The sequence below is a fragment of the Mobula hypostoma genome, chromosome 6 (assembly GCF_963921235.1).
Source record: "Mobula hypostoma chromosome 6, sMobHyp1.1, whole genome shotgun sequence".
Taxonomy (NCBI): Eukaryota; Metazoa; Chordata; class Chondrichthyes; order Myliobatiformes; family Myliobatidae; genus Mobula; species Mobula hypostoma.
This window is the reverse complement of record NC_086102.1, coordinates 45,149,603-45,293,781: the sequence shown is the minus strand read 5'-3', so window position 1 is coordinate 45,293,781 and position 144,179 is coordinate 45,149,603. Positions and strand designations below refer to the sequence as shown.

At 43.1% G+C, this 144,179-nt stretch overlaps 2 protein-coding genes across 4 annotated transcripts; one reads left to right on the top strand and one right to left on the bottom strand.

Annotated features, from left to right (window-relative positions):
- Positions 1-58,004: 58,004 nt before the first annotated feature.
- LOC134348001 (pregnancy-specific beta-1-glycoprotein 9-like) lies at positions 58,005-96,699 on the bottom strand. Of its 3 annotated transcripts, none has more exons than XR_010018317.1 (7): positions 96,525-96,699; positions 80,745-81,050; positions 77,710-77,982; positions 74,054-74,155; positions 69,267-69,338; positions 64,880-64,916; positions 58,007-60,656 (listed from the first exon to the last, which is right to left on the bottom strand). XR_010018317.1 is itself a non-coding variant. In XM_063050732.1 (6 exons), exons 1-5 carry the CDS (start codon positions 96,461-96,463, stop codon positions 69,286-69,288), a joined length of 774 nt encoding a protein of 257 aa, XP_062906802.1. In that variant the 5' UTR covers positions 96,464-96,699; the 3' UTR covers positions 58,005-60,656; positions 69,267-69,285. The 3 variants fall into 3 exon arrangements, 1 of the variants encoding a protein (XP_062906802.1); XR_010018316.1 differs by having other exon boundaries at positions 58,009-60,656; positions 96,424-96,699; XM_063050732.1 differs by lacking the exon at positions 64,880-64,916 and having other exon boundaries at positions 58,005-60,656; positions 96,424-96,699.
- A 258-nt stretch (positions 96,700-96,957) lies between these two features.
- On the top strand, positions 96,958-119,926 carry LOC134347522 (T-cell surface antigen CD2-like). The gene is made up of 6 exons (XM_063049862.1): positions 96,958-97,818; positions 105,417-105,522; positions 105,629-105,946; positions 109,955-110,218; positions 115,552-115,670; positions 117,803-119,926. The coding sequence occupies exons 2-6, from the start codon at positions 105,465-105,467 to the stop codon at positions 117,812-117,814; spliced, it is 771 nt and encodes a 256-aa protein (XP_062905932.1). The 5' UTR covers positions 96,958-97,818; positions 105,417-105,464; the 3' UTR covers positions 117,815-119,926.
- Positions 119,927-144,179: the final 24,253 nt, after the last annotated feature.

The following is a 144,179-nucleotide window of genomic DNA, read 5'->3' as shown; positions in this document are numbered from 1 at the left end:
AGCCCAAAGCATTGCTTCTTAAGGAACAAGTTTCAGTGATTTTCGCAATGAGCTGGGGCTTTATAAAGCATTAGTCAGACTGAGCAGTTTTTGGTCTCTTATCTAAGAAAGCATGAGCTGGTATCAGAGAGGGTCTCTCGAGGAGGTTCACAAGAACGATACCTGGAATTAAAGGGTTAACATATGAGGAACACAGGATGGCTGTGGGCCTGTACTTGCTGGAGTTTAGAAAAATGAGGGGGATTTCATTGAAAGCTATCGAATATTGAAAGGCCTAGACAGAGTGAATGTGGAGGAAATGTTTCCTATAATGGGGGAGTTTACAACCAGAGGGTACAGCCCTGAAATACAAAGACGTCCTTTCAAAACAGAGATGGGGAGGATTTTCTTTAGCCAGAAGGTGGTAAATCTGTTGAATTCAATGCCACAGATGGCTGTGGAGGCTAAGTTAATGGGTATATTTAAAGCAGAGGTTAAAAGGTTCTTAATTAAAGTTCAAAGTAAATTTATTATCTAAGTACATAAACGTCTCCATATACAACCATGAGATTCATTTTCTTACAGACATTCTCAGTAAATACAAAGAAACCCAATGGAATTAATGAAAAGCCACACAACATATCCGCAAGCAACCAGTGTGCAAGAGACAACAAACTGTGCAAATACGAAAAGAAACAACAATAATAAATATTGAGAACATCTTTGAAAGTGAGTCCATTGGTTGTGGGAACAGTTTGGTATTGGTGTGAGTGAAATTGAGTGAACTTATCCCCTCTGGTTCGAGAATCTATTGGTTGAGGGGTAATAACTGTTCCTAAACCAGGTGGTGTGGGTCCTGAGGCTCCTGCACCTCCTTCCTGATGGCAGCAATGAGAAGAGAGCATGTCTTAGATGGTGGGTGTTCTTGATGGATTCTACTACTACTACGTCGACTCAGGCCTAGGGGGCCGGCGTCGGGTACGATGACGGACTCTCCACTTCTCCCTCTCCCTCATCAGTGTGTTCAGTTCATCTACATTAGCCGCACCACTGTCTTCTAGGAGCATGTTGACCATAGTCTTGGGCGGGCGCCCAGGGTTCATCTTCCCGTGCTTGGGCTTCCATATGATGACTAGACTGGCAGGTAGCTCGGGGTGGCGTAGACAGTGCCCCGCTAGTTGCAGTCTTCTCGCCTCGATTTTACTGGTGAGCATCGGTAGGTTGTTATAGAGCTCGACGTTCATCATGTGCTGTTGCCAACTCACGTCAAGAGCCATCCGGAGCATTCGTGTATAGCAACCATCTAGAGACTTTCGCAGTCTTGGTGAGTGTCCATGTCTCGCATCCGTACGTGAGAATGGACTCTATGACTGCTATGAAAATTGATGGATTCTGCTTTCCTGCAACACTGCTTCTTATAGATGTGCTTAATGGAGGGTGGGGGAGGGCAGGGGATTTATCCATGATTAGACTGGGTTGTCTCCGCTACTTTTTTATTCAACGGCATTGGTGTTTCCTTACCAGGCCCTGATGCAGCCAGTTGCTATACTCTCCCCCACTCATCTATAGATTGGCAAAGTTTCAGATGAGATGCCGAATCTTCACAAATTTCTAAGGAATTAGGGGCACTGCCAAACTTCCTTTGTAATGGCACTTGTGCTGGACCCGGGACAGATCCTCCGAGATGATAGCACTGAGGAAGGGGAGGTTGCTGACCCACTCCACTTCTGATCCCTCGATAAGGACTAGCTCATGGACCTCCAGTTTTCTCCTCCTGTAGTCAATAATCAGCTCCTTCGGCTTACCGACGCTGAATGAGAGGTTGTTGTTGTGACACCACTGAGCCAGGTTTTCAATCTCCCTCCAATGTGCTGATTCGTCACCACCTTTGATACAGACAACAGTGTTGTATCATCTTGCTGATGATAGCACAGTAGCTGTCCTTAGCCTCAAAGTCATAAATAGAAAGCGAGTAGAGCAGGGTGCACTTGCGCTGATGGTGATTGTGGAGTTGTTGTTGCCAATCTGAACTGACTGGGGTCTTCAAGTGAGGAAATTGAGGATCCATTTGCACATGGAAGTACTGAGGCCTAGATCTTGGAGCTTAATGATTAGTTTTGAAAGGATGGTGGTATTGAATGCTGAACTGTAGTCAGTGAAGAGCATCCTGACATATGCATCTGCACTGCCAAGAAGTTCCAGGTTTGAGTGAAGAGCCAATGAATTGGTGTCTACTGTAGACCTGTTACTCCAGTAGGCAAATTGGTGTGGATCCAAATCACTTCTCAGGCAGCAGTTGATGTGTTTCATTACCAACCTCTCAAAGCACTTCATCACTGTGGATGCAAGTGCTACTGACAATAGTTGTTGAGGCAGACTACTACACTCTTCTTGGGCACTGGGATAATTGAAGCCTCCTTGAAGCAGGTGGGCACCCAAGACCGTTGAAGCAAGAGGTTAAAGATCTCAGTGAACACTCCAGTCAGTTGATCAGCGCAGGTCTTCAGTACTTGACGAGATACCCTGTGGGGGCCAGATGCTTCTCGTAAGTTCACCTTTCTGAAGGATGTCACGTGTCACTTGGTTTCACTTTGTATGAGGTAATAGCAATCAAGGCCTGCCACAGCTGTCAAACATCCTTCAGTGATTCAAGTTTGGTCTGAAATTGCCACGTTACGCACGAGTTTGCTTTCTGGAAATTGTACCTGGACCTTTTGCGTTTTACTTTGTCGCCAGACTTGAACACCAATGATCTGGTTTTCGGTAGATTGCGGATCTCTTGGTCCATCTAGGGCTTCAGGTTGGGGAAGGCTGTAAATGACGTTGTGGGGGCATACCTGCCCATGACTGCTTTTATAAAGGCAGTGTCAAATGTGGCGCATTCATTCAGATCTTCTGACAGGTCCTTGGACGTGGTCCAGTTCCCTGACTCAGAGCAGTCCTGTAGCTGTTCCTTTGCCCCCTGCAACCGCCTCTTTATTGTCCTTATCTCTGGAGGCTTGTTCTTTAGCCTCAGCCTGTATGCAGGTAGGAGGAGGACAGCCAGATGATCAAATTTCCTGAAATGTGGTCTAGGGATGGTACGGTAGGCATTCCTTTTGGTAGTATAGCAGAATTGGGTGTGTTGGGACCCCTGGTGCTGCAGCTGATATGTTGATGATAATTGGGCAGGGATTTCTTCAAACAAGTTTGATAGAAGTACCCAGTAATCATTTGAAAGGTGTTGGGGTAACAGTTTCTTGTTTGATGGCTGCAGCACAATATATTGAGTGCTTGCTTAACACTGGTCTTTGGCAGTATGTAACCTGTGGTCAGGATCATGGAGAAGAACTCGCTTGGTAAGTAGAACGGACGGCACTTAATCATTAGATGTTCCATCTAATGTTATATTAGTCAAGGTCTCAAAGGTCATGGGGAGAAGGCAGGAGAATGGGGTTGAGGGGGATAATAAATCACCCATGTTGGAAAGGCAGAACAGACTCGATGGGCCGAATGGCTAATTATGCTCCTATGTCTTATGGTCATATAAGGCTTAGAAACAACCAAATTCTTCCTTCTCTTCATTGAAAGCAGTCAGGCTGCAAGAAGCAAACAAGAGAAAATCTGCAGGCTGTAACATCTAATTATTGTTTCAACTGTAAAATCTCAACCAGAAGTGATCTAGGTTTATATATTTAAAAATAAACTCATCCTATCTTTCTATGGTTTGAATATTGTATTCTTTTCTGATTTCCAGAATTCAGATCGCTGTGTAAACTGAGCTCAGGGTGGTATAGCACTGCCATCTGCTGACAGTTAAAAGTATTGCTGGAACAAGAGAAACTACTTCTGAAGGGAATTCTGCGACTATATCCAAAATCCAGAGGCAGGATTCACTGGAGGACAACCACTCTCTGAACTGCTTATGTAGCTATAGCACACGTGGCCTGGTTGAGCTTCCGGGCAACGGTGATGCTCCAGGATACTGATGGTTGGAATGATCACGGTTGTCAGGGCAGGAGGAGCTCAGCAGTTGGGCACTATCTGCTGGGGTGGGGAGAGAAGTGAGAATTGTCCAGTGTTTGCTATTGGAGATGTTTATTGTTTGGCAGTTCTGTGGTGTGGGTGCACGTCAGCCTATATTTGAGTGTAGCCCAGGTTTTGCTATGTGCAGACATGGGCTGCTTCATTAGCTGAGGTGTTGTGGAAGGAATTGAGCATTCCCACTTCTGATCTAATGACAGGGGCAAGGCCATTCATGAAATAACTGAAGATGTTGAGCCCAAGGTACTGCCTGTGCATCTTCTGCAGCGATACTGTGGGGATAGGATGGTTGATCTCCAATAACCACTATCACCTTCCTTTGTGTAATGCATCTCAAAGGCAAAAAATAAACTGCTCGAGGAATTCGTCAGGTCAAGTAGCAACCATTCAAGCAAAGGTTCATATCTTGGGTCAAGATCCTGTATCAGAATTGCTGTTGTTTGTCATTTGACTGTCAATGATAATTACTCTCAGCACACCTCTGGAGTTCCTCTCTTTGGTCCAATTATGGATCAAGATAAGATTTGGTCCTGGCCAAATCCAACTGAGTACCATTGAATGGGTTACTATTGGTAGGTGCTACTTGATATCACTAATGTCAACCTTCCACCACCTTGCTGGTGACTGGCTGGTTAGATTTGTCGTATTTTTTTTGTAAAAGCAACCCAAGTTTCCATTTTGTCAGATACATGCTGGAGTGGCAAGTGTTGGGGAATAGTTTGGCTGGAGGGTGCAACAACAGGAATGATGCCTGTCAGTTAAAGCTCATTTGACAAAGTAAATCATCTTGATACGCTTTCAGAAAGCATCAACACACAAAGCTGATGCTGAGTTACAAAGAGGTACATGAAGATTTGGTCAAGCGTTTAGTCAAAGGGTTAAGAAGAATCTTAAAAGAGAAGAGCAGATATTTAACGAGGGTGTCAAAACGTCAGAAATAAGCCCGTAACTTGTAATATCCATGCTGACTTTTTTGCCCATCTGCACAAATCCCACATTTCCATGGGAAGTTTGTGCATGTCTATACCTTACCTATTCAAATGCCTGTGTAAATATGTCTTAAACATATCGATAGTATTTGATTTCACCATCTCCTCTGTCAGTGTATTTCTGATATCAGCCTAGCTGTAAAACCTTGAAATGCTGCCATGAATGGGCCAATGAGTTAAATGAATTGTTCAGTAGGTTTGACAATTGCCTTCCTGTTCACACCCCGTCAGCACACCAGTGCAGGTGCTGAGGCACCCAATGCTCTTTCAGCACCAATGCCTCCCCTCCAGTTCAACACGTGGATGAACAACACAGGCTACCACTGACTTCATCTCCACCTCCCCCTGCACCTACCATCCAAACCTCCACATACCAGCTATCGCCCTGATTTTTACCTCCCCTAGCCCCCACCTTCCACCAACTCCCCAGTCATCATGGACTCACCTTCACTACTGAGCAGTTGAGAAGGCCCTGGAGAAATTCAGACACGGCAGAGCATTGGGACCGGACGGTGTGAACCCCAAGGTCCTGAAGGAGTGTGCTGAGCAGCTGTGTGGAGTTCTCCAGCGCATTTTCAATCTGAGTCTCAGCCTGGAAATGGTCCCGACTGTATGGAGAAGGTCATGTGTGGTCCCAGTACCCAAGAAAGACCAAATGAAAGTCTGGAATGACTACTGTCCAGCAGCCCTGACCTCACACTTCATGAAGACCCTAGAGTGGCTGGTCCTGGCTCACCTCCGACCCCAGGTCAGATCAGCCCTCGATCCCCTGGAGTTTGTATACCAGGAGCACATTGGAGTTCATCTACCTGCTGAACAGATTCTCCTCCCATTTGGATAAACAGGACAGAACTGTGAGGATCTTGCTGGGGGAAAAGCTCCCCTCAATGCAGGTTGGCACTTCCATTGTATCCTGGATAATGGACTACCTGACTGGGAGACACAGATTGTGCATCTTCAGAGCTGTGTGTCAGACTATAAGCAGCACTGGGGCTCCACAGGGGACTGTATTGACTTCCTTCCTATTTGCCCTGTATACCCTGGACTTTAAATATAACACTGAGTCATGTCATCTGGAGAAATTCTCTGACTCAGCAATAGTTGGGTATATAAAGGGAGGACAGGAGGATGAATACACTTCCCGGTGGAGAACTTTGTCAAATGGTGCAAGATGAATCATCTGCAGCTCAACACAGTACGACAAAGGAGATGGTGATGGTCTTTAGGAAGACTAAGCCTGCACTTCTCCCTGTTACTATTGATGGTGAGGACGTGGACGTGGTGAGGACCCTCAAGTACCTGGGGGTGCACCTGGATGACGGACTTGAGTGGAGACCAACACAGAGGCTGTGTACAAGAAGGGCCAGAGTCACCTCTGCTTCTAAGGAGACTGAGGTTCTTTAGTGTATACATGCCTCTCCTTCACATGTTCCACCAGTGTGCTGTCGCCAGTACAATCTTCTATGTGGTGATGTGCTGGGGCAATGTGGGTGATGCCGACAGGCTCAATAAACTGATTAGAAAGACTGACTGTGTTGTAGGAGTCAAACTGGACACACTGGAGGCTGTGGTAGAACAAAGGACCCTACGGAAAACCTGGCAATTCTGGACAACATTTCTCACCCTCTGTATGCCACCTTGGCTGAACAAGAGAACACTTTTGGTAATAGACTAAGACAACTGTGCTGCTCCAAAGAACGCTATATGAGGCCATTCTTACCCCCAGTCATTAGGCTCTATAATGAGTCAATCTATAGCCAGGAAAGTGATTTCCCCCTCCTGTTAGTCTGTTTGAAGTAACTTTTTTTTATTCTTTCTTAATTCTCTTCTAATATTTGTATATCTGTGCACTTGTAATACTACTGTGACACTGCAATTTCTTTTGGGACCAATAAAGTATCTATATAAAAGAAGCTTTGTCATCAGATCCCCATCAGAACTCCTTCCTCAAATCTATGCCTTCTTTGATACTTCTGCAAAGGAAAAAGATTCTATCTACCCCATCTCTGTTTATAATTATATGCACCTCTATCACTTTGCCCCTCACGCCAGGGAAAAGCCCAGCTTATCCATTCTCTCTCCATAACTGAAATCCTCAGATCCAGGTCCTGTTGAATCTCCTTGGGATTCTCAATCCAGGAAAGAGAATTCTAAAATTTAGGCCAAATTATGTCCTCGGCTTTATTTCACAGCCTTCCTGGGTTCAGCATGCCTTTCTGGAGGGAACAGATGGCTGGAAGGAAGAGAAGGCTTTTCCGTTTTGGTGCCCCTTTGCACGCAACAGGCAAAAATTGCAAGATCTCTGTTACATGCATCCAGAAAAAAAATGAGCTTACTATGGGTGAAGAAAGGAAACAGTTACGATGAACATCGATATTGCCAAGTCTGGAGGTGATAAAAGTGAACGGAGTGGAGGAAGTAAAGTTGGGGCAGAGATGGGCCGTGCGGCAGAAGTGGTGAACGTACTTTATGTTCACAACAGATGTAACACAGATTAATCAACTCGAGGGAGCTGCTAGTGAGACAGAGTGAGCCAACATCGGCTGGAATGGGTGGGGGGGGGCGCGTAGCAAGATAGTTTTGTCCCTATTCTCATGGGACAGAACACTGAAAGCGACCAAGTAGCTATGGAATAGTCTTGCACTGAGAGATCATCTCATTTGTGGAATCTTGTTAAGAAAGCATTCGAAAATGGCTCCCAGCTGAAGTACAACTCACATTTAAAAGAGCAGTTGAAGTCGCTATATCATTCCAAACAGAAGACAAGGCGCAATTGAGATAGAGTCAGGAATGAAAATGAACGTGAACAAAATAGCAGCGTCTAAACAGAAACCTGCCTAGCTGAACAAATTGTGTCATCATTGAGGAAAATGCCACAAAGTAGAACACATATAAAGAGCATATTAGGAAGACAAAAATAGATTGCACAGGTGTAAGGAAAAAATTAAATGTGATTTCTCTTTAGTATATGCTAAAATAAAATGGAACTCTGAAAAACAAAATGGTGTTTGGTTGGAGTGGGATTGATTTGAGAAAGTACAAGAGAACCAGTCCACGGCAATGTTTTGAGAAACTTAAGAGTACAACTTTGAAGCCATAACAGTGGAAGATGTGTTTTAAAAGGGGCACCTTCTCAGTGCACGGACAGAGTTTTGTCCGAGGCTAGGTCATGGCCAGTTACTAGTGCTAAGGGAGGGAACAGTACATCAAGAGTCAGAGTACATCGAATCAGTTAAACTTAGACTTTAGAGAGAGAGGAGAGGAGAGGCTGCGTAGAAGCATTCCACAGATTAGCTCATTTAGAGGATGGTAAGTGTTATTGTGATTTCTGTACTGCTACTACCTACTACTTTAGAGATGTATTTTTACTTCTGTTTTGCATTTGTGCTAGTTCTGATCAAGTGTATTTTTGTGTCCTTAAACACGTGAGTTATCTCCTTTGCTTGTGAATACATATGCGAATACCCTGAGCTGAACCTGGAAAAAACACATAATGAATTTTTAAATAATTTTTGTTTGCAACAGGGAAGAGAAAAAGATAAAAAAGTCAAGTTGCAGTTTCAAAAAGAGCAGCAATCTGCATGCTGTTGACAAAAGATCTGATGAAGATGAGAGTGACACGGGACTGATAGCCTTGAGATTTACAATGTGAAAACTAACAGAAGGGAAGTAAATGGCAAATTAATGAAAATGGAATTGGACTCTGGCTTGGCTGCTTCAGTTATCCCGCAATGTAAGCTTGAATAGCATTTCGAAGATACTGAACTGATGCCTGCGGATATCCAACTAATAACTTATAGTGGAGAAAAGACTGCGGGAATGACATTTGTAACAGTGAAATACAACAGCCAACGTGCCACATTGGGTTTGTATGTGGTAATAACAGAGGGCCAGCAATGTGGGGCCCATGATTAGCTGAGACAACTACACGTTGATTGGAGATCCATCTACCATTTGCATGCCATAGCTCCTGCAACAGAGTCAACTGAAAGCAAATTAAGAAAGATACCGGATGATACCACAGCAGAGTTCAACAATGGGATTGGAAAACTCAAGTACATCAAGGGTAAAATAATGCTGAATGTAGATGCCATGCCCACATTTTACAAAGTCTGTCTGGTTTGTTAAGTTTATTATTTCAGTAATATTTGAACAATTTTCTATATATATTCACAATTTGCATGCCACATCCCCTGTAATGAAACCATATGAAAGCGAGTTAAGAAAGATACTGGATGATGCCACAGCAGTGTTCAAGGATGCCATTGGAAAACACAAATATATCAAGGGTAAAATAGTGTTAAATGCTCGTAGGGTTTCTTATACCATCAATGCTAAGGTAGCCAGTGAGTTAGATCGCACGGAGGCTGAAGGAATTCTTTCTAAGTTTGAGTGGAGCCCATGGGTAATGCCAGTGGAGCCAGTAGCCAAGAAGAATGGGTCTGTCAGGATCTGTGGTACCATCAATGCAGTACTGAATGTAGATCAATACCCTTTGCCCAGGATAGGGGATATCTTTGCACACCTTTCTGGAGGAAAACACTTCAACAATGTGGACTTAGTTGAGATCTACTTTTATATGGAGATGGAAGAAGAGCCCAAAGGGTTTCTCACCATAAACACTCACTAAGGGTTTTATCACAATAATAGGCTTATTTTTGGAGTAGCATCTGTACCTGCACTCCGGCAGAAAGCTATGGACCAGGTGCTCCAAGGCTGCCCAGGCTGTCACTGTTACCTGGATGACATCATTGGTACTGGTAAGGATGACAAGGAACATCTCCAAAACCTCTAGATAATGTTAAAAAGATTAGAGGATTATGGTCTCAGAGCACAATGCAACAAGTGTAGCTTCTTTAAACCAAAGATCAGTTACTGTGGTCTCATGATTGATGCACAAGGATTACACAACTGTGCTGAAAAAATTCAAGCAGAAGCAATTACCCAGAGGACAAAGGAAGAGTCAAGGTTGCTATCTTTTTTAGGATTTGTCAATTGCTATAACAGGTTCCTGTCAAACCTGGCTACTGTGCTCCACCCCTTGAACTGATTACAGCTGATTAGCCAAAAGGTAAAGGAAATGGTGATATCAGACACAATACTCACACATTATGATCCACATTGTCCAGTGAAGTTTGCCCGTAATGCCTCACCTTATGGTATAGGTGCTGTCATGTCACATGTGATGAGTGATGGAACTGATGCCCCATAGCTTTTGCATCAAGTTCCCTTACCGCTGCAGAGAAAAATTACACACAGATTGATGGAGAAGCCTTGAATTTGGTTTGGGATGCAAAACATTTCAAACAACACTTGTATGGGAGAGAGTTTACCCTCATTACTGATCACCAACCACTAGTGTCCATTTTCAATCCACAGAATGGTGTTCCACTAACAGCAATAATACTGAGGTGGGTCCTGTTTCTTTTACAAGATTGAATTCAAGAGGATGACTAACCATGGAAATGCTGCTGGATTGTTCAATTTACTCTTGGAAAAGGAAGTACTGGAAAAATTTACTAAAGAGACACTCCTCTTGATCTATTCTCCCTAATGCAAAACAAGTCTTCCTATTACGGCAGAGACAATCCAAAGGGAAACCAGAAAAGATCCCACACTGTCTCATCTCTACATGGCCACCAAAAATGGCTGAAATATGCAACAGAAATGCCAGTTTCCCCATTTTTACCAGTGCCGAGATGAACTTGCTCTTGACCAAGGTTGCCTTATGTGGGGATTGAGAGTTGATGTACCAACCAAGCGGAAAGCTAAAGTATTGGATGAACTACATGCCAGTCATCTAGGTGTGGTTAAAATGAAAGCATTAGCTCTAACTTTTGTCTGGTGGCCTGGGATAGATTAGCAGATCGAGCAGCTTACCATGTACTGTGCAGGATGCCAACAATTTCAGAAGATGCCAAGAGCAGCATCTCTCCATCCGTGGAAATGGCCTGCATTGGCCTGCAATTCGTATGGATTTTGCTGGACCATTCATGGGCACAAATTTCTTGGTAGTAGTGGATGGAGCTGAAAAGAGGCCAGAAGTGTTCCCAGTAGCCTCCATTTCAGTCTCTCATATATTGAGAAGCTCTTCACAATTACTGATGTTCCAGGGTGCTTATTCAGTGACAATGGATGACAGTTTGTGAGAGAACAGTTTCAATCATTCCTACAAATGAATGGAATAAGACATATTACATCTGCTCCATGCCACCCAGTTACAAATGGCTTGACAGAAGGGTTTGTCCAGAGCCTAAAGAATGCATTGCAAGCAACATCAGCAGAACACCCTCACTAACACTGAACCAGAAGCTCACCAACTTCCTCTTTGCATTTTGCAATGCAACAGCTCCACAAGCAACTCACCAGCTATGCTGTGCCTGGATCGCATTGTGTTCATTTGAGGGAGAGTGCAGAGACACACGCAGAGAATATTCAACTGAATTTTATTGATAACTCTGCTTGTACAACTTGTGATTTCCTCCCATGTGGGAGCAGCCAAAAGAGTGGCATTGGATTAACCCATTAACTACCACAACATCAGAAGAATCAGAATCAGGTTTATCATCACCGGCATGTGACATGAAATTTGCTAACTCAGCAGCAGCAGTTCAATGTAATACATAATCTAGCAGTGTAAAATAATAATAATAATAATAAATTAAATTTTAAAAATAACAATAAATAAGTAAATCAATTATGGTATACGCACATTGGATAGATTAAAAAAAAATGTGTAAGAACAGAAATACTGTATATTAAAAAAAAAGTGAGGTGGTGTCCAAAGATTCAATGTTCTATTTAGTAATTGTATGGCAGAGGGGAAGAAGCTGTTCCTGAATCGCTGAGTGTGTGCCTTCAAGCTTCTGTACCTCCTACCTGACGGTAACAGTGAGAAAAGGGCATGCCCTGGGTGCTGGAGGTCTTTAATAATGGACGCTGCCTTTCTGAGACACAGCTCTCTGAAGATGTCCTGGATACTTTGTAGGCTAGTACCCAAGATGGAGCTGACTAGATTTACAATCTTCTGCAGCTTCTTTCGGTCCTTTGCAGTAGCCCCTCCATACCAGACAGTGATGCAGCCTGTCAGAATGCTCTCCACAGTACAACTGTAGAAGTTTTTGAGTGTATTTGTTGACATGCCAAATCACTTCAAACTCCTAATAAAGTATAGTCGCTGTCTTGCCTTCTTTATAACTACATTGATATGTTAGGACCAGGTTAGATCCTTAGAGATCTTGACACCCAGGAACTTGAAACTGCTCACTCTCTCCACTTCTGATCCTTCTATGAGGATTGGTATGTGTTCTTTTGTCTTACCCTTCCTGAAGTCCACAATCAGCTCTTTTGTCTTACTGACGTTGAGTGCCAGGTTGTTGCTGTGACACTGCTCCACTAGTTGGCATATCTCACTCCTGTACACCCTCTCGTCACCACCTGAGATTCTACCAACAATGGTTGTATCATCAGCAAATTTATAGATGGTATTTGAGCTATGCCTAGCCACACAGTCATGGGTATAGAGAGAGTAGAGCAGTGGGCTAAGCACACACCCCTGAGGTGCACCAGTGTTGATCATCAGTGAGGGGTATATGTTATCTCCAATCCATACAGATTGTGGTTTTCTGGTTAGGAAGTCGAGGATCCAATTGCAGAGGGAGGTACAGAGGTCCAGGTTCTGCAACTTCTCAATCAGGATTGTAGGAATGATGGTATTAAATGCTGAGCTATAGTCGATGAACAGTATCCTGACGTCGGTGTTTGTGTTGTCCAGGTGGTCTAAGGCTGTGTGGAGAGCCATTGAGATTGCACCTGCCATTGACCTATTGTGGTGATAGGCAAATTGCAATGGGTCCGGGTCCTTGCTGAGGCAGGAGTTCAGTCTAGTCATGGCCAACCTCTCAAACAATTTCATCACTATAGATGTGAGTGCTACTGGGTGATAGTCATTAAGGCAGCCCACGTTATTCTTCTTAAGCACTGGTATAATTGTTGCCTTTTTGAAGCAAGTGGGAACATCTGCCCATAGCAGTGAGAAATTGAAAATGTCCTTGAATACTCCTGCCAGGTGGTTAGCACAGGTTTTCTGAGCCTTACCAGGTATTCCATTGGGACCTTCCGCCTTGCGAGGGTTCACCCTCTTTAAAGACAGCCTAACATCGGCCTCTGAGACAGAGATCACAGGGTCATCAGGTGCTTTTTCTTGAAAAAAAATCTGGGTATGTACTTCTTGTCTGTAGAGCTGCATTGAAATGCAGTCACTGAAATTGAGCGACTCCGTTCACTCCTTCGATTCATTTAACAACGGTCAGGGTATACTACCTGAACACTCCAGCAAAGTGAAAGGATTTTTCTCTCTTTTCAGCTCAAAAATGTTTGAGCTTGCATTTTGCCATGGGAAATCTGGGAATTCTGTGGGACAGAGAGGTTCAGCATGATTTTTGTACACTTTTCTGCAAGCTTCACATTGCTCTACATAATCTCCCAGTTGTGTGCTCAGACCAGGTAACCACATGAATTGCCTTGCTCTTAGGCGACATTTTTCAATGCCCTCATGTCCTTGGTGGATTTGACCTATGATTTCAGTGTGCATAGAAACAGGAATGATGAGTCTGGAGCCCTTTAGCAGCAAAGCATCAAGAATTATGAGTGTGTCTGTTTCAAACCAGTAAGGTCTGAGTTTGTGAGTTCCTTTTGGAACAGCTAGCCATCCTTGCTCACAGTATTGCATGAGCTTGCTGAAGATTTGGTCCTTTTTCAACTCAGTATGAACTTCATGCAGTTGATTTTGTGATGCAGGAATCATTTTTCACGTATCTGAGCTAAGTAAATGTTGGTATCTTCCATGAGGGCGGCGTCAACTTCCGTCCACTCACTTTTGCATGGCATCCTCAACAGTGTGTCTAGTGGTGTGAAAGATTTGCCGTGAACGTGTTCAATATCATAACAGCATGACATAAGCCTCATTCTGAATCTTTGCAGATGTGGAGGTAAGTCATCCAAGTGTTTTGTGCTGAGAATGCTGACAAGTGGCTTGTTGTCTGTTTCAAATAGGAATTTAGTGCCTATCAAGTAGCAGCAGAGGTGTTCACAAGCCCACATGAAAGCCAGCATCTCCTTTTCAATTTGGATGTAATGCTGTTCAGTAGGAGTCAGTGCTCTTGATACATATGCCATTGGTTTCCATACGCCACTGCAGTGTTGCATTAGTACTCCCTCCAGGCCAAAGGAAGAGGCGTCTCCTGAGACCTTGGTTGCTTTGTTCAGATTAAAGGATGTTAATGTTGACCAAGAGATAAGCTCTGCTTTAAATGATGAGAATGACTTCTCCTCTGATACATTTATATGTTGTTCCTTGTTCTGAACTCCTGTCACTTTGCCTGAATCTGGTTGAATCTCTCTGAAAACTGTTGGTGGTCTGAAAATTTCAACTCCAACTTTGCAAATTTGTATTTCTTTTTGTTCAGGGTGATTCCAGCCTGTTTTACTTTCTCCAAGACAGCTTCCACTCTTTAGACATGTTCCTCACTTGAGCCTCCAAAGATGAGTACATTGTATATGTAGCAGTCTACTCCTTCCATTCCCTCCAAAATTTGGTTCATCCTCATCTGAAATTGTTCAGGGGCTGATGAGATGCCGAAAGGGAGTCTCTTGAAGGCATAGGCACAGAAGGCTTCTGTGATTCAGGAGCTGAACAGATCTGCTAGAACCCTGAGTTTGCATCTGGTTTGGTGAACTTTGCTCCACCCAGTATATCCAATGTGAGCTCCACAAAGGGCAGAATAAACCTTTGCTTCACTGCCTTACTCAATTTTGTTAGATCAACACAGATCCACACTCTGCCATCTAGCTTGGGAAGACGAACAAAGCCTGCACAATCAGTCAGTCGGTCCATTCACTCTAGTTATGATGTCAAGCGCCTCCATTCCCTCTAGTTCAGCTTTGACTCTGTTCATCAATGGGACTGGTACACACCTCACTGTGGTCAGGGAGTAGGGTGTTACTTCTGGCCAAAGTTGGATAAGATAGTCTTTTTCAGTACTCCGAGGCCTGTGAACAACTCCAGGTACTTCTCCTGCCATTGAACATAGTTCAGCGAATCCAGCCTTGCAATAAGGATCAGTTTCTCAATGGTATGTTTTCCTAATAGCGGTGAAAAGAGATTCTGAACAACGTAGACATCCTCTTTTAATTGCTTCTTATTTTTACATATGAAAGTAGTAAATATTCCTTTCACACTGAGCTTATGTTTCCCTGGCCTCAAGAGTGCTTTCTTTGTTGGGTTTAGCATAATCCCTGTTTTCTTCACCAGTTCTGTGAACAGACATTCGGGGATGGCTGTGACATCTGCTCCAGTGTCCACTTAGAACATCACTGCTTCATTTTTCAATTAAACCATAGCACTCCAGCCTTGTCTATTTGAATCTAAAGCCCTAAGGAAAACTCTCTTTGTCTGAAGCACGGTCTCCTTTGACTTTCTGAAGAACTGTTTTTGAGTGACACTGGCTATTATAATGGCCGACTCTATTACATTGGTGGCATTTCACTTCTTGTGCTGGACAGAGCACTTTAATGTGAAATGGAGACTTGCCACTTCTCCTGTAGTTGGAGATTTTACCTGCTCTTTGTTTTCTTTGAGTTGAGCTGTACTGTCCTCTCTTTCTGTAGTCCTTCTGACTGAACCATATTTCCTCTCACATGTCACGTTTTGTATTCCTGTTAAATATTCTTTGAATTTGTCCTGCACTTTGTACTCCTTTTTCTAGCATCTGTCAGTCCTGATCCGCCCGTGATGTCATCTGCTGTGTCACCCATGCAGTCTATCAATGTGCTTACCCGATGCTCTTCTGAAGCTTGAGACTGTTGGCAACCCCAAATCCCTCAGTGTCTGAGCCATCTTTCAAAGTCTCTTACAACCAAAGTCCCCTGGTTTAGAAAAATCAAGTATCCCAGGTTGCTTTATTAGGGAAGTAGATATAGGTACTGCAGTTATTTGCTCCATTTTCCTATTTGTTTACTGATTGTTTTAATTATTAGGACTACAAATATCTTCTTTTCTCTCCATGAGAGTTTGACTGACTTCCCTGCTCTGTCTGTGTTTCTGCATACTTCTCCAGGCTAGCGGCCCACATGTTATTATAATGCATCCTCTTTTAGGTGCAGTTTGAAGGCATTGCCTAGCAATCCTGGTCAGATTCTCAGCTCACTTAGCAAACTAGCATAGACAGTATAGGTTGATAGGACATAGGATATTTTTCTTTTTCTTTGGCATGTGTGTGCATCTGTGCGTGTGCGTCTGCATGTGTGCGTGCGTCGATGCGTGTGCCATGTTGGCGGGACGATGTCTTTTTCATGCCTTTCACAAGGTGCGGAGCGAGAGAGACTGTGTGGCTCGCCACTCCTCACACAGACATTTCGCAGTATTTTTCCCTTTTTTATTTTACGAGGTTGATTTGCAATCTCGACACTCAGCCTGCCATGGATGGAAAGTGTACTCGGGAGCGGACGCAACTGGGTTTGAACACAGGAACCTCCGTTCCAGTGTCCTGCGCTGCTGTCATTGCGCCACAAGCCGGCCCAACTTTGGATATTTTTCATAGATATATACAAACAAGAACAGCCTTACTGTAAGTTCTTTCTTGCTGGGATTCTCACTTGGTCTGTAACACCAATTCATTGACGATCAGCCACTTCTGACACCATGTTGTGTTCATTATTGAGGGAAAGTGCAGAGCACACTAGGACCCCAGCATGCAAGATACACAACTGAACTTTATTGATAACACTTCTTGTACAATTTGTGATCTCCTCCCATATGGGAGAGGTATAGGATTAACCAATTAACTACCATAACAGATTCATGCTTGGTTCCTCTCAAACACAATCTCAGAAGGAGGATACAGGACAAACAGTTGAGACAAATTGAAGGCTCCTCAAACAAGGAAGTTCGATGTTTCACTTCAGGACAAGCAGTCCTGGTTAGGCACTACAGAGGCGACAAAATGTGGGTACTTGGAAAGATTAAAGGTAGAACTGGACCACTCTCCTACACAGTGGGGATTGTGTCCGATATCATGTGGAGATGATACATCGATCAGTTGAGGAGCACAGAGTCAATTGGTAGAGAAGAAAGTTGGCTACTGCTACCAGAACACTTCCGGCAGTCTCAGAGTCAACTCCTACAACCACCACAGAGGAGGCTCCAGAACCTGAGATTGTTTCACAGCCACAAGTCTCACCTGCAAAGCAGAGTGATTCCCCCTTGTCAAGAAAGACACTATCCCACAAGAGTAAGAAATCATCCACGACAATTAAATCTTTAGTCCTAAATGGGACATTTTAAAATAAACTATGCTGTGTACTTCAGTAAATTAGTTGTATTATAGAGTATACTATGTATATAGTGGAGATGTTAGACCCACATTTGCAGACTCCCGTGTCTTCCCTGGATTAGTTTAATGCTTTAATGTTACAAAACATAACATTTTTCAGTAGTTCCAGTCATGCTATTTATTGGTTAACTGTGTTACCAGCAGTTCCATCTGAAGTGAGCCTCCATTATATAAAGGCAGCCTGCCCCTTTTAAAAGGGAGATATGTTGTGGCCGGAGAAACCATTCTGGAACCCAATCTGATCAGGAAGGCATGCAAGAAGGAAAAGTGAAGGGAAGAGAAATGCTCATGGTTTCACCTGCTGAATAGAGGCTTGGCACAGGGGCACGGAGGAGGAGGGTTGGCTTGACTCCACGAGAAGTTGGGCAGATGCTGACCTATGCTCAGAAAGTAGGAGATAATTAATATTGGTAATAACTCAATACCAGAAGTTCTGAGAACCTAGGAGCAGCCCCACATGAGAGGAATGAGATGATCCTACCAAGAAGATGGTGAAGTGAAATGCAACTAAAAATGGGAAAATATCAGCAGTCATTGTCTATACATTTTTTACGTTAGATTTGTCCTCCTGCTTTAGGGACTGATCTGTTCCCATAATCCGAGTTTATGTTATGAATTCTGTGGTCACTTCTATTCCACACACATAACTATTTTGGTGTTACTGCGCCTGAGAGTTTAAGTGCTTTGTCTCCATAACACTACTGTCTCTGAGTTAGGTCTGGTTCATTTCCGCACACTGTATTAAACTGCTGCTCCCGTGCAATAAACTACTTACTTAATTTGACTGAAACGTTTGCAATCTCCTGTCATCAAGCATCAACTGGAAGTATTCCATTTCTAACAATTACAGAATTGTACAAACTTCCTTGGCAGTTAGCTCTCTACTTCTGTATCAGTTCATCTAAAGATCAAAGACATTTGGTCTCAAAGATTGAGGGGTAATTTGTTTTGCTTTTGAAATTATCACAGGAATAGATAAAGAAAAACTATTTTCTCTCGTGTGAGTATCCAAAGGCCACAGCTTTACATCAGAGAGTAACGATATGCTTCTTCACACAGAGGGTAACGGAAATCTAGAATTCTCTTCTCCAGAATGTTGCTGAGGCTTACCCGGCAGAAAGTTCAAAACTGTGATTTTTAGGATAATGCGAAGTATGGCAGAATCATTGTTGAGATAGAGTTAAAACCTCAGATAGCCGATGATCCCATTGAGAAAGTTTCAAATATTTCTTGTGGAATACATATTCTGCAATGTTTATAGAATGTAATAGTGCATATATCTGGCGTAAAATTACTCTCCCCATTGTTATTAGACTAAAATACATCTTGTTTAGAAGCTTCTGTGCCCTATAGTTATTACCCCAGTTTAATGAAAGTCCACTCAGGATACTTTACAACTGATGGCTTCAGTGGCAGCTCAAAATGGCACAGGCAGCAAAATCTGTTGAGAAATCTGCTTGTCATAGTACTCCAGGGGAATCTATGTGATTATAAGGGAAATACTGAGGAGATAATGGGGACAAGCTCCCACTACCTATTAAATACTGAGGAGATAATGGGGACAAACTCTCACTACCTGTTAAATGCCAAGGAGATAATGGGGACAACTTCTCACTATCTATTAAATGCCGGGGAGATAATGGGGACAAGCTCCCACTATCTATTAAATACTGAGGAGATAATGGGGACAACTTCTCACTATCTATTAAATGCTGGGGAGATAATGGGGACAACTTCTCACTATCTATTAAATGCCGGGGGAGATAATGGGGACAAGCTCCCACTATCTATTAAATGCCGGGGAGATAATGGGGACAAGCTCCCACTATCTATTAAATGCCGGGGAGATAATGGGGACAACTTCTCACTATCTATTAAATGCCGGGGGAGATAATGGGGACAAGCTCCCACTATCTATTAAATACTGAGGAGATAATGGGGACAATTTCTCACTACCTATTAAATGCCGGGTGAGATAATGGGGACAACTTCTCACTATCTATTAAATGCCGGGGGAGATAATGGGGACAAGCTCCCACTATCTATTAAATGCCAGGGAGATAATGGAGACAAGCTCCCACTATCTATTAAATGCCGGGGGAGATAATGGGGACAAGCTCCCACTATCTATTAAATGCCAGGGGAGATAATGGGGACAAGCTCCCGCTATCTATTAAATGCCAGGGAGATAATGGGGACAAGCTCCCACTATCTATTAAATGCCGGGGGAGATAATGGGGACAAGCTCCCACTATCTATTAAGTGCCGGGGGAGATAATGGGGACAAGCTCTCACTATCTATTAAATGCCGGGGGAGATAATGGGGACAAGCTCTCACTATCTATTAAATGCCGGGGGAGATAATGGGGACAAGCTCTCACTATCTATTAAATGCCGGGGGAGATAATGGGGACAAGCTCTCACTATCTATTAAATGCCGGGGAGATAATGGGGACAAGCTCTCACTATCTATTATATGGCGGGGGAGATAATGGGGACAAGCTCTCACTATCTATTAAATGCCGGGGGAGATAATGGGGACAAGCTCTCACTATCTATTAAATGCCGGGGGAGATAATGGGGACAAGCTCCCACTATCTATTAAATGCCAGGGAGATAATGGGGACAAGCTCCCACTATCTATTAAATGGCGGGGGAGATAATGGGGACAAGCTCTCACTATCTATTAAATGCCAGGGAGATAATGGGGACAAGCTCCCACTACCTATTAATTGCCGGGGAGATAATGGGGACAAGCTCCCACTATCTACTAAATGCTGGGGAGATAATGGGGACAACTTCTCACTATCTATTACATGCTCCCAATGGTGTGTGCCTCAAATAGCCTCTGACAAATAAATCCAACTCCTGGCCTTCATGTGTGATTTAGCTATTAAGCCCATTGGAACCATTTCTATTGACAGGAGAAAAGGCAAAGTTGGGTTCCTGGTGCCTTAAAACCAGTTGCTTCAGGCAGATGGGGCTTGTCAGTTCATCAAGGAGAAGGAAAACTCTGATCTCAAACCCCCGCTGCCTTGCAGCCATACCTACTCATGGGGAAGGTTTCAGGAGTAAGCCCCAAGGAAAATTCAGGAGCTGGAGTCCCTAAAGCAGTCCTATGTTGAGCTCAACACTGTCTAGCAACTCCTGTGATGCTGTTGGTGCCAAACAGTATTGGTCTCGGCCATTCCTTTGTATTCATCAGCTGCATGGAGAAGGACAGCCTGCTGCATGGGCAACAGCTTGCTCTCTGTATCATACTAGCCTGGTTTGCTTGCGTACTGGCACAACCAAGTTGCAGGAATTGTGTACAGGACATACCGTGTTGAGTACGGATTGGACACTCCCAAGTCCAAATGGGAAACACCCGAGAAGGTAGAGGAGAATAACAGAGCTAAGATCCCGTGGGACTTACAGATACAGACTGATAAGCAGGCACTGGCCAACCAACCAGACATAGTAGTACTGGACAAGGAACAGAAAAAAGCAATAGTAATACATGTGGCAATCCTGAATGACAGTAACATCAAGAAGAAAGAATATGAGAAGTTGGAGAAATACCAGGGCTTGAAAGAGCAGATAGAAAGAATGTGAAGGTTAAAGCCAGCGTAATCCGAGTGGTGATAGGAGCACCTGGAGCTGTGACACCTAGACTGGGAGAGTGACACCAACAAATCCCAGGAACAGCATCTGAGATCCCGTTCCAGAAGCGTGCACTACTAGGAACAGCAAGGATACTGTACCAAACCCTTAAGCTTCCAGGCCTCTGGTAGAGGACCCAAGTGAGAGTAAAATGCACGTACACACCACCCATAAGGGGTGAGAAAAGAAAATATATATACAGTATATATACACATATATACACATGATGTATGCTATACAGTACAACTACTATATGGACACCCACAGCAAATATTAAATCGTCCCATTCAGGCCTAAACATTTAATCGCTGTTGGGGCTTTCTTACTATTGTGGGAGAGCATCTTTTCTGACAAGGGGGAATTACTCTGCTTAGCAAGTGAGACGTGGCTGTCAAGCAATCTCAGGTAGGGTCTCATGTGCCCTCCATGGTGGTTGTAGGAGTTGACCCTGAGACTGCAGGAAGTAGTTCTGACAGCTCTAGACACCTTTCTTCTGAATGTGTTGGCATCCCAAACAATGCATGGCAAGCATCACTGGATGGTATGGATCATGATGTGTGAGTACAGTGCCTGATGTTACCACTTCCTTTACATTCTGGAAAGCCACCTCACATTTCTTTGTCCATTGCCATTTCTTGCCAATCTGTAGTAATGAGTTGAAGGGGTGGAGCATGGAAGCCAAGTCTGGCAGGAAACTGTTATAGTAATTGACAAATCCTAAAAAAGACCGCAAATATGACACATCCTTTGGGCTGTGGTGGGGCATCCACTATGGCTTGAATTTTCTCAGCATGCTTGTGTAAATCTTGCATGTCAATGTTGTGACCAAAGTAAGTGATGCTTGGTTTAAAGAATTTCCTCTTGTTGTGTCACACTCTGAGCAAATAATCTTCTAATCTTTTGAAAACTGTCTTGAGATTTTGGAGCTGTTCCTTGTCATCCTTACCAGTAACAATGATGTAATCCAGGTAACACTGAGTTTCTGGGCAGTCCTGCAGTACCTGGTCCATAGCTTTTTGCCAGCGTGCAGGTGCACATGCTACTCCAAAAATAAGCCTAATATAGTGATAAAGCCCTTCGTGAGTGTTTAAGGTAAGAAACCCTTTGGACATTTCTTCCATCTATATCTCTCAGTAGGCCTCAGCTAAGTCGGCTTTGCTGAAGTGTTTCCCTCCGGAAAGGTTTGCAAAGATATCCTCTATCCTGGGCAGAGGGTATTGATCTACTTTCAGTAATGGGTCGATGGTGATCTTAAAATCACCACAGATTCTGACAAACCATTCGTCTTGGCTACTGGGACCACTGGTGTTGCTCACTTAACCTTGGAAAGAATTTCTTTGGCTTCCATGTGATCTAGATCACTAGCTACTTTATCATGGATGGTATAAAGGACTGGATGGCTTTGTAAAATTTGGGTGTGGCATTTTCATTTAATGCTATTTTACCCTTAAGTTTTGAGTTTTCCGATTCTTTCCTTGAACACTGCTGTGACATCATCCAGTACCTTTCTTAATTAGCTTTCAGTGGACTCTATTGGAGGAATTGTGGCAAATAAATGGTGGATGGATCTCCAGTCAAGTTGTAGTTGTCTCAGCCACTCATGACCCCACTATGCTGGTCCTCCTGTTTTTACCAAATACAAGCCCAATGTGGTATAGCATGCAGATTAGTGCTCTATTCGAAATTACAACCTGACTTTTTATCTTTATCTCTTCACTGTGCAGTCCATTTATTTTTGTTTGCCCAAAATGCTCTTTGTCTGTATCCTACTTTGTGGCATTTTCTGTAAGTTTCACCTTTCAATCTGCTTTGGTCAATGAATTGGTCTGCATTGGTGTATGTGAGCCCCTACCACAAGAGTACTATGATTTGTTCGGCCAGGCCAATTTCTGTTTATATGTTGCAATTTTGTTCATGCTCATTTTCATTCCTGACTGCAACTCAGTTGTGCCTCTGTCAGCTGTTTCCATTGATACAGCTATTTCAACAGCTTTTTTAAATGTAAGTTGTGCTTCAGTTAGGAGCCGTTTTAGTATGCATTCTTGTAAGATTTCACAAAGTAAACGATCTCTCAGTATATTACTGAACTGGCAATGCTCAGACAATCTCTGCAATTCAGCCGCATACACTGAAATGGCCTCCCTTTCATTTTGATTCCACTTTTGAAACCTAAAACATTCTCCAATCAATAAAGGTTCAGTTCTAAATAGTCCTGCATTACTTTCACGATATCAGCAAAACTCATTTCAGTTGGTCTGGTAGGAGCAGTCAAACCTCTAAGCAAACTGGATATTTCCACCCAATACACTAAGCAAAACTGCTACAGTTTTCCCCCGCCATCTGAAGGTAGAGTGTTCCTATGAAACGGTTCCTAAGCCGGAATGTCATAAAGTGAAGAAGCAATTACCATTTATTTATATGGGAAAAGTTTGTGAGCGTTCGCAGACCCGAAAAATAACCTACAAAATCATGCCAAATAACACATAAAACCTAAAATAACAGTAACATAGAGTAAAAGCAGGAATGACATGATAAATACACAGCCTATATAAAGTAGAAATACTTTTCTACAATCATTGCCGCACTGTCCACCGTAGTGAAAATCTCATGCAAGCGCTCTCGGCAGAAACACTCTCTCCAGTAACCTATGAAGCTGCCAAATCATACCAAATAACACATAAAAATACACAGCCTATATAAAGTAGAAATAATGTATGTACAGTGTAGTATCACTTACCGGAATCAGGAAGACAGCACCAAGCACACTGATGATGGTGTGTTAGGCTGAGTCGTCGGAGGTTGCGGTGTTGCAGTGGTCCCTAACTCCAGGTGGCCAATTGATACCAATCCGCAAAGCATGCAGAGGTACAGCGGTAGCCGGGACGCACCCAGTACATCTTTAAGAAAAAAGCTGAAATAAATAAGCTAATTAATTAGGTGCTGCCCGGCATGTAAATGTCGGCCCAGATCAGAGGCGACGCAATCGGCAATCGCTTCTTTGCGGCAATGTATCGGAGGTTGGGGACCACTGGGGTGTCATCTCATCGTCGTCTGTTTTCATCGGGGCAGGCAGGTCATTTGCTTCTATGTCTGCCTGCCTCGATGTCGAAGGTCGAGGTTCGTCGTCTGCTGTGGCTGATGTGGAAGGCTTGAAAAACGACAGTATGCTTGACTGCTTAGCCTCGTGCATTTTTCTATCATACAGTTCTTTGTGAGCACACAAACCATCCTGCAAATATGCCCTAAACCTACGTAATCTTTCAAAATTAAAGTCGTACTTTTCTGCAATCATTGCATCGAAAATCTCACGCATTTGGTTCACGTTTAGTTCCTGGACAACTTCACTTTCGGTCCGTTTGCTACTGCATTCGGTCTCGATTGTTATCCTTTCCTCTTCCAATTACATCAGCTCTTCATCTATCAGTTCTTGGTCATGGGATGCGAAAACCTCTTCAACATCATCTTCGTCAACTTCCACAAGCCAAACTCACTTTGTCCTTACTTCATTCACCACGATCAAAACGCTTAATTATGTCTAGTTTTACGCTAAATGCAACACCCTTACGAGTTCTTTTAGGCTTTTCCAATATGTTGGAACTCATCTTGGTAACAGATGCTCAAAATAAATCGACATAAAGCACAGATGCTCACAGGCACGTGTTTAAACAATGCCGGCTAGAATGCAGTTCCAGGGGAGGAGCTTGGCTGCTCAGGGCGCGCGCTGCCTTTTTTCATAACAGTGAAAACACCTTCTGTTAGCGAAAACAGGTAAATAATGTAGGTCTTTCGTAACAGCAAGGTTTCATAAAGCGAGCATTCGAAAAGTGGGGGACACCTGTACTTATTTATCATTGGCTATTCCATTGGCTTTAAAATACCGCTCAATTTGCTCAGTAAACATGTTTCAATTATTGCTTGTGCAATTGAATGCATCTATCTTTCAGGTGTCGCCAGCCATTCTTTTAACTCAATGTCTCTGTCTCTTGTGAAGAAACATGTGCTACACTGTTTTTTTTAAAAAAAATGAACGTCTTGCTGTGTTTTTTTAAACTCAAATGTCTTACTGTGTTTTTGTTATCTAGAACATCTTGCCGCACTTCAACAGGTAGGTAGTTGACTCGGCCTCATTCAGCAATTCCTTGTTGCTACTTTTCTGTTTTGTAAACCCAAAATATAAAAACTAATTTAAAAAAACACAGAGCAGGGAGATATCTCATGGATACTCATTTTTAATGTCATGATGGCCGTTCACGTACTTTTCCATATAACCTGTAATGAATTATTTAAATGAACAAGAATACTTAATCAAACAATATACTTATAATACTACTCAAATACCAATGAAATGTTACATACACAACAGCTTGTATAATGGCTTTCATTCACTTAGATTTCCAGAAGGCATTTGATCAGGTGGTGCATAAGAGACTTATCCATAAGATAAGGATGCATAGAGATGGAAGTAATGTATTAGTATGGATAGAGATTGGTTAACTAATAGAAAGCAGAGAGTTGGAATACATGGGTGTTACTCTGGTTGGCAATCAATGGTGAGCAGTGTGCCACAGGGGTCGGTGCTGAGCCCATAACTGTTCACGATATACGTTAACGATCTGGAAGAGGGGACTGGGTGTAGTGTATCTAAGTTTTCTGATGATACTAAACTGAGTGCAAAAGAAGATATGGAGATTCTTCAGAGAGATATAGATAGGTTAAGTGAGTGGGCAAGTGTTTGGCAGATGAGTAAAATGTTGGTAAATGCGAGGTCATCCACTTTGAAAGGAAATATGTAAGAGCAGATTATTATTTAAATGGTAAAAATTGCAGCATGCTGCTGTGCAGAGGGACTTGGGAGTGTTTGTGCATGAATCACAAAAGGTTGGTCTGCAGGTGCATCAAGAAGGCAAATGAGATATTGGCTTTCATTGCCAGAGGGATTGAATTTAAAAGCAGGGAGGTTATGCTGCAACTGTACAGGGTATTGGTGAGGCCGCATCTGGAGTACTGCGTGCAGCTCTGGTCTCCTTACTTGAAGAAGGATATACTGGCTTTGGAGGCAGTGCAGAGGAGTTCACCAGGTTGATTCCAGAGATGGGGGGTTAGACTATGTGGAATGATTGAGTTGCCTGGGACTGTACTCGCTGGAATTCAGAAGAATGAGAGGAGATCTTATAGAAAAATATAAAATGATGAGATAAGAGAGAGGCAGGAAAGTTGTTTTCACTGAGAGGTGAGACTAGAACTAGGGGACATAGCCTCAAGATTCGAGGGAGTAGATTTAGGATGAATTTGAGGAGGAAATGCTTTTCCCAGAGGGTGGTGAATCTGTGGAATTCTCTGCCCAATGAAGCAGTGGAGACTACTTCAGTAAATATACTTAAGATTAAATTGGATAGATTTTTGCATAGTAGGGGAATTAAGGGTTATGTGGAAAAGGCAGGTAGGTGGAGATGAGTCCATGGCCAGATCAGCCATGATCTTATTGATGGCCCAGATGGCCTACTCCTGCTCCTATTTTTTATGTTCTTATGTTCTTTCAGTAAAATGATTGGCAGGAATGCTAACATATTTTATGCTTTGCCAGTTGCACATATAACTGTAGCCTACATTTAAAAGGTGAATTCTAAAGCTCTGAACAATGAACTTTGCCAGCATCACGTGACTGCTAGTGATATGAATTGATATTCCAGCAATTGTTCATTTCACATTTCTTTATGTTCGTATTCAAGTACGGCTCATTCAAAATGAGTGAACACCACACAACGGCAGTCTGAATCAAAGCACAAGGCAATAGATGAGCCCTGATGTTCTAGCGTAACACTAAGGAAAGAACAGACTTCTCAGCAAATATTAAAAATGAGTTTGCCCATTACCAAAGCTGCTGCACTTGCCCACAATTTATTCTGCATGGCAGTGAAGCCTCCTGGAGCCTCTGTGTGAGGCAACAGGACTTCAAGGTCATGCTGCTGACTGAAGGCAAGTGGACAGTAATGTAGATCTGAAGATTTCATCAGCTGATTGGTCCTAATTCTGCTCCTGCAACTTATGATCTTATGATAGCTTATGGTTGTGTTATTATCATCCAGTAACACTTACGTGCACTGTGATGAAGTGCTTTGAGAAGTTGGTGATAAAGCAGATCAACTCTTGCCTGAGGAGTGACTTCGATCCACTCCAATTTGCCTACCATCACAAAAGGTCAACAGAAGATGGCATTTCGTTGGCTCTTCATTCAACCCTGGAACATCTGGGCAGTGAAGGTGCATACATCAGGATGATCTTCACTGACTACGGCTCTGCATTCAACACTATCATCCCCTCAAAATTAACCAATATGCTTCAGGACTTAGGCCTCAGTATCCCTACAAATGGATCCAAATTTCCTCGCTTGCAGACCCCAGTCAGTTCGGATTTGAGCAGCGGTGAGAAGGTGTAGCTCACTCAGGTTTGCCGATTGAGTACATAAGGCAGTGACACGTGGTCATTTGGTGTTTTGAGCAGCAGCCAATCAGGGATTGGGATTGATTGGCAAGAACAAATTAAAATAAGGCAGGGGCAAGCAGAGTGACCTTTGTTGGAGAGGGCTTTGTTAGAGTGGGGTTTTGAGGCTTTAGCTCTTCGAGACTTCAACGAGGAGATGTTTGAGTAAGAGAAGGTGAAAAGCTGCAGGTAGATTCCTCCCCCCCCACCCCACAGTTTATTTATTGTTTTTTCTTTTTTACATTTGCTCAGTTAGAACAGTAGGGATTCCAGGAAGCATAGTTGAATGCTGTTCTTGCAGGATGTGGGAAGGCAGGGAGACCTCCAGTGTCCCTGACAACGACACCTGTGATAAGTGCATCCAGTTGCAGCTTCTAGCACTCCGTGTTAAGGAAGTGGAAGAACTCCAGATCATTCAGGAGGCTGAGGGGCTGATAGATAGGACATATAGAGAGAAGGTTACACCCAAGGTGCAGGACACAGGCGACTGGGTGACAGTCAGGAAGGGGAAAGTGATTAAACAGACAGTGCAGAGTACCCCTGTGGCCATCCCCCTCAACAACAGGTATATCACTTTGGATACTGTTGGCCAAACAGAGGAAAGTCACAGCAGTCAGGTTTCTGGCACTAAGTCTGGCTCCGTGATTCAGAAGGGAAGGGGTGGGGGGGGGGTGAAGAGGCGAGGTGTGGTGATAGGGGATTTATTCGTTAGGGGAGCAGAAAGGAGGCTCTGTGAATGAGAATGAGATTCCTGGATGGTATGTTGCCTCCCCAGTGCCAAGGTCAGAGACATCTCGGATTAAGTCCTCAGGAATCTTAAGTGGGAGGGTGAAAAGATAGAGTTCATGGTCCATGTAGGTACCAATCACATAGGTAGGAGGAATGACGAGGTCCTGCAAAGTGAGTTCAGGGAGATAGGTGCTAACTTAAAGGGCAGGACATCCAGGGTTGTGATCTCAGGATTGCTACCCATGCCATTTGCTGGTGAGGCCAGAAATAGGAAGATTATACAGTTTATCACATAGCTAACAAGTTGATGTAGGAGGAAGTGAATCAGATTTTTGGATCATGGTCTCTCTTCCAGGAAAGGTGGGACCTGTACTGAAGAGTTGGTTTGCTCCTGAACTGAAGGGGGACTAATATCCTAGAGGGAGGATTTGCTAGTGCTACATGGAGGAGTTTAAACTAGAGTTGCAAGGGGATGGGAACCAGCGTGCCAGAACAGATAATGGAGAGTTTGTGGGGACAGATGTTGTTAAGGCCTCAGAAAAAGTCAGGAATCAAAAGGTGCAGCCAGTGTCCTGAACCACGTATATTTCAATGCAAGAAGTATCGTAGGAAAGGCAGATGAGCTCAGGGCATGGATCAACACATGGAATTATGACATTGTAGCCATTAGTGAGACTTGGTTGTGGAAAAGGCAGGACTGACAACTCAGTATTCTGGGGCTCCATAGTTTTCGATGTGAAAGAACAGGAGGGATTAAAAAAGATGTGTGGTTGTCCTAACAGATAAGGTGAAAGATAATCCTGAGGGTTTCTACAGATATGTTAAGAGCAAAAGAATTGTAAGGGACAAAATTGGTTCTCTGGAAGACCAGAATGGTAATCCATGAGTGGAGGTGGGGGAGAGTCTTAAATAAATCAGTATTAGTAAATGGACATAGAGTCTACAGAGGTGAGGCAAAGTACCATTGACATTATGGACCGTGTACAGATTTCAGGGGAGGAGGTGTTTGCTGCTTTGAGGCAAATTATGGTGGATAAATCCCCAGGGCCTTACAAGATGTTCCCTTAGACCTTGTGAGAGGCAAGTGCAGAAATTGCAGGGACCCTAGAAGAGATATTTAATCATTCTTAGTGAAAGGTGAGGGACTGGAGGATAGGATAGCTAATGTTGTTCTGTTGTTTAAGAAAGGCTCTAAAAATAAACCAGGAAATTATAGGCCGGTGAGCCTGACATCAGCTGTGGGAAAGTTATTGAAAGTGATTCTACGGGACCAGATGTATGAGTATTTGGATAGACATGGACAGATTAGGGATAGTCAGCGTGGCTTCATGTGTAGTAGGTCACGTCTAACCAATCTTACAGAGGTTTTCAAGGAAGTTACCAGGAAAGTGGATGAAGACAAGGCTGTGGATGTTGCCTGCATGGACTTTAGCAAGGCATTTGGCAAGGTCCCGCATAGGAAGTTGGTCAAGAAAGTTCAGTCACTCGGCATTCAAGATAAGGTCGTAAATTGGATTAGACATTGGCTTTGTGGGAGAAGACAGAGAGCGGCAGTGGATGGTTGTCTTTCTTACTGGAGGCCTGTGACTAGTGGAGTGCTGCAGGGATTGGTGCTGGGCCCGTTGTAGTCTGTCATCTATATCGACGATCAGGATGATAATGTGGTTAACTGGATCTGTAAATTTGCAGATGACACCAAGAATGGGGGGGGGGGGTGGGCGGGGGATGGTAGTGGACAGTGAGGAGAACAACCAGGACTTGCAGTGGGATTTGGACCAACTGTAAAAAAATGGGCTGAAAAATGGGAGATGGAATTTACTGTAGGCAAGTGGTAGGGGTTGCACTTCAGTAGAACCAACCAGTGGTGCATGCAAGCTTGATTTCAATGCTGAAGAGAAGTTTGGATAGGTAAATGGATAGTAGGGATATGAGGGGCATGGTTCCTCATTCTGACTGTTCTGCTGTTTAAGGCTCTATAAATAAACCAGGAAATTATAGGCTGGTATAGGTTGTGGGAAAGTTATTGAAAGCTATTCAAGGGACCAGATATCTGAATATTTGGATATGAATGACTTATTCTGATTGGGTCAATGGAAGTAAGCAGGTTAAGTGATTCGGCATGGACTAGATGAGCTGGGCCTGTTTCTGCGCTTACTTTTATATGACTCTGTGACTCTAACATCTCCTCCACAATAACCATCAGCACTATTCCATATTTACAACGCTTTCTTTAAATGACACACCACAATTCCAAATCTACAATGCTTCCTTTGAACACACCACTTTCACAACTCCCTCCTTCGCATATTGAAGATTAAAACTAAAATGCAACTCTGAACAGATATGGATATGGATTTCAGTAAGGCATTTGATAAGGTACCCCATGCAAGGCTTATTGAGAAAGTAAGGAGGCATTGGATCCAAGGAGACATTGCTTTGTGGATCCAGAACTGGCTTGCCCACAGAAGGCAAAGAGTGGTTGTAGACGGGTCATGTTCTGCATGGAGGTCAGTGACCAGTGGCGTGCCTCAGGGATCTGTTCCAGGACCCCTTCTCTTCGTGATTTTTATAAATGGTCTGGATGAAGGAGTTGAGGGATGGGTTAGTAAATTTGCTGATGACACAAAGGTCGGGGGTGTAGTGAATAGTGAGGAGGGCTGTCAGAGGTTACAACGGGACATTGATAGGATGCAAAACTGGGTTGAGAAGTGGCAGATGGAGTTCAACCCAAATAAGTATGAGGTGGTTCATTTTGAGAGGTCAAATATGATGACAGAATATAATATTAATGGTAAAACTCTTGACAGTGTGGAGGATCAGAGGGATCTTGGGGTCTGTCCATGGGACACTCAAAGCTGCAACTCAGGTTGACTCTGTGGTTAAGAAGGCATATGGTGTATTGGCCTTCATCAACCGTGGGACTGAGTTTAAGAGCTGAGAGGTAATGTTGCAGCTGTATAGGACCCTGGTCAGACCCCACTTGGAGTACTGTGCTCAGTTCTGGTCACCTCACTACAGGAAGGATATGGAAACTATAGAAGTGGTGCAGAGGAGATTTACAAGGATTTTGACTGGATTGGGGAGAATGCCTTATGAGAATAGGATGGGTGAACTTGGCCTTTTCTCCTTTGAGTGATGGAGGATGAGAGGTGACCTGATAGAGGTGTATAAGATGATGAGAGGCATTGACCGTGTGGATAGTCAGGGCTGAAATGGCTAACACGAGAGGGCACAGTTTTAAGGTGCTTGGAAGTAGGTACAGAGGAGATGTTAGGAATAAGTTTTTTATGCAGAGAGTGGTAAGTGCATGGAATGGGCTGCTGGCGACAGGGTGGAGGTGAATATGATAGGGTCTTTTAAGAGACTCCTGGATAGGTACATGGAGCTTAGAAAAATAGCGGGCTATGGGTAACCCGGGGCAATATCTAAAGTAAGTACATGTTCAGCACAACATTGTGGGCCAAAGGGTCTGTATTGTGCTGTAGGTTTTTCTATGTTTCTATATTCAGATCTGAAGGTTGGTCACCGAAGTCAATATTCACTTTGTGCCATAACGCAAGAAAACGCCCTAAAAGTCCCTCCTCTTGGGTCTCCTGGCCAAAATAAATTTGTACCAGGAAAAGGCCAACCTTAAGGAGGACCTAGTCAAATAGGGCCGCAGAGATGTTCTGCTTCAGAACCCTCCCAATTACTCTATGTGCATCTATATCTATCCTAATGGCTACCTACAAAATGCAAAGCAGAGAGATTGTTCCAGAAATTTGAGCCACGGTCTTTAGAAATGTAGCTTCATTTGTATGCCTGTTGGCTCTTTCTCTGCTGGCTGATTGCAGCTTTGTCACATTGCCTGTCTTCATCCCTTCATTCTCTGGTTGCTAAAACTTTTCTCCTTCCAGGGGCACCAGCAAAGTAAGTGCATCAGGCTCACAGGCCCTCTCATCGATGTACAGGAAGGAGTTTGGGTGTTCTCTGTTTGAGTGACTGCAAGGACCTCTCTCCAGTGGCACCCCTTCTGAACTGTCCAGTCGATCTCTGGCCTGACTGCTGAAAGGGCCCAGCTCATTTGTATTCACTCCCCATTCAGACTGGGGGTGACTGCCTTCAGATGCCGTGTGCAATCTTTCTCAGTCTACCATGCCATCAAAGTTGTGGAACCTGATGTCTCTGTTCTAACTTAAATCACTCCCCATCTATTTCCCCAATATCTTTTCTATTCTATGCTATTCGGCTAATCATCTACCTTCAGCAACCAGTCTTCATTACAGAGTACCGTTACCATTACACTTTAACAGGTTATTCACGGGGTTCTGTAATGCTGTCAGTGTCCTCTGCCTTCGTGTTTGCTGTGGGTCTGCTTCCATCAGCTGTGGTCAAGTCTGGTGTGGCTGGCTGGTGTTCTTCTCTCAGGTTCTTGTAATTACCTGGTTACTGGGTACACTTGATCTCCCACTCTTTCTGTGGGGGCAACAATAACGTGAGTCATATGGTTTAATTGGAGTCCAGTGTTTCCCCTGGCTGTCTCGTTGAGTCTGTACACAGACACAAGTGTTATTTGTTAAAACTACCATCTGTGGTCCTATCCATCTGGGAGCAAACCCTGCCCTTTCGGGCAGTACCTTCACCATGACTTGCTCACCCGGCTGTGGGAGGACTATCTCCTTTTCCTCCGGCTCTCTCTGATCACCAATGTGCTGCTTGGTCCTTCAACACTTTAAGTTAGTTACAAAAGGTCTTTCATATGCTGTGTCATTCTATCGCTGTAAGCACCAGGCTGTCCGTAACCTGTATACCCCATAAAGGAGTTGCATTGCTTGCCCTGTCAATAATTCGTAGGGACCTAGCGTGCCATTTGGGATTTCTGGTAATATATCAACCCATGTCTTTCCTGTCTCAGTTATAGCTTAAGCAAAGGCATTCTTGATTGTTTAGTCATCCTTTCCACCATTCCTGAACTCTGAGGGTGGTAGGTTATGTGGAACCTTTCGCGAATCCTTAATGGTCGAGATATTTCTTTCATCACTTTCCTTGTGAAATGTGTTCCCTGATCCAAGTCTTCCTTGTCATGTACCCTGTGATGGGTTAAAGAACCAGCAGAAATAGAAAGCACCTTGGAGTCTGGTATTGCTGTTAACTAATGCTATTTATTAGTAACTATTATATTATATATATAATATTATATAATGTATATAATATCATATATATGTATATCTGTGTGGAAATATAGAAATCAAGCTTCTTCAAGCCTCGGGGTAAATGGATACAGTCTTGTGGTGATAAGTAAAGTTCAGTTCAGTTCGTGGTATTGAGTTGAGTAGTGATGGAGAGAGAGGGTGTCTAGTTCTTCAGGTGAGCTGATGCCGTCGATCTTCCCATTGTCCTCCAAAACTTCCGAGTTAGCCAGACTTGACCAACTTAAGAGCACCGTCTTCAAGTGATAGTCTACCAACCCCGGCAAGGGTTAATCACATAGGTAGACTTCGTAGGGTCGCTCTTTCACGCACTAATAATCACAGATCGATACCTCATAATCAATCCACAGTCCCACACTCATGGGCACCTAAACAGGATAGTGGTAACTTCACCACACCTTAGTGCGTCTGCGTGTCCTGTGAAACAAGCGATTATGCTGGTTTAAATACTGTTGTGCTGAATACCAGCTGTCCATCAAGTAGCTCCTCCCATCTCTCTCTGTAGGAAATCAGAAGCTGCCAGTGTCCTTGCAGAAGTGTAAACATGCTGCAGAGAAACCATAACACCATCTCAAAGCAGTCTTTGCCTCTCTCTCTCTTAATAACAAGGTGCTTGTATTGAATAACTCTCTCTCTCTCTCTTTTTAAAAGCACAGTTCATAGGGATAATTCAAGATCCCGTCACAACCTAGACTGGGGTTCCCCACCTTGGGAGGATTTCCTAAACTTGAATCTGTCCAGTAATGCTGGTGGTGTAGTCCCTTGTTGGGAATGCCTTGACCCACCAGTTGAAGTGATCTATAATTACTAGCTAGTGGTTTCTCCTCCCGTTTTCCTAGGGTCCCCTGGGCTGTGGCTGGTTTGCCAGCTGTAGCTTTATGCCCTTGTCAACAACACAATGGCAGTATAATTTATCAACATCCCTGCCCATCCGTGACCAGCACCAGTCCTGCTGGAGGGTCATGATCATACTCTGCTCTCTTGATACATCACACCACGATACAACTCCAGTCGTATCTGCCTAATACATAGCAGGACCACAGCGACTCCATCCTGGGTCCAGCTCCCAATTGATCCTCCTTTGCTCCCTTTCTCCTTCCCTTCTGTCTCCACCCCTTCATATAGTTTTACTAAACTGGCTTCAGTCGTTTCTTCCTGCACACTTGCAATCTCAATTGCCTTTTGTTCCTCTGCTGCCTTCTTCACACTGATGTCTGCCCACTCATTTCCTTTCTGCTCCTTACTCTTCCCTTTCTGGTGAGCTTTTCCTTTAATCACTGACACCTCTGCAGCCAGACTCACTGCTTCCAGCAGTAGTTGTATTAGGTGCCTGTGCTGAATACCTGCCCCTTGAGGTTACAAATCCTCGTCGTGCCAATGCCTTCAGGTAATCATGCGCCACCCCGAAGGCAACTGGCTGTCTGTATATATATTTACTAGACTGCCATCCATATAAAAATCACCCCTGCTTCCCTTTCCAGAGGTGTTTCCTTCACACCGTTATCTTCTTCCTGCTCTATTTCCATTTGGCACTCGTGTGCCTCCCCCCGTTAGGGTGGTGTTCACGGGATTCATTCCAGTGTCCCTAACTATGGTTACTGTCTTGTGAATAGCTGTCCATGCGTCAGTTTTTATAGGGTTTATGTAGGCTCCACTCTATTTTAACTGGGTTTATTGTTACTCGACCACAACCTTGCTTGTGTCTCGCCCACACTGCTGGGAACTGTTGACAAGGTAACTGATACACTGTCCTGGCTCCAGTCTCTGATGACCGGGATGGCTGCGGCTATGTTTGCTGGCTACGTTGTGTACTCTGCTGGTTGTACGTGTTCGCTGACCCTGGCTTCCCATATTATTTCTCCCTTTCCTGAATCTATAATGGTCCCTGCTTCCCTTAGAACGTCTATTCCAAGGACAGTACCCTACTTACTTGGACTGAGCCAGAAACTGGAAATTGCACCCCGCCGATTTTGAGTATCTGCAACTCCCTTTTTTTCTTCACTGCTTTTCCTCCTACACCCGGAATACAAGTAGCCTGTCCGCTTGTTGGCAAGGGTAGGTCAGTTATTGATACAGGTGCCCCTGCACCAACTAACATATCGCATTGCCGCCAGCCTCCCCAACCCAACAATGCTGTTGTGTACATCCGTGGGTCACCAGCGCCAGCAGTGGGAGCCACCGTCACCGAATTTTCTGACGTAGAAGCCGTCTTCACCAGCTCTATGATCTGATCGGCAGTCAGTTTGGTCAGACTGGGTACAGACAGAGTGAGCGATTGCGTGTTTGCCATGACCAGGGCCGGATTTTAGGCAGGGCTAGGCTGGGCTGCAGCCCAGGGGCCCAAGCTGTAGAGGGGCCCAAATTAGGGAGCTATCATCATGGCGGACAAAAAAAGTACGAGAGTGGAGCACAGAAAAGAAAAAAGAGACAAGAAAAAGGGGACCGTGAGAAAGAAGCATTAAAGAAGACATGAAATTGACAGAATTTTTTAAACCTGTTCTTGGTGATGCAGCAGTACCATCGCTCTTGTCACAGTCTGAGACCGGTGGACAAATGGAGACTTGTTCAACAGCTAGTGCTAGCACCAGCGTTAGCACAGGACCACCATCCTTGCCACAGTCAGCAGCTAACGTTGAAGAGGCAGAGAGCATGACTTTGGGATTCCTGACCACAGAGGTTTTCGAACAACCAAGTTGGGCCGCCATTAATGTTAACATTACTGCTACTGACGATCCTTACAGCACTGATCCTGCTTGCCAGGGAAAGGAAACGTTTTATTCGGTCCGAGCGTACTGGGCTAAGAAAGGGCCGGAGTCCTGCCAGAGTAACGATGTGGATATCAAAGCTTTGGAATGAGTATACAAACAGCAGAGATGTTTTTTCTCCAATTTCACTTCAAACGCAAGCTTGTAAATGGTGAGTACGTATCAAGGCAGTGGCTCTTATATTCCCCTTCCACTGGCTGTGTGTTTTGTTTTGCATGCTGCATCTTCAGTGATGGTAACTGTCAGTCCATCTTCGAAACTGGCTTTAGCAACTGGAAACATGCCGCTGAGCACATAGGAGAGCATGAAAATAGCGAACACCACAGGAAAACGATACTGACCTACGTTACACTAGCGTCTGACAGCAGAAGAATAGATACAGAACTGCAAAAACAGTTCGAGTCAAAGTGTGTCTACTGGACCGACGTATTGAGAAGAGTGTTGGTGGTAGTGAAGTCTTTGGTCCAGAGGGGACTGGCTATCCGAGGCTCCAGTGACATATTTGGCAGGCCTGATAACGGCAACTACATAGGCTTAGATCCACAATGGGACAGGACAGGCTGAGTCATCTTACTCTGATGTCACTTGAAAGTGATCTTGTTCGGAAACTGGATTTTAGTGATCTGATCAAGGATTTTGCTGCGAAGAAATCCAGCAGAACTAGGCTTTGATTTTGAAAAACAAGCATCTGACTTTGTAAATATCTAGGCTTGTGTGTCAGTGCTGTTCCTGTTTTTGTGGCAATAGGCTAATAGTTGACTGTTTACAAACTTATGAAGTAATAAGTGGTTTTTACTCTGCAAGCCACACAGTACAGCAGTAGGTTAGTATGTGCTAGATCTCATTTTTCAAAAAGATTATTGGAGTATTGTCAAGTTTCCTAGTTTGCCATAGTGCCATCTCTCTTGGCCTTTTTGTCTCTCATTTCCATTTTACTTTCTCAGAACACACGGTTGAGAAAAATACCTGGATAAAAATGCTTTGGCATTGTTTGAGAAATAAGGCCTATGGTATGTGCAGCTATAGCTAAATAAAGATTTAAGATTGGGTACAACATACTTTGTCTCCCTCATAACTTTACTAAGCCAACTAAGCCTAGGTCAATTTTTGAGTGCTTTAGGTGCTGTCCTTCAAACTAAGAATCTGCATTACTTTCTGTCCTCCCTCTTAAGGCCTGTAAGTTTACAGCCTACGTATTGTACTAAACCAATGTCTTGGTCCACAGCTTTGATATTTAGACCAGTACAACCTTTGCTCTTGTTCTTGCCTTTTTTTTGCTTGGTACAGCAGCCTTTTACAGTGTCGGCAGGGGCCCATCAGGGCCTCCAGCCCAGGGGCCCTGGCCACACTAAATCCGGCCCTGGCCATGACTTTCACATATTTTTCTTTCCTCTTTTTTGGACACTGCCTCCAACCATGTCCCAATCAGCCACAGCTGTAGTGTATCAGCTCCTTCACTGTTTTATGCCTGGTCCAGCAGTCCTTTGCTCACTGCCCTGATTGCTGGCACACACAGCAAACCCCCTGTGACATTACAGCAGCTACTTTACTTTCTTTGACCTGTCTCACTGGCCCATGAAACTATCACAGAGTAGGTCAACCCCACCACTATCCCTAAGTCTAAAACTTGGACCCTGAAACCATAAGGAATAGGAGCTGAATTAGGCCATTCAGCCCATCGAGTCTGCTCCGCCATTCCATCATAGCTGATCCTGTATCCCACTCAATCCCATACATCTGCCTTCTAGCCATACCCTTTGGTCCTGACCGATCAAGAAGTGATCAGGAAACTTCTGCCTTAAATATACATACGGAGTTGGCCTCCACCGCAGTCTGTGGCAGAACATTCCACAGATTTACTACTCTCTGGATTAAAAAAATCATCCTCATCTCTGTTCTAAAAGGTCGCCCCTCAATTTTGCTGTGCTCTCTAGTTCTGGATACCCCCACCATAGGAAACATCCTCTCCACATCCACCCTATCTAGTCCTTTCAACATTCAGAAGGTTTCAATGAGATCGCCCAGCATTCTCCTAAATTCCAGTGAGTACAGGCCCAAAGCTGCCAAACGCTCCTCATATGTTAACACCTTCATTCCCAGAATCATTCTCGTGAACCTCCTCTGTACTCTCCAATGACAACATATCCTTTCTGAGATATGGGGCCCACAACTGTTGACAATACTCCAAGTGCGGACTGACTAGTGTCTTATAAAGGTTCAACATTATCTCCTTGCTTTTATATTCTACTCCCCTTGAAATAAATGCCAACATTGCATTTGCCTTCACTTACAGACTCAACCTGTAAATTAACCTTCTGGGGTGCTTGTACAAGGGCTGCACTGCAGCTCTGACATTTGAACCTTCTCCCCATTTAGATAATAGTCCGCACTATTGTTCCTTTTACCAAAATGCATCATCATACACTTCCCAACACTGTATTCCATCCGCCATTTTTTGCCCATTCTTCAAATTTGTCTAAGTCCTCATGACTGAGTGTCCTCATAATCTAAGTCCTGCTGCAATCGCATTGCTTTCTCAGCACTACCCAGTTCTCCACCTATCTTCGTATCATCCACAAACTTTGCCATAAAGCCATCAACTCCATTATCTAAATCACTGACAAACAATGTGAAAAGCACTGGTCCCAATACTGACCCAAGGAACTTCATTAGTCACTGGCAGCCAACCAGAAAAGGCCCATTTATTCCCACTCGCTGCCTCCTGCCTGTCAGCCATTCCTCAATCCACGCCAGTGTCTTTCCTGTAACGCCATAGGATCTTATCTTGTTAAACAGCCTCATGTGTGGCCCCTTATCAAAAGCCTTCTGAAAATCCAAGTAAATGACATCCAGTGTCTCTCCTTTGACACCCTGCTTGTTACTACCTCAAAGAACACTAACAGATTTGTCAGGCAAGATTTCCCTTTACAGAAACCATGCTGACTTTGACTTATTTTACCATTAGTCTCCAAGTACCTCAAAACCTCAGCCTTAATAATAGACTCCAACACTTTCCCAACCACTGAGGGTTAGGCTAAATGACTTATAATTTCCTTTCTTTTGCTTCCTCCTTTCTTAAAGAGTGGAATGACAACTTCCTCATAGACTGAGCTCAGGCCTTCCTTCAGCATTTTCAGGAAAACTGGGTCGTCCCTCCCTGGATTATCCAACCTGGAATACTCTTCATATGTTTGATATTTATGTTCTGCATAAACCATGGCTGTCTCATCTGCTCTTGAATCACTGTCATTATCATTCCCCAGTTACTCCCTCCTCCCCCATTCACTGCCTCACTTCCCCTTTAAAAGAATGAAATCTTTCTTCATTGCTGGTGTTGCTGGTAGTTGCCTATGTACCATCCCGCACCCACTGGGCCATACTGTCCCACATATTCCTTGGACACTTGCTTTTACCAGCATTGGTATATCTTTAAGGTGCATTTGGTGAATTTCAAGCACTTCCTTGTGCTTGTGCCAGAATTCTGAATTCCCACATGTGACCTTATGTGAGGGCAACTCTGACAAAATACTCTGTTTTTCCCCGGGGGTGAAGGGCTTATGAATAGTCGTAATCAGGGTCAAGGGCTGGCTCGGGTCATCAGGGTTCTCAACCTGATGTCGCCTGACATCAATAAGTGCCATCCTGACAGATATACCGAAGTAAAACCTCTCTCTGAAATATCTCCACACTAATTCACAGATAACGCAAAACATACATAACAGATGCAAGTTAAACAGTGCACCCTAAAACCGTAGAGGATGTACTCTGTAACCTGCCACTTATGTGCGGCTAAACTCATGTTGCCTGTTGTATTCCATTGCATCACACTCACAAAACATGTATGCTGAAATGCAGCTCCCAGAATGAGTTCACATGTCTCCACTGGCGTCCTGAACCTTCAGTAACAACCCTTCGCAACTGGTAGCTCTGTCTCACCAAATTAACACACAAAGTTTTGCCTCTTACATAAACACACATGCACGCACACACACTGCTTTTATATCTATCTATCAGTTCAGCTCTCTGTGTTCATGATACCTCATGCTCCCGTGTACCACTGACCCGAACAGGTCCAAGTGTGAGTGTAACAATACTCACCCACTTAGAAATGCTAAGATTGCTGGCCACATGATGGATCACCAGAAGGTATCCCACTCTTTGACACCAAATGCTGCGCGAATGAAGTCACTGTAGGGAAGTACTGGTGGATATGAAGCAGACTTTTTAATCAACAAAACAAGATACAGCAAGCCTCATTTTAAGACCTTTTCTGGAAAAGGTCTGCTTGGCCCAGCCTTACACAACATTTTATGTGGTAAAGATCAAAGAAAAATTCAGGACCATTGAAACAAATCCATATTTACAATGCTTCCTTTGAACACATCACTTTCACACCTCTCTCCTTCACACCAATACCACAGACATCCAAATGCACACGAACAATAAATTTAAGCAACACACATCAAAGTTGCTGGTGAATGCAGCAGGCCAGGCAGCATCTCTAGGAAGAGGTGCAGTCGACGTTTCAGGCCGAGACCCTTCGTCTTTGAGTTAGTCCTGACGAAGGGTCTCGGCCTGAAACGTCGACTGCACCTCTTCCTAGAGATGCTGCCTGGCATGCTGCGTTCACCAGCAACTTTGATGTGTGTTGCTTGAATTTCCAGCATCTGCAGAATTCCTGTTGTTTAACAATGAATTTAAGTCTGTGTTGTCTGGTCTTCCACTTAACTGTGGTGTCTTCAAATTAACTTGGTTCAAGGTTCTTCGGAGCCTATTGTTCAGAGTTGCATTTTAGATTTAATCTTCAATGCCTATTCAGATCTGAAGGTTGGTCACTGAAGTTTTATGTCCTAACCCCAAAAATGCCCTAACACTGTGTGCACAGTTATTTGGATCCAAGTATTTTTTTCAGGGATATATAATTGCATTTATTTTAACAATCTGAAACATTCAACCAGTTGCAACTGTTGCCGTGTTAGAAGAGTGTAAGTGCTTAGCTTTTCATTCCTTTCTTTATTTCACAGATTACTTCCCACTTAATCTGATCGCGAAACTGGTTTTTGAGGATCTCTTTGAAAGATATCCAAATGTATGCCATACTCGATTGAAAACTTGTATTTTTAATGAAATTTGATTTGTTATATGCAGCTGGATACGTTGAAAGATGATCAGAAATATTTCATTCGGTGCATGTAATTGTTTTCACTCTTACAACAATTTTCTGAATAGTCGAATCCTCACCAACAATTGCCATGAACAAACTTGATACGGTCAATGTAAATCAAGACCTTCATTGCCCCAGTTAGTATAAAGATAATCTTTATGTCTTGGAGGAAGTACTGACCCAAATTCGCTACCACAGCTAAAACTAAGGCAGTCTAAATGGACTTTCATACAGCCTAAGGTGGTGACTTCAAATGCGAAGGTAGATACAAAAAACTGAAACCTGTCAAAGGCAAGCTAATATTGTTAGGAGACAACTTCAGAACTTGTTCCTTTTCTAGGAGTGATTGAATATTATTTTTAGTTCTTGCCCAGGAGTAGTTTACTGAAACAACTTGAAGTAGGACAAGTTGCATTTGTCATAAAAGACTGACTCATGCAGTTTTAAGGCTTTTGTTACTTTCATTACAGTGCTGGGTTATTAACTGCTTCACGAGTTCACAGCGATACAATGAATGGAGCACAATTAGCATGCCATTCTTCCAGTTGTGGGAGCTGTGCTGTTGTCAGACATGTTTTGGAAGATAAGGAGCAAGCTACATTATTCTTTTTGTTTTCCAAAATTAAATTAACTACATGCAATTTGAGAAGGGAGATCTTTTACTTTCTTGCAATTGTTTGTGGTCTGAATAAGTAATATCAGTTATGTTCATATCGACAATTCTCCACCATTTAAACACAACAGTGGTCCAGGAGATGAATTAGGTTGCATCTCAGATTATGAGTGGTAAGGGAGGCTATTTAATTTTTTCCGCTTTGTAGAGATATCTAAAGTAAGAGAGCATAATTTTATGGCAAGAGGAAGGAGTTGAGAGAAAGGTTTTAGTTTTGATTTTGACATTCGTACACAATCGGTTAGGAGTTTGCACATTTTGTCTGTGACTACATGGGTTTCAGTCAGGTACTCCTGGTTTCCTCCTACATGCCAATTGTGCTGATTAATTGGCTATTGTAAATTATCCCTAATAAACATGAGTGGTTGAAGAACAGGAGAAGTAAACGGGCATGTGAGAATGTGTAGGTTATGCAGAGAATGGGATTGCTGGGACTCATATAAGAAAACATGACATTTTGAATATATAGTAAAGTCCAACAATGGCAGCTTGCAAGGTGTGCTTTTACAGAATGAATATGATTAACTACAGTTGGTCAAAGTAAAACGTAGCAGCTGATATTCAGACCAGATGAGATGCGGAATGCCACAGTAAGAAGTGGTAGGGGTTGAGTTTGTGGAAGTGTCTGGATGGGAGTTGACAGGCTACTCCTGTCCCATGAGAAAGAGAAAATTTTAATCAGCCTTGTGAATCACATCCCCTAGAATCCCCTAGGGGATTCCCGAGGGGCCATCCCCTAGAATCACATTGAGAAGACATACAAAGCAAAGCACTAATTTTCTCAGCCAACAATTTAAGGCTGGGTTGCCGGGGGGTGGGGTGGGGTGATGAAGAGAAACAAAAGGTTGACCTAAAGTATCTCAGATTATGAGAGGCAGAGACAGGGAGGATATTTAATCTTTCTTCCCCCTTTGTAAAGATATCTAAAATAATAGAGCATAGTTTTGTGTTGAAAGGTAGGAGCTGAGGGAAAGGCTTTATTTTTACAGACTGGGTAATAATTAGAACTTGCTGCCAGAGGAGGTGGTGGAATCTGATACGATCACTACATTTAAGAGGCATACATTTTAATAGACAAGGCATGCTGCAGCTAAGGTCTCCAAGCTGCCATCGTAATATAATTTCCCACCTTATACTAACCTTCTGCTGTCGGTCTGTTTCAGTCTTCAGTTTTTCCTTACCTGAATGTCTGTGTACAAATTCCAATTATTCATAAACACAAGAGTTTCCGCAGATGCTGGAACTTTTGAGCACACGCACACAAAATGCTGGCCTGAAACACCTCTATAGATGCTGCCTGACAAGCTGAGTTCCTCTAGCATTTTATGTGTATGCTTTGACCCGGCTGGTGGCTCAGTGGTATCAGTGCCGGACTTCAGGACGAAAGGCCCTGAGTTTAAATCCAGCCGGCTCCCCTGAACGCTTTCCATCCGTGCTGGGTTACTAGTTAGTGATCTCTTTGGAAACTCACCCGGCAGAAGGCAATGGCAAACCACTGCTGTAACATACGCAGTTCCCCATTACGTGGAGGGAAATCATCTACTAACTGGAGAAACTCTGGATGCAATGTACTTTTCCTCTCCTTTAACTGTTGGGGGTTGTGTGGTCACAGATTCCTTTAGTATTGACATTCCTCTTCTACTTGAATTGGCATATATTATTTGTAGGGGTAACAGGACAGCCTGTCCATTCATTCAGGCTCCACTCGAGCCCCCACCAAATCTGCGAGAAGTCCTGGGCTAATGGAGATTGCATTGACTGGCTGTGGCAAATCCTTCCAAATAGGCCAAATCACTTTCATCAAGGGGTTTGATATCGTTTCCACCAGTAGATCTGAACATCTTGGATTTTTTTCTGTCCTTCTGAGACGTCTGCTCAGAGGTATCACGACTGGAGGTACCTGCATAAGTGCAGTTGCTGCTCAGAAACTGATGTTGCTTTGCTTTAAATTTCTTCAGCCTTTAAGATTTAAAACATTCTACGGTTGTAGAATTGTACGGTTGTACCAGGATGTCTCTGACCCGGTGCATGACATCCTGGTACGAGAGGGAAAGCAACCAGAAGTCGTGATACATGTTGGGACCAATGACATAGGCAGGAAGAGGGATGAGGTTCTGAAGTGTGAGTTTCGGGAACTAGGCAGAAGGCTGAAGAACAGGACCTCAAGGGTGGCGTTCTCAGGATTGCTGTCAGTGCTACATGATAGTGATGGTAAGAATTGGAGGAGATTGCAGTTGAATGCATGGCTGAGGAGTTGGTGCAGGGGGCAAGGTTTTAGATTTTTGGATCATTGGGATTTCTTCTGGGGAAGATGGGACCTGTACAGATTGGATGGGTTGCACCTGAACTCGAGGGGGAGCAATATCCTTGCAGGTAGGTTTGCTAGCATGATTCGGGAGGGTTTAAACTAATTTGCAAGGGGGATGGGACCCGGAACGATAGAGCAGTGAAAGAAGTGCATGGAGTAAAGCCAGGTCTAACATATGAAGAGGCTTTGAGGAAAGAGAAGCAGTATAAACAGTGTAAAGGTAGTAAGGTAGAAGGGCTAAAGTGCGTGTACTTCAATGCAAGAAGCATCAGAAACAAAGGTGATGAACTGAGAGCTTGGATACTTACATGGAATTATGATGTAGTGGCCATTACAGAGACTTGGCTGGCACCAGGGCACGAATGGATTCTCAATATTCCTGGATTTCAGTGCTTTAAAAGGGATTGGGGGGAAGGGGAGGAGGGGTGGCATTACTGGTCAGGGATACTATTACAGCTACAGAAAGGGTGGGTAATGTAGCAGGATCCTCTTTTGAGTCAGTATGGGTGGAAGTCAGGAACCGGAAGGGAGCAGTTACTCTATTGGGGGTATTCTATAGGCCCCCTGGTAGCAGCAGAGATACAGAGGAGCAGATTGGGAGGCAGATTTTGGAAAGGTGCAAAAATAACAGTGTTGTTATCATGGGTGACTTTAACTTCCCCAATATTGGTTGGCACCTGATTAGTTCCAAGGGTTTAGATGGGGCAGAGTTTGTTAAGTGTGTCCAGGATGGATTCCTGTCACAGTATGTGGACAGGCCGACTAGGGGGAATGCCATATTAGATCTAGTATTTGGTAATGAACCGGGTCAGGTCACAGATCTCTCAGTGGGTGAGCATCTGGGGGACAGTAACCACCGCTCCCTGGCCTTTAGCATTATTATGGAAAAGGATAAAATCAGAGAGGACAGGAAAATTTTGGATTGGGGAGGGGCAAATTATGAGGCTATAAGGCTAGAACTTGCAGGTGTGAATTGGGATGATGTTTTTGCAGGGAAATGTACTATGGACATGTGGTCGATGTTTAGGGATCTCTTGCAGGATGTTACGGATAAATTTGTCCCGGTGAGGAAGATAAAGAATGGTAGGGTGAAGGAACCATGGGTGACAAGTGAGGTGGAAAATCTAGTCAGGTAGAAGAAGGTACCATACATGAGGTTTAGAAAGCAAGGATCAGATGGGTCTATTGAGGAATATAGGGTAACAAGAAAGGAGCTTAAGAAGGGGCTGAGAAGAGCAAGAAGGATCAGTTCTGGGACCCCTACTTTTCATGATTTTTATTAACCACCTGGATGTGGGAGTAGAAGGGTGGGTTAGCAAGTTTGCAGATGACACAAAGGTTGGTAGTGTTGTAGATAGTGTAGAGGATTGTCAAAGATTGCAGAGAGACATTGATAGGATGCAGAAGAGGGCTGAGAAGTGGTAGATGGAGTTCAACTCGGAGAAGTGTGAGGTGGTACACTTTGGAAGGACAAACTCCAAGGCAGAGTACAAAGTAAATGGCAGGATACTTGGAAGTGTGGAGGAGCAGAGAGATCTGGGGGTACATATCCACAGATCCCTGAAAGTTGCCTCACAGGTAGATAGTGTAGTTAAGAAAGCTTATGGAGTGTTAGTTTTCATAAGTCGAGGGATAGAGTTTAAGAGTCGCGATGTAATGATGCAGCTCTATAAAACTCTGGTTAGGCCACACTTGGAGTACTGTGTCCAGTTCTGGTCACCTCACTATAGGAAGGAAGTGGAAGCATTGTAAAGGGTACAGAGGAGATTTACCAAGATGCTGCCTGGTTTAGAGAGTATGGATTATGATCAGAGATTAAGGGAGCTAGGGCTTTACTCTTTGGAGAGAAGGAGGATGAGAGGAGACATGATAGAGGTGTACAAGATAATAAGAGGAATAGATAGAGTGGATAGCCAGCGCCTCTTCCCCAGGGCACCACTGCTCAATACAAGAGGACATGGCTTTAAGGTAAGGGGTGGGAAGTTCAAGCGGGATATTAGAGGAAGGTTTTTTACTCAGAGAGTGGTTGGTGCGTGGAATGCACTGCCTGAGTCAGTGGTGGGGGCAGATGCACTAGTGAAGTTTAAGAGACTACTAGACAGGTATATGGAGGAATTTAAGGTGGGGGGGTTATATGGGAGGCAGGGTTTGAGGGTCGGCACAACATTGTGGGCCAAAGGGCCTGTACTGTGCTGTAGTATTCTATGTTTTATGTTCTATGATCTATACACTGAGCATAATTTTTTTTTAAATAATGGAGTAAGATTTGGGCAACCAGAAGAATTGTGGGCAGTTTCCCAGCCAGATCCTTCTCTAAGCCCGACCTTTCACCTGCACTGATAATGTCAGCTGGGGACTGGAGCCAAAATTGCTCCAGTTGCTAACTTTCAGTACAAAAAAACAAATTGCCAAGACAAAACAATGCCGAATAAAGTTGGGGAAGAAAAAACTAGTTATAATGAACATTTTCCAGAAGGATATGTAACAGTTAACAGTTTCTTTTGCACAGGTGATATCCAATGTCTTCAGTGGGAGTATTAGCAAGGTACAACATTAACCCAGTTGTGCCAGCTCAAGGACCTACATATCTAGGGATCCAATTTGAACTTTTAAAATTTCTTTATCAGAAAAAGATCTGCTGATGCAAAAACTCTGTCTAGATTATACTACTGCACTTACATAGGCACAGAGGTATTTTTGCTCCTTCATGCCAATTAATACAGAATTGTTTATAATCTATGATTGCATTCTGTTCCGTTGGGCTTTGCCTTAGGAAGCTGCCCAGTATTTAGAAAGAGGAGATTTTCATCTCATACACCAGATTCAAGAAATGAAGCATTACTACTCACTGATGGTTCCACCCAATCCCTTGATGATAGTATTCCTCATGTAACTGAAAATAATTTGTTGCAATGTTAACTTAATCTTCAAAGGTTTAGACTGCATAACAACAGGATAGTGGAGCAACGTCTTGTTGGAGGAACTTAGGGGGTCGAGCAGCATTGCAGGGAAGGCAAAAATGGTTTTTGATCTGAACCTCTGCATTAGGACTGAAAATGCAGAGTTAAATCACAAACAGAAGAGATTCTGCAGATGCTGAAACACTACGCTACCTCTCTACTTTTTGTCTTTCTTTGCACTACTTACTGAACTTATTTATACATATGTATTTATCATTCTAAGTTATTGTTTTTTACTTCAAAATAACAAATTTCATGACATATGCCACTGATATCGTATCCGTTAAATAGGGGCTGTGGAGAATTCTGATTTGATGGAGACGGACGTGGAAGCACAGAGGAACATCTGGATGAATTTCTGAAACGCTCGTTCGCTGCTGTCGTTACTGCGCGGTTGGGAATCTTCCGGAGGGAAGGCCTCAAAATCCCCGGCCTTGCCTGCTGTTGGCGACCGAGATTGAGGTCGAATCGTTCGGACAGAGATGGCACTCAGTACTCGGTGTCGGAGAACTGATTCAGAGGCTCGAAGTTTTCGGATGACTTAGAGACGGATTGTGGTCAGCGTGGCAGGGAGAGTTTTTCTTCCTTCTCCCGTCTGTGTGAGGTGTGGGACATTTGAGAGACTTTGAACTTTTTACTGTGCTCATGGACTTCTTCATCAAGTTATGGTATCATTGCTCTGTTGTAACTATATGTTATAATTATGTGGTTTTTGTCAGTTTTTTCAGTCTTGGTCTGTCCTGTGTTTTGTGATAGCACACCGGAGGAAATATTGTATTATTTCTTAATGCGTGCATTACTAAATGACAATAAAAGAGGACTGTCTTCATAATCATATTAAAACATATTCTGAATCTGAAATCTTGAGCAACTTACACACAAAATGTTGGAGGAATTCAGCAAGTCAGGCAGCAACTGTGGAGGGAAATAAGCAGTCGACATCTCGCGCTGATCCCCTTCATCAGGACTGTTGAGTTCCTCCAGCATTTGTGTGTTATTTGAGTGGAGAGGCAAGACAGCCAGCATAGACGGGATTCAAGGGGATTGGTGGAGTGAAGAGGTGTGTGGGTGCTGAAGTGGAAATGAAAGACTCTGACAGGTAAATGATAGATGGAGGCAGACAATGAGAGAAAGAGGAAAAAGAAAAACAAAACAACAACAGATAAAAAAACACACACACACACAAAATGCTGGAGGAACTCAGCAGGTCAGGCAGCATCTATGGAAAAGAATAAACAGTTGACATTTCGTGCTTCAGGACCTGAAAAGAAGGGGGAAGATGCCAGAATAAAATGGTGGGAGGACGTGAAGGATGAAAGCTAGAAGGTGATATGTGAAGCCAGGTGGGCGGGAAGGGTAAAGGTTTCGAGAGAAAGGAGTCTGATAGGAGAGGAGAGTGGACCATAAGAGAAAGGGAATGAGGAGGAGGTGAGAGGCCAGAGTGAAGAATAGAAAAAGGGGGATAGGGAAAATTTTTTACTGGAAGGAGAAATTGATATTCATGCCATCAGATTGGATGCTACCCAGATGGAATATAAGGTGTTGCTCTTCACCCTGAGGGTTGCCTCATTATGGCACACGAAGAGACCATGGACCGACAATGTTGGAATGGGAATAGGAATTGGAATTAAAATGTTTGGCCACTGGGAAGGTCCGCAATTGGCAGACGGAGCAGAGTTTCTCGATTAAACCATCCCCCAACTTACGATGTAGAGGAAGCCATATCGGGAGCACCAGACACAATCGACAACCTCAGCAATTTCGCAGGTGAAGTGTTGCCTCATCAGGAACACTGAATTGAGGTGAGGGAGGAGGTGAAAGGGCAGGTGTAGTGCTTTGGCTGTTTTCAGGATTAAGTGCCGGGAAGGAGATTAGTGGGAAGGACGAATAGACCAGGGAATCATGGAGGGAGCAATCCCTGTGGAAAGCGGAGGGGGGAAGATAAAGATATGTTTTGTGGTAGGATCCCTTTGGAGACGGTGGAAAGCTGCAGAGAATGATGTGTTGGATGTGGAGGCTCATGGGGTGGTAGGCAAGGACAAGAGGAGCTCTACCACTGTTAAGGAAGCGGGAAAATATTATGAGCATGGATGTTTGGGCAATGGAGAGAAGCAGATGAGGACAGAATCAATGGTGCAGGAAGGGAAATCCCGTTCTTTAAAGAAGGAGGACATCTCTGATGTTACGGAAAGAAAAGCCTCATCCTGGGACCAGATGCTGTGGAGATGAAGGAATTGAGAAAAGTGAATAGGATTTTTATGGGATACAGGGTCGGAAGAGGTATAGGCTATAAGACCATAAGGTATAGGAGCAGAATTAGTCCATTTAGCCCACGGCCGACCTATTTTTACTGTCTGCCCCAATCTCCTGTCCTCTCCCCATATCCCTTCATCCCTGACCAATCAAGAATCTATCGACCTCTGCCTTAAATATGAGTGAAGGTTTGGCCTCCACATTCGCCTGTGACAATGAATGCACCACTCTCTGGCTGAAGAAATTCCTCCTCATCTCGGTTCTGAAAGGACGCCCCTCTATTCTGAGAATTTGTGCTTTGGTCACAGCCTCTCCCACCATAGGAAACATCCTCTCCACATCCACTCTATCGAGGACTTCCAACATTTGATAGGTTTCAATTAGGTCACCCCTCATTCTTCTGAATTCCAGTGAAAACAGGCCAGAGCTGTCAAACACTCTTCATATGACAAGCTGTTCAATCCTGGAATCATTTTTGTGAACCCCCATTGAACCCTCTCTGGTGTCAACACATCCCAAAACTGCTCACAATACCCCAAGTGAGGCCTCACTAGTGCTTTATAAATCCTCAACATTACATCCTTCCTTTTATATTCTAGTTCTCTTGAAATGAATGCTAACATCGCATTAGACTTCCTCACCACTGATTCAACCTGCAAATTAACCTTTAGGGAATCCTGCACAAGCACATCAGTCTTTTTTTGTATTTTCTCTAGATTTAGAAAAAGGTTAACCCTTTCATTTCTTCTGCCAATGACCATACACTTCCTGACACTGTGTTCCATCTGCCCATTTCTTTGCCATTCTCCTAATCTGTCTAAGACCACCTGTAGCCTCCCTGCTTCCTCAAAACTATCTGCCTCTCCCCTATCTTCATATCATTCTCAAACTTCGCAGCAAAGCCATCAATTCCATAATCCAAGTCATTGACATATAATGTAAAATGAACTGGTCCCAACACGGACCTCTGTGGAACACCACTAGTCACCTGCAGCCAACCAGAAAAGGCTCCCTTCATTCCCACTCTTTGCCTCTTGCCATTCAGCCAATGTTCAATCCATGCTAGTATGGTCAAAATGACCGTGGAACTGGTTATTGGAGGCAAAGTTGATGAAATTGGCAAGCTCGGCATGGGTGCATGAAGCAGCACCAATGCAGTTGTCAAATGTAGTGGAGGAAGAGTTGGAGAGTAATACCGGAGAAGCCTTGGAACATGAACCGTTCTACATAGGCAATGAAACGGTAGGCATATCTGGGGCCCATATGGGTGTCCATGGCTACACTTCAAGACTGGAAGAAACCGGAGGAGCTGAAGGAAAAATTGCTGAGGGTTCAGACCAGTTCTGCCAGACTGAGGAGGATGATGGTGGAGGGGAACTGGTTGGTACTTTTATTGAGAAAGAAGCGAGGAGCTTTAAGGCCTTCTTGATGGGGATACAAGTGTACAGGGACATCCATGGTGAAATTGAAGCGGTCAGGGCCAGGGAACTTAATGTTAGTGAGGAGATCTAGAGTGTGTGGTGTGTTGTGAATGTAGGTGGGAAGGGACTGAACCAAGGGGGTAAGAATGGAGATGAGGTATGAAGATATGAGTTCAGTGCGGTAGGAGCAAGCAGAGACAGTAGGCCTACCTGGATAGTCCTTTGTGGCTCTTGGGTAGGAGGTAGACATGGTGAGGGAACTATGAGTTTGGTGGAAGATTTGATGAGGTCAGTGATGGTGTCAGAGACAGTCTGTTGATGATCCAGTGGGGTCCTCTTCAAGGGGTAGGTACGAGGAGCTGTCTGAGTGTTGCCGCCTGGCCTTAGAAGCTAAAGGTCAGTCCACCATACAACAGTACCCCGTTTGTCTGCAGGTTTGATGGTAAGATTAGGATTAGTGCGGAGAGAGTGGACGACAGTGTGTTCAGAGGGGGTAGGGTTCGAGGAGGAGAGAAGAGTGCTGAAGTTGAGCCAGTAGTTATCTCGTCGGCAATTCAAGAGGAAAACATCCAGAGAAGGCAGAGAACCAGAGCAGGGTGCACCAGATGAAGCAAGGGAGCGGGAGGGCAGTGTGAAGATCGGAGACAGCTGCTGGAACAAGATAAGCAGGATTGCCAGCACTGGATTCTGTTAAGTAAAAAAAAAATGATCATGGGAAGCATTAGAGAAGATAACTTTTATAAGTTTGTTTTCATTTCCTTCTCCCTCCCCCATCTATCCCTATGTCCTTCTTTGTATCTTCTCACTGTGCTGACACACATCTGAGAACTTGAGCTGTAACCTAACGAAAGTGAGGTAACTACACTGAGGCATCGAGATTGCAATACTGTCTGCTTTGCCATCTTGGATCCACCAGTGAATGACCAGAAATTCCCCACAACAAAATGCATGATGTGAAGCCAAGCTATTGTCTGCTGTCCTGTTCATAACCTTTTATCTCTTTGGGCTTCAGAGGACAAAATAATACAAATAATAGAATAAAACAAACAAAAGGTTAAATGATCCATTCTGTTTCTCTCACCACGTGCATGTCAGGCATTTCAGAATTTTCTTTGTATTATTCCAAAGGGCTCACAATTTGTGATTTTTTAAATTGCTTTTTATTCAAAAATAATCTTTGTATGAGCTATCACAAAATGCTGGAGGAACTCAGCAAGTTAGGCAGCATCCGTGGAAACGATCAGTCGACGTTCAGGGCCAGAACCCTTTGTCAGGACTGTCGGGGGAAGGGGAAGAGGCCCTATAAAGAAGGTGGGGGGAGACTGGGAAGGAGAAGGCTGGTAGGTTCCAGGTGAAAAACCAGTAAGGGGAAAGATAAAGGGGTGGGGGAGGGGAAGCAGGGAGGTGATAGGCAGGAAAGGTGAAGAAGGAATAGGGAAAAGCACAATGGGTAGTAGAAGGAGGCGGAACCATGAGGGAGGTTTATAGGCAGCTGGGGGAGGGGGCAGAGTGACATAGGGATGGGGAAGGGAGGGGGAGGGAATTACCGGAAGTTGGAGAATTCTATGTTCACACCAAGGGGCTGGAGACTACCTAGACAGTATATGAGGTGTTGCTCCTCCAACCTGAGTTTAGCCTCATCATGGCAGTAGAGGAGGCCATGTATGGACATATCTGAATGGGAATGGGAAGCAGAGTTGAAGTGAGTGGCTACCGGGAGAAACATAGAATTCTCCAACTTCCAGTAATTCCCTCCCCCTCCCTTCCCCTATATCTATTTCACTCTGCCCCCTCCCCCAGCTGCCTATAAACCTCCCTCATGGTTCCGCCTCCTTCTACTACCCATTGTGTTTTCCCCTATTCCTTCTTCACCTTTCCTGCCTATCACCACCCTGCTTCCCCTCCCCCCCTTTATCTTTCCCCTTACTGGTTTTTCTCCTGGAACCTACCAGCCTTCTCCTTCCCACCCTCCCCCAACCTTCTTTATAGGGCCTCTGCCTGTTCCGGCCCGAAACGTTGACTAGTCGTTTCCACGGATGCTGCTCGACCTGCTGAGTTCCTCCAGCGTTTTGTGTGTGTTACTTTGACCCCAGCATCTGCAAATTATTTTGTCTTTGTATGAGCTCATCTTAAGCAAAAAACATCTGGAAATTGTAAATTAAAACAAGGAAGGCTGGAAACATTCCAGAGCACATTCAGTATCTTTGAAGAACATAAATGAGTTTTCTACCCATAGAGCTGTCAACAGAGTGCCCACACCCAAAATGTCAACTCAACAAATAAGCTAATATTTATAACGGTTCTGCTTTAACATAAACACCATATGAACACATTTTTCAAAAAGCATGGATGTTGTCAGTCCTCTTGAGAGTTGTTTGCATTTCACTCATCTAGGCCAGGGAGGATATTCCATCATACAGTTAATGTGTACACCTTAAAACATCAATGCAGCCTCTGTTAAAATGACACTTAGTTTTTTATAGTGCTACCTCTTGCAGGAAAGTTTGTCTGTCGTTTGTGGTGACTAATGTTTCAAAAGTCATACATGTGACTCTTAAAGTTATGAGTGCAATCCCCTGGTTTAATTCTATTCAACATGAATCTTATTAGAAGCGAAGTACAATACTACAGAGAAAAAGATGGTGGGTGTGGGAGGGAGTACTTTGTTGTGATAGTACTAGTCTTGGCTAAGGGACTTGAATTTCACAAGTAAAAACCGCACTTCATTACTGAACATTAAATTTATTTATTTTATGTAAACTGTAGAAACATAGAAAACCTACAGCACAATACAGGCCTTTCGGCCCACAAAAGCAGTGCCAAACATGTCCTTACCTGAGAAATTACCTAGGGTCACCCATAGCCCTCTATTTTTCTAAGCTCCGTGTACCTATCCAGGAGTCTCTTAAAAGACCCTATTGTATCTGCCTCCACCATCGTTGCTGGCAGCCCATTCCAGGCACTCACCACTCTCTGCGTAAAAAACTTACCCCTGATATCTCCTCTGTACCTACTTCCTAGCACCTTAAAACTGTGCCCTCTTGAGCTAGCCATTTCAGCCCTGGGAAAGACCCTCTGACTATCCACACGATCAGTGCCTCTCATTATCTTATATACCTCTATCAGGTCACCTCTCATCCTCCGTCGTTCCAAGGAAAAAAGGCCAAGTTCACTCAACCTATTCTCATAAGGCATGCTCCCCAATCCAGGCAACATCCTTGTAAATCTCCTGTGCACCCTTTCTATGGTTTCCACATCCTTCCTGTAGTGAGGTGACCAGAATTGAGCACAGTACTCCAAGTGGGGTCTGACCAGGGTGCTATATAGCTGCAATGAAATTACCTCTCAGCTCCTAAACTCAATCCGACAATTGATGAAGGCCGGTACACCATATGCTTTCTTAACCACAGAGTCAACCTGCGCAGCAGCTTTGAGTGTCCTATGGACTCGGACCCCAAGATCCCTCTGATCTTCCACATTGCCAAGAGTCTTACCATTAATACTATATTCTGCCATCATATTTGACTTACCAAAATGAACCACCTCATACTTATCTGGGTTGAACTCCATCTGCCACTTCTCAGCCCAGTTTTGCATCCTATCAATGTCCTGCTGTAACCTCTGACAGCCCTTCACACTATCCACAACACCCTCAACATTTGTGCCATCATCCACAACACCTCCAACTTCTGTGTCATCAAAGACTGTCTTGCGAGTAAGATGAAAGTCTACTTTATATCCTGACTAGTCAATACATGCATCACTACTATGGAGTCCAGCTCTCTCCAGAATCGGACCCAGAAGACTGAGAGGTTGTTTCCCATTATAACTAGTGCACAATTGTTTCTTATTTCTGAAAGGTTTTGTAGATGGTTCGTCCATCGTCGTCGATGAAGACCTCGACACCATTAGTCGCTTTGAGACTGGATGCAGTGTGTCCGAAGATGACTGGTCAGGCCAATTCGGGCACGGAACGTCCTGGCACAGGTTGGGCAGACATGTGTAGGCACTGCAGTTGCTGTGCTGGTGGGTCTGGACTTGCGCAGCTCGTGCTTATGTTGTGCTTCAGCAACATGCCTTGCTTCGTAAGCTTGACAGCCCTTGTGGATGAGGCCGCGCCAGGTAGGGCGGTTTTGTGTCAGCATTTCCCAGGAGGTCGTGTCTATGTCAAATGACTTCAGGGAGACCTTTAATGTGTCTTTGTAATGTTTCTTCTGCCCTCCATGTGAGCGTCTTCCAGCAGAGAGTTCCCCAGAAAGGAGCTGCTTCGGGATGCGCTCGTCCGGCAGGCGGATGACATGACCTGCCCACTGGGTCTGTGCTCTCATCAGCAGTGTGTGGACTGATGGTAGACTTGCTCTAGAGAGAACTTCAGTGTCTGGTACTTTATCTTGGTTTTGTAGTTGTTCCCCCAATTACAAGTTGTGTTCATTAAAAGATTCCTAGAGCAATATATCATGGAGTCAGTCCCTTTAATCCAACTCATCTGTACTGACCAAGATGCTGAATGAGTGTAACTCCCAATGGCCCATGTCCCTCTACACCAGGGGTTCCCAACCTTTTTTATGCCATGGACCCCTACCATTAACTGAGAGGCCTGTGTACTACAGGTTGCCCAAGTACTTTAAGGGCATTTTAATTGCACCTGCCTCAACCACTTCCTCTGGTAGTTCGTTGCACATTCTCACCAACCCCTCTGCGTGTGCATGAGGGGGAGGATGGCAACGTCCCTCAGGTTCCCCTTAAATCTTCTCTTTTGCTTAAACATATAGCCTTTACTTTTAAACTCCTGACTATCAACCCCATCTATGCCCACCATAATTTTATGACTCTCCTAGGAGGTCAACCCTTGTCCACCTTCAAGCTAGGGAAAACAGTTCCAGCCTTTCTAATCGCTCCTCATAACCAAAGCTCACTGGTCCAGGCAATATCCTTGAGGATCTTTTCTGCACTCCTACTTGCTTAACCACATGCTTCACACTACATGGTAATGCTCTGCGTGGTATGACCAACATTTTGTACAACTGGAACTTGATATCCTAACTAGTACTCATTGCTGTCAAAGCAAGCACGCCATACCCCTTCTTTACCACCCCGCCAACTAACTGCAACAATGTGCCTGTTCCCCTCATTCTGTCTGTTCAAAAACACTTCCCAGGGTACTGCCATCTACTATGTAGGTCCTGGCCTGTTTAGCTTCCCAGAAAGTACCACTTTGCATTTGTCTGAATTGGTCTATCTGCCATTCCTTTGCTCATTTTCGCAGTAGGTTAACATCCTGTAGTAACTTCAATCAATCTTTATCCCGAAGGGTCCTGGCCTGAAATGTTGCGTGTTCATTCTGTTTCCTGGATGCTGCCTGACCTGCTGAACCCCTCTACCATTTTGTGTGTGTTGCTCAAGATTTCCAGCGTCTGCAGAGTATCCTGTGTTTAACCTTTACCACTACTGTACTACCAATTTTGAAATCGTCTGCAAAGTTACTAATTGTACATTCTCATCCAAATCATTAATATATACGATATGCAACTGGGCACCCAGCACCGATCCTTTTGACACATCACTGGTCACAAGCCTTGACTAGAAAAGCCATCTACCTCCTATCATTAATCCAATTGGTTAGCTCACCTTAGATCCCATGTGTTTTAACCTTCACAACCAGCCTACCATGCATTGAAGACTCAAGATTGTTTGATGTTATTTCCAGCACACAAGTGTAAAGGAAAATGAAATAATTGTTACTCTGGGTCTGATGCAGCACAAAGAAAAAATCACAATGAGGTATTAATAAAAACCACAATAAATACATAAAATAGCTTATATACATAGATTGTATGTCTATAAAGTGACGCTAGGCACAGGAGTCTGTACTGATGGGAAATGATGAAGTACTGGTGGTTGGGGAGTAGGGGAGTGGGTTAGTGGGTGGAGGTGTCAATCAGCTTTAATGCTTGAGGAAAGTAACTTTTTGGTTCTATTGGTCCTGGTGTGGATGCAATGAAGCCTCCTCCCTGATGGGAGTTGAACAAACAGGTTGACCAAGGTAGGTGGGATCCTTCATGATGTTACTGGCCCTTTTCTGTATATACGTTGTGTTCATGATGGTGCCAGTGATACATTGGGCAGTTTTGACTATCTGTTATAGAGCCTTCATGTTCATTGCAATGTAGTTTCCATACCATGCAGAGATGCAGCATGTTAGGATGCTCTCTACTGCACATGAAAGGCCTTGCAAAAGTCCACTGTAGATGACGATTACTGTCCTGCCTTTATCAATCCTCTTGGTCACCCCTTCGAAGAAAAAACTCTGTCAAATGTGTGAGATGCAGTTTTCCACTCAAAAAACCGAGGTGGCCCCGCAGACTCCTCAGCCACTTGCTCAGTTTCATTTTCTAAAAGGAGATCAAGCCCCTTCTCATGTGCTGGCATCTACGGGTTGCTTCAGAAAACCCTCCATAGACACACACACACACAAATAAATTCTCCACCATCCATTCGCTAAGGCAGTCCAATCAATGATTATGGAAGTTAAAATCACCCACTATTATTCCTACACCTAGCTGCAATTTCACCAGTTAATCCTCCAAATCCCAGAATTGGAGGATGAGGTTGGGTGGGGGGGGGGGGGGTGGCTGTATTATAATACCATTGAAGTGGTATTATAAATTCCAAATTTTACCTCCATAACCTCTCTAGAGAGTGATGTCCTTCCTCATTAACATCACACCTCCACTTTTATCACAATGGCAACTTTTGTAAGGCTGGAACATTGAGTTGTCAGTCCTGGTCAGGCCTCAACCTATATCACAATTCCATGTGCTCTTAGTCATCTTCTTTGCCTTTTAGGCAAAGTTGCCTATGAGACTGTCCAGCCACTGCCTATTGGACTTGCTTGTTTTAACCTCAGCATTTGCCTCAATTTTCTCATCGATGACACTACTGGAGTTCCAGGCCCCTGCCAGACTAGTTACAACCTTCTTGAGCAGCCCTAGCAAATCCCCCCCTTCACCCCACCCCACCGTGATATTGGCTCTCATTCAGTTAGGTACAACCTTGTCCCTCTTTTACTGGTCACCTATGCCCTAGAAGCAATGCTAATGGACCAGGAATCTTAAGTCACTCGTGCCTGCACTAGCTCTTATGCATTCCGTTCATTTCCCCATCCTCTCATTCTTTACCCTTACTAGCATTTTGACATGAGAAGGAATTGTGAGATTACAACCCTGTTTATCTTGTTACCATTGCTTATTCTGCCATCTTGTGCTGAATTCGGAGTCATTTAACCAATCAGATAAACTATTGCCTGCCTTTATAGGTTTTGATAGGTGGGTCGAAGGGGTCAGTAACTAACAAGCTGTAATAAAAGAAACCAAGATTGGCAAGCACAAGGTATTTATTTAATATTATCCCACCAAGGCTACAAGATAAAACAAGTCATACAGTACAGCAACAAGCTGTTTTTGCTCACCATGTACATAATCATCTTTTTACCCATTTAGACCAATTCCATTTGCCTGAATTGGGACTATATCCCATACCTTGCCTATTTAGGTGTATTTCTAAATGACCCTGAAACACAGGGGGTCTATCTGACTCCACTACCTTCTCTGGCAGTGAGTTGAAGACATCATCGGTTTAAAAAAATCTCTCTCAAATTCTCTTTAAAACTCCTTCCTCTTACCTCAAACCTCAGCCTTCTTGTTTTTGATATCCCTGCCATCTATCCTATTTTTGCCTTTTATCTTATACATCTATATTCCCTCAACCCAGACCAGCAGGCCAAGTGATGACCAGTTAAATGTATAAGTCCAGCCCATTTGATTTATTGCAATACTCTAAATGCAGCCCAACCAGTGAGTTGTAGAGTGGCAACATAATGTTCCAGCCTTTGCATTCTATGCCAAAACCCTAAACACCTATCCCTTCATCATCCTTTTAATATGTAGACACTTTAAGAAAACAATGGATTTAGACTCCTAGGACTTTCTGTTCCTCAGCATTTTATAAAACTCCCATAGCAACTTATTTTCTGCATCATAAATTATCAGCTGCTTTTCATAGTTTTATTTCATGTCATTGGGTCATGTTGACAATGATTGCAAAGGAGTTAAGATTTTTCTCATTGTCATAAAAGTATGCGTCAACCTTTCCATTTTCTTCAACACCTGTCAAATTCTTCAGATTTTCCCTTTTACACAATCTGTGGTCATCCCAATTCCACCCTGAACTTTAAATTCCTGGCAGTGTGAGTTAGGAGTAGGTAACAGTATATGGAAGTGCACAACGCAGATTGGCAATTTTCTATAATTACTCAGTTTGCTTTAATCACTTCCTTTGGATTATTTTTATCATCTGCATATGTAAACAAAGATATTCATTACTGTTTGAGCTCCAATCTCTATTCAATGTTTGTATAATTTTTGATTTCAATTTAAAAATATTTTAAACAATCATTGCAAATAGCCTGTCTAGTTTTCTCTTTAAAATAAATCAATGCAAGGCCATTAGCTCAGCCAATGAAATCTATGCCAGCTCTCAGTACAACCTCAATTTCCTGTAACATTTTCTTCCCATGTTCCCTTCAGCATGTCCCAGTCACCAACACACCAAAGGCAATTTACAATATTCAATTGCCTCTGAACTCTCACTTGTGGGACACGGAAGTGAACCCACGGTCACAGAGAGAATATGCAAACTCCCTAGAGATGGCACTGGAGGTCAAAACTGATGACAGGTTGCTAGAACAATGTAGCTGCAGCTCGATAAGCTGTGCCATATGCTCTTAATTCTATGAATCCCTTGTGCATTTTCACCTTTTTATTTTAAGAAAAGATCTTAAGTACTAAGACAAGTGAAGCTACTCTATTCAGTGGACATTGAAAATAATAAAAAAACACACACACAATCAAGCTACATATTCATACAAGATGCATTTTTAAAAAACCATGTAAAATGCAGTTTATCTTGATTACTACACAATTATAAGTTGAAACAAGCCACATTGGCACAGCCAGAAATCTAAAATTACCACAACTCTAGACAATTGAGCAATACATCTTGAGTGTTAAATTTCTGACTTTTAAACTTAAATAATTTAGAAGCACAGTGAGCATCTGTGGATAAAAAAAACTTTAACAATATCTGAAATTAATGTTATTTCATGAAGGAGAACAAACTTGCTTGGCCTGAAACATCGACTGTACCTCTTCCTACAGATGCTGCTTGGCCTGCTGCGTTCACCAGCAACTTTGATGTATGTTGCTTGAATTTCCAGCATCTGCAGAATTCCTGTTGTTTGCACTGAAATTAAATATTTGTTCTTTCAATAATACATCATTAGCATTCAAGCCTGCACATACCTTTAGCTCTTGTTATAGCAGTTAGAAATATACAGCAAGTGTAATTAACAGAGTACCACTGTCAAGTGGCATCACATGACGGCTGCTAGAATAAAAATATCCCAGAAGCACAAGTTCAAGCAGCATCTGTGCAATACAAAAAGGTGAATATTTGGCCTGAAGTGTTCTTTTGCAGAACTGTTGATTAAAATCTTTTCAATGTTAAAATCTTCAAGAGATCCTTTCTCCCAATTAGGCATTCTCTTTGTGCTGCTCAAGATTAAGTGCAAAACATGATCTTCTCTTTTCAACCTTTGGAACGTCAAATATCTTTTCTGACTTTAGGTTCACCTGTATATAGACACACACAAGCAATAATCCATATTAAATACAGTAAAATAAAACCTGACTATTAAATATTCAAGGCAAAATAAATCAATGATAGATGTGAAGATGGAAATTAACTCTGGGAAGGATGACTTGACAAAGTTTTCTCTTATGTTTTGAAAAAGATTTGTAGCTACACCATCTGAGTAACAATTTTCCCATGTATTTAAATATGAATAACATGATAATCTAGCTGTCAATTAGTCGCAGGAGTAAGTGAACAAAAATTAGCAAAACTAACATTAATCACTGGGATCCAATTTGATGAAGAGAAAAATGGATCCAAGTAGAGTACGTTCAACTTAAAAGTAATCTGAAATCAAGGAAGCAGATCTAGCTAAAGGGAATTTGTACATCAGATTAAATAATCTGCCATTTGTGATTTAAAGGGGATCTCTTGGATAGCCACAACAGATGCATTCCAGCATGACAGAGATACTAAGGGTGAGATATGAAGATCCATCATCTATATTTAACTGAAATTGTTAAAGATGGCACTAAATTTTAAAGTGTATAGTTGCACAAAGATTGTTGATAGGTCAAGAGATGAGAAACAATACAAAAGCCAGCAGACAATAACTAATGGAATACTAAGGAGGAAAAAAAAAGTCAGAGAAAGGTAGATGGAAATGCAAAAACAGATTCAATAAATGGAAAGAGCCTGCGGAATTAATAGCAAAATAAAATAAAATAATAATAAAATAAAGTGGTAGATGAATTAAACAAGTATTTTGCAATGGTTTTGAATACAGACAATACAAATAACTTTTCAGATAGAGTGGGTGTAGGTTAGAAGTTGGGAGAAAAACTCTAGAGAAACAGAATACCAGGGAAGTAGTATTAAGGAAGTTGTTGAGGCCGCAGTCTGACGTCTCCAGATGCTGAGAACGTCACCCTTGTTTTAAAAGAATCCTAGGTTTTAATAGAAGTGACTGGTGAGAAGTTTGATACATTGCTTGTAATTTATGAAATCTGAGTCCCATTAGATAAGAGAAAAACAAACCAAGGGAAGAAAACAGAGCAGTACAAGTCACTTAACATCTGTCACAGCAAAAACATTAGAAGTCATTAAAGTCAGAGATGAACAGCATAGAAACAGGTTCTTAAACCCGCCACATCTATACAAATGATCCTGCCTCGCTATACTAATCCCATTATCTGCATTAAATTTGTATCCTACTTTCTTGTGCCACCTGTTTGGAGGCTCTTAAATTTTGTTTTTGTTTCCATCTCTACTACGTCCTCTGGCAATTCACTCCTGATAACAAATACACTTTGTGTGGAAGATTTGCTTAGCCCCACAAAGGAAACTTAACACCAAGTTGTTTGATAAGTAATCACACCAAATGTTATTGTGGAAAATATGGGCATGGTGTGGAAAAAAAAACATGAAATAGATAAAAGCACTTAAGGCCAGGCAGGTCTCGTCAGGTCTCAGCCTGAAACGTCCACTGTACCTCTTCCTATAGATGCTGCCTGGCCTGCTGCGTTCACCAGCAACTTTGATGTGCGTTGCTTGAAATTCCAGCATCTGCAGATTTCCTTGTGAAAAGCACTTAAGGTTTGGTTGCTAAATTTGCTGATGATAAAATGTTCATAGGAAAATAATAATGGAAGCAGGAGGAGGATATATTTAAGAAAAGCTCTGTCAAATGTGGGAAACTGTGACATTATCCATTCTGGTAGGAAAAAATAAAAATGGATTATAATCTAAATGATGAAAGATTGCAGAGCTTGGAGTACAGGTACATGATTCATACAAGTCTAGTAGTGGATACAGCAGGTAATTAGAGGAGCATTATTAATTATTGCTCAGGGAATTGAATGCAAAGAAGAGAGATTATGCAATATGTTGATGAGATGATATTTAGCGTAATCTGAACAGAAGTGGTCTCCTTAATCGAGGAATGATAAAGTGTAGAAAGGTTCAGTGGATTGATTTCTCAGTCTTTTGAGGAAAGCTTGAGCATATTACATTCTTATCTGCTGGATTTTAAAAGAGCATGGAGTGAGTCTTGACAGGGTAGATCTGGAGAGGCTAATTCCCCTCGTAACAGAATCTTGAAGTGGACATCACTGTTTATAAATAAAGAATTGCCTAGTTAAGACAGACAAGCTACAATTGCTTCTGAAGATTGTGGGACTTCAGTTCCATTGGCTGTGGCAAAAGAGTGCTCCAGAGTCTTCTAATATTTAACACAGAGAGAATAGATTCTTGATAAATGAGAGAGGTGATAAATAGTGGATGGATGGAAAGAGATGTCACCAGATCTCCCATGACACTTTAAATGGTAGAAATAAATGTTCGAAGGGTTGAATCATCTACTACTGCTCCTAATACAGTATGTAGGCTTGTGTGCCTTTTGAATTATCTTCGTTTTTCCTATCATGTTAAGATCGGTCACCACCCAAGTTGAGATCAATGAGTACATTTTTATATCTTCAATATTTCAGTTTTTAAAAAAACTCGAATTAAAAATGAGCTCAGCCTTTAGATTTCTACAAATTAACCAAACACAAAATTCACCAATGGCATTTCATATCTCCAGGTCTATTGCCAAAGACTTCCATAAATCTAATTTCTAGAGGCTTGGTAAAGTGAGCAGCAGTTGAAACTAACCGCCCTTGAGGGCACCAATTATCATTTCTTCAAAAAGTTTTGCTCTTGTGACATTTCTACCTCAGCCAGATATCAATTACCTGATGGGTGTGCTGAAAAAAACTAGCTTCATTTTATCAAGGGTCTCTGAACGTGTCCCCAGAATTTTCTTTTCTGTTTCAATCTTAAAATATACTGGAACTTTGCATCATTCAAGAAATGAAAAAGAAGAAAAATAAGCAGCCCTTTACCCTGAATCAATTTGGTCCCAAAGAGTTGTCTATGTTAATGCTAGCAGTAATCTCACCACTCTAATAATAAGCTTTGGAAATTAAATGTGGTTGCTGGGGAGTTGGGTGTGGAGAATTATATTAGAAAAAAAACTTTAGAACACAGTGAAACTGTTTCCTTTGGAAAGTGGGCCACTAATCAGCAGGCTTAGTTTGAAAAAAAAAAGAGACTAAGATGATATAATGAGAAAAGCAGATCACCACACCCTATTTCAGCCCAAGTTAATTGGTAAGACCTAGCATTGACAATTTTAAAGTGTGAAGTAGATTCCACTGGAACTTATGAGGCAAATTGACACATATTAGAAAGGAGAATAACTTTGCAGAATAAAAAAAACACCATTCGAGATCAACACAAATTCAGACCGAATCCCATTTTGTGTTATAAGATGCTTTGGTGGATATAGAACACCAGATATCAGTTAAGTCCACATCACCACATCCGTCGAATATTCATATTCATAAATTTCTATCCTTGCTGGTTCAGTATACTGTTTTGGAAGCCAATCATTAAAAAGAATTGGAATCTGCAGTTACTGTGGGATGTGAAGAAATGCTTGCCTTCATTTTGCAGGGTAATGAGCCAAGAGTTGAGATATCATCTGACAATTGTACAAGATATTGGTGAGACTGCACTTGGAGTTCTGGTTGCCTAGTTACAAGAAGGATGCAATTAAGCTGGAAAGGGTATAGTAAAGTTTCCTAATGACGTTCATGGGACTGAAGGTCTTGAGTTATAAGGAGAGACTGAGTAGATTGGGACTTATTTCCCATAGAGTGTAGAAAGCTGAAAGGTAACTTTATAGAATTTTCTCAAATCATGAGTACTGATAGGGTAGATTAGTCAGTCATTTTCCCAGGACATGGCAGTTCAAAACTAGAGGATACAGGCAAGGTGAGAGGGGAAGGATTTAAAAGGGACCGGAGGAGGAACTTTATCTGCTCAAGGCTGTTGGTATATAGAATGAGTTGCCAGAGGAAATAGTAGAAACTGACACAATTACAAAATTTAAAAGACACTTGGACAAGTACATGGATAAGAAAGATTTAGAGAGATATGGGTCAATGCAGGCAAATGGGACTACCTCAAATAAACAACTTGGTTAACTTGGATAAACTGGGCCAAAGAGCCTGTACTGTATAAATCTGGCCGTAGCACACTCTCCTGATGGATTACACTTTGCTTCTTCTCTACCTTCTAAATGCATAAAATTATAAAAGAATCTTATCATAAAAAGGAATGTCAAGAAGTAGACTTTTCATAATTCTAGCTGCAGCTACTAAAAATTGTAACTTACACACTTGATGGTGAAGACTTTGTTTCTACTCCATCTCCTGTACAAATAAAATTTATAAAAATGCATTATCACAAAATGCAAAAAATTATGACTACAAACTTGGCTAAAATTGCTTTATTATTGCCACATGTACTTATGTACAGTGGAAAAACTGCACCAAGTGAAAAACTTGCATACCATTCATAAAGATCAATTCATTGTACAGAGCATCGAGGTATGACAAAGATAAAAAAAAAATACAATCGGCCCTCCGTATCTGCGGGTTCCGCATCCGCAGATTCAACCAACTGCGTATCTGGAAAACCCGGAAGTTCTCTCTCCAGCACTCGTTGTTTGAGCATTGTTCGCCTCGTGTCTCGTTCGGTCGCTACTTGTGTTGTGTGCACCCTTTCTTTCTGTGAAATATTGGCTCCTAAAAAGCAATTAACCAACCGTGGATTGAAAATACTGTACAAGTAGCCCCCGCTATCCGAAAGTAAGGGGTTCCTATGAAACCTTTCGTAAGCCGAAATGGCGTAAAGTGGAGAAGCAATTACTATTAATTTATATGGGAAAAATTTTTTGAACGTTCCCAGACCCAAAAAATAACCTAGCAAATCATACCAAATAACACATAAAACCTAAAATAACACTAATATATAGTAAAAGCATTAATGATCTGCTACTAGCAGAACCAATAGTAACATCGGCAGCTTTCAAGATTCTTTCTCTCTGCTTGTAAATAGTACGAATGGTGAACGCATGCACAATGTCTTTATTTCATTCACCACGATCAAAACGCTTAATTACGTCCAGTTTTATGCTAAGTGTTACACTCTTACGAGCTCTCTTAGGCTTTTCTGATACCTTAGGACACACCTTGCTAACGAATGCACAAAATAAATCGAAGTAAAGACCTCTCGCTGCTCGGAGTGCACGCTGCCTCTATAACGGCTCGCTGCAAAATAAATGCTGAACGCTATTTCCACTTTTCATAACACCCTTAAGAGCTCTCTTAGGCTTTTATACAAGGGACTTGAGCATCTCTCAATCTTGGTATCCGCAGGATGTCCAGGAACCAATCCCCCGTGGATATGGAGGGCTGACTGTACAGAATAAAGTGTAACAGCTATTGAGGAAATTCAGGTAGACAATAAGATACAAGCTCATAAGACTGGGGTGAATTTACTTTATGATTTGAAAATCCATTGATGGACAGCAAGCAAAATAGGAGCAAATAGATTTATCAGGATGGTAAGAATCAGTGCTTGGATATGCAGAAATAAGTGCTTGTACACCAGCTCTTCAGCATGTACATCACAGATTTAGAGGAATGAATTGAATGCAGTAAGACATAAGAGATAGGAGCAGAAGTAGGCCATTTGGCCCATTGTGCCAGCTCTGTCATTCCATCACAGCTGATTTATTATCCTTCTGAATCCTTATTCTCCTGCCTTCTTCCTGTAACCTTTGACACCATGACTAATCAAGAACCTTTCAACCTCTGCTTTAAATATACCCAATTACTTAGTATCCACAGCTGCCTATGGCAACGAATTCCATAGGTTCACCACCCTCTGGCTAAAGAACCTCCTCTTCATCTCTTCTTCTCTTGATCTAAATGGATATCCCTCTATTCTGAGGCTGTGCCCCCAGTCCTAGACTCACCCAATACAGGAAACATCCTATCCACATCCATTCTATCTAGGCCTTTCAATATTCAATAGGCTTCAATGAAATCTCCCTCACTCTTCTAAATCTTCAGTGAATATATGCCATCAAATACTCTTGATACGTTAACCCTTTTAAGAGAACGTTTCCAGGAATGAATCTCCTTTGGATACCTACCAATGCCAACACATCTTTTCTTAGATAAGGATTATTATCTATTCACAGCACTCCAAGTCTGATCAATGCCTTATAAAACTTCAGTATTACATCCTTGTTTTTAATATTCCCATCCTTTCCAAATGAATGCAAACATTGCATGCTTCCCTTACCACCCACTTAACCTGCAAGTTAACATTTACAGAATCCTGCACCAAGTCTCCCAAGTCCATTTAGAAAATAGTCTACACCATTATTACTTCTCTCAAAGTGCATGACGATACACTTCCCCACACTACACTCCATCTTCCATTTTGTCCATTCACCTATCTGTCTAAGTCCTTCTGCAGAGTCCCTGCTTCCTCAACACCTCCTGCCCCTTCCACTTATCTTCGCATCATCCGTAAACTTGCCACAAAGCAATCAATTTCAACATCCAAATCACTGACATATAATGTGAAAAGAAGTGGTACCAACACTGACCTCTGCGAAACGCCACTAGTAACTGCCAGCCAATTAGAAAACTTTTAAAAAATATTTATTCCCACTCTTTGCCTCCTGCAATCCAGTTTAGTGATAAGCTGACTCCATGTTATCAGTAAAGCACAAGTTTACTAATGACATGAAACCAGCTGGGACTATAAATTACGAGGATAAATGCTAACAGGATTTAAGACACAAACAAGAGAAAATCTGCAGATGCTGGAGATCCGAGCAACACACACAAAATGCTTGAGGAACTCAGGAGGCTGGGCAGCATCTCTGGAAAAGTGTGCAGTCGATGTTTTGGGCTGAAACCCTTCGGCAGGACTAGAGATAAAAAGACGAGGGGTAGATAAAAAGGTGGGGGGAGGGGAAAGAAAAACAGAAGGTGATAGATGAAACCTGGAGAGGGAAGGATGAAGTAAGGAGCTGGGAAGTTGATTGGTGAAAGAGACAGAAGGCCATGGTTGAAAGAAAAAGGGGCAGGAGCAGCAGAGGGAGGCGATGGGTGGGCAAGGAGATAAGGTGAGAGAGGGAAAAGGGGAAGGAAAGGTGCAGGACTTCCCCTTTAAAATATGGGTTTTAAGACAATTTAGATACATTCAGTGAATGCACTGAATCTGCTATAAACTTAATCAATGTGAAAAAAAATGTGAAATTATTCCCCCTTACAGCAAAAAGCAGGATAGTGTTCACTTGATGATAAATTGGGAAATTACAATAAATTGCTACAGAAGCTCCAGTGCACAGGATTGAAAAAAATGCAGTGGTTTGGAGACGCAGCCAGCTCCCTACAGGTGCAAGCTTCTCCACCATCAAGGACATCTTCAAATAGTACCTCAGGAATGCAGCAATCATCGTTAAGGACCCTGACAATCTACAACATCCTCTTCTCATTACTACCATCGGGGAGGAGGTACAGGAGCCTGAGAATGCACACTCAACATTTTAGGAACAGCTTCTTCCCCTCCACCATCAGATTTCTGAATGATCCATGAACAATTCTACTATCTTTTTGTATTACTTATTAATTTTATATATTTCTTATTGTAATCTCTAGTAATTTCAATTTATATATTTCGCAAAATTCCAGTCCAGCAAGCTGTGCTGCCCAGCAACCTTCCAGTCCAGCAAGCTGTGCTGCCCAGCAACCTTCCAGTCCAGCAAGCCTAATCATAGGACAATTTATAATTACCAATTAACCTACCAACCAATACGGCTTTGTACTCTGGGAGGAAACTGGAGCACCCGGAGGAAACACACACAGACACAGGGAGAACATTCAGATTCCTCCCAGGCGGCATCAGAACTGAACTGCAAATTCCGACGTCATAAGCTATAATAGCTTCATGCACACCATTGTGCTGCCGCAGGGCTCTATTACAAAGCACTGCTGTTGCAAAACAAATTTCAGAATGGATGTCAGTAATAATAAAACTAACTCTGAGGGAAAAAAAAATACACCAATCAGCTTGTACACCTTGTAATCCTTGTACACCAATCACCAAAAGCAAACATGCATTTACAGCAAGCAGTTAAATCGTCCTGGCCTTTATTACAAGTGGTTCTGAGTACAGGAGCAAGGATAAATTCCTACAATTATATTAGGCCTTGGTAAGACTACATCTGGAGTATCGTGTGCACTTTAGTCTCTTTGCCAAGGATATACTTGATGTATAGAGAGTGCCACAATGGCTCACCAGATTGATTGCTCAGATTGGGGGACTAACATTTGAGGAAAGATGGTGTTGAGTCAGTCTATACTTACTAGTGTTTAGTTTAAAAAAAAAGGGTGGGGAGGATGAAGGAGGAGGGTTTTTAATGAGAGTTTTTAAGTGAGGAGGTTCCTCTCTCAGAAGATGACAAACCTGCGGAATTATTCCCCCCCCCCAAAAAAAAAACAACAAACAGATTTTAAGGAGAATGTTTTTTGGACACAGAATGGTTCAAGGTAGACGAAAGAGAAAAGGACTATGGCATTGAAAGAGATAATTAGCCACAATCATACTGAACTCCAGAGATGGTTTGAAAGGCTGAATGGCCTACACCCTCTCCCACTTTTCTATGTTTCTACTGAAATTCTATCATGGCATGCTACCTTCTGGCAATTCAATGTTTCAATCTTCTACCTTCGTTACTTCGTATCTACGAACGGTATTTTGCACATTCCCTGAGGAAAAAAAAAGAGGAGATAGGTTTTCAACAGATCGATTGTAATATTTCAAATGGAGTTACTGACTGATGTCGGCTAACGTAATATGCAATAGTGACATTTACTAATCTTGGATTGTAACAGTTCACTACTTAGCAGATGGTGAAGCACTCCACCATGAATGGCAGGGTAATATTAACTGGTACGCTACTAAGAAAAGTAATCTTGAACAAATGAGGTTATGTGTTTCATTTTCTTCACTGGAAGGAATTTTGATTTTTGCAGGGTTATATATCTTAACCACTCCTCTGAAATCTGTTTCTTTTGTGATTTCCATGTTTTACAATTTTCTAACATTTTCTTCACCTTTCCCAATGGGGTTCTCAAACATGAATTTTAATGTAATTGGTAAGACAATTACATTTAACTCAAATTTTCACAATAAAAGCTTAATGAATGGATGGTCATGTTGTCTACATGATATTAATGTGTACGTGGTCATCTTAAACTAGTGCTCTACAAACAAAGCTCAGCAGGTCAGGCAGCTGGATTCAGATTGGAGACCTGTGACCACTGATGTGGTGCAGGATCCCTGTTGTCCATCATATGTATTATTGATTTGAATGAAGAAGTAGGTGGCACAATTAATAAATTTGCAGATGACACCAAAATTGAGAGTACAATGAACAGTGAAGAAGCTTGTCTAAGAATATAATCATGATTCTGGGCAACTGGGAAAATAGACCAAGGTAAGGCAGATGGAATTTAACTCTGACATCAGAATTTAACAACTTTGTTGTCATAAATGTTGGGCAAAAAGGGCCTGTTTTTGAGCTGTAGGACTTTGACAAATGTGAAGTGATGCTGCTTGGAAGATATTCCAAACTTGGATATATAGAGTAAACAGGGTCCTGAGTAGGACTATTGAACAGAGACACCTAGGGTACAAATATATTATCCTTGAAAGTGGCAAAAAAGTTTTGAAGAAATTATTTGGCAGGGTGAACTTCATTGATCAAGGCACTAGGTACAGGAGTTAAGATGTCATGTTGCGACTTGACAAAAGCCCAAGGAGTATTGCACGCAGTCTGGTTTTGGAGCCAATAGGAAGAATGCTATTAAATTTAAAAGGATACAGAATAGATTCATAAGCCTGTTACCAGGACTGGAAGGCTTGTATTTCAAGGAGGTTGGATAGGCTGATACGATTTTCCCTGGAATATAGGAGGGTGACCTTTTATAGCGCCATATAAAAATCATGAGGGTTATGGACAGGGTGAATGGTTAGAATCTTTACGCTGGGGTCTGGGGAGTCTAAAACTAGAGGCATAAATGTATGGTTAACAGGAAAGATTTAAACATGACCCGAGGGGCAAGTTTTTCCCCACAGAAGCTTTCGGGTATATGGAATGAGCTGCAGATTCCACACGCAGTCAGTGAAATTACAGTGTTCAGAAGGTATTTAGATAGATATATGGATTGGAATGGTTCAAGAGACATGGGTTAAGCACAGGCAGGTGGAGCTTAACTTTACAAAGCCATCTTGGTTGGCATTGCTGTGTTGGGCTGAAGGGCCCATTCCTGTGCTGTGCATAGAAGAGAGCTTAGAAGAGGAATAAAAAGGGGAAAAAATGTTGCTATAGAAATTAAAAGATGGAGAACTATGAAGGTCAGGGATGGTGTGCTTAAGATTAATATTATGATCACAAATACCACTGGTGGTTGCGGATGAATAGTGCCCTGCAACTTTTAATTAACTTTCAAAAGGGGTCTACAGTCTATTACTATTAAAAACACACACAGAAGGATAGTTTTACATGAACCACATGTTATTTAAATTTCGTAAGTGGAAGGAAGTGCTAGGAATTATTCTGCAGCAGAAAGATCACACGCACATTACTCTGTTGCATTGGGAATTGATCATTGCTTTGGCTTCCAGACGAGTCCCTCAGCTAAAATATTCCCTGATCTTAATTAAAATAGTGGAGTAAATTCTTCCCTGTGTCTAAGTTACCATTTTCCCCCTTCAGTTTTACAATTGAAGCCAACCAGACAGTACTTTTTTGCTTGGGACCTATTTGTAATTTGAATGCTATATTTCCTTATATAAAAGAGATGACTATATGAGCTAGTAAGTGATACATCCTAGATTTCAGATGAATCTACAACATATTTGAAAAAGACCACTTCACTTCAAAAATATTTAAAGGTACCTTTTGTCAGCTCCCCAACTCTGCCTTTACTAACTCAGAATACTTGTTCCAGAATCTTTCAGAAAATTGAATTACAGCAATTAGCAAACTTATTCATTGATTTAACATTGAAGTGTCACCTTGAGTTTTCTATCAAATAAAAGTTATTTTAAAAATGCACCTCAAAGTAAAGCAAATTGTTACTTCTATATATCCAACAAAGTACCATTGTATTTCTGGCCAATCATTCAGCAAAACTCAGATTCTGTTTTTAAATGAATTTTCACAACAAACATGCTTTGCAACGCACAGAAAATTGTGGAGGAGCTCAGCAGGTCAGGAAACATCTATGGAAATGAATAAACAGTTGACATTTTGGGCCGAGAAACTTCTTTGGGACGAAAAGGGGGAGGACGCCAAAATAAAAAGGTGGGGGAAGGGGAAGTTGGACCAGCTAGGAAGTGATAGGTGAATCCAGGAGGGTGGGAAAGGTAGAGGGCTGGAGAAGAACGAGTTTGACAGGAGAGGCATGGACCAAAAGAAGGCGAGGTACCGGGGAAGATAAAAGGCAGGAAGCCAGAGTGGAGAATAGAAGAAGACAGAATGGAGGGGGGGAAAATGATTTATACTATCAGGCTGGAGGCTATCTGGATGGAATATGAGGTCTTGCTCTTCCATCCTGAGAGAGGACTCATAGTGGCAAAAGAGGAGGCCATAGACCGACATGTTGGTATAGGAATGGGGTAGGAATTAAAATGGTTGGCCACTGGGAATTCCGCTTTTGGCAGATAGAGCAGAGGCGCTCAACAAAGTGGTCCCCCAATTTATATCGGGTCTTACCAATGTAGAGGAGGTCAGATAGGGAGCACTGGATACAATAACAACCCTAACAGATTTGCAGGTGAAATGTTGCCTCACCTGGAAGGACTGTTTGGCCCCTGAATGAAGGCAAGAGAGGAGATATATGAGCAGGTGTAGCATATCTATCACTTGCAGGGATATGTGCCAGGAGGGAGATTAGTTGGGAGAGATGAATGGACAAGGGAATCACAGAGTGAGTGATCCCTGTGAAAAGCAGAGGGTGGGGGAGGTAAAGATGTCTTTGGTGGTGTGATCCTATTGCAGATGGCAGAAGCTGCAGAGAAGATGATGTGCTGGATGCAGAGGCTCGTGAGTGGTAGGTGAACTCAAGAGGAACTCTATCCCTGTTAAGGTGGCAGGAAGATGTGGTGAGCCTGGATGTCCGGGAAATGGAAATGTGGTTAAGGGCAGCCATAAAGATGGAGGAAAGGAAACCTGTTCTTTGAAGGAGGACATTGCTGATGACCTGGAAAGGAAAGCCTCATTCTGGGAACAGATGTTTCAGAGGCGAAGGAACTGAAAAAAAAGGACAAGCATTTTAAAGGAGAGAGGGTTGAAGAGGTATAGTCAAGACAAGTATGGGAATCAGTAGATTTATAGAAGATGTTGGTAGACAGTTTGCCTCCAGAGATGGAGACAGGGAGATCGAGAAAGGGGAGAGAGGCATCGGAAATGGACCAGGTGGCAGGATGGAAGTTGGGAGCAAAGTTGATGAAATTGATGAGCTCAGCATTGGTGCATGAAGCAGGAACAATGCAGTCATCAACGGAGTGCAGGAAGAGTTGGGGAGCATTGTTAGAACAATTTTTGGGTTTAGCACATTTACATTTAGCAAATGATTTTGGCTCCCAGTCTTCACATCTGAATATATATTGTGGATTTAATTTGGAAAGCAGCTCTGAACAATGAGTTCCTAAAAGTCGTGAATCTCAGACCAGAAAATGCTGAAAAAATGTTCATCTGGATGTCTTTGGTGTTCATGTGAACATGGAGGTGTGAAGTTTCTATGTAGTTTCACAGAAAGCATTGTCCATACTTTGTAAATAAGGACTTGTCCTTTGATGTTTAGCACATAAAATACCAAGTCCCACATTGGCCCAGCGAGACCTTTTGACTGAAAGCGTCTCCATGATGCCTGCTGTACCTTGTTTTGTCGAATAAAGAAGCTGCTTTATATCCACCAGTGCTTTTCTCTGGTCACTAGATTCATGCACAATGCAGTCATCAATGTAGCACAGGAAGAGTTGGGGAACTTCACCAGTGAAGGCTCAGAACATGAGACTACTCTACATAGCCAATAAAATGGCAGGCATAGCTGGGGCCCATGCGGGTGCCCATTGCCACCCCTCGAGTCTGGAGAAAGTAGGAGGAGCCAAAGGAGAAATTGTTGATGGTGAGGACCAATTCTGCCAGACAAGAGGAGGGTGGTGATTGAGGGGAACTGTTTGGGTGTTTTGTTGAGAAATAAGTGGAGAGCCTTAAGTCCTTCCCAAAGTGCAAAGGGACTGGACATCCATGGTGAAAATGAGGATGTCAAGGCCAGGAAATTGAAAGTTGTTGAGGAGACTGAGAGCATACAAAGTGTTGCAAATACGTTCCACTGGTATAGCATTAAAGACTATTAGTTTTATCACAAGTAACATTAATTTAAACAAAGGAGTAGTGAAGGTGGATACCTACCATTTTTTCTCTTATACCAGTAGAAAGCGAAAGCAGCAATCATGATGCCGGCTACAAAAACCACTGCAAGTGCAATCAGAGCGAGATGCCCTCGACTATTTCCTAAAAAAGAAAAATATTTGAACCATCTTTCACAATTGGATGAACTTAATCAGAAGTACAGTGCATTCTGGTTAATTGGTCCATCAATTAATCAGGGCAGCTGCTTATTTGGGACAACTCTTAAAGAAAAAAAACAAATTGAGAAAATAGATGGGATTCCATTTGCTGATTTGGGACACTGTGCCACGTAAGTGCGATGGGAGACTGTTGCAAAACTGTTTCTAACTAGTGTCAGTCACATGAATTTCTCTGGCTATTAGAAAGTACACTATGCTTGGAGTGAAGAGCTTTTAAACATCGTCAGTTATGTGTGTTTATGTTCAAAAAGCAATGATTTTTGTCTCTGATAATTGGCGAGAAATAAGCAGTGATCAATTTAGAATAGCTCTGTTCTTTGCAGTTTCATGCTTTCAGGCTTGGTGATGCCAGAAACGGCGGGACTGCAATGGAACGATTTCACTATTTCAACAAATTAGGAACTATTAAGTATCTGAAGGTATCGACAATCGACAAAACAGAGATTTGGAGGATACACTCATCAAAAGCATTATATGAAGGCCATCCATTATCTGCACTGATTTTGTTCTTTTACAGTCAATTAAAAGAATACAGCAGGGTGTTAGCTGTATTCAACAAAGACAGTGAAACCTGTGCGGAAGAGTTTTTGAAGTGGAAAAGCTGTTGCACTGGGACAGTTCCACTCCCTCCACTTTGGAAGTTCAGGTCTAGTGGCACAAGTAATCATCACAAACTGAGGTTTTCCTTGGTTGCAGTGGATGGCCAGGACTTCTTTGTGCCTTCTCTTTCCATGAAGTATTGTAGAACCACCTTCTTAACCGTTGGATCTCACTGTTTATCTCACCTGCCCAGTCCACCAGAGCCCACTTCACACGCCAGGACAGAGATGGCCCTATTTAACCAGGATATGAGGCTCGCGAGCTACCCTCACCTGGCTTAACCTGTCTGTTGAAGCAGTGTACTGGGATGTGATAAACGTCACATGCAAACAGCCACTTGGAACCACAGGTGACAGCTGAGTGTCTGGTGGGACCCCAAAGGTGAGTGAGCTGCCCCGGAATGGACGCACCAAGCCCGCTCACCAGAGGTTCCCCCTACCCCTCCCCGGACACCCCATAAATGTGCTGTGTTCAATGGACGAATTCCTCTGTCGATAACAATTACAAATTAGCATACAGTTTTATAGTACTATATTGGTAGTGTTCTAATTTGTTCTGTATTTCCTTTAAATACATAATTTTTTTACTTAGCTAAAGGGTAGTTTGTCTTTTTTTATACCTTTTTAACTATTTCCACGAATCTTCGGCTAAGTGGGGCAACCGCTAAATTGGGCCAAAATGTATTGGTCCTGATGTGTCCCAGTTAACCAGAATCCACTATTATTTTATCTGAACTTGTAATGATTCAGCAAGATGTAATGGTGCACTGAATTATATGCAGATTAGGAATGATAACAAGATGATACTTAGACGATACAATTGATCATCTGTGTGAACTAAGTTGATCTCAACCCAGGTACCAGTGGAATCAATTTCTATGTCTGCCTTCAATAGCATGTTTATCAGGCTAGAACTCTGATCAGATACTAGATGTAGTGACACAAAAATAACGAGTCTAAGAATCAACCGCTTGATGAGTTACACAGCAGTGAAACAGGCCCTTTGGCTCAACTTATCCATGGATAAGAAAGGTTCAATGCCTTTTAAACACTATCATTGTATCTGCTTGTACAACTTCTGGCAGATCATTCCACGTACCTACAACCCTCTGAATGGAAAACGTTGCCCCTTGGGTCCCCTTTAAACCTCTCCTCTCTCACCTTAAACTCATAACCTCTAGCTTTTGACTTCCCTACCCTGGGAGAAAGACTGACAATCCACCTCACCTATTTCCATTCACGGTCCTGAGATTGAGAAATCTGATTGTGTAACCATTTACACATGTCAGAAGGGACATGTCTAATTTACGCATGTCTAATCTTCCTTCGTGCAACACTCAGAAATGTTCCCCAGCTTCAATATTGAAAGGCCTGGCTCTAAATTTGAGATTTCCTCCAGATTCCTGACCAGAAGAGAAAAATTCTACCTTATGTGTTCTTCTTAATTATATACAAATTACTTCAACTTACATTTCAGAAAACAATTCAAATTTGCCTAATATCATCTCGTAATAATTTAATCAATGAAATTGAAAATCATCCCACTAAGTCTATCCTACACTCCTCTAAAGACCTATATATTTAAAAACATGCTGACCAGAACTAACGGCTTCCAAATTGGGTCCCACGAAACTTGATGTATCTTTCTGCTCTTCGGGACAGACCAGAACTCCATTAACCACTGACTTGCTTGTTTTTGCCACACTGATCAAAACTTTGGGTGCATGGAAGTTCAAATTTCAGTGGTCCTCCTTGCATCACCGACAAAAAAAAATTCTGTTCTGCCTTTACTTCCAATGTGGGTATGTTCCGACTTGTCCATGTTAAAATCCATTTGCTATTGTCTCCTTCATTCACTTAATGTATTAATACCCTGATATGATAATACTCCATCTAAACTATCTCAATACTATTCCATGGGATACTTTCTTGTTACTTGGCTTGGAGGAAGAATTCTGCTCTCAGGATGAGGCTTTTCATTCTAGAATGAAGGAAATGTCTTCTTTTTTCAAAGAAAGGGGCTTCCCCTCCTCCACCATCAATGCTGCCCTCAACATTTCATGTACATCTGCTCTTACCCCATCCACCCACCACCCTACCAGGGTTCCTCGTCCTCACCCACCACTACATCAGCCACTGCATCCAGCAAATAATTCTCTGTAACTTCTGCCATCTCCAACAGGATCCCACCACCAAGCATATCTTTCCCTCCCCCGACCCCCACATTCTGCTTTCCGCAGGGATCACTCCCTGTGTCCACTCCCTACGTCACTCCCTCGTCCATTCATCCCTCCTCACTAATCTCCCTCTTAACACTTATCCTGCCCCTACACTTCCTCCCTCACTACCATTTAGGGCCCTAAACAGTCCTTCTAGGTGAAGTGACACTTCATCTGTTGAGGTCATAAACTGTGTTCGGTGCTCCCGGTGTGGCCTCCTGTATATCAGTGAGACCTGACATAGATTGGGAGACTGCTTCATTCCACCATTTCACCATTTCCCTCTCTCACCTTATCTCCTTGCCCACCCATCACCTCACTCTGGTGTTCCTCCCCACCCCACCCCCACCCTTTTCTTTCTTCCATGGCCTTCTGTCTCTTTCATCAAACAACCTAGCTCTTTACTTCATCCCTCCCCCCTCCAGCTTTCATCTATCCCCTCCCCCTACTTTTTAAATCTACTCCTTGGCTTTTTTCTCCAGTCCTGCCTCCTGTGAACTAAAATAGTTGTGTTGATTACAATATAGCCCTGCAGCAATACTGGAAGTTTCTGTGGATGTCACACTGCTTCCATGCTAAAGAAAGTGTGCAGGTAGCAAAAGCATATATGAACTCGCGCATTTTTAAGTTCCACAAATATTTTCTCAGAATAATCTTACCTCTACTATAGCATTTTTCTATATTAATGGGGTCACTCTGAGCCCGATCTTCATGTTTTTTCACAATGCAGGTATATTCACCAGAAGATTCTTTAGTGTTTAATATTGTTAACCTTTTGTTTTCAGGAGTTAAATCAAAATTATCATCTTGCCCTACAGCCTTGCCTTGATGTAGCCATTGAATTGTAGCTGATAGACTGTCTTCGAAATTGCATTCCAGGTGAATACTTGTGCCATTTGCAGTACAGTTAATTGTTGGTTGCAAAAGTGGTGCTACAATTGGAAGAAAATATTTGAAAAAATATTGAATCACCACATTGTCTTCTTCTAAACTACTGGTAACAATAATTCTCAAATATTACATATCTTGAATGAGTTATTTATGACAATACCCACAAAGAATTATCACCACCACATTAATACATCATCTTAGTATATTGCCAAAAGAATGAAAAAAAATTATATTAGTATCTTTAACAGATAGATGATTTAAGCATAATAAATTTTAAACTTTGTGAATAACACAAAAATAGGGGATGCTTTAAACAGTAAAAGCATAAAACTCTTCATAGAAACACCAACTTGGCAAAATGCAAATGAAAGTTCAACAAGAGAAAATCTGCAGATGCTGGAAGTCCAAGTCAGTCAGTCAGTCTCCCTCACTCACACAAAAAAAATGCTGGAGGAACTCAGCAGGCCAGGCAGCATCTGTTGAAAGGTATACACAGTCGACTTTTCGGGCCGAGTCCTTTCATCAGGACTGGAAGAAGGGGGAGGGGTAACCTAAAGAGTTGGGAAGTCGATTGATGAAAGAGATAGAGAGCTGGAGAAGGGGAAAGAGGAGGAGCGGAAGGAAGCTAAGGAGATACGATGAGAGGGACAGAGGAATGGGGAATGGTGAAGGGTGGGGGGTGGAAGCAAATACTAGAAGTTTGAGAAATCGATGTTCATGCCATCAGAATACAAGGTGTTGCTCCTCCAGTCTGAGTGTGGCAGCAGAGGAACCCATGAACTAACATGGGTAGAATTAAAATGGGCGGCCACCAGGAGATCCTGCTTTTTCTGGCAGTGGAGCATAGGTGCTCAACGAAGGGATTTCCCAATCTACGTCGGGTTTCCCCGAGGCCACACCAGGAGCACCGGATACAGTAGATGAGCCCAGACTCACAGGCGAAGTGCTGCTTCATCTGGAAGGACTGTTCTGGGTCCTCAATGGTAGTGGGGGAGGAGGTGCAGGGCAGGTGAGGCACCTGCTCTCCTTGTTCAGAAGTGCATTGACTGCACATTATTCAGCAGCATTTACAACTCCTTAGGAAGTGAAGCAGCTCACATTTCAGTGCACCGAGACCTAGACAATATGTAGGCCTGGACTGACAAGCGACAAAATTTGGATAATAACAAGTTGCAACAAGATAAAATCCAAATCCACAACTTCCACCAGATAATAGAGCCAGGCAGCAAAAGTACCGGAACCCCACCACCTGGAAGATGATCTCCAAGCCAGAGACAATTCTGACTTAGAAATAGATCACTGTTCCTTCACCATTGCTGGGTTGAAATCTGAACAATACCCTAAAAGTCCTAACCATCAGGGTGATAATGGCTGATACACACTAGCCTCAACCCTCCTGTGCTAGTTCACCATAACCCTCAATTCCTTGATGTTTATCTACCTCTATCTTAGATGTGGGTAAGGACCTCCACCACCCTTGAGGTCAAAAAATTTCAGAGATTAACTTAGTTTTAAATAATTTGGGCCTTTATTTTGTAACTAAGCTCCCTTGTTTGTGACTTTCCCTCTAGAGGAAATATCTCAAGATCTTCCCTGCCAAGCCCACTTAAGGTCTTGTATGTTTGCATTAGGTCACACTCCATTCTACCAAAGACCAATGAGTACAAATCTAAACCACCTAGTCTCTTGATAGATCAACGCCTTCATGCCAAGAATCAGCTGAGTGAATCTCCACCGGACTGGCTCCAGTGCCACTATATCTGCTTCCTTAAGCTAAGGGGAGCAAAACTCTGCACAATAATTCAGGTGAAGATTCAATCCCACCCTGTACAAATACAAGGAAGTGTTACTCTTCTTAAATTTTACCCTCTTTGCAATAAAAGACCAACATGCCATTTGTCTTCTTGACTACTTGTTGGATATATCTGCTAGCTTTGTGATTCATGTCTCGGTGCCTCTGAATTTCACTCATTTGCGTTGTCTCTCCATGTTGATAATAATACACCATTTGATTTTTCTTACCAGAGTGCATGGCCTTACACTTCCACACATTAAACTCCATAGAAACTTGAGGGTTTCCCCACGTTTTTGCTCCACCTTCCTTTCCTATCAGATTCCATCATCTATAGCCTTCTCTTTCTTCCACCTACCACTTCCTAGCCTCTGTCGTGATTTCAACTCTTCCGTCCTCCATCTGCCCATCACCCCTCCTCACCTGGATCCACCTATTGCTTGCCAAATTTCTGCCCTATCGCCTTGCCTCTTAATACTCATTAACTCCCCTCTACTCTTTTGGTCATGATTGAAGATCTTGATCTGAAATGTCGAATGTCCATTTTCCTCCAAAGATGCTGTCTGAGTTTCACCACCAGTTTGCTTTTTGGTCCAGATTTCAGCATCAGGTCTCTCATCTACATGCTACTGTACTTGCTGTGACAGGCTCTCATCCATTCTACCAACAACTTTCACTGCGTATGATGTGCCTAGGACCTGTTATATGCGGCTGTTATCTCCAGCAACTAGAACAATAAAAGCAGTAGGGGCATGAGAAGACAAAGTTCCTAGTTCTTCAAATGACACATCATTCTAACGAGGAAATATATCACTCTTCCTCATCATTGGAAGATCAAAGTCTTGGAACTCTGTACTCGACAGCACTGCAAGATCATCTTCATCATAAAGACTCACTCTCAAAGGCAATCAGCTTGTCCACATTGCATAAATGAATGATATCATTGTGAGAACACCTTAAAGAAATTTAATTAGAATGCAATAATATATTAAGACAACACAAATTACTCACCGCTTACAATGAGTGTGAAACTTTCTTCAGTAGTGAAACCATCCTGATTTATGAAAGAAATTCTGTAAATCCCTGAATCAATCTGTTGTAAATTCTGGATCTCTATGGTATCCGCTGTTAGCTTAGTTCTTCCAGTAAAATTTCCAAAATACAATACATTTTTGCCAGCTTCCCATTCAAGAACCTTGTTGTCTCTAAACGTGCATAAAATTTCTTCTAGATGTGGAGATCTTTTGAAAGAAATAGATACACTATTGCCCTCCAATCGATAAAATGTTGTACTGTTTGAAGACTTGCACACGGAAACTGGAGAATAAAAAAAAGAGACTTACTAAACATGATAAATCTGCGGAGCAAGCACTAAAGCAACAATTTCCTGAAAACTATAGATATATTTGCATCTTGGTCCTGGATGTCCTTGAGATTTGCTTGCTCACCGATAGCCACAAAACAGAAACCTGAAAGAACCCAATTAAAAGGAAAAAAAAATTAAAATAAAAAACCAACACTCGATGCAAAAGAGAAAGAAAAAAAATGCAAATCATATAAACAATTAAAGCAAACAACAGCATTCCGAACCAAAATCAAATACTCAGATCTGAACCCTGGAGCAGTCTGGAGTAGGCCCACAGCCTCGCTTATCAGTTCATCACATTAGCAGGCACAGAGCACAGCTGGGGCAGTCTTCACAGCCTCAGCACCATGGAGATGGCCTTGCGCAGAACGAACAAAATTCGGCTCTCATCCCGACTGACACCCTGTCTTTTCAGTCTATCTGGGCCGGCATTCAAATTGACCCAACAATGGAACAGCAAAAGGCCCCGTGCCCTGGAGTGCATTAACATCATGGAGAGAGGGTGATAACTGCTCGTCTCCGATACGGGCTGGTGTTTAAATTGTCTAAAGCTCGCACTAGGACACGGACACTGGGCCTAGCCCACGCAGCCCAGTGACTCACTGTGGGCCCAGGTTTTGTTTTTCAGCCCAAAGCCACTCTCAAGCTCTTCAAATCAGCTCGGTGTCCAAAGCAATCCAACCCTGCTCCTGGGCCAGTTAAATGTGTATCGGAACTTCTCTGCCCAGGCCTCAACAACTTCTTTTGGCACCCAGAACAATCCAACCTCGCTCCCAGGTCGGCTGTACAGGCATCAGAACTCCAACTGCAACGATTCTGCAGCAAACCATCTTGGCTCATCCTCAGAACTCACCTCGCCATCGCTCGCCCCTTCACTGTTTGTGGCTAAATTTAACGTAATTTACCACAGAAAAGGTATTTTTAGTGATGCTTTTAAATCGGATTTCTTCTCCCAGAAGCTGTCACACACATTCAGTTGGTAGCACCACCTTAACCAGGAGCCATGGAAGTATATACAATTATAAGAGGCATAGACAAGGAAATAGTCAGAGCCTTTTTCCTCCAGGGTGAAAAGGTCAAACATTGGTGGCCATATTTTTAAGTTAAGACCATTCAGAACAAAACAGTGTGCAACATTTATAACATACATTCCAATTACTCTTGCCGAACCTTGTATATCATAATAGGATATTTTCTAATTCTAAAAACTTCCAGTGAGTATAGGCTAATTTTACTCACACTCTTATCAGAGGGCAACACATTCACCCAAAGAATCAATCTTGCAAACCTTCTGTAGTGACATATTTCCTTAGGTACAGAGACCTACAGTAGAGCAATGCAGTTGCACTAAATTCCTATACAGTCACAGGATGGCTTCTAAATGATCCATATTCCTGCTTGCTTGCTGAAAACTGTTTATTTTCTGTACTTCATGGACACTTGCATTGACAAACCTCATTATAACTGGACAGTTGGCAGGCCTGAGAGATTTGCAATTAGGTTTTGTTATTACAGATTCTGTGAATTCTAAAAAATGTTGTTTGTAGATTACCTGCTACATTTCATCAATATTCAATATAGCTGGAATGAGGAGTTGCTGGAGAACAGAACCAAGCAAAAGGAGGAGAGTGCAGCATTCAAAAACATATCAGTGATTAAAACAGCAAATGTATTAGGAAACAGTATCCCGGACTGCTACAATTGATTAGTTTTACTTCATGGTAAATTGCAATCAGGAGTGCGAGATGGGTTTCTGTTTGTGATACTTAAATAAGTCAATTTACAAGCAACTCAATTTTTAATTCAAAAATAATTACATTCTTTTCCATTGCCAAATCGAAGTGTTCTTAAATACCATCTACTGTATACAATTTTTTTGAGGATATTAGATCAACAACAAATGGATGTGTCCACGACAAAGGTATTATGAATTACAAAACCCCTAAAATACACAACAAACACTTTTCAGAATACAAGAGCTGCTTAAAGCATTTTTATGAACCCAAATCTATTTACAATGATTGAAAAGGAGTAATAGTACTGAATGTTTTGAAATATGTCAATTTTATTTGTCTTGTTTATCTCAAAAAGAATAGGTTTGGAACAGAAATTCTTATTGGTCAACATACAAATGATTTCTTACTTATAGAGTCTTACCAAATTCAAATTTTATGCAAGTCAGTACAACTAATATTAAAATACAGTGTATTGAAAAAAGGCAACAAAATATTGTTAAATCCTTTATTTTGTTCCCATCCTTGTGGTATATGCAACATCAGAAAATAGCAACCTGCACCAAGTCTCCAATAGTGGTGAGCACAACAGCATGACAGCACCAGTGACCCAGGTTCAATTCCTGCCACTGTCTATAGGGGATGTATGTTCTTCCTGTGACCACGAGGGCTTCCTTGGAGTGCCCTGGTCTCCGTATTCCGAAGGCATACAGGCAGGTTACAAAGTTTATTAGTCACATGGGTGTAATTGGGCAGTGTGGGCTTTTTGAGCCAAAGGACCTGTTACCGTGTTGTATCTCTAAAATAATAAAGAAATGACGCACTTAAAGAAAGCTTTTTTTCCCCCTATGCCAACAAATTTAAATGACATCTGAATAATAACCCTCAAACCTCTACACCGCTAATTACTTTGTTTATGGCAAGTACATTTCTAAAAGTTCATGATGATTTAGCCGTACAACACATTCAGGGTTTGCTGCAAGCCTCAATTTTAAAAGATCATAGTGAACATAACCCTGTAAGTCCCCAAATTTCACTCTTCAAAGATGCCCTCACCACCACTCACTGACACAAACCTGTTTTTGCACTACTTTATTTTAATTTAACTATTTAGTTAATATACGAAGATATATATAATTACTGTAATTCAGATTTTTTTTCTGTATTTATCATGTATTGCATTGTACTGCTGCTGCAAAGTTAACAAATATCAGGACATATGCCGGTGATATTAAACCCAATTCTGATTCCTACTGTTCCACTTAAGTAACATTAGGCTCTTCAAAGTCTTCCTAATGTTTAATTGGAGGAAAATTCTCTTCACCTAGGCCCACCATAGTAAACTAGAGGACAGACAGGGAGAGGTCAGAATAATCGATTATATTGAATGTCATGAAGTTGAGCAGATCAAAGAAGGTTAACACATAATAAAACCAGTTACACAGGATATTGATGAATAGGATAATCTGGGAGAGAAAATGTTCAAGAATCTTGCAGAAGAAATCAAGATGAGATGACCGGGTGGGCTTCCTATGAAAGATTAACGTTGGTGATTTTTTAGATAAAATCTATCAATTATAAACACGAGATTCTGCAAATGCTAGAAAACTTGAACAACACACACACACACAAAATGCTGGAGGAATTCAGCAAGTCAGGCAGCATCTATGGAGGGGAATAAACAGTTGAGACCCTTCATCACAACTGAAAAGGGGAAGAAGCCAAATTAAGGGGAACTGCAAACAACAGGAATTCTGCAGATGCTGGAAATTCAAGCAACACACATCAAAGTTGCTGGTGAACGCAGCAGGCCAGGCAGCATCTATAGGAAGAGGCGCAGTCGACGTTTCAGGCCGAGGGAACTGATTAGGTCTGGAATCCAAAAAGAAGCGGAGAGCTTTGAGACCTTCCTGATGGGGGATGGAAGTATATAGGGACTGGACATCCATGGTGAATCTAAAGCGGTGGGGGCCAGGGAACTTAAAATCATTGAAAAGTTTAAGAGCATGAGAAGTGTCATGAACGTAGGTCGGAAGGGATTGAACAAGGGGGGATAAAACCGTGTCGAGGTATGCAGAAATGAGTTTGGTGGGGCAGGAGCAAGCTGAGACAATAGGTCTGCCAGGACAGGCAGGTTTGTGGATCTTGGGTAGGAGGTAGAAACGGGAAGTGCGAGGTGTGTTCGTAGCAGTGGATGGGAGATCCCCTGAACGGATAAAGTCAGCGATGGTGTAGGAGACAATGGCCTGGTGCTCCTTAGTGGGGTCACGATCGAGGGGTAAATAAGAGGAGGTATCCGCGAGTTGTCGCTGTGCCTCGGCAAGGTAGAGGTCAGTACGCCAGACTACAACAGCACCCCCCCCTTATCGGCAGGTTTAATAGTAAGGTTCGGATTAGTTATTTATATACACACATTCTTTTTCTCTCTCTCTCCTTTTTCTCCCTCTGTCCCTCTGACTATACCCCTTGCCCATCCTCTGGGTTTCCCCCTCTCCCCCTTGTCTTTCTCCCTGGGCCTCCTGCCCCATGATCCTTTCATATCCCTTTTGCCAATCACCTGTCCAGCTCTTGGCTCCATCCCCCCCCCCCCGTCTTCTCCTATCATTTTGGATCTCCCACTCCCGCTTTCAAATCTCTTACTAGCTCTTCCTTCAGTTAGTTCTGACGAAGGGTCTCGGCCTGAAACGTCGACTGCACCTCTTCCTAGAGATGCTGCCTGGTCTGCTGTGTTCACCAGCAACTTTGATGTGTGTTGCTTGAATTTCCAGCATCTGCAGAATTCCTCGTGTTTAAGCAGAATACAGGCAGTATTGTTCCTCAAGGGTTACTATGACGAGAATGGCAATAAATTCCAAGTAAACAGATGTGCTGCTAAATATTTAAAACAGAAAAATATGAAGTGGTACATTTTGACTAAAAAAAAAGAGGATATGGACTGAATGATATAGTTCTAAATGTTACACAGGAACAGAGGGGAGGAACAAAATGGAGCAAAGTATAGTTAAGATCTAGAATTTTCTGCATCTATAGAGGAAGAAACAGAATCAGTATCTTTGAAAAGGGCAATGGACTTCAGAAAAGAAATGTTATAGAGTTATCCAAAAAAGATGGAGAATGTTGAAAGCAGGCATAACTCAAATAGGCCAAAAGGTCTCACTGAAATGCATAATCTTAAAATATAAATGGATTAACATCTCAAAACAAAATTGTGCAGTTATGAGTAAAGGAAAAGGATAGCCCTTTCAATACAACAGAACAAGTGGACTTTTACTTGCTTGAGAACACCGCATGGAAAAATTTACTCAGAACATCACAACTCCTGGAATGAGGGAGGCAAAAATATGTAGTGCTTAGAGAAAGTTACCATTTAAGTTTTCTGACCCAAATGAAAGCACGAGTCACATACTACTTTTACTTGTAGTTTAATCTATAATAAACTTTTTCACAATTCCCAAAAGAGGATTGTTTGTCAGTGTTCACCGTTGATTGATAAGTTAACCATTCGTTTCACTGGCTACATTAGTATAATGTAAAAAAATTCACAGGATAGCTGGGATATACAGAAAAAAAAGACTAATAAAGCTATGTCTATGACAGAAAGCACGATTCTGAGATACACCCCGCGGATGCGCTGGGACACATCATCAGTGATGTAACCTGGGGTCGTCGGGTGTTTCGGGTCTTTCATCATACACCCTAGCCCAGGCAACCCAGCCGGGGTTGATCAGACCCCAGCTTGTGTCCCAGCAGCATTGACCCACGGATCACCCCTCCTGATCCACAGCCATCCGGAGGTTCTCTCAGCGGCCTCTGTGATGGTCCTGATAGCTTTCCTCTTGCCAGCCTCAGTGATGCCAAGTAGAGTGTAGACTCTGCAGAGTGAGCGGCCGGCAGAACCCCTGCACCCCACTTCGATAGGCTCGCAGCGAGTCCTCCAGCCTTGCCTCCAGCACTGCTCCACCAGCTCCTGGTGCTTGGCCCGCTTCCGCTCATTTGCCTCCTCAATGCGGTCCTCCCAGGGAACCGTCAACTCGAAGAGGACAACCTGCTTCGAGGACACTGAAGAAAGGACCACATCCGGCCTCAGTGAAGTTGTTGCTATTTGGTCGGGAAACTTCAGCTGCCTCCCCAGGTCAACTTGAAGCAGCCAATCTGCTGCGGTGCTAAGCAGGCCCGATGATGACGCTGGTCTGGGCTGATGTAGGGGCCGTGCTCCGGCTCTGACGAAGGAGATGTTCTTCCTCTGACCACTCTGTTTGCTGGTGGTCATGGCCATCACAATGCTCTCTGCCACTGCCTTCAGCACCTGGTCATGACGCCACCGATAGTGACCTTCCCCCAAGGCTTTAGGGCAGCTGCTAAGGATGTGCTCCAGTGATCCTCTTCCTGGACAGAGAGGACAGGCTGGTGTATCGCCCTTGCCCCAGACATGGAGGTTTGCAGGGCTTGGCTAGAGATCATAAGACAGCCTGGTTCATAAATTTAATGCGCTGGGGTTCTGCCTGCCAGATGTCAGACCAGGAGATTTTCCGCTCCAGCTCACCTTCCCACCTTGTCCATGCTCCCTACAGCTGCATGCCCACCATCCTGCTACTCCTCTTCAACGCCAGCCCGCACTTTCTCCAGGACTCGTTGCCATCTGTCTTTGCCTCTGGCCTTGTCATAGCGAGGTTGTGAAACAGAGCCCAGCCCTGCTCGCCCAGTTGACACTGTCCCCACTAGAGCCCTGTGTCTCAACCGGGACTCTGCTACCATCAGCCCTTCCTGTGCCTTCCACTTCCTGCCCATCCGCACCTGGATGCCTGTTGCTGCCACTTTAGGGTCCTTGGAATCCCTGTACTGCAGCACCTCTCTTGTGCTGGAAACCCTGAAATCCTCGTCAAGGCTGCTAAAGGGAAGTCGCAGCTTATTGCACCTACCGTACAGTGCTGCGCTGCTCAGACTACCAGGTAGGCCCAGCCACCTCCAAAGGTAGCTACTGACCTTGCTCTCCAGCAACTCCACAGTTGTCACAGGCACCTCGTATACCAGTAGTGGCCATAGGGGTCGGGGTAGGATGCCATGCTGGTAAATCCAGGCTTTGAACCTTCCACTGTGATGAGCCAGCTCTCAAGCTCCTTGGAAGTTGATCGGACGGCAGCTGCATCTCTGAGGCTACAGTCGACGACCTTCCCCAAGCTCTTGACTGGCTTCTCGGTGATGGATGGAATTGTAGTGCCATCCAAGGTAAAACGAAACCCGTCCACCACTTTGCCCTTCTTCAACACCATGGAGCTGGATTTAGCTGTTTTGAAGCTCCTCCTTGCCCTGCGATGAGCTTTTCCAGGCCCTGGAGGATACGCCTGCTGCCAGGAACCGATGGTGTCGTGACAATGACATCATCCATACCGGCTCTGATCGGGTGCTGCCGAACACCAGATTTCTACACTCTGCCTCAGCTGCCTTGACTACCATATTCATGCAAGGGCAAAGAGAATAACAGAGATTGTACACCCAGTTATAATCCCCTTCTCCAGCCTATGCCAGCCTGATGTCATAGCTCCAGAAGTGACTCTCAGTCTGAAGTTCCCTGTAGTAGTTCATGATGAGGTCCTTGATCTGTCTGGGAACATGGTGTTGGTCCAGTGTAAACTCCACCAATTTGTGGGTATTGACCCATACACATTGGCGAGATCTAGCCAAAGCATGACCAGGTCTCTCTCCTCCATGTGTGCCTCCCTGATCAACTGGGTGACTATTCCAGTGTGTTCCAGGCACCCAGGCACTCCAGGAATTCCACCCTTCTGCACTGAAGGGTTGATGTAAGTGTTCTTGAGGAGAAAGTCTGTCATCTGGTGGGACAAGACACTAAAGAAGATTTTCTCTTCCACACTAAGCAGTGAGATAGATCTAAACTGCTCCAGGTTCTACAGATTTTCCTCCTTGGCTCTCCAGACCCTCTCTGCGTACCTCCACTGGTCAGCCACTATCCTCCTGTGCCAGATCACTCGCAGGATCTTCCAAAGAATTTTGAGAAGCTCTGGGCTGTACTTGTACACGTTGTAGGGTACTCCACTGGGTCCTGGCGCAGAACTGGCTCTGGCTGAAGACACAACCTCCTGGACTTCCTTCCAGGTGGGCTCCCTCACATCGAACTCCACTATGGGGAGTGGTTGGCTTATAAGGGCTCTGTGGAGGCCCAGCTCTTGCTCCCTTGCAGGGTCACTCAGGATGTTATGAAGGAAATGGTCTATCTCTTCTTTAGAGCACACAAGGCGGCCGCTGCGTTTCTGCCCTAGGAGCTGTTTTGTAAAACCAAACGGATTGGCTATGAAGGCAGTTTGCTTCCTGGCTCTTTCTCTCCCTTGCTTCCTGTGCCATTCTGCTCTGCGCAGGGTCATTAGCTTCTTCCTGCAGATTTCTGGAGCTCAATCAGGGGAGGTTTCTCCTCCGTTGCTACCTTGAACTGCTGTGCCAGGGACCGGAACTCTTGGTACAGTTGGTGGATCTGGGTTGCCCTGCGGTTCATAGCGTATTGGGATCTGGTGGTCTTTCCCTCCTCCATTCCAAACCTCTCTGCGGCAAAGCTGACAATGATGGTGGTCATTGTCTGAAGTCGTCTGTCAGCACCTCCCTTGGCTGCCAACTCTATGATCCTTGCTACATCCCCATCGAACTGGAGCCACTCTTTCTTGTTGCTGGTTGGGGGCCACTTGATCCGGCGCTGTTGAACTATGTTGTTTGGGACAGAAGTTTCTGGCACCCAGAAGTTCTGGGCTCTGTGGGGTGACTCCAGGCCGGGCTCCTCCCGCGTCTCACCAGGCGTAAATCCTGTGCGCTTCAAAGCATTCTCCTGGTCCAAGCACTTCATTCTGGCCTGATGGATCTTTAAGCTGCGCTTGTTCTTACAAACCTTGCCGCAAACGCATCTCTCACTCGTCGTTAATAATCCATTTGCCTTGGTCAGTTGTTATTAGGTCCGTCCTATTGGGGTGCTCATTCTCCCCCCCCCCCCCGGGCTCCCCTGGGGGTGTCTTTCACTGGGTTTATCTGTAGCTTTCTTGGGCTACATTGATTGGCCTAATATCAAACAATAATGAGGTGACCTACAGGGATCTCTCTGACACAGAGGTGTCAAGAAAACAACCTCTCCCTCAATGTCGCAAAAACAAAGGAGCTTGTTGTGGATTACAGAAGAATGGAGACGGGGTAACCCCTATTGACATCAATGGGTCTGGGGTTGAGAGGGTGAACAGCTTCAAGTTCCTACGCGTCCACATCACCAAGGACCTCACATGGTCTGTACACACCAGCTGTGTGGTGAAAAAGGCACAACAGGGCCTCTCTTACTTCAAACGGTTGAGGAAGTTTGGTATGGGCCCCCAAATCCTAAGAACTTTCTACAGGGGCATAACTGAGAGCATCCTGACTGGCTGCATCACTGCCTGGTATGGAAACTGTACCTCCCTTAATCGCAGGATTCTGCAGAGAGTGGAGCGGACAGCCCAGCGCATCTGTAGTGTGAACTTCCCATGATTCAGGACATTTACAAAGACAGGTGTGAAAAAAGGGCCCGAAGGATCCTTGGGGACCCGAGTCACCCCAACCACAATCTGGGAAACGGTACCACTGCATAAAAGCCAGGACCAATAGGCTCCGGGATAGCTTCTTCCACCAGGCCATCAGACTGATTAACTCACGCTGATTTGAGTGTATTTCTATGTTACATTGACTGTTCAATTTATTATAAATTATTATAAATTACTACGATTGCACATTGAGACGGAGACGTAACGTAAAGATTTTTACTCATGTATGTGAAGGATGTAAGAAATAAAGTCAGTTCAATTGTAACAGAGCAATTAAATTGAGCACTGAATATAAGACCAGAATTGTACCTTGCAGGTTTATTGGGTAGACGTAGATAGCAAGAGGCATGGCCACAAAAGGATTTTAAGATCCAGATATTCCTGAACAGGGTAAACAACCAAAGGAACAATAGGTGAACACAGCATTGTAAATAGTGACACAGGCAAAAGAGGCCTGAGTGACCTGAATCAGAAAAGGAAGTAGTCTATGACTCACTGGAATAGTCAAATTTAGAGGAAAGTGGGATGTGAAATAAAGTGTGTATTTCAGGTCGAGGTACCGCCATATCAGCGGACAAGACAAGAATCAAATTTAAGCGATAATTTGAAATACTCAATTTAAAAATTTCAAGTCTGAGGAGTGTAATGTAACCATTACTTATGCTGTTCCTCCAGCCTTGGAGCAATGTAGGAGGCTGAATTCAGAAAGGTTGGCGTGACAATAGACAATAGGTGCAGGAGTAGGCCATTCAGCCCTTCGAGCCAGCACCACCATTCACTGTGATCATGGCTGATCATCCACAATCAGTACCCTTTTCCTGCCTTCTCCCCATATCCCTTCACTCTGCTATCTTTAAGAGCTCTATCTAACTCTTTTTGAAAGAATCCAGAGAATTGGCCTCCACTGCCTTCTGATGCAGAACATTCCACAGAACCACACCCTCTGTGTGAAAAAGTTTTTCCTTAACTCCGTTCTAAATTGTCTACCCCTTATTCTTAAACTGTGGCCTCTGTGGTTCTGGACTCCCCCAATATCCGGAACATGTTTCCTGCCTCTAGCGTGTCCAATCCCTTAATAAGTCTCACTGGAATAGTCAAATTTAGAGGGAAGTGGAATGTGAAATAAAGTGCGTATTTCAGGTCAAGGTACAACCGTATCAGCGGGTAAGACAAGAATCAAATTTAAGTGCAAACAACAGGAATTCTGCAGATGCTGGAAATTCAAGCAACATACATCAAAGTTGCTGGTGAACGCAGCAGGCCAGGCAGCATCTATAGGAAGAGGCGCAGTCGACGTTTCAGGCCGAGACCCTTCGTCAGGACTAACTGAAGGAAGAGTGAGTAAGGGATTTGAAAGCTGGAGGGGGAGGGGGAGATGCAAAATGATAGGAGAAGACAGGAGGGGGAGGGATAGAGCCGAGAGCTGGACAGGTGATAGGCAAAAGGGGATACGAGAGGATCATGGGACAGGAGGTCCGGGAAGAAAGACGGGGGGGGGGTGACCGAGAGGATGGGCAAGAGGTATATTCAGAGGGACAGCGGGAGAAAAAGGAGAGTGAGAGAAAGAATGTGTGCATAAAAATGAGTAACAGATGGGGTACGAGGGGGAGGTGGGGCCTTAGCGGAAGTTAGAGAAGTCAATGTTCATGCCATCAGGTTGGAGGCTACCCAGACGGAATATAAGGTGTTGTTCCTCCAACCTGAGTGTGGCTTCATCTTTACAGTAGAGGAGGCCGTGGATAGATATGTCAGAATGGGAATGGGATGTGGAATTAAAATGTGTGGCCACTGGGAGGTCCTGCTTTCTCTGGCGGACAGAGCGTAGATGTTCAGCAAAGCGGTCTCCCAGTCTGCGTCGGGTCTCACCAATATATAAAAGGCCACATCGGGAGCACCGGACGCAGTATATCACCCCAGTCGACTCACAGGTGAAGTGATGCCTCACCTGGAAGGACTGTTTGGGGCCCTGAATGGTGGTAAGGGAGGAAGTGTAAGGGCATGTGTAGCACTTGTTCCGCTTACACGAATAAGTGCCAGGAGGGAGATCAGTGGGGAGGGATGGGGGGGACGAATGGACAAGGGAGTTGTGTAGGGAGCGATCCCTGCGGAATGCAGAGGGGGGGGGAGGGAAAGATGTGCTTAGTGGTGGGATCCCGTTGGAGGTGGCGGAAGTTACGGAGAATAATACGTTGGACCCGGAGGCTGGTGGGGTGGTAGGTGAGGACCAGGGGAACCCTATTCCTAGTGGGGTGGTGGGAGGATGGAGTGAGAGCAGATGTACATGAAATGGGGGAGATGCGTTTAAGAGCAGAGTTGATAGTGGAGGAAGGGAAGCCCCTTTCTTTAAAAAATGAAGACATCTCCCTCGTCCTAGAATGAAAAGCCTCATCCTGAGAGCAGATGCGGCGGAGATGGAGGAATTGCGAGAAGGGGATGGCGTTTTTGCAAGAGACAGGGTGAGAAGAGGAATAGTCCAGATAGCTGTGAGAGTCAGTAGGCTTATAGTAGACATCAGTGGATAAGCTGTCTCCAGAGACAGAGACAGAAAGATCTAGAAAGGGGAGGGAGGTGTCGGAAATGGACCAGGTAAACTTGAGGGCAGGGTGAAAGTTGGAGGCAAAGTTAATAAAGTCAACGAGTTCTGCATGCGTGCAGGAAGCAGCGCCAATGCAGTCGTCGATGTAGTGAAGGAAAAGTGGGGGACAGATACCAGAATAGGCACAGAACATAGATTGTTCCACAAACCCAACAAAAAGGCAGGCATAGCTAGGACCCATACGGGTGCCCATAGCTACACCTTTAGTTTGGAGGAAATGGGAGGAGCAAAAGGAGAAATTATTAAGAGTAAGGACTAATTCCGCTAGATGGAGCAGAGTGGTGGTAGAGGGGAACTGATTAGGTCTGGAATCCAAAAAGAAGCGTAGAGCTTTGAGACCTTCCTGATGGGGGATGGAAGTATATAAGGACTGGACATCCATGGTGAAAATAAAGCGGTGGGGGCCAGGGAACTTAAAATCATCGAAAAGTTTAAGAGCGTGAGAAGTGTCACGAACATAGGTCGGAAGGGATTGAACAAGGGGTGATAAAACAGTGTCGAGGTATGCAGAAACGAGTTTGGTGGGGCAGGAGCAAGCTGAGACAATAGGTCGGCCAGGACAGGCAGGTTTGTGGATCTTGGGTAGGAGGTAGAAACGGGAAGTGCGGGGTGTGGGAACTATAAGGTTGGTAGCAGTGGATGGGAGATCCTATTTAAGTTATAATTTGAAATACTCAATTTAAAAATTTCAAATCTGAGGGGTGTAATGTAACCATTAGTGGGATCGAGAAATAATGTAACCATGGGTGGGATTGAGAAATAACAACGATAAATGCATTTGCCTGAGAAATGACTTGGACCACCACTGTCACAACAGGTCAAAAAGCAGATGCCATTTCATTGGCTCCTCACCTAATCCTGGAACATCTAGACAGTGAAGAGACATACATCAGGATGTCCTTCATTGCCCACACTTCAGCATTAAAAACTATCATCCCCTAAAAAGCTAATCAATAAGCTTCTAGTCCTGGGTCTCAATACCACCTTGTGCAACTGTATCCTCAATTTCTTCACAACATTTCCTCCACAATCTCCCTCAGCACAGGTGCACCACAAGGCTGTGTGCTTAGCCCCCTACTTTATACTTATGACTGTGAGGCAAAGCACAGCTCCAATGTCATATTTAAGTTTGCTGATGACATCACGGTCACCAGTCGAATCAAAGGTGGTGATGAATCAGCAATATAGGAGGGAGATTGAAAATCTGGCTGAGTAGTGCCACAACAACCTCTCACTTCAATGTCAGCGAGACCAAGATGATTACTGACTTCAGGAGGATGAAACCGGAGGTCCATGTGCCAGTGATCATTGGGAGAATCAAAGGTGGAGAGGGTGAGCAACTTTAAATTCTTTGGTGCTATCATTTCAGAGGATCTATCGTGGACCAAGTCCATAAAGTGCTATTACAAAGAAAACACAGCAGCACCTCTGCACTCTTAGAAGTTAATGAAGATTTGGCATGATATCTAAAACTTTGACAGACTTCTATAGATGTGTGGTGAAGAGAATATTGACTGGTTGCATCATGGCCTGGTACTGAAACACCAATGCCCTTAGCCTACAAAAAGTAGTGGGCCATTTTACCAGAAGTAATACCCTCCCACCAGTGAGCACATACTGTCTCAAGAAAACAGCATCCATCAAGGACCCCCACCATTCAGGCCATGCTCTCTTCTCATTGCTGCCATCAGGAAGGAGATACAGGAGCTCCAGGACCCTCCCTACCAGGTTCAGGAACAATTAGTACCTCTTAACCATCAGACTCTTGAACCAGAGTGGATAACTTCACTCAACCCATCAAATAAATTGTTCCCACAACCTACTCACTTTCAAGGCTTCTTCATCTCATGCCATTAATATTTATTGCTTATTTATTTTTTCTCTTTCTTTTTGTATTTGGACAGTTTGTTGTTTTTTTCCGCTTTGGTTGTTGTCTGTCCTGTTGGGTGCAGTCTTCTATTGTGTTTCTTGTATTTACTATGATCGTCCACAAGAAAATGAATCTCAGGGTTGTATATGGTGACATATATATACTTTGGTAATAAATTTACTTTGAACTTTGAAAAGAGTAGGAGTCAGAATTGCCTTGTGGGCTGAACAAAGGTGTCCTGCGAAGTAGTCACCCAATCTGCCTTTGGTAATCCCACTATAGAAGAAGAATAGCCCTTAACTCGGCAGTGGAGTTATCGGGGCACTGTCATGACGGTGTTTCCGTAGCAAGCTATTCTTGTTTTTACGAGGCTGAGTTGCTAGCTCGATGCTCAACCCGACTTGGATTCAAACTCGGGAACTTTCACCCGAGTCCGGCGCTGATATTATTGAGCCACCAAGCGGGACCATTTTTACCACTAGAGAAGAAAATGTATCATCAAGACAATGCAATACATTACACGGGAAGAAGTAAATTGCTGATTTAATGGGAAGGAACATTTCCTCCCACTTGTGACTTCCATTTGTCTTTTCCTGCCCCACTTTGCAACAACTCCACACCATAACAAACATGTGCCCCCTTCACCAACATTGCCTGCTATTCTTAAAGATGATGACACAGACAGGCAGGCTTTTTGACTGTCAGCTCCATACGGACACCCTCTTCCCCAGGGACCCTGCTGCTTATTACATTACAGGCCCTTCAGCCCACAATGTTGTGCCGACCATATAACCTAATCAAGAAACCACCTAGAATTTCCCTAGCACATAGCCCTCTATTTTCCTAAGCTCCATGTACCCATCTAAATATCTCTTTAAAAAACCCTATTGTATCTTCTCCCTGTCTTGTCACCCTCATGTCTTCCTATTTGTCCCACTCTTCTCATCTGCCTCTCTCATCTCACTACCACACTCTCCCACCTGTCCACTATTGATCACTGCACTTTGTCACTGGCTGCCCATTCCCAGCCACAGCCCTCACCCCACCACTTGCTGTCCTATTCCCAGCCACCGTCTTCAGCCCCACGCCGACTCCCAGCCACCCGTCTTCGGCCCCACGCCGACTCCCAGCCACCCGTCTTCGGCCCCACGCCGACTCCCAGCCACCCGTCTTCGGCCCCACGCCGACTCCCAGCCACCCGTCTTCGGCCCCACGCCGACTCTCAACTTCTCGCGCCTACGCACTCTCGACCACAAACTGCCTGTCCGTCATCCGACCACCGCCCCTTCCTTCCTTCCACCCGTTCGTTCCCAGCTACTGCCCTGTACCTCTACCACTGCCGCCTACCCTCTCCCGGCTTATGTCCCACTCCGGCCTGCCCGTTTACAGCAACTGCACCCCGCCTGCCTCTCCCCTCTCCCTCCCTCCCTCCCTCCCTCCCAGCATTGCGGCCCGCGCCCATCCTGTATGCTAGCTGGGCTGCCGCTTGTGCGCCATCCATCCTGAGCTTCAGCTGTTCCCCGCACCTTGAGCGACACCAACGCATTCCTGACTTACCCGCGCAGAGAAGGAAAACCGCAGTCGCAACCTTCCACATTGTCTGACCGCTGAGGCCCAAAGCCCGAGGCCGCGGCGCTGGGTGGAGGCCGCGCTCTTACCAGGAGTCAGAGCCCAGCGGAATATTTCGATGGGCGCGTATGCAAAGGAACTCGAACTGCTACTGTGGACTGCAGTGGATTACTTCTGCGGAACCCGCTCGTTTCCTGCCACTGTACTTTGGTGAAACCTCGCCCTTCCCGACGTTTTAAGAGGATCCAGACACTCCTCTTTTCAATCTCCTCCCCTCAACTGTTAGTGCTGTGGAACTGCTGCATTATTTTAATATCCAGCTAATCTTTAATCATTATACTGTGTTCATTTTACTTATTTTGTATCTGGAATTTCAACTTCCTCTTTTTCAAATATATCACCACCTATTATCATAGAGACTTGGCAAGTTCTCAGAATCAGGTTTAATATTATGAAACTTTGTTGCCTTTGCAGCAGTAATACAATGCAAAGCATAATAATAGGAAAATATGAATTACAGTGTATAAATATATGTAACCAGGTGACAGTTGAATATTATTTGTTTATTGTTAAAGTGCACTCAAAGTCTCAGAAAGGCGGCGTCCATTATTAAGGACCTCCAGCACCCAGGGCATGCCCTTTTCTCTCTGTTACCATCAGGTAGGAGGTACAGAAGCCTGAAGGCACACACTCAGCGATTCAGGAACAGCTTCTTCCCCTCTGCCATCCAATTCCTAAATGTACATTGAACCCTTGAACACGACCTCACTTTTTAAATACATATTATTTCTGTGTTTGCACAATTTTTAATCTATTCAATATAAGTATACTGTGATTGATTTATTTATTATTATTTTTACTCTTATTGCATTGCATTGAACTGCTGCTGCAAAGTTAATAAATGTCACGTCACATGACATGCTGGTGCTAATAAACCTGATTCTGATTTGTGTATTCACCTTGGTAATACTAAAATAACCGGCTGCCCGTGCCTTTAAGAGAAAACGGTGATGTCATTTTACATGTGGAGTAGAACAAAGAGTTCTAGAGGGACGACATTGGAATGTTTTTCCCAGGTTTGGTGAGGAAAGGTTGACAATATTTGATAACATCCATGGAAGTTGGTTTGTACTTGTTTGTAATAGCCTAATTGTAAAGCCCTTAATCAACCTATTGGCATAGTCTTTTTAGTAATTCAACTACAAGGCAATATATTGTAAAAGTTTTTGTAAAAGTTTGTCTTTCTTTATTGTTTCATGACCAAATGTGTATGTAACAGAGCAATGTGAATGTGTTCACGTAGTGTGAGCGAGGAGAGCTCATTTCAAGGTAAACACGAGAAAATTTCAAAGTGTTCGGAAGTTAAGCACGTGTGTGCCAAATGTGAGTATATCTCTTAGTTAAGATGAAATGTATTTATCCATATTTTCGATTATGTGTACCGGGTTGGTGGGATTCTTACATTATTTGTATTGTTTCTTAGAATTGCCACTACCATATGGTTTTGTATATGTTGTTTTATTTTTTTTCCATACTGCATGCGTAACAAGGATCTGGTCCGAAGTTGAGCTGAGAGTGTAACAGCGTGAACTGTATTTTTTAAAATTTGTTTTGTTATTTTTATTTTGATACCTTCTTTCTGCAATAAAACATCTAAAACAGATAAAGGAATTTAAGACCCGAAAAAGTATTTGTTGTTCTGCGTGTGTATTTTTTCCCAGGCTACAAAATATATTAAATAGCTAAATTAAATAAGTAGTGCAAAAATAGAAATAAAAAAGTAGTGAGGTAGTGTTCATGGGTTCAATGCCCACTCAGAAATCGAATGGTATCCGCCCTGCTCTGCTGGGGGAGAAGCTGACAGCGATGCAGGTGGATGCTTCCCTGGTGTCATGGATTCTTGATTACCTGACTGGCAGACCACAGTACGTGTGCTTGCAACATTGTGTGTCCGACAGAGTGATCAGCAGCACTGGGGCTCCACAGGGGACTGTCTTGTCTCCCTTTCTCTTCACCATTTACATCTCGGACTTCAACTACTGCACAGAGTCTTGTCATCTTCAGAAGTTTTCGGATGACTCTGCCATAGTTGGATGCATCAGCAAGGGAGATGAGGCTGAGAACAGGGCTATGGTAGGAAACTTTGTCACATGGTGTGAGCAGAATTATCTGCAGCTTAATGTGAAAAAGACTAAGGAGCTGGTGGTAGACCTGAGGAGAGCTAAGGTACCGGTGACCCCTGTTTCCATCCAGGGGGTCAGTGTGGACATGGTGGAGGATTACAAATACCTGGGGACACGAATTGACAATTGGTCAAAGAACACTGAGGCTGTCTACAAGAAGGGTCAGAGCCGTCTCTATTTCCTGAGGAGACTGAGGTCCTTTAACATCTGCCGGACGATGCTGAGGATGTTCTATGAGTCTGTGGTGGCCAGTGCTATCATGTTTGCTGTTGTGTGCTGGGGCAGCAGGCTGAGGGTAGCAGACAGCAACAGAATCAACAAACTCATTTGTAAGGCCAGTGTGTTGTGGGGATGGAACTGGACTCTCTCACGGAGGTGTCTGAAAAGAGGATGCTGTCCAAGTTGCATGCCATCTTGGTCAATGTCTCCCATCCACTACATAATGTACTGGGTGGGCACAGGAGTACATTCAGCCAGAGACTCATTCCACCAAGATGCAACACAGAGCGTCATAGGAAGTCATTCCTGCCTGTGGCCATCAAACTTTACAACTCCTCCCTTGGAGGGTCAGACATCCTGAGCCAATAGGCTGGTCCTGGACTTATTTCATAATTTACATATTACTGTTTAACTATTTATTATTTATGGTGCAACTGTAACAAAGACCAATTTCCCCCGGGATCAATAAAGTATGACTATGACTATGACTATGGAAGAAGCTGTTCCTGAATTGTTGAGTATGTGCCTTCCTGCTTCTGTATCTCCTTCCTGATGGTAGCAATAAGAACAAGGCATGACCTGGGTGATAGTCCTTAATGATGGATGCCACCTTTTAGAAGCATCGCTCCTTGAAGATGTCCTGGATATTATGGAGACTAGTGCCCATGATGGAACTGACTAAATTTACGACTCTGTGCAGCTGGTTTCAGGCCTGTGCAGTATCCCTCTCCCATGATGCAATCAGTTAGAATGTCCGCCGTGGTACACCTGTAGAAATTTGCGAGTGTTTTTGGTGACGTACGAGATCTCCACAAACTTCAAATGCTGCCGTGCCTTTTTCGCTGCATCCCTATGTTGGGTCCAGATTGGACCCTCAGAGATGTCAACACCCAGCAACTTGGAATTGCTCACTCCTTTCACTTCTGATCCCTCTATGAGGACTGGTGTGTGTTCCCTCATCTTAACCTTTCCAAAGTCCACAATCTGTTTTTTGGTTTTACTGACACTGAGTGCAAGGTTGTTGCTGTGACATCACCAACTAGCTGATGTATCTCGTCACTATCTGAGATTCTGCCATCAATGGTTGTATCAACTGAAAATGTATAGATGGGATTTGCCTAGTCACACAATCATGGGTGTAGAGCAGTAGGCACACTTCCCTGAGGTGCACCAGTGTTGATTATCAGCAAGGTGGAGATCCTCACAGATTATGGTCTACCGGTTAGGAAGTCGAGGATTCAGTTGCAGAGAGCCCAGGTTCTGCAGCATTTTGATCAGAACTGTAGGAATGATTGTGCTAAACGCTGAGTTGGAATCAATACCATAAACAACTTTCTGACATAGGCATTTATATTGTCCAGGTGATCCAAGGTTGTGTGAAGAGCCAATGATAGAAACATAGAAGCATAGAAAATAGGTGCAGGAGTAGGCCATTCGGCCCTTCGAGCCTGCACCGCCATTTATTATGATCATGGCTGATCATCCAACTCAGAACCCAGCCTTCCCTCCATACCCCCTGACCCCTGTAGCCACAAGGGCCATATCTAACTCCCTCTTAAACATAGCCAATGAACTGGCCTCAACAGTTTGCTGTGGCAGAGAATTCCACAGATTCACCACTCTCTGTGTGAAGAAGTTTTTCCACCATAGGTATCCACCATAGGTCTGTTGATGATGGGTAAACTGTAGTGGGTCCAGGTGCTTTCTGAGACAGGAGTTAATTCTAGCCATAAGCAACCTCTCATCATCGTAGATGTGAGTGCTACTAGACAATAGTTGTTAAGGCAGCTCACACTGCTCATCTTGGCATTGGTATAATTGTTGCCCTTTTGAAGCGGGGGGATCTTCTGCCTGTAGCAACGAGAGAATGAAAATGTCTTTGAACACTCCCGCCAGTTGGTTAGCACAGGTTTTCAGAGACCTTCCAGATTCTCCATTGAGGCCTGTGGCCTTGTGAGGGTTCACCCTCTTGAAAGACAGCCTGATGTTGGCCTCTGAGGGTAGAAGTCATAGGATCATTGGGTGCTTCAGGGATCTTCATAGCTGTAGTTTTATTCTCCCTGTCAAAGTGAGCATAAAAGGAGTTGAACTTCTCTGAGAGTAAAGCATCGCTGCCATTCATGGTGTTAGGTTTCACTTTGTAGGAAGTAATGGCCTGCAAACCCTGCCAGAGCTGATGTGTATCCGATTTCCCCTCCAACCTCATTCAGAATTGTTCCTTAGCTCTTGAAATGGCCCTCTGTAAGTCATACCCGGTTTTCCTGTACAGAGCTGCATCATCAGACTTGAATGCCACAGATGTAGTCCCCAACAGACTATGAAACTCCTGGCTCATCCACAACTTTTAATCTTGGTGTATACTGTAAGTTCTCCAAAGCACAGAAGGCACAGACCTTGAGCAATATGTTTCATCTGTCACTGGCTACATCTGTAAGTGTGTTGCTACATCAAGAGTGTTCATCCTATGGCTCAACCAGAAGCCCTGGCTGAACACAGAGGTGCACTCCCTACTAAAAGTCTGGGACACTACCTTCAAATCTGGAGACAGCACGGTTTCAGAGCAGCCAGGGCAAACCTCATCCTAGGCATCAAGAAGGCAATGATCACCTACGCACAAACGATTCAGGAACACCTGTTGCTAATGATCCCCAGCGTGTGTGGCTGGGCATCAAGGACATTACTGACCATGCAAGGGCAAACAGGGTCAGCTGAATCAGTGACATCTTCCTCCTTCACACTCGAAACAACTTTTATGCGTGCTGTGAGTCATGCAACATAACACCAGCCACGAAAGCTACACCCCTCTTGGGTGAGCAGCCACCATCTTTAACAGCAGGAGACGTGAGAAGCACTCTGCAGGGTGTCAACCTGCCGTAAAGCTGACAGGCTAGACAACATCACAGGCCAAGTACTCAGGGAGTGTGCACACCAGTTCACTGATGTCTTCACAGATATTGTCAACATTTCACTCATCCAGGCTATTGTCCCCACATGCTTCAAACCAGTCACCATCATTCCTGTACCAAATAACTACGCCTTCAGAACTAAGCAACCATCGCTCAACGATACTGATGTCAATCAACATGAAGTGCTACCCTGGACACTCAACAATGTACTAACGAACAGAAACACTCTACAACAGCTGCTATTGCATCTGTCATGCACCTGGCCCTGACACACCTAGAAAATGAGGACACCTATGCCAGAATGCTGTGTCTAGATTTCAGTTCGGCATTCAACACTGTTGTCCCATAGACGTTGTGGACAAACTGCTACTCCTGGGTTTAAGTACACCACTGTGCAACTGGGTGTTGGACTTCCTAATGAACTGACCTCGGATAGTCAGGATGTCAACCACACCTCCCTCCCCATCATCCTTAACACAAGTGCCCCCCAAGGCTGTGTGCTAAGCCCATCTCTCTACACTGTTCTCACATATGACTGCACAGCCAAACACCCAAAAAATCACATTGCCAAGTTCACCGACAACACAACGGTGGTGGGACTCATTCCCAACAATGACGAAATGGCATACAGAGAATAGGAGGAAGAGCTAGAGGCCTACTGCCAGGCAAATAACCTCTTCCTCATTGTTAACAAGACAAAAGGAGATGGTTGTCGACTTCAGGAGAACTCGCACCACTCACTCCCCTCTTTACATCAATGGCACAACTGTGGAAACTATGAAACAGTTCAATCTCCTGGGAGTGCACATCTCGCAAAACCTGTCATGGTCCCAGAACTCATTCTACCAATCAGGAAAGCTCACCAATGCCTCTGTTTTCTGATGAGGCTGAAGAGAGCTCGACTATGCATATCTGTACTTAACTTCCTTCCACATATGCGCAGGAAAGAGAATCCAAACATGTTGCATCACTACATCGTGTGGAAACTGTGCTGTGGCAGACGGGAAGGATCTACAACAAGTAGTCAAAACTGTCCAATACATCACTGGTGCCAGCCTGCCTGCCATCAAGAATATGTTTGCAGAAAGGTGTGTTTTTTGGATCTGGAGTAACATTTATTTAATTCTCCTCCACACTCTTGAATCTTGAGTTATGGAGAAAGGTTGGCGGGTCGGGTGATTGCACAGCCTTTTTCCCAGGGTTAGGGAATCAAGTACCAGGTTTAAGGTGAGGTGGGGAGATACACCAGGGACCTGAGAGCAACTGCTACAGAAATTATTGCATTTTGCACCATGTATGTTGTTTTCACCTGTTGGTCTGAATTTGGCCATTTCTATTCTATATTGCTCATTCCAATCATCCTGTGGGCTTTCAATGACCTCTTTCTCATATATAGTTCATCAAAATGAATTTCCAACTAATGCTCTGGATGTCTTTTTCTAGATGGAGGACATTTCTTTCTCATTTACTCAAATTACCATTTAACATAGTTGTGACATTGTAGCAACGTAGGAACATAAAGTCACAAGGACTAGAAACTGAAATAGGCTGGTCAGCCTTTCATGCCTACATGAAACTTATTAAGATCCTAGCTGTTCATCACCCTCAATGTCATTTTCCTGCATTAGACCCTTTGTGTATACACTGAGCGAATAAACCTCTTTTAGCTTCTTAGCCAGTAAATTCTAAACATTCTCTAGCTTCTTGAGTGAAAGCATTTAATTTCCTTTCATCTTCTTTCTGCTTGACTGATTCATTTTTGAGATTGTGACACCCTTCTTTCAGTCTGGGTGAACATCAACTCTACATCCACTGTGTTAAGCCCCTTAAGGATTTTATACATTTCAATAAGACCACATTTCATTTTAATTGAGAGCTGGTTAGCCTAATCTCTCTTTATGCAATAAACCGAGCATCCTACAAATGTAGTGAATTTTCACTCCTTTCTCCTAAGGCATGTACATCAATCCTTAGCCAGGGAGACAAGATCTTAAATAGTATTCCAGAAATGGGACTACTGGGATCCTATAGAATTAGAGCCAGAGGTCTCTATCTTGTACTCAAGTGCTTGAACCGTGTACGTTCCCTGACATGTCTTTGCCTCTCATTTTACTGCAGTTGGCAAATGAAGATTTCAAGTTTGGTTCTGGATAACTAAGCAGACTTGCGTGTCTGTGGCACTCTCTCAGATTTGCCTCTACCTCAAGCCATTGTTCCAGGCTAGACTCTCAGATTCCACATGTAATCTAATCTTTGATGACAGAATCCTGTAAATCTGCAAAACTATAGTTACTATATCTACTAATACTCTCTGCAACTTTAAGAAAATACTGGAAGATCCTTTCTGGTCAAGATTGCATGTAAAGCACTGTTTCAGGTCCTTGTTGCTTTTCTTACATAGGATGCTCTGAGCTTGAAATTCACTTAATATATTACCTGGAGTATTCTGTGCAGTTTTGGTCCCCTAATCTGAGGAAAGACATCCTTGCCATAGAGGGAGTACAAAGAAGGTTCACCAGATTGATTCCTGGGATGGCAGGACTTTCATATGATGAAAGACTGGATTGACTAGGCTTATACTCTCTGGAATTTAGAAGATTGAGGGGGGATCTTATTGAAACATATAAAATCCTAAAGGGATTGGACAGGCTAGATGCAGGAAGATTGTTCCCGACGTTGGGGAAGTCCAGAACGAGGGGTCACAGTCTGAGGATAAAGGGGAAGCCTTTTAGACCGAGATTAGAAAAAACTTCTTCACACAGAGAGTGGTGAATCTGTGGAATTCTCTGCCACAGGAAACAGTTGAGGCCAGTTCATTGGCTATATTTAAGAGGGAGTTAGATATGGCCCTTGTGGCTAAAGGGATCAGGGGGTATGGGGGGAAGGCTGGTACAGGGCTCTGAGTTGGATGATCAGCCATGATCATACTGAATGGCAGTACAGGCTCGAAGGGCCGAATGGCCTACTCCTGCACCTATTTTCTATGTTTCTATGTTTCCATATCCTATAATATCTTATTCAAGAATTTATGGTATGGTACAATTATTTCCCATTTGTTACTAATGACTAATTTATTAATCTGCTAAGGGTTATCTGTCACTATCAGCTAGGTGCATTGTGTGAACTCCTTCCATTCTTTGGAAAAATTACTTCCTGGGAAATGCAGTAGTTTGGGCAGATGAACTGAATCAAATAATCACTGCCTCTCTGCATATATCCATGTACTATCTCAATTGTGAAGGATCACATCTAGCATTCAGTATTCTGATACGTGCCTAGAGCAAACTTTTCATAGGTTCATTAACCAACATCTTTGATACCAGATATTTGTGGATGCTGTTTGACCTTTGATTTTGTAAGGAACATCACTGCATTCAGATCATCTGGAAAAATAATTTAAAGTTTAGAAAGATCACATCTTGAATCATTGCAGAGACACGGTGGCAGTTCTGTGGATATTCTTTCCAGCTGAAACTATTTTAGACAATATTTATGTGGAGATCTTGAGATTAAGATTGCTTTTCCTTCAAAATATGCTATGCTAACCTCTAATTAGAGCAAATCTGGTGTCAGAATACAAATTGACCCTTGTTTGTTATTCCACCCTTCCTTCCTGTCAAATTCCTGAGAAACTTCCCAGTGTTCTTACATTTGTTGTACTTTTTCCCTTAAGATCGCTAACCAAGACTGGGTGCTGACCAGACAGTTAAAATCTGTCAGGATGGTTTCCAATGGGATATTTTCACTATTTAGCTTCTTTCTGTTGATGGCTGTGTCTGGTAAGATAAACTGACCTGGAAGTTCTTTATAGATAAAAAAGAATGTTTCATATATGTTTCATAATTATTTTAAAATCAGTAGCTTTCATTTTCTTTTCTTTTGCAGAATGGTATCTTACAGAAAGCAATAACTGTGAGGTGAATGTTGATAGAGAACTTGGGGATTCAGTTCTGTTAGACGTTCCCAATCTAAACTCCAGTACCAATCATTCTGTTCGTTGGTTTAAAGGACAGCACCAGATCGCACGATACAAAAATGCTCCTAAGTTGTATGGTGAATCTCAGAGGAGAGTAAACATTTTTCAAAATGGTTCTCTGAGCATTATCTCCACATCAAAATCTGATGAAGGAAAATACACAGTGAACGTATTTGACGAAAAGGGAATACAGGCATTAAGTCAAGACATTATATTACGTTTATTTGGTAAGTCTATGTCTTTTAAACTTTACTTAATTGAACCCATTCTAAAATTCTGAATAGTTCCCTTAGGTAAAAGAATTGCTTCATTATGTGCACGAATTATGATATGGAAATTAAGTTAAGGTGTTATAATTTGGTGCTCCTGTGATAAAACCAAGTTCTGAAATTCAGGAAGTGCCTTAAGAATGGGAACATAATTCATGATATTTGACTGTTGCTGCATTTTGCCCTTCCGAATATTGGATAAGGCCATAACACATCACAGCAGAATCAGGCCATTGAGTCTGGTCTGCTATGAATTTCATCATGGTTTACTTATGATCCTTCTCAACCCCATTCTCCTGCTTTCTCTCTGTAACCTTTGGTGCCCTTACTAATCAAAAACCTATCAACCTCCGATTCAAATATACCCAGTGACTTGGCCTCCACGACTAAGGATAAAGTGGAGTTGATGTTCAGCATTAATACAGAGGAGTATTGTTATGCTCGTTTCTAAGGCTTTAAACAAAAAGGAATTCCACACTATCTGTAGATATTTCTCACATTATACAGGTTGACAGGATTATTTTCTCACTGACATTGTATTAATCCTTAAATATTAATGACGGAGCTGAGTGAGGCGTTAGGCATTAAAACACTCCACCAAGATAACAGGAAAGAACCGTACAATTGGAAATCTCTCGGTCTTGGGTGGTATTGGAAAGCCATCCATTTTATTCCAACTTGATTTTTTTCTGCTACTATTGATTTAGACCCGGCTGGTGGCATAGTGCCGGACTTCGTGACGATAGGTCCCGAGTTCAAATCCAGCCGGCTCCCCTGCACACTTTCCATCTGTGCTGAGTTACGAGCTGGTGATCTCTTTGGAAACTCACCCAGCAGAAGGCAGTGGCTTCTGCTGTAACTTGCCTCTTACGCAGTTCCCCACTACGTCGGAGAGGCGTGGAGGGAAATCACCTGCTAACCGGAGAAACTCTGGATGCGATATACCTTTCCTTTCCTATTAATTTAGTTCCAAGGGCTCTTGTTAAGAAGGAACTTCTAATTACCTAAAAGTGGACAGGAACAGAAACCCAATTTTGTATCCCAGACCCATCAATGTGAGAAGTTTAGTGGAACTTAGACAAAGGGCCAAGCTGCATAAAGAGTTATTAATAGGATGTGGACATTATGATGTTGTCACGTACCCCGTGACGGGGATAAAGAACCAGCAGAAATAGAAAACACTTTGGAGTCTCGTATTGCTATAAACTAATAATATTTATTAGTAACTACGCCATACAGTAATATAAATGTAGATAAATCAGACAGGTTAGCAATGATTATATATAAAAGTAAGTGTGGAATATATATGTATGAAAAAACCAAGCTTCTTTAAGTCTAGGGGTAAAAAGATACAGTCTTACGATGTTGAATAAAGTTCAGTTCGTGGTATTTAGTTGAGTAGTGATGGAGAGAGAGAGAGAGAGAGAGAGAGAGAGAGAGAGAGAGAGAGAGAGAGAGAGAGAGAGAGAGAGAGAGAGAGAGAGAGAGAGAGAGAGAGAGAGAGAGAGAGAGAGAGAGAGAGAGAGAGAGAGAGAGAGAGTGAGAGAGAGAGAGAGGGAGAGAGAGAGAGAGAGAGAGAGAGAGAGAGAGAGAGAGAGAGAGTGAGTTGAGTCTTCAGGTGAGTTGATGCCGTCGATCTTCTCGTTGTCCTCCGAAATCCGTTACAAGTCACCGACTGTGACTTTAACCGGGGGACCGGTCTTCTGTGGTGGAGCTATCACCCGGGCGAGGATAGACAATAGACAATTCCCCACCAGTCAACCCCTTCTTCACCGATGGAATAGCAATTTGGATTGATCCGCCTGATCGATCCTCCAAAACCCACTTTCTCTGTGGGCACAACAATGCTCATTCGGTGTCCAGATCATGTGCCCTGAGGTCTGTATCATCTGACCTCCTATTTATTTCACCAGGCTGAGCATCACCCGTCACTCAAAGAGTCCCTCCTTCCTTTGTCTGTAAAGGAGTGCACAAGCAGGCCACAAGCCCTAGAAGAAATATCAACAATCTGCCTTTGGTCACCATAGCAACCTTCGAGCTGCTCGGTGCTGTCTCCAACTCCAAACTCAGTAAAAATCCAAAGTTACTTCCAATGCCTTAAAGTGATAGTCCAACTGTTAATCTTCGTCTCTCTCTCTCTCTTTTCCAAAAGCAACTTATCGGTGGTAAATAACTCTGTCTCTCTCTCTCGGTCTCTCTTCAATCAGTTAATAGGGGCACTCCTGGATCCCCTCACAATGTCAATATAAATGACAACAGATTAATCGGTGATATATCATGCAAAATAAGGAGACTACAGGTTAGAATTTTTGGTATGCCTTTAACTGTGTGTTAAAGCCGTGCTGCATGGACGGCCTATGCCAACTTGACAGGCGGACCTCAGCCTGTGATATTCTACTGTGCACAACTCTGAAGGCATCATGCAAGTTGGAATAGCCCTGTCATACACAAATACAGATAGTGTGCTTTCCTTCATATCACTGCGCACAGTGGAGATGATGGAGCAAAACTGCTGCAGATGGTTTGTCATAGAGTAGGCAAAAGATGATCAATAGTACAAAGAGAGGAGTTTGCACTAGTGGGTAAAAGACTGGAGAGGGAGTGCCAGGAAGTTAGAAGAAGAGCCTCTTTTGTTTTTTTTTGGTGTGGGACAGCCAAATGACGAAGTACAAGATTCACATTTGGCAGTTATAATCAGTGGACAGTCCTAAACTGCTGTCATTTTTTCCCAGAGGCCAGAAAATGCAGGGCCACAGATTTAAAGCTTAGGTGTTTTTGATTCAGTAGTAACATGTTTTTGCAAGTCCCTTCAATATAGAAGCAAATGTCCCAAGATGTTTCCAAAAAGCTAATGAAATAAGCTGGCTATATCAGGAGAGTTAACCAAAAGCTCAATTAAAGAAATATGTTTAAGGAAGAGGAAGACTGAACAATAAACAATCACTGACAGGTATTCCAAAGCCAGTTGTTGTGTTAGGAAAAAGAGTTATTAAGTAAACATGACGAAGTGTTGGATTGGAAAAACTTATGGGGAAATTCTTACAGAATTATTTGCCATGCCAATCAGGGACTTGTGCTTAAATTACTTTGTGACTGTATTGTGCTTATCACAACTATATGTGCTGTGTGATATAATAACTGTATGTGCTGTGTGTGATTCTGTGTACTGTGTTTTGCACCTTGGCCACAGAGGAATGATGTTTTGTTTGGCTCTATACAAGTGTATGGTTGAATGACAATAAACTTGAACTTGAAATATGGAAAGGCAAGGCCATGAAGGAATTTATAATACCATGTCCAATTTCTAGATTTTTGAAAGATAAAGACCTCAGTGAAGGAAATAAAAAAAAGTATGTCTATTAAATTCATAGATGTTATTGGGATAGAGTTAAATGTTATATATAAACTTAAAACAGGCATTAAACTGAAAAAAGTACTAAACCAAATATTGCTTGTTGGAACTTTTTTGTCAGGAACGATACTGAATACTTTGTTGATCAAGGCCATTTAGATTGTTGAATTATATGGTTTATATAGGAAAACCAGTTGTAGAAATAAATAATGTGGGCTTTTTAAACTGTGAAAGGCATGCATGAAGTGTGATAAAACATGAACTTAGAAAGGTAGCTCATAAATAGCAAGTGTATGCAGAATCAGATTTATTATTACTGTCATGAAATTTGTCATTTTGCCTTTGCAGTACAGTGCAAAGACAAAGTTATTGTAAGTTATGAAATAAATAAGTGTTACATAATAAGGAACAATGAAGTAGTGTTCATGGGTTCATGAATTGTTGAGAAATCTATATTCTTATAATGTAAAGGTATAGATGAATTTCCCAGTCTGATGTCATTCCCAGTACTGTAATGGAATACTGATTATTGCAAAAATTTAAAACCAAGTCTTATTCTATAATTGCACAAAAATGAAGTTGGATAATATTTTCAAACTTTTATTTCCTTTTAGAGAAACTTTCAACACCAATAATGGAAGTCGATTGTGTAAATGAGCAAAACATGTATATATCATGCGAAGTTCATAAAGGAATACCAGTTTCATTCTACTTGAATGACCAACCGTTGACTAAGCATAACACTTCATTTTCAAATGGTGGGAAAAAAGCTACACTGAAGAACTTCACCTCATTTTACAACAATAGAACATTCTTCTGTAAGGTTGAGAACCCAATCAGTGAAAGGCAATCAACTCCAAGCCAACTCCACTGTGCAGGCAAGTGCAAATCAACGTTGAATAATGTACCTGTGGAAAATTTAAAACAAATAAGCCTATTTAAATTGAATTTAAATCAGTAATGAGAAATTAGGGTCATCAGTGGCAATGAGAATAAATACCTTCTTTGAAATTGAAGGCTAGCAATTAAAACCAACTCACATCTGAAAACTACAGTGGCATAATGGTTAGCACAATTGCTTTACAGTGTCAGTGGTCACTGTCTGGGGTTCAATTCCCCCTGCTGCCTGTAAGTAGTTTGTACATTCTCCCTGTGACCATGTGGGTTTCTCCCGGCTGCTCCAGTTTCCTCCCACATTCCAAAGACACGGTTCGGGAGGGTGAGTTGTGGGTGTGCTGTGTTGTCGTCGGAAGTGTGACAACAGCTGGGGGCTGCCCAGCAGTCCTCACTGATTTGATGCAAACAACGCATTTCATTGTCTGTTTAGATGTGATGTACATGTGTCAAATAAAGCTGATCTTTAAAAATAATCTCAAGATATTGGCTTTGTGCAAGAAATGGTGGCAGAACAAGTGTATTGGAAGTTATGCAGGAAATACTGAATTGTGAAACAGTTTTTCATTTGTTAATCTAGATTTTTCATGCAGAAGTTATTATGCCAAAAATTCTCAATTTTGCTGTTATTGTCTCATTAGCAACCCAATAACAGCTGAATGTGCACTGTGAGAAGTACAGACAGAGTCCATAAAGGGGAGGCTGGTTTCTGTGACGAGCTGAGCTGTGCCCACAGCTCACTACAGTTTCTCTCAGTAGCAGGCAGAGTAGTTGCCATACCAAGCCAAGATGCATCTGGACAGAGTGCTTTCTGTGGTGCCAAAGATAAAAAATTAGTGAAGCTCAAAGGGAACATGGCAAATTTCTTTCACCTCCTGAGGAGAGGCACTGGTGAGCTTTCTTGACAATGGCCTCTATGTAGTTGGACCATGACAAGCAGTTGGTGATCTTCACTCATAGGAACTTAAAGTTCTCAGCCTCAGGACCATTGATGCAAACAGGAGCAGGTTCACATCCCCCTTCCTAAAGCCAATGACCAGCTTGTCTGTTTTGCTGCCGTGCAGAGAAAGGTTGCTGCCACCTAGGGTCTCTTATCTCCTCCCTGTACTCCAACTCATCGTTATTTGAGATGCAGCTCACTACAATGGTATCTTCTGCAAACTTGTAAATGAAGTTAGAGCAGAATCTGTCCACGTAGTCATCAGAGTATAGAAAGTGAAGTAGAGGGCTGAGGACTCGGCCTTGTTTGACACCAGTGTTGAGGATAAGAGTGACAAAGGTGTCACTGTCTATCCTTGCTGTCGGTCAGGAAGTCACAGATACAGTTGGAAAGGGTCCCAAGTCTCCATTTCTCCCTATTTGATGATGAATAAAAAGGGGGAGGGGGTGACTTTGCAAAAGTCGATTGCTGGTAAAGTTGTGCTTTCTAGTATTTAAGTCTGGGCAGAAGCAGGTTACTTGTACAGCAATGCCATTTTCTCTTGGAGTTCTTGCTATTTGGGAAATACTTTTATGTCCTTCCCATTATCTCTCCCATATGGATAACTTTGAAAACAAGTCTTTTACTTGTTCGGTGTATCTGTGGATAGTTGAGAGTAGCTCAGTTGATTGTTGTCATCAAACCTGAGTACAATGATGTGTGGCATGACGTCACCTTTCAAGTGATTTCAAAGGAATGAGATATCCTTTGTAATAGAGGTCCAAGAAAACCTGGCTGGCCTAATGAAAACTGATCTTAAGGATCAGAAAGCAATAGGATAACCTAAGTAATATCTTCTTCAATTATGCTGTTATGGCTTTTGTGAATCTGATAATGCATGGCACAGCATCCTATGTTTGTAGGCAAACTGCAGTTTATGTAGATCGAAAAAGGAAGATATAGAAAAATCAACCGGCAAAACCCACAAAAATCCAGATTTTCTTCTTTGGTTATGTTGTGAGATTCCAAAAATATTCATTTTAGGCTCAAAGAATTGGCAAACTAAATATTTAGCTCAAATATTTAGAAATTATCCCAAATGTGACCAGCCACATTTTATTTAATTCAGTATATACCTCCTTTGTACTTATTTTTCTGAAGAAAGATATTGTATATATAAATAGAAAATACCAGATCTATTCACAGACATCAATGGCTGCTGTCGTATTGTCAGAATTCGAATGCTGATATGGAAGGATTTTGTACTTGGCTATCCCTGATTCTTCTAAAAGCTGTTGACGCCTTCTAAAAGCTGTTGACGCCTTCTAAAATCTGCATAAACTGACTTGGGCATTTTTGTGATAATCTGTAAAATAACATAGAAATGCAGATGTATTCTGTGGATTCCCCTGTTGTTGATGTTTACCAGAGATATTTTTTTCAGAAAATCCCCTTATCTCGATCAGGTGCTTTTTACATTAATGGCCAAACGGGTGTAATGTGAAGGTGGAGAAACAAATGAACTGAAAAACGTTCTAGCTACAAACGAATAAGCACAAACCCATGATGAAACCTGAAAGCAAAAGTGAATTTCGAGAGAAATACTGGAGCGTAATGCAGTGATAAACTCCTTTGCTAATCTCCATAAATTATAGATTTTCCAGAATGGTTTGGCATGTGTTATCAGATAAGCAAAGTTTACACTAATGTATAATTGAAGAAGAAATTGTTTAGAATACCTTACTGCCTTGTAGATCTGACAATCAGCAGTTATAGGGCCAGCTAGACTCCCTTGGGAGTTAAAAAGGATGTTGACTCATATCTTTGGAAACTTTTGAGAGGTATGTTTTACCGCTACATGAAGGTTTTAGGCAATGCCTGTTTAATCTCCACCTTGATTTTAGAAGCACCCTGTATGGAAAAATAGGTACTGTTAATTTTAAATGTTATTATATAGGAAAGTTGTAAGATTGACTAAAATGACAGCCAGCTTAGAAGAGTTGATACGACTATATCATTGAGTATGCCAGACAGATTGGTAGTTTTTTTTCTTCCCTGCTTGCTTCTGGCTTCCAATTTTTAGAACCATCTTAAAGGCAAGACTTGACTTTTTTCCTGTCCAATAGGTAAGTATTAATCTTGATATTGAAGTAAGAGTTCTCCAGTAGCAAATGGAAGACCTTCCCTGAACTTGTTTAAAGTGGATATTCCAAGCCATTACATTTTGAGTTATAGATTCACAGAATCAAACAGCACAGAAACATTTTATTCGATCCACTGTCTGCATCAATCATCAAATGCTTAATTACACTCATCTCATTTAATTCTCCCGACATTCCCTTCAACCTCCCCCACTCCCCTACAGACTAGAGACAACTTTCAATGCCCAATTAATCCACCAGCTCTTATGTGTACTTTCAGTGGCTTCTGATTATCCAATACTAGAGGGAATTTTCCCATCTCACTTTCCATTTTCTTTTGTCACGTACCCTGTGACAGGTTAAAGATCCAGCAGAAATAGAAAACACTTCGGAATCCAGTATTGCTATTAACTAATGGTATTTATTAGTAACTATGCAATACAGTAACATAAATGCAGATATATAAAACAGGTTAGCAATGATTTTATATATATATATAATGTGTGTGTGTGTGTGTGTGTGTGTGTGTAAATATATGAAAACCAAGCTTCTTCAAGTCTAGGGGTAAATAGATAGTCTTACAATGATGAGTAAAGTTCAGTTCAGTTTATGGTATTGGGTTGAGTAGTGAAAGAGAGAGAGGGAGAGAGGGAGAGATTTGAGTCTTCAGGTGAACTGACACCGTCAATCTTCCCGTTGTCCTCCAAAATCCTTTAGAAGTCACCGACTGTGACCACAACAAAGGGGACCATTCTTCTGTGGTGGAATTATCAACCCAGGCGAGGGTTGGACACACGAATAACTCCCCACCGGTCACACTCTTTTCACACTGCAAGAGCCACTGATCGATCCTCCAAAACCCACCTTTTCTGTGGGCACAACAATGCTCATTCAGTGTCCAAAACCATGTGTCTGTAGGTCTAATAGCTGACCTTCTATTTATCTCGCCATGCTGAACACCAGTTGTCCATCAAGCAGCTCCTCTCTTCTCTCTCTGTAGGAACTTAGAAGCTGCCAGTGTCCTTGCAAAGTGTAAACAAGCTGCAGCAAAACCATAACACCATCTCAAAGCAGTCTTCGCCTCTCTCTTAATAACAAGGTGTCTGGAGTTGAACAGCTCTCTCTCTCTTTTTCAAAAGTACAGTTCATAGGGGTAATTCAGGACCCCGTCACACTTTAAACACATGAAGAACCCAAAAGAAACTCATTTATTCACAGGGAGAACATGCAAAGGTGATATTGGAAGTGAGGATTGAAGACAGGTCACTGGAGTTCTGAGGCAGCAGTTCCTACAGTTTTGCCACTCTGTTGCCATGACACAGTTTCACAACACCGACCACCTTTCAATGGATTATTCACACAAAGTGAATTATTGAATAAAAATGTATGGATTAATAAATAAGTTATTTTTCAAATTCAATAGCCAAGAATTTCCTTAAAATGATTTATACATACCTATTGCACAATTTTAAAACATGTCTTTATCTGAAATGAATGGAATGGTGGTTGATGCATTTAAAATGAAAATTAAGGTATTTTAAAAAAATCAAATTTGAGTTCTTTGTTCTTTTCACCGCTGGATTTCTGAGAGCTTCTTTCTTCAGAAACATAGAAGTGTATGGAACAGAAATGGACTTTTGATCCATCTCAACCTCCTTGATTGTGATGCATATCTATACTAATCCCATTTGTCCACATTAGGCTGTATCCCTCTACTTCTCTCCTATTCAAGTACCTATACAAATGTCTTTGGAGTTGGAGTTGTATCTGCCTCTACCACCTTGTTTAGCAGCTTTTTCCAGATAACCACCACCTTCTGTATGTAAAAAAAAACTTACCTCTCAGATCTTCTTTAAATTCCTCCTTTTACTATACTTTAAACATGTGTCTTCTAGATTCCTCTGACACAGGGAAAATAGTCTATCAATCCAGTTACTGGTGTTCATCTTTTCTAGATCTCTAAGCCTCCTAAGTTCCAGTAAGAATAAACCCAACCTATCCAATCTCATTTTATATTACAGCTCTACATTCCAGGCAACATCCTAGTGAATGCCTTCTGCACTCTCCCTATTGTTATCACATCCTTTCTGTGATGATCACATATGTACCTAATATTCTAAGCAACAGTTTGTATGGCTAGGAAGGGAGAAGGCATTTCATTGATATTTCAATGATAAGTCATTTATGGCTTTACACAGTATGTATTTGAATTCATGTGTCTCATCGTTCTGAAGTCTCTTTACTTCTTTATGTATAGCTTCAATGCCAGCTTATCTCTACGTTATCTTCATCGCATTGGGAGTGATTGCACTGGTTATTTTTTTTAGACTACTTTATTGCTGCATCAGTAAAAGGAACAACTGCAATTTAAAGAAGGTGAGTTTATGATTAAGTTTTAAAACTATGGAGTCGAAATTAAGCGTAATGTAATGCTTGAACATTTCAAACATAAAATGAATTTGGACAGTTACAATTGATATCTTGGTGGGGATGAGCCTTAAAAAAACAAGATGTTAATAAATTGTCACTCAATGTATTGACAATGGGTTGTTTTTAATATATATGACTTGGGCCAATGATAATTTTTGCTCAGTAAGTTTTGTAGAATATGCATATGCTGTTTTGACTTTTATTTGAACATTTGAACCTTGATCAATATGACCACCTAATTATAGCTCTGGTACATGGCTGACCTCTGACCCTGCCTCAGCTGATATTGTTGGTTATCTTTACACTTTCCATTGTTCTACTAGCCAGACATTTAGAATGGGATTTCTCATATGTCTTGCCTTTGGTCCTCCTTTTGCATCTTCTTAGGTGTCTTTCCAGATTGAAGGTGACTTGCTTCATCTCTGGTTCAGTGGGTTCTAATAAGGCCAATGTGAGAACTATAGATTCTTCCATACATGGGTGGGTTCCTTGTGTGGTGGTGTGTTCTTTCTGTCACTTAGTTCTGAGGGCTCTGAATGGCCTTAGCATTCCCAATAGTATTCTGAATGCTCCTTCTGCACTTTGAACTGTCATGGATCAGGGGCTCCCAGGAGCCAGTGAAAATGTTGCACTTCTTTAATCATTTACATATAATAAAACCCATATTCACAAGCTCCTGTCTGATACACTAGCTCCTGATTATCATTTTTGGGTGAAGTTCCTTCACAGTCTGAATGGCTATAAATTTAATTAAGGCTTTATTTTTTTCGGACCACCTGACCGAAGACTGAATTTAAGCACTATAAATCACTTTGGTGATCTACACACAAAAGCGCACTAGAGAAACTCAATGGGTCTGGCTGCATCTGTAGAGGGAAATAGGTTTTCTTTGTTTTTGTTTCAGACTTCCAGCACCTGCAGTCTCTTGTGACTTCAGAGATCGGTTATGGGTAAAATGGTGGCATTTACGCAGCTGGACCAGGCCCTTCCACATGATCCAAATATGATTATTTCCTCACAGTACTGGGTACCAATGACATCAGTAGCCTTACATTGTGCATTTTGACACCATGCAAGATTAAATAGGTCACTCTGGACCAGAAAACAATAATTATAGGCCAGTTAAAAACATAAAGTGTACAACAGGCTGTATTCTTCATAAACAGTAGGTGCCATTCAAAGAGCCATTCAACTGACAAGTAAGTACTTGATAAGGTAGTTATAAATCTCCTGGGATCTGCTCATACACATTGCAAAGTTTAAGTCCATACTCAAAATGATAATGTAAATATTAAGAAAATATGTAATGTTTGGCTCAGTGTTTATTGTACAGGTGGCTAGATGTGACAGCAAACAGCAGGAGGAGACACAGAAGGGCATAGTTGTGAAGACCTGCTCCCTCACAGGTGCCCGGTTCCCAATGGTGATAGTTGCTTTAAGGGCCAACAGTCTTTTCTTGGTGCAGCAATTCCAATAAAACTGCTCCCATTCGAACTCATGAAGTTCATGACTTAGCCACTGTTTTGTGATTTCAAACAAACACACAAACACAGATACTGTGTCACACTTGTATTATTTCCACAAGAGAATATACAGTGATAAAAATACTTTTATTCCCTGGGTTGATCATTTTTACCTCAGTATGGAACAGGCAAAGCCAAACCCAAGCTCAATTGTGGCATTTTTAGAAGATGTGATTGTCACAGTGGTGTAACCATCCTTCCAAGTCTACAAATCCCTGCGAGCCTGCTGGGGAAGTTGAAACCCAGTGTGTGCAGGTCCAAGTCCGTGTACACTGGAGGCCTGTCCTGGGATTAATGGACGTGGGTAGGAGGGAGGAATAGGGCTTGATTTTTCTTACTTGTGTCCAATGTTGTAATGTCAAGCTTTGGAGGCATGCTATGTTGGCAGCAGAATGTTGACGATCCTTGTGGGCTACCCTCGGGTGTGTTGGTTAGAAACACAAATAAAGCATTTCACTCTTATGTTTTCATGGACACAAGACAAATAAACTTGGATCTTTAATCATGAATCTTAATCTTGTAACAAAAATTTTATTTTACCTGCTTTTTTTACAGCTGAGAATCTGAAGACTATCATTAGAAGTAATGAAAATAAAATTGGAACAATGCAACAAGGAGAACAGCAAAGCAATGAATCATTTGAATGTGAAACAACCAACAAGGTTTTGAAGTACTTGGCTGGCTGCCACCCATTCTTTGCAAAATTAATCACAGACAATAATTGAAAGCATGTTCTTTACAAATGAATAGTAATTTTTCTCACTAAAAATTGATCCTTTTTTCACGCCGCCAAAATAATGCACTTGCCAGGCCTATGCTAGCTTGTAAAAGCACAATGTGTGTGTATGGGGGGGCACCTGTTAGTCTCGCGAGACCACGGATCTGCGCCTGGATGTATACTATCAATCTCTCGCGTGAGTGAGAGTGAGTGACATCACCTCCTTAAATGATCTTGGATCAGCTTAACTGATCTGAGGACAGCAATGGCTGTCCAATGAACTAATAAGTAGAAGTGTAGAGTGGATCTGACAGAGTTTATAACTTTATTGCGTGGGTGCTATGGTAATTGGGGGCGCTGTTTCACTAGATCACTGGAGAAACAAGCTGTATTCAAAACTATACAGAGAAAGCAAAGCAGCTGCAATTTGTATTTGAAATTTCAGTTAATTTCTTGGTGGTGCTACGCTGGTGCTATTGCAATTTCTGCTGGGGCTATAGCCCCAGCTAGCACCACCTTAGCGCTGCCCCTGGTGATTTAAGAGACAAATTAAAATCTTTGCATACTGTACATCATCATGATTTCATTATTGCAGAAATTGTTGAAGTTATTGAAGACTTTCTATGAGGGCGTGTCAATACATTTCCTTGAGATGACTTCACTGATGTCTATTGCCTGATTTTATTTTGCATCCATTTTGTTGCTGCTCCAGCCTCAAGTCAAATGTTTCCTTCTCCTTTTCCCCTTCTCTTGATCATTATTAGATCTTCTTTTCCCCCTTCAAATCAACCAGTTGTCCCTCTTATAACACAAACACGAGGAAATCTGCAGATGCTGGAAATCTGACGAAGAGTCTTGGCCCAAAACGTCGACTGTACCTCTTGCTATAGATGCTGCCTGGCCTGCTGCGTTCACCAGCATTTTTCACGTGTGTTGCTTGTCCCTCTTATCATTTCTCTTGATTGTCAGCTTTGCTCCTCCCAGCTGCTATCCCAACCATCACCACTTTGCTATTTTCCCTGCTATTGCTCAGTTTCGGATCCTATTATGCTAAACTCAGTTCTACCTTCTTTGTTCTTATTGGCATTCTCTTAAAATCACATAGTTACATTCTTTGCTGCAAACTTACAACCAGCAGCCTCATATTTTCTCTCCACACATCAACCACCATCAACAAATCACTACCCCCTAGGATTCTGCATGTAGATTTACTCACTGTCTCTAGATTTACATATCGAATACTGGATCACTTATCAGCAAGTACTTGCCATCCATGGCCAGGAGGATGATTCCACTGCTGTAATAATTTTTATGAAAACTTGGGTTGTGGATTGTGACATCTTTCCATTTATCACAGACTTGACAGCATCTTGAGTACATCTACCATAAGTTACTAGCGTAGTGGTGTACACTTGTCGCACAATATACTTCCACTTCTCTATACTGAGAATAACTTGCCTGGTTCCACTTTCTTCCTTTATCCTGCAGAGATTTCCAAGATACAGTATATCATTCTGAATTTCACACTGAAGTATACTTCCTTTTTCCATTGCACTCCCTCTTTATTTAGAAAGTTCCTATTATCGATTTAATTCTCCATTTGAAATTACTTCTACCCCATTTCCTGCTCTCAATTATAAATGCAAGGTGTCACTTAAATCCACTGACACTCACAAAATGCTGGAGGAACTCAGCAGGCCAGGCAGCATTTATGGAAAAGAGTACAGTTGACATTTTGGGCAGAGACCCTTCTGCAGGACTGGAGAAATAAAGATCAGGAGTAGATTTAAAAGATGGGGGAAGGGTTGAGAGAAACACAAGGTGAAAGGTGAAACCAGGAGTGGGAAGGGATGAAGTAAAGAGTTGAGAATTTAATTGGTGAAACTGGGCTGGAGAAGGGAGCATGTAACAGGAGAGAATACAGGACCATGGAAGAAAGAAAAGTGGGGGGGGGAGCACCAGAGGGAGGCAATGGGCAGGTAAGGAGATCAGGTGAGCAAGGGAAAAGGGAATGGGGTATGGTGAAGGAGGAAGGGGGGGGTTGTGGGTGTTGCTTGGATTTCCAGCACCTGCAATTTTTCTCATTTGTGACTTAAATCAACTGTATCTCTTTCAAAATCTACCCATTCTCTCTTTTCTCAGACTAATCCACCACTGAGATTTTCCTTATTCTGGACACCTTACTTCTGCTACCTTGCTATCTCACATTACGTTGAACAGGTCTCGGGGGGGGGTGAGGGAACAGGGGAAGAGATGGGTGATTCCTCTATTCCAGATACAGATGCATCAGTACCTGTAGGAAGAGGAGTTACTTAGGGGGAGTACTAAAACCATCACACCCATAGGTGAACGTCTTTTTGAAGACAGTATTATTCTCCATGTTTCCTTGTCAGTTGACTCATTCAGAAAGAGTAGCAATTTGCTTGTGTTAGCAAACCGATTGGAAGTGTTAGATTCCAGTGACAATGGCTGTGCTTGGTATTTCCATCATAGCCTTGACTTTTGCTGCAACTGGTTTGAACTGATCTTTGATGATGTAATGAACCGTGAAGGACACCTTCAGCTGGTATTTTAGCTTCTGCAATTTCTCTCTGCATCTGCTCAGTTATAATCTCTCTCTCTCTCTCTCTTTTTTCAACAGTCTGTCTTCCAAAGAATAAATTCATTCTGAAATAAGAAATTCTGCAGATGCTGGGAATCCATGCAACACGCACAAGATGCTGGAGGAACTCAGCAGGCCAGGCAGCATCTAAGGGAAAGAGTACAGCCAATGTTTCGGGCTGAAACTCTTCAGAAGGACTGAGGGGTCTTGGCCCGAAACGTCGACTGTTTTCTCTTCCATAGATGCTGCCTGGCCTGTTGAGTTCCTCCAGCATTTTGCGTGTGTTGATTAAGTAAATTCATTCTGATCTTTGCAACAAAAAAACCTTCAAGCCCCCGAGCCCCTATTCCAGCCTTAAATGAAACTCTTGGGGTACATCATCAATCGGCAAAGACAGTCTCAGCCACCAGTCACCAGTCACCTGGGGGGGGGGGGGAGGATGGTAATTGAAGTTATTTTGAAACAAACTCATTGTCAATCTCTACATGGCAGTTGATACAATGATGGTTTTTGCTGTAGTCCGATGTTTTGTTTTCTTTATTGGATAATCATTCCATTTAGTCACTTTTCCAAAACATACTGTATGGTATCAAACAGATTTTCTGCTGGTCTGGCTTTTACACACATCAAGCTTGATACCCACAGCAGGAGTGTCTAGCCATGTGATGACCTCTGACTTCATCAGGTTTTCAAACTCAGCATTCAGTTTGCCTGTGAGAGCTATTATTGGAGCAAATCTTGAAGCATGTACTTACAGCGGCTTCTGATTATCCAGTACTAGAAGGTATTTTCCCATCTCACTTTCCATTTTATTTAAACACATCTGCAAATTAACCCAGCAGTTGCTACTTACTGACTCAGAACTTGCAACCACAGAAGCCTGCAATTTTATTATGTTCTCTGTCTACAACATTAGTTCCATTTGCTCTGGACCAAAAGACCACCAACGAATGGCAGCTTGTTTTTGACTAGTGGTACTATAGCTCTGTGGTAGCGTATTTTTAGCCCTTGTTTTGTGCCTTCAATATCCCTTGCAAATTTCTTGCCAATTACATGTAGTACAAATGCCCCCTCTTCCTTCTACTTGTGTAGTAAAAGGGATCTGCTTTGAAACTTTGGCCTCCTGTGCTCTTCTGTGTTCAATGTCCCAACATTTACCTTTAAAACATAGAAAACCTACAGCACAATACAGGCCCTGCGGCCCACAAAGTTGTGCCGAACTTGTCCCTACCCTAGAGCCTACTCCGGGCTGCTCTGTGGTTCAGATCTAAAAAGGATGCATTTTGGTTCAGTATGTTGCTTGCTTCTATTGTTTGCATGATTTGTTTTTTTTTCCTCTTTCTCTGCGCACTGGGGTTTGGTCTCTTTTTTAAATTGGGTTCTTTCAGGTTTCTTGCTTTGTAAGCCAACAAATATCAAGGTTGTATAAATTATACATTCTTCGATAATAAACGTACTTCGAATTTTTGGATTGTATTCTGTGTCGGTTGTCTCCCAGAAAGTGTAATTAGCTGGTCTGACATTGTGAACTGTCTTGTCCCTGTGTTAGTATCCTTCTGCTTATTACTAATTTTTGCCACTGCACTGAGATGAAAAATTATTCATCATTTTGCATGTATGACGTCCTTTACCACAAAATGGGCCGTTGCTTCTGCCATGTATACCATTCCATGCAATATTTGCATACATTGAACTGCTGTTATTCTTTCCTTTTGTGTTTCTGTTTGACTGCACATACAGAATTTTGTCATCTACCATCTAACTCATTAACTTTGCCTTTAGGTTACTCAAGTTCTAAAATATCTTGCCACCATTAAGTCTGTTCTCGGCATTTGTTACATTAATTGTGCATCTTGAATTTTCAGCTACCATGCCAGCACAGCAACTCACAGGGAACCTTTCATATCTAATGACACCTGATGGCACACAACCATATTACTCAGATCATGGGAGATTTGACAGGAAGGGTGTTAACTAGTATCAGTTGTCAGAAGATCTTTCACTTGCATATATTGGGTGTAAAGGCCATCCTCTTGTATGTTTCAGTGTGTAAGTGAACAAATGCCGAGAGCTCAGCCGTTAAAACGTGCTCAGCTACTGAGGCATGACTGACTGAGAGTTGCTGTGGTGGATGGAACAATTTCTCTTAGCTCTGGAGATTAGTTCCATTTCCATGAAAGGAACTTTGGAAGAAACTTACAACTTCATGGGAAGAAGGATTCAAGGAAGTGTCCAGGCAATTAGAAAACATTGTCTGACATTTGTTTTTACTGATATTAGCTCACTTTAGGGTTACCATTTGCAGTCCATCAAGAAGCAAACATAAAATGAAGAAGCAACACACACAAAATGCAGGAGGAACTCAGCAGGCCAGGCAGCATCTATGGAAAAGAGTAAACAGTTGACGTTTCGGGCTGAGACCCTTCATCAGGACTGGGGGAAAAAGATGACATCCGTGTAGAAAGGTGGGTGGAGGGGAGGAAAGTGATAGGTGAAAGTGGGAGGGGGGAGGGCTGAAGTAAAGAGCTAAGAAGCTGGTAAAAGAAATAAAAGGCTGGAGAAAGGAGAGAGGGTAGAATGCCTTGAAAGAATGGGAAGGGGGAAGAGCACCAAAGGGAGGTAATGAGATGAGGTAAGAGAGGGAAATAGGAATGGTGAGGGGGGGGGGGGGCGCAATTACCAGAAGTTTGAGAAAGCGATGTTCATGCCAACAGGTTGAGGCTACCCAAACAGAATACAAGGTGTTGCTCCTCCAACCTGAGTGTGGCCTCATCATGGCTGTAGAGGAGGTCATGGTCAGACATGTCATAATGGGAATGGGAAGCAGGATTGAAGTGGGTGGCTACCAGGAAATCCCACATTTTCTGACATAGGTGCTTGGCGAAATGGTCTCCCAGTCTACGCCGGTCTTCACCGATATACAGGAGGCTACACTGGTTACAGTAGCTGACCCCAACAGACTCACAGGTGAAGTGTCGCCTCACCTGGAAGGACTGTTTGGGGCCCTGAATGGGAGTGAGGGAGGAGGTGTGGGGGCAAGAAGATGTATTTCGGTAGGCAGCTTAACTTGAGGAGGGCGTTCTATAGTCTTTCTTGATTGATGGAATCAAAAGAATGGGTGAGATTGATTCAGGCTGTGTGCAGGATTGGTGCTGCTCTTTCCATTTCTCTTGGAGTTGTTAAAATCACAGTTAGTATCATGTCCACTGTGCCTCTAGGGAAAGAATCCAAGCTGTGATATAAAGACACAGACCACAGCATGCCACATTCCCCTATCACCTGCAGCCCCTCCCCGCACTTTTATGTACTTGTTGTCTCGGAAACAACTTCTCTTTAATTGTCCATGTTACTGTAAAGGAAGTTAGTTTTCTTAGCGAGTTTATTCATGTAACTTATGCCCACATTGTGTGTGGTTTTAGCAATTTAGCAGCAACCTTAGACTCAGTGATGTTTAGTAATTAGAACTGGTAGTAGCAGGTGGCACAGAGTGAAAAACCCATACGTCATACACTCAGAATATCAGGGAGATTTGAATTGAATGATATCAGCACAATTTCATTTGCATGTGTGAGTTTAGGGTCAAGTTTAATTGTCATTCAACCATGAATGACAACCAAATGGAACACTTTGGGACCACGGTGCAACAGCAGAAAGCACGTATACAGTGCCTATAAAAAATATTCACCCCTTGGAAGTTTTCATGTTTTATTGAATCACAGTAGATTTAATTTGGCTTTTTTGACACTGATCAACAGAAAAGACTCTTTTGTGTCAAAGTGAAAACAAATTTCTCCTAATTGTTCTAAATCTATTACAATTATCAAACACAAAATAATTGGTTGTTTAATTACTCACTCCCTTCAAGTCAATATTTAGTAGATGCACTTTTGGTGGCAATTACAACCTTGAGTCTGTGTGGACAGGACTGTTAGCAGCTTTGCACATCTGGACTCTGCAATTTTTCCCCATTCTTCTTTATAAAATGGCTCAAGCTCTGTCAGATTGCATGGGGATCATGAGTGAACAGCCCTTTTCAAATCCAGCCACAAATGATCAATTGGATTGAGGTCTGGATTCTGACTACAGTTGGTTTTACTTTGTTGATTTTAAGCCATTCCTGAGTAGCTTTGACTTTATGCTTGGGGTCATTGTCTTACTGGAAAACAAATCTCCCACGATGCAGTTCTCCTGCAGACTGCATCAGGTTTTCTTCCAGGATTTCCCTGTATTTTGCTGCATTCATTTTACCCTCTACTTTCACAAGCCTTCCAGGGCCTGCTGCAGTGAAGCATCCCCACAGCATGATGCAGCCACCACCATGCTTCACAGTGACGGTGTGTTTTTGATGATGTGCAGTGTTTAGCCTGATGGCCAAAAAAGCTCAATTTTGGTTTCATCAGACCATAGAACCTCCTTCTAGCTGACTTCAGAGTCTCCCACATGCCTTCCGGCAAACCCTAGCTGAGATTTCGTGTGAGTTTTTATCCCCCACAGCAGCTTTCTCTTTGTCACTCTCCCATAAAGCTGCAACTGGTGAAGCACCCTGGCAAGAGTTGTTGAATGCGCAGTCTCTCCCATCTCAGCTGCTGTAGATTGTAACTCCTTCAGCTGCAATAGGTCTTTTGGTGGCCTTCCTCACTAGTCCTCTTCTCAAATGGTCACTCAGCTTTTGAGGACGGCCTGCTCTAGGCAGATTTACAGCTGTGCCACATTCTTTCCATTTCTTGATGATTAACTTAACTGTACTCCAAGGCATATGCAGTGATTCAGAAATTTTGTTGAATCCAGTTCCTGACTTGTGCCTTTACAATAACCTTTTTGCAGAGTTACTTGGAGTGTTCTTTTGTCTTTATAGTGTAACTTTTGCCAGGACACTGACTCACCAGCAGCTGGGCCTTCCAGATGCAGGTGTATTTCTACTACAAACAATTGAAACACTTTTTAACTGCACACAGGTCAGAATCAGGTTTATTATCACTGGCATTGTGTGAACTCGATCTCCATTTAACTCATTATATGATTTTGAAAACCAATTGGCTGCACCAGTGATGATTTGGTATGTCACAGGGGCGAATTATTTTGTATTTTATATTTGGAATTAATTTAGATCACTTTGTAGTGTTCTGTTTTCACTTTGACGTGAAAGATTCTATCTGTTGAACGGTATCAAAAAAGCCAAATTACATACACTGTGATTCAGTGTTGTAAAACAATAAAACATAAACTTCCGGGGCGGGGGGAAATACTTTTTATAGGCAATGCAGGCGCATATAAGTTATCAGTAAAATGTGTTGAAGGAGTTTGTGTGTGTTTGGGTACAGTTTCAATGCATGGTACATATAGAGTCGTAGAACGCTACAGCACAGAAAGAGACCCTCGAGCCATCTAGTCCTGATGAAGGGTCTCCAACATGCCAACTGTTTATTCACTTCCATAGATGGTGCCTGGCCTGCTGAGCTTCTCCAGCACTTTGTTTGTGTTGCTCAGTGGAAAAAGCTGGCTTACATTTACCTTCATCAAATCTCCCCTCATTCTTCTATGCCCTAGAGAGTGAAGTCCTAACCTTTTGAACCTGACCCTTTCGCTCAGGTCTTCAAGTCCTGGCAACATCCTTATAAATTTTCTCTGCACTCCTTCAATCTTATTCACATCTTTCCTGTTGTTAGGTGACCAGAACTGCACATAATGCTCCAAATTAGGCCTCACCAACATCTTGAACAGCTTCAACATAACATCCTAACTCCTGTATTCTATCTTCGATTTATGAAGGCCAATATGCCAAAAGATTTCTTTACAACCCAATCTACTTGTGATGCCTCTTTCAAAGAATTATGGATCTGCATTTCCAGATTTCTCTGTTCTATCACACTCCTCAGTGTCCTACAGTCTAAATTAGGCACTGTTCACTGTGTCAATCTTGCCCTGGTTTGTCCTCCCAAAGTGAAATACCCCACACTTGTCTGTATAAAATTCTATCTACCATTTTCACCCCATTTTTCTGGCTGGTCCAGATGTACAGTACGTACATACAAGATGTTCAGTGAAGGGAAATAAAAAATTCCACAGAACAATGATGAGGACAAAGTGTCACATGCCTTTGGTAACAGATGAGGATCACTATTAAAAATATCCTTACATCTGTCGATTCTTTCCTCTAGTGGTATTTCTGAGCTTCTGATGCTACAGACCCTGCAAGGCAATGCGGCCCTTACATTATTAAACTCCATCTTCTCGGTCCTGAAGAAGGTTCTTGGCCCGAATCATCAACTGTTTATTAATTTCCATAGATGCTGCCTGACCTTATCCTTGATCTCTCCAGCAAAAAGGAAACAGACTGCCGCACCCCTCATCATTTCATTTCCTCCTATCAAATGTTCCCTTGGCTTTATTTTCTTAAAATAAAACATTCTCATGGTCTCTCTTATCTATCCCGGTAATGATAGTCCCTTATCACAGGAATGTTTACTTGAACGTCTCCAGTGCCTTTACGTTGTCTCTATAATCTGGCAATCAGAATTGAACACAATATTCTATTTTTTTTTAAAAATCGACATTCAGTGTGGAATAGGCCTTTCCAGCCCTTCAAGCTGTGCTGCCCAGCAACCCCCAAATTAACCCTAGCCTAATCACAGAACAATTTACAGTGGCCAATTAATCTACCAGCCCATACTTCTTTGGATTGTAGGAGGAAACCGGAGCACCCAAAGGAAACCAGGAGAAATTTCTACCAGTGTTTCATCAAGATTCAGAATAACCTACCCATTTTTAAATTCTGCACATTTGTTGATGAAACTCAGAATTAAGAATGCCTTATCAACCACTATCAACCAGGCCTATCACTTTTATTGATTTGTGTACACAAATACTCACAGATTTCAATACTGCATGCCTTTTTGAACAGCTGTTCTATGTTGTCTCTCTTTATCTGTCCTCTCAAAATGCATCAATGCACATTTGTCCACATTAAACTTCATCAGCCATGATTTGCATTTACAATCCATCACCATATCTTTTTAGTTCACAACACCACCAAAAATTGAGTCATCTTCACATTCAGAAATTGTGGTTTGCAACCACAAGTCTAAGGCTCATTCATGTAGAATTAAAAAAAACAACAATGGCCCCTACAACAGTCCCTGGGGAATCCCACCATTCAGCTTTCTCCAGCTGAAGAAAACAGTTTGCCACAGCAACAACCACAAAATGTTGGAGCAACTCAGCAGGTCAGGCAGCATCTATGAAGAGGAATAAACAGTCAGTGTTTTGGGTCAAGACCTTACATTAGGACTGGAAAGGAAGGGTGGGGAAGTGGGGGGGGGGAGGGCGTGGGGGAAAGAGGATGCCAGCATATGGGCAATTTCTTCTTATACTTACCTCAGTTGTATCTTGTCTGGGACTGGTAATGCAATGAACTCTCCGGGCCTGTGGGGGGAGCCAAAGACTGTTTTGCCCCCAGGTTTTTAAGATTACCTTAATTAGCTAATTGTTGCTTAACTTGTATTTTAATTGCTTAACCTTGTGAAGTTTATTTTGATAGACTCCGGGCTTTTGGGTCACCTGTACTATTTAGGCAGATGATCCTTTTGCTTATCACAGGGTCCTAGTTTTGGAGCATGTTTCATATTGCAGTGTCGCCCAGTTGAGCCAGCCAATGTTGTGTTGGAATTCAAATGTATAAACCTGTTTATGTCTCTACATGGAATCCGTCTTTCCTCTGCACTTGGGTTTCATTATTACCAGTAAACACCATGGCAAGTGAAGTACATACTTCGAGTTCGGCCAACTGTTCTAATAGCCCAAAAAGGAATTAGAAAAGTTGGCTGGACTCCAAGTAGGTACAATATTTAATGGATAACTGTATTGTTATAATTATTTAATGTATCTAGTGTCACAATTATCTCCCCCTTCACTGTTACTTTAGAACCTCTCATCACCATATGAAATTCTGCCAACAACAGTTGTGTTGTCAGCAAATTTATTGAGAGCATTTGAACGGTGCCTAGCCACACCGTGTAGAGAGATTAGAGCAGTCCCCTTGATTATCAACGAGGTGGAGATGTTATTTCTGATCTGCGCAGATTGTGGTCTTCCAGGGAGGAAGTTAAGGATCCGGTTGCAGAGGGACGTACAGAGGCCCAGGATCTGGAGGTTTGGAGTTTAGTGCCTAAGGATACTAAAATCTACACCGATTTTCTTACATAACTGAAACATCACCCACTACACACTGCCAAGGACTAACTACGTACCAAATACATATGACTAATGTCCAGTCCTTCCAAAGCTATTTGGGATTTCTATAAATCACTCCGCAGAGTTCACTAATAAACATATCTGGAGCACAACACTACAGACCTCCTTAATTGTGGTTTCCCCAGCAAATATAGCCAGACAATAAATAAAATACACATGAAAATATATAAAGAATCATGAATTCAATTTAACTCAGTGAGAGATTAAAGCTGATGGAAGGTTCACTTTAGTGAAATGCATAATTTTCACATCTCAGGGAGATTAGATGATGAATTTATCTGGTAACTTCCTTCACTCAACAGACTGTTAATATGGATCCACACCTCCTTTGGTCTTTCCTGCTGTACAAACACCCATAAAATTCCCTGGAATGCCAATTGTTAACCTATTAGAGACTGAAAATAATTCAAGTTTTTGGATATATAGTATAGTAAGTGAAAGAATGGTTGCACTTCCCACTCTGATAAGACATTAAAAACCCTAAAGCCCCGCAGAAGGAAAAAAGATTTCCACTGTTGTCCTGCACAAAATTCTTCTCTCACCAACATCAGCTGTGCCTTAAGATTTTTCTCAACTTTATTTCAAATAAGTAACATATTGATAAGTAGAAAATGCCAGAAACACTCAGAATGTCAGGTAACATCGGGAAGAGAATAAGAGCTAACGTAATAGTTTCTCCTTCCATAGCTGCTGCTTGGACTGCTTAGTGTTTCTGGGAGATTCTGCTTTTGTTTCAGATGTCCAGCATCTGCAGCATTTGATTACCATGGTGGTAGTGCCCCTTTCTTTAGGGATTGCTATGACAGGTAGAAAATAAAAGTTAGAACTACCTTTAACTACAAATCCTACAGATGCTGAGCTTTTCATACATACAGATGAGCAGAAGAGATAAAAATTCTTGTGCCCTTGGAAACAAAGGCTTGATCATGGCCAGTTCACACTGCAGAAGGATTTAGCGGGGCTGAAAAACTGGAATTACAGATTAATATTGGAGCAATTCCAGGTTCAAGGTATGGCAAGGAACTGCATTCTCACTCACTGAACCAGAAAAAGAGAAATCATTGCAAGCATTCAACTGTTCAGGTAGCTTCTTCAAAGAGAAAAACAACTGAAATTGCAATTTGATTACTTTAATCCAGTTCTCACTAGTATTGAAGCCTAATGCTTTTGCAATCCAAAGTTTCTTCAGACATCGAGAATGAAGCACAAAGCTTGCTGCTTACAGCCATTTTATTAAGTGTTACAAGAACAAAGAATAGACAAGGAACTAGGAACCGAGAGAACAAGGAAATGACAAAGAATAAAAACAGTCATGGTTGTCTCATACTCATACTAAGGGCAACAAAATTCCATCGATAACAATTAATCTATAAAATAGCCAGACTCAAGCAATGTGATAGCTGCTGTAGAAAACTAAGAAGCTTCTAGAAAAATACAAAAGCAACTGTACTGTAATTGCTGGAAAATTCAGTGAACAATTACAAGAATATACAATAAAAACATGAGCATAGAGAAGTTATAAGGAAAATTACAAGAAAAAAAACAATTCAACACCTAATGCAACACTTGACAGATGAATTCTGCTTTTCCCCATCATGGATGCTGCCCGGCCTGCTGAATATTTCCAGCAATTCTTGTCCTTATTTCTCTTCTGTTGTAATTTTATTTTGTGCTCATTCACTGATGAGGCCAGCTCTGACAGTGTTTACTTATCCACCATAACCTTAACCCATAAAGCCTGTTCCTGTTGAATCTTCCTCCAAGCTGATAATAGAGAGATCATACAGCATGGAAACTGATCCTTCACATTGACCACTCAAAAACCCATTTACATTTATCCTATTTTGGCCTTCCCATTTTCCCCATTGACTCCTTCCAGCTTCCATTACTCACCAGCAGTTGACATGCAATTCATGTTGGCCAATTGACCTAGAAACCTACACATCTTTGGAGGAAACCCACATGGTCACACGGAAAATGTGCAAACTCCACAGTAGACAGCGTTGGAAGTTGGGACTGAACCCAGATCACTAAATGTCAGGCAGCAAAGTGCAACCAGACTGTGGTTGTTTAGCATATATCTTGGCATCAGCTCTAACAGCTCCTGCTTGCAGACATGTTATGGCATCTTCCCTCTCTCCTCACAGCAACACAATTCTTACCTCAACTGACACATGGTACTTGTCAGCTATTGAAGTGATCACGTGTCTTTTGTGGGACAGTTTGCTGCCTTGACAAGCTGTGAGGAAACATATTCCCTTTGATACGGCTTACAAAGTTTGAGCAAGCTGTGCTCTGCATACCATCACTGTCCAACTCATTGCAAGACAAATTAGCCTAACTAGAGAGTGATGGTATGTAATACACAGCATGCTTAAACATTGTAAACCATATCAGTAGGAATCTGATTCTGATTCCCCATCCTAAAAGAATCCATTAATTGCTTCAATATCTACTTTGGAAGGAGCACTGGATGCTGTGCGGCCTGGCCAGTTTGGTTCTCAAGGTCCCAGGCGACTGGAGCAAGGATCTAGGAGGATGGAATAAGGAGCTGAGGGTCAATCTCAGTTTCATAAGAACATAAGAAATAGGAGCAGGAGTAGGCCACCTGGCCCATCAAGCCTGTTTCACCATTCAATAAGATCATGGCTGATCTGGTCATGGATTCATCTCCACCGACCTGCCTTTTCCCCATAACCAAATTCTCCTACTATGCAAAAATCTATCCAACCTTGCCTTAGATATATTTACTGAGGTAGTCTCCACTGTTTCATTGGGCAGAGAATTCCACAGATTCACTGCCCTCAGGGAAAAGCAGTTTCTCCTCATCTCTGTCCTAAATCTACTCCCCAAAATCTTGAGGCTATGTCCCTTAGTTCTAGCCTCACCTGCCAGTGGAAACAACTTTCCTGCCTCTGTCTTATCTATCCCTTTCATAATTTTATATGTTTCTGTAAGATCTCCTGTCATTCTTCTGCATTCCAGTGAGCGCAGTCCCAGGGGACTCAATCTCTCCTCAATAGTCTCACCCCCCTCATCTCTAGAATCAAACAGGTGAACCTCCTCTTCACCACCTCCAAAGCCAGTACATAATTCCTCAAGTAAGGAGACCAGAGTAACACCCATGCATACCAACTCTCTGCTTTCTATGAGTTACGCAATCCTCTATCCGTGCTAATACATCACTCCCAACTCTATGCATCCTTATCTTATAGACAAGTCTTTTATGTGGCATCTTATTGAATGCCTTCTGGAAATCCAAGTAACATCTACCTCTTCCCCTCTATCCACTGCGCTCATTATATCCTTAAAGAAATCCAGTAAGTTTGTCAAACAGGACCTGCTTTTGCTGAATCCATCCTGCATCTGCCTGATGGATCTATTTCTTTCCAGATGCCTTGCTATTTCTTCTTTAATGATAGCTTCAAGCATTTTCCCAACTACAGAAGATAAACTAAATGGCCTATAGTTACTTGCCTTTTGCCTATATCCTTTTTTGAACAGTGGTGTGACACTCGCTGTCTTTCAATCTACCAGAACCTGCCTAGAATCCGGAGAATTTTGGTAAGTCTCCACCAAAGCCTCTACTATAACCTCTGCCATTTCTTTCAGCACCATGGGATGCATTCCATCAGGACCAGGGAACTTATCTATCTTCAGGCCCACAAGTTTGCTCAGCACTACCTCTTTATTGCATTGAGGTCCTCACTTCCCATCGCATCTATAACATCTCTCTTTGGCATGTTAGACACGTCCTCCACCGTGAAGACTTACACAAAACAGTCATTCAAAGCCTCTGCCATTTCCTCATTACCTCCTTGTCCTTCAAGAGACTTATGTTTGCTTTAGCCACCCTTTCCGCTTTATATAATTATAAAAACCGTTACTATCCGTTTTTATATTTTGTGCTAGTTTATTTTCATAATCTAGCTTCCTTTTCTTTTTTGCTCGCTTAGTGGTTCTTTGTTGCTTTTTAAAGTTTTCCCAGTCTTCCAGTTTCCCACTATTCTTGGCGACTTTTTATACATGAGCTTTTAGTTCGATGCCTTCTTTTATTTCCTTATTTATCCATGGCTGGCTCTCCCCACCCTTACTGTCCTTGCTTTTAACTGGAATATACTTTTGTTGAGCACCATGAAAAAAATCTCTGAAAATGTTCCACTGTTCCTCAACTGTCCCACCATACAGCCTATGTTCCCAGTCAACGCTAGCCAAATCCTCTTTCATCCCATTCTATTCTCCACTCCTTTGTTTAGGAATAACACACTGGTTTTAGATCAAACTATTGGATCCTCCATTTGTATGAGAAACTCAATCATACTGTGATCACTCTTTCCAAGTGGATCCCCAACTACAAGATCCCTAATCTTACCTATCTCATTGTACAGGACCAGATCTAAGATAGCACATTCCCTTGTAGGTTCAATTACATGTTGTTCAAGAAAGCCATCATAGATGCACTCTATGAAGTTCTCCTCAAGACTGCCTTGACCAGCTTGATTCATCCAATCTATGTGGAAGTTAAAGACCCCATGATAACTACTGTTCTATTCTTACGTGCCTCAGATATTTCAGTTTATTGCCCGTGTCACTGTAATCTTATTATTTGGTGGCTAATAGACAACTCCCACCAGTGATTTTTTCCCTTTACTGTTCCAAATCTCTACCCAGATGGATTTCAGTATTCTGCTCTTTTGATCTTATATCGTCTCTGACTATTGCCTTTATCTCCTCTTTAATTAAGAGTACTACCCCTCCCCCCTTACCTTCCTGCCTATCCTTCTGTAATACCTGATATCCCTGGATATTTAATTCCCAATCCTCTCCACCCCGCAACCACATTTCTGTAATGGCCACTAAATCATATGCCTTTGTACTGATTTGTGTCACAAGTTCACTGACCTTGTTTCATATACTAAGGGGCATTCAAATAAAGTGCCCTTACACTCATTGCGCCTTTAAAATGTAGTTATCTCTGTCTCTTTTGTACTTGACTTTTCTGCACTCCACCCTTATTTTTCTCTTTTTTTATCTTTTGCTTTTACTTTATCTAAACTTTTCTCTTTTACTTTATCCATACTTCTCCAATCTATTGAACCCACCCCCTTTCTATTTAGTTTAAAGCCCTATCCACAACCCTAGTTATGCGATTCACTAGGATCCAGGTCCCTTCATGGTTCAGGTGGAGCCTGTCTCAATGGAACAGCTCCCTCCTTCCCCAATACTGGAGCCAATTTCCCATGAATTCAAACCCACTTCTCTTACACCAATCCTTGAGCCGTGCATTCAACTCTCTAATCTTCTTGAGCCTGTGCCAATTTACATGTGGCTCAGGTAGTAATTCAGAGATTACCACCTTTTTGGTTCTTCTTTTTAATTTAGTCCCTAGCTGCTCAAATTCCCTCAGCAGAACCTCTTTCCTCATTCTTCCTATGTTGTTGGAGCCCACATGGACCACGACAACTGGATCTTTCCCTTCCCACTGCAAATTCCTCTGCAGGTCAGATAAGATGTCCTGAACCTGGGCACCAAGCAGGCAACACAGCCTTCGGGACCCTCTATCCTCATGACAGAGAACTCTGTCTATTCCCTGACTCTACTATCCCCAATTTCTCTTCTCCCCCGCCCCCTTGAATGGCTCCCTGCACTACGGTGCCACAGTTAGGTTGCTCATCCTTCCTACAGCCCCCACTCTCCAGGAGTAAGAATCTCAAACCTGCTGGACAAGCTCAAGGGCTGAGGCTCCTCCAGCACTGTCTCTTGGATCCCACTGTCCGGCCCACTCGCCGTCACACCCTCCTGTCCCTGACCACAGACCTCAGGAGGCAGTTAATCTAATGTGTGTGACTACCTCCTGAAACAGAGATTCCAGGTAACTCTCCCCTCCCTGATGTGCCACAGTGTTTGAAGCTCAGGTTCCAGGTCATCAACTTTGAGCCCGAGTTCCTCGAGCAGCCAACACTTGCTGCAGATGTGATCACCAGGAACCACAATGGAGTCCACCAGCTCCCACATCAGCCAGCAGCAGCACATCACCTGATCCTGCATCATCCCTATTTTATTTAATTAGCAATAATTAAGTAATTTTTTAAATTTAACTACTACAAAAGCCTTACCTGCTACTTACCTGTGCATCATCGCTGAAGCCTCTTGATCTAAACCCTCAAGTTCCCACTCCTACACTGGTCCACTCACACAATGGCCACTCTGCTTTGACCCTGCTTTACTTCATTTGCTCGTGCTAATGAATTGCGAATCGATTGGTCTGCCGCTAATGCTGGATCGATCTGTTGTGACAGGACAGCCACCTTAGTGTTCTTGGAGATGGGTTGATAGGAAATGGAGTTGAATTGCTTGACGAAAAGGGCCCAGCAAGTCTGACATGGGTTGAGTTGGTGGGTCTGTTGAATGGATACAAGTTTCTGGACTTGAGCAGCTCCCTGTCTCCTACTCCTCAACAGTGCTGCGCGGAGTTGAACTTGCACGAGAAGACAGCACAAGGGTGTGTCTGTCAGTCCAGTCCTCGCCAGGAAAGGATGGCCCTGGCGCTCTTGTCAGATGCATCCACCCCTACCGCAGGAGGTTCAGATGATCGAGACTGGCAGCAGTGGTGAAGTAACTCTTGAGCTCCTCAAAAGTGTGGTCCGTGACAGCAGACCAAGAGTTAGGTAACTTGGTGAAGGAGGTGAGAGAAGCAGTGATTCGGCTGTAGTTTCTGATGAACAGGCAGTAGAAATTGGAGAAGACCAAGAAGCGCTGTAGTTGTTTGAGGGAGCATCGTCAGGGCCAATGATGCCATACACTTTCTCTGGGTCCATAGTTATGCCTTGGGGCGAAAGAACATAACCCAGAAAGGAAATGACTTGGACATGGAGCTCACATTTTACTAACTTGCTATTGCAATTGATTTTTGAGGAGACACTGAAGGAATGATCGGATGTGACTGATGTGGTCTTGGGGATCCTGGGAGAAATTGAGCTGGACAAACACACATGTGTAACATGTCTCAGAAGATTTCGTTGATGAAGGCTTGAAAAACTTCTGGACTATGGGAAAATTTGAAACGGATCAGAAAGTATTTGTAGTGGCCAGTGGGTTCATCCCCACTGGTCGAAATGGATCAGGTTGTATGTACTCCCTAGATCCAGTTCAATGAACATGTAGGCCCTGCGGAGTGTTTCAGATATGTTACTCATCAAGGAGAGAGGGTAATGGTTCTTCATGGTGAAGACAAGGTCATGAATGCAGGAGCAAGGATAACCCAAGAGAGGAATGTTGGCTGAGTCGATCACAAGGGATTGAATAGACTTACGGTGCTCTCGGATGCTCATGTGCACAGGCCGCATAGATGCTCCAACCATCTCAGATACAAAGGGGCGTCCGTCTATGGCTGTGCTGCAGGAGCTGAGAGAGTTAGGCTTGGTAGGGAGTGCAAACTGCACACACAGAGTCCAGACAAGACAGTTGCCTGCTTCGCCAGAATCTACTGGAGCCTCTGTGTCCTCAGAGTCACTGGAGTGTAGAGGAGAAGAGAAAGAGTCATTAAGGGAATGAGAGGCCAGGGGGAGCTTACCAGATGGAAGGCCCTCCTCTCTACCTGGTGACGCTGTTTCCTGGACACAGTGGGCATTTGATGCGCGAGTGACTGGCGGCTCCACAGTAAGCACACAAGTTGTTTCTCCACAGATACACACGTGCTTTAGGGGGGGTGGGGGGAATATTAGATGAGCTCTCCCTAACTGAAGGTGTTCATGAGGGTCCTGCAGCCTAAAATGGTTCTGGGACTGGAAGTGGGATTCTGACTGATGACCCATAAGACACTTGTCAATTTGGAGGGCCAGAGTGAAGAGGCTTTCAAGATCAGTGGGCATTTCCCAGGCAGATAGTTTGTCTTTCAAGCGTTCTGGGATGCCATGGGGGTAATGGGCCAGCAGCACTTCTGCAGTCCAGCCATACTCTGCCACAAGGGCCCCGAATTCCACGGGGTGAACCTTGGCGTAGGCAAAGTATTCAATCCGTTGCTCCCCTTCAACTTCCCGGATGGTCAGAAACATGGCACACCACAAAAAAGAATCTCATATTTATCGCAAATGATGGTTTTGTTGTCCCAGGTCAGAGTACGCCCAGTCGAGACAGAGACAACAAAGGCAATCTTGGCTTAGTGTGTCAAACATAGATGGCTGGAGTTCAAAGCGCAAAACAAAAAATAGGACAGGAAACTATGGCATCGGGTTTGAGACCTCTTGAAGTATTCAGGCACCAGAATCCAGGGCTCAGAGGCAGGAGGTTGACTGTTGTGGGTTTGCTGTACCGAGGCAGTGTCACAGTGGTGGGGGCATTGGGAGCAAGGGTGGACCCAAATGCAAGACACATCTTGTGAGGTTACTTAGATTTAGTTTATTGTTCGATACCAGGAGAGCAAGGCAGGAGCAGGAAATAGCGACTGGACAAGGACTCAGGACTACGACTAGACTGGGACAAGGGTCTGGGCTTGGACTCGGAACCAGCTCCCAGAACTAGAGGAGACGTGAAGAGGCTAGGGTATGGACTCTGAGCCAGAGATTGGGCAAGGGCCCAGTACCTGGGTTTTGCCTCTGGCTCTTGCCTCTGGCTCGGACCCCAGAACCAGGCAAAGACATGACATGGGCTAGGGAGAGGAGGAACATGGGAACACAGAACCTCGGTCTCGGGAGAGCAGGTACACGGAACCATGGACACATACACAGAACACAGAGTCGGGACCCCCCCCTTGGGTACAGGACATAGGGCCGGGGCTCATGACCCTCCACGGGGCAACAGCAAGACAGCCTGACTTACCCCATGGAGGCGAGGACAAGACAAGACAGAACATGACCTCCCAAGGGGCAATGGCAAGACGGCCTGACTTACCCCACAGAGGCGAGGACAAGACACGACAAGACATGACCCCCTGCAGGGCAATGGCAAGAGGGCCTGACTTACCCCACGGAGGCGAGGACAAGACAAGACAAGACATGACTCCCTGCGGAGCAACGGCAAGATGGCCTGACTTACCCCACGGAGGCGAGGACAAGACAAGACAAACACAAATGAACACCAAACAGTACCTATCTAGCTCCGGTGATGGAACTAGACCGAAGTGCAAGCGGGGGCTGCAGAGAGGGCTAGAGGTGAGAGGGGCAGAGAAGGGATTCAGACAAGGGGGTAGGACAGGAATCACAGACCGCCAGGACCAGGACTTGGCTCAGAACTGGGAAACCGCCAGGTACAGGACTTGACTTGGTGCTTGAATGCCGCCGGAGCCAGGACTTGACTTGGAGCCTCCGGGTAGTGACAAGCTCTCGACTCAGCCTGGGAACAGTAGACAGCGGTTCTTGATTCCCTCCGGCGGGTTAACTGATGAAGCCACTTCGGTGAGGAAACTTTGCAGGCTTGCTTTGGCGAGGTAACTTGACAGGGTTGCTCCGGTGAGGAAAGGCGAATTACCGGCACTCGCTTCGGCAGAGACTAGGCTTCCTCCGGCCAGATGACATCGGCACACCGTACCTTTGATGACTTTGCAGACGCTCCCGCGCTGAATGGCTGAAAGCCGGAGACTATAAACTACCGGTTCAGCCAAGTGTTAATTGCCTCTAATCACCAAAGTCGAGGGACACGGGAAAACAGGGAATCAATGGTCCGGATCGTAACATAAACAAGGTAAATTTAAAGGGACCCCGATCCAGACCATGACAGGCAGAGAGTTGGAAGAGAGTTGTGAGCAGATAGTGTGAATAGTTTCCTGCTGCCTCTGGATCGTATGCTCATGTTGATGAAAGACTTCCCTTAGGTAAGCATACTCTGCTAGGTTAATCATTGTTCACTCATCCTGTCAGGTAACATAGAGGAAGCTTCAGCCAAAAGCAGAGCCAAGGAGATGATTTAGCAGTAAGCAACACTTTACTAATAAACTGCAAAATAACATCCATGAAAGGCCACAAAACAAGAGAGACCAGACACTAGACACAACAGACAACAAGGTAACTGAGGGGTACGAGCAACTGTTGAGGCTGGCTGGTTTGATGAGTGGATGAGAGCTGGGTTTAAAAAGGCTGTAGGTGTTGAGTTGGAAATGAGTGGCAGGTGACTCCTGTTGGCTGGCTGGAACCTGGGACGAGACTGCATGTGCGGGTCTGATGCCTGTACCTCTTTCCTGATGTCAGCAGTGAGAAGAGAGCACGGTCTGGATGGTGGGAACCCTTACAAGGGAGGACTTCAATCCAGACTAATGATTTGGGGCATGAAACTTTGACTACCCAGTGTCTTGTTAGCTAATGTACAATCGCTGGAGAACAAGAGCTCTTCTTCTGCTGTCTCCCTCTCCGTTGCCTACGTCTTTGGCAAGGACTCTTCAGCCTGCACTGATGACCTTTTCTCTCATCTTCAACCCTCTTCCCCTTCCTGGACACCCCGCTCTGGTCTTCTGCCTGCGCTGGATTTTTTTTTTCTTAAACTCCTAACTGCCTGGACTATATCTCTTCCCACCATGTCACTTGTAAAAATGCCATCCCTTTTCTCGGGTCCTCCATCTCTGCCACATCTGCTCACAGGATGAGACTTTTCATTCCAGAACTAATGAGATGTCCTCCTCCTTCAAAGAAAGGGGCATCTCTTTCTCCACCATCTACACTACCCTCACCCTCATCTCTTCCACTTTACATGTCTGCCCCCACCCCATCCTCTCACTGCCACACCAGGGCTCCTCTTGTTCTCACTTACTACACCTCTAGACTCTGTGTGTCTAGCATACAGTTATCCACAACTTCCACCTTCTCCAATGGGATCCCACCACCAAGCACATCTTTCCTCCCCCCACTTTCTGCTTTCGGCAGGGTTTTATTCCCTATGCAGCTCCCTTGTCCACACATCCCTCCCAACTGATCTCCTGCCTGGCCCTTATCCTTGCAAGTGGAACAGGTGCTACACCTGCTCCGAACACCTCCTCTCTCACTACCATTCAGGGCCCCAAAGAGTCCTTCCAGGTGAGGTGATACTTCACCTGCAAGTCTGTTGGGGTTATCTACTGTATTCAGAGCTCCTGATGCGGCCTCATGTATATTGATGATGTCACGAACCCCGTGACGGGAATAAAGAACCAGCAGAGATGGAGAACACTTTGGAGTCCAGTATTGCTATAAACTAATAATATTTATTAGTAATTACGCAATACAGTATTATAAATGTAGATAAATCAAACAGGTTAGCAATAATTATATGTATATGTAAGTATATCAGTAAGTGTGGAAATATATGTATGAAAAACCAAGCTTCTTTCAGTCTAGGGGTAAAAAGATACAGTCTTACGATGATGAGTAAAGTTCAGTTCAGTTCAGTTCGTGGTATTTAGTTGAGTAGTGATGGAGAGAGAGAGAGAGAGAGAGAGAGAGAGATATGAGTCTTCAGGTGAGCTGACACCGTCGTTCTTCGAAATCCTTTAAAAGTCACCGACTGTGATTTTAACAAAGGGGACCGGTTTTCTGTGGTGGAGCTATCCCCCAGGCGAGGGTGGACACATGGACAACTCCCCACCAGTCAACCCTTTTCCTCTTTCCACTGCAAGAGCGATGGATCTATCCGCCTGATCGATCCTCCAAAATCCACTTTTCCTGCGGGCACAACAATGCTCATTCAGTGTCCAAACATGTGTCTAACGTCTGTATCATCTGATCTCCTATTTATCTTCCCGTACTGAGCATCAATTGTCACTCAAATAATCCCTCCTTTCTCTCTCTGTGAAAGAAATGAACAAGCAAGCGAACTGTCCTTGAAGAAAGTGTCAACAACCTGCCGAAAATCATAATATCGAGTGTCCATTAAATTGCACAGCCTTCGGTCACTGTAGCAACTTACGAGCTGCTTGGTGCTGTCTCCAACCCAGCAGAAATTCAGAAGTTAACCAGTTCTTTCTTGTGCCTTAAAGTGACAGTCCATCCATTAATCTTCGTCTCTCTCTCTTTTACGAACAAGTTATCGACGTTAAATAACTCTCTCTCTCTCTTTTCAAAAGCACAGTTAATAGGGGTACTTCAGGATCCCCTCACGATGAGACCTGACGCAGATTGTGAGACCACTTAGCCGAGCACCTACACTCCATCCACCAGAAAAAAGTGTGAACCCATTTCAATTCCACTTCCCATTCCCATTCCAACTCTGGCATGTCAGTCCACAGCCTCCTCCGCTGCTGCAATGAGCCAACACTCAGGTTGGGGAGCAACACCTTTCACTGTGCCAGAGGGAGGGTGACGGGCAGGTGAGGAGATAAGCTGAGAGAGAAACAGGAATGAGGAATGGTGGGGGGGGGGGAGGTTGTTGGAGAATTTAATAAGTCTTGTTGCACTCTTGTTCTGCCAAGCTGGAACATCTAATAATTAAGTGCTGTCCATTCTAATTACCGAGGGAATCTGGGTAACCTCCAACCTGATGGCATGAAAATCAATTTCTCAAACTTTCAGTAATTGCCACCCCCCCCAACCCCATCACCATTCCCTCCCCCCCACCTTATTTCCGTACCTGCCCATCACCTCCCTCTAGTGCTCCTCCCCTTCTCTTTTTTCCATCGTCTTCTATCCTGTCCTATCAGATTCCGCCTCCTCCTGCTCTTTTTCTCTTTCACCAATCAATTCCCTGCTCTTTAGTTCATCCCTACCCCTTTCCCTGTTTCACCTATCACCTGCCACCATGTACTACTCCCTTCTTTCCCCCCATCTTCTTACTCCAGCTTCTCCCCTTCCTTTCCAGTCCTGCTGGAGGGTCTTGGCTTGAAACATCAACACTTTATTCTTTTCCAGAGATGCTGCCTGGCCTGCTGAGTTCCTAAAGCATTTTGTGTGTGTTGCTTTGGATCTTCAGCATCTGCTGATTTTCTTGTGTTTGTAACAAGATAGAGGACCCAAGGGCAAGATCACTATATTAGGGGGAAAATGAGAGGTTGCTATGTTCTCTGTTACACTGAGACATGGCTCACTGTAGTCATGCCAGATAGAGAAATTACACCCAAATGGTTCTTGATCTACAGTATGGATCAATCTGCAGAGCATTCAGTGAAGGCAAAAAAGTGGAAGGAGTCTGTACTTCATGATAAACTCTTTATAGTGTTCAGACATAGCAGTCTCATCTCATTCTTCTCCTGCCGAACTGGAACATATCTAGTAATTAAGTGCAATCCAGACTATTTACTGAGGGAGTAATCCTCCAAGAACCTGACTGTAGTTCACATTCCATAAAATGCAAATGTTAAGCAAACACTTGATGTATTGAGTGTGTATTTAGCAAACAAGACACAGCCTACCCCAATGCCTTTTGTGTCATTTCTGGGGCCTTCGCTCAGGCTTGCTTGAAGAGATCTCAGCCCAAATATCATTAATTTATAAACTGCAGCATCAGCGGGTCCCAACGCACAATCAGGAATGCCAACTATTTCAGGAAATCTGAATTTCAAGCTGTCTTCCTGCTTCCAGCGTACAGGCAGAGGCTAAAGTGCAAGGTACCAAAGGTAAGGACAAAGAGGTGAATGCAGGACATAGAGAAGTGGCTACGGGATTATTTTGGGTCAGTGGACTGAGTCACGTTCAGGAGCAGAGGATCTGAAGGAATTCACTTCAGTTATCAAAGACTTTATGAAGACGCTTGTGGATGAGTATGTACCCACAAAAATCATAGTCTTCTTTAACCTGGACAAGCCACAATTGACTGTGGTCTAGGTCAGTGGCGTTCAGGTCTGGTGGCCAAGGAAAGTACAAGTGGTCCAGATGAAATCTGTGGAAAGCCGTCTCACATGCGATGTGGCAATTCCAGACCAAACTTGAATTACTGAATTCACAGAAGCATGCTTGACAGTTGTGACAGGGCTTGAATGCTATCACCTCCTACAAAGTAAAGCAAAGCCAGCTATGTGACCAAGTTTTCACTCCCAGATGAGCTTAATGTCTTTTATGGAGGCACTTTCAAAAACTCCTGACAACCCTACGGTTTCATAGCCTCAGGAACTGGGGGAGTAGATTTAGGATGAAGATGAGGAGGAACTGCTTTTCCCAGAGTGGTTTATCTGTGGAATTCTCTGCCCAGTGAAGCAGTGGAGGCTACCTCAGTATATATATTTAAGACAAGGTTGGATAGACTTTTGCAGAGTAGGGGAATTAAAGGTTAAGGGTTATCTCTGAGGCCAACGTGAGAGATTCTTCAGGAGGGTGAGCCTACAAAAAGCATCTGTCCCTATGTTGTGTCTGGCCGAATACTGAAAACCTCTGCTAAGAACAGACTGTGGTGGTTATTGACATCTTTAACTTCCTCCTTCAGCAGTCTGAGTTACCCATCTGCTTCAAACAGGCTTCAATCATACTGGTGCCCAGGCAGAATGTGATAACCTGCCTCACTGACTATCATTAGTAGTGCTTACATCCTCTGAGATGAAGTGCTTTGAAAGGTTGGTCATGAAGTATACCAACTCTAGTCTGAGGAGCGACTTGGATCCGCTTCAATTTGCCTACCATCACAACAGGTCAACAGCAGATGCCATTTCATTGGCTCTTCTTCACTCAGCCCTGGAACATCAGGACAGTGAAGATGTATACATCAGGATACTCGTCAAACAACAGGAATTCTGCAGATGCTGGAAATTCAAGCAACATACATCAAAGTTGCTGGTGAACGCAGCAGGCCAGGCAGCATCTATAGGAAGAGGCGCAGTCGACGTTTCAGGCCGAGACCCTTCGTCAGGACTAACTGAAGGAAGAGCGAGTATGGGATTTGAAAGCTGGAGGGGGAGGGGGAGATGCAAAATGATAGAAGACAGGAGGGGGAGGGATAGAGCCGAGAGCTGGACAGGTGATAGGCAGAAGGGGATACGAGAGGATCATGGGACAGGAGGTCCGGGAAGAAAGACGGGGTGGGGGGTTGACCCAGAGGATGGGCAAGAGGTATATTCAGAGGGACAGAGGGAGAAAAAGGAGAGTGAGAGAAAGAATGTGTGCATAAAAATGAGTAACAGATGGGGTACGAGGGGGAGGTGGGGCCTTAGCAGAAGTTAGAGAAATCAATGTTCATGCCATCAGGTTGGAGGCTACCCAGACGGAATATAAGGTGTTGTTCCTCCAACCTGAGTGTGGCTTCATCTTTACAGTAGAGGAGGCCGTGGATAGACATGTCAGAATGGGAATGGGATGTGGAATTAAAATGTGTGGCCACTGGGAGATCCTGCTTTCTCTGGCGGACAGAGCGTAGATGTTCAGCAAAGCGGTCTCCCAGTCTGCGTCGGGTCTCACCAATATATAAAAGGCCACATCGGGAGCACCGGACGCAGTATATCACCCCAGTCGACTCACAGGTGAAGTGATGCCTCACCTGGA

What these genes read in the sequence shown, in the direction of transcription:
- LOC134348001 (XM_063050732.1), bottom strand. Translation starts at nt 96,463, where the DNA reads ATGTGGAAGGTTGCGACTGCGGTTTTCCTTCTCTGCGCGG. An exon ending in TTTCACACTCATTGTAAGCG is followed by an intron (nt 77,983 to 80,744) that starts GTGAGTAATTTG and finishes TTCCAATTGTAG; the next exon opens with CACCACTTTTGCAACCAACA. An exon ending in CTGGTATAAGAGAAAAAATG is followed by an intron (nt 69,339 to 74,053) that starts GTAGGTATCCAC and finishes TTTTTTCCTCAG; the next exon opens with GGAATGTGCAAAATACCGTT.
- LOC134347522 (XM_063049862.1), top strand. Translation starts at nt 105,465, where the DNA reads ATGGTTTCCAATGGGATATTTTCACTATTTAGCTTCTTTCTGTTGATG. An exon ending in TCTGTTGATGGCTGTGTCTG is followed by an intron (nt 105,523 to 105,628) that starts GTAAGATAAACT and finishes TTTCTTTTGCAG; the next exon opens with AATGGTATCTTACAGAAAGC. An exon ending in AAGCCAACTCCACTGTGCAG is followed by an intron (nt 110,219 to 115,551) that starts GCAAGTGCAAAT and finishes CTTTATGTATAG; the next exon opens with CTTCAATGCCAGCTTATCTC.